Below are 115,724 nucleotides of genomic sequence, written 5' to 3'. Positions count from 1 at the left end.
ATCTTAATCAAGAAGGTAGCCTACTGTATATTTATGTCAATATATACAAAAAACAAAATGCCTAACTTTTACTTTGAAATAAAGTTTTATTAGCCATATTGTTAATCTCAGTTTAAACTCACAAAGAAAGATTAAATATTGAAATTTCCGTGAGTATAAATATGAGATATAATCGTATATTTCCATCTGCAATAGGCCTACAATCCAAAGAAAGAAGTCAAAATATGAAGACATAGGCCTATAAAAACAGCTAATGCAAAAAGAGTTCTCATTAATTAAGTATTTCCTAATCCAAATAATTTAATCTGTTACAAATCCATACCATTTATTGCACACACACACACACACACACACACACACACACACACACACACACACACACACACACACACACACACACACACACACACATATGCTGGTGCAGCTATCATTATGTGGACTCTCCATAGACATAATTATTTTTATACTGTACAAACTATAGATTCTATCCCCTAACCCTACCCCTAAACCTAACCCTCACAAAAAACTTTCTGCATTTTTACATTTTCCAAAAAACATCGTTTAGTATGTTTTTTTAAGAGATTTAAATTATGGGGACACTAGAAATGTCCTCAAACCACATTTGTAGCACAATACACTTGTTACCAGTTTGTAACATAAAAAATGTCCTTGTAAACCACTTAAACTTGCAAACACACACACACACACACACACACACACACACACACACACACTCACAAACACACCCTCACACACACACACACACACACACACACACACACACACACACACACACACACACACACACTCACAAACACACCCTCACACACACACACACACACACACACTCACAAACACACCCTCACACACACACACACACACACACACACACACACTCACAAACACACCCTCACACACACACACACACACACACACACACACACACACACAAAGTCTATCTGGACTTTTCATTCACAGACTATGAAGTTTGAAATAGCTACCTCTGGTATTTCATCCCTATTAAAACACAACAGAGGAGAAAACCTTGTTTTACAATATCATAAATAAATAAATAAATAAATATTGTCAAATGTACAACTGGAGATCCAATTAAAGACGGACAAAACAGGGGATGTGACTGGAGAACAATATCAACACAACAGTGCAGAAAAATGATTTAATAATAATATATAATAAATTAATATTAAACAATAATAAAGAATAATCACTGACCTGACAGATGAAAGGGAGGTACTCGTGACAGCAAGCATCCACCCATCCAAAAGTATTATCTTTATCCTCTATCAGTTTTCCACAAAACTTGTTCATTGGGTCCACTGGGAAGGTGCTGTGCCACAGTGCATGGTCCACATACGGCCCACCGGTCCACAGCCAGGGAGAGCAAGTGAAGAGCATATTTCGTTCAAGCCCTATCCACACTCCATTGGTGATTTCTTCACCCTGCAGCATTTGAGTGATGTAATCTTGTACCGTGTCATTTAAAATATACACCAAAGTCTGGTGATGAGTTTTGCAATACAGCAATGCATCAATCCAGCTTTTTGAATCATTGATAAAGGTTAAGTGACCTGATAAGGTAGACACAAAACAACAAAACACAACAGTAATTTACAGCTACTGTAGCTTATTTAATTTAAAAAATATAGTTGTTGCTTCTTTGCAAATTGATTGAGAATAATAGCAGTGCTTCATATTAATGACCCAGTTCTACCACACCCTGTCTCCAATATAACTGAAAACAACAAAAAACAAAAACAAGCATTTATTTCTAATAATTTCTAAAAACAAAATGCGGGTTTTCCTGCAGGAGCGTCAGAAGTTGTTTTTATTGTGGTTTTATTGTTTACAAGTGGATAGCCATCTTAATAAGACAATAAATAAGACACTGAAATTAAATATGTATGTTATGAATGTATGAAAATGTTGTTTCTAAGAAGAAAATGTACAGTATCAAAACAACACTTCATTTCTCTTTGTTCTTGACTCAAACTGGCAAATGTCTCCCGCATCTTCTTGATGCCCACAGTTGTACTTTCGGTGTTCATTTGATCTACAGTTTTTCAGTGTAGATCCACTCCCAGTGCAGTGTACATAATTTATCCATATTGGTCCTGATCCCTGTCCAAAATATGCAGGATGTTTTACCTCTGTAACATTCCCACAGCCCAATTCTTTACACACCACTGCAGCATCTGATAGATCCCAGCCATTATCACACACTGCTCCCCACTGACCATCATAAAGAACTTCCACTCTTCCAGAACAAGAACAGAAATATACTGTAGCCTATATTCGATTATAGTGAACCTCCATGCAGTCTCCCAGATCAAAAGCTGTCACCTTTCACCTAACCCTATCACACACAAAAGTTTTTTTTTCCATATTTGTGTACTTTTTTTTTAAACATTTTTTATAGAACACGTATCATTAATATATAATTTGTTCATGTGATTCATGTAGGTCTCAAACACTTCAACATTCTTAAGGTTAAAATGTACAATATCAAAACTGTACTTCATTGCTGTGAATGTTTTATGACTCACATCGACAGATGACTCCAGCATCCTCATGATGTCTACAGTCATGTATTCCCCATCCATGAAATGCACAGCACTTTAGAGAAGACTCAGTCCATAAACAGTTTACATTATCCATCCATATTTGTCCTGAACCTTGTCCAAAATATGCATAACTCTTTGCCTTTTTAACATCTGCACAGCCCATCAATTTATTTTACTGAGGTAAGAATGTGAGCCAGACCTGAACGCATAAGTGCAAAGACCCATTGTGTCTAATGCACAAACTGCCAGACCATAAACTGCATTTTCTACACTAGGCACCACACTATGAAAGTTTCTGAATCTCTTAAAGAAAAGATCATCCAAAAAGGAAAATTCTGTCATCATTTACTCCCCCTCCATGCTGTTCCAAACCCATATGACTTTTTTCTTCTGTGGAACCCAAAAGGAGATGATAGGCAGAATGACAACCTCAGACACTATTCACTTTCATTGCATCTTTAAAAGTGAATAGGGACTCAAGCTAACATTCTGCTGAACATTTCCTTTTGTATTCCATGAAAAAGGAAAGTCATACAGGTTTGGAGCATCATGGAGAGAATTGTCCTTTAAACAAGTTTTCTTTCACTGAAAGCTCATTTGTTTAAACAGCATTGTAAGGAAATACAGTAATACCCAGTAAAGAGGCCAGTATGTGCAATGATGACCAGGAGTCAAAGTTGAAGTTTCAATCAACAGAGAGAGAGAGAGAATTTACTAAAGACAAAGTTTTCCACATTTCTACAGGCAAAAGACAGAAAGAGAAAATGAGTCGAGAATCTAACCTCGAACTACCTTAGATTACAGAAACGACAGTAATTTAGGCATATGCAAATGAATTGACACCATCTCTTATGAGTACGGAGATCTGATAGGTGAAATCTTACAAACATGATGTTCTGTTTAACTACGTGAATGCAATCATTCATAAGATTATATTTTTCAAACACTCAAACACAAATGGGTCAAAGGTGAGTCTTCTCTCGAGATAAACTGCCGTCCAGTTCCTCTGACTTAGTCACATGATTCTCAAATCTACAAACAATCCCTGCAATGACATCATTAGACAGAACACAACATAGGCAACATAGAAACATCTTTCTCCCAAGGATGATTCAGACCTCAACGGGACACAGGCCTTATCTAGCTTTTGATTATAACAATTCTAGCAAATTCAACTCATCAACAGGCTGAAGAGACAGGGGTAAATCCACCCCTTCAGCATTTACATATATTTTTCATCAGAGCACTAGACACGAAACCATGTCCTTTATTTAAATACATTATAATGACTTATTAACAACTCTCACGCACTATGACTAATACACTGCAATGTCTTTACAACCATATCCCCAGGCTGTGAAATACAGACAATCAGCAGCAATTAAATACTTCATATAAATCAGTTGTTAATGTTGTGCATCTGTTAATGCATTTATCTGTTTGGAATCTTTTTTTTAAGAGAAATCTGCCAAACTAATGAAAACAAAAAACAAAACTGGTAGTAACTTCCAAAAAGGCCCTGCGAGTCTTTTTTTCCCTAATGCCTATAAGTTAGGAATAAATAATAGTTTGTTGCCATTCAGCATTTTAGACCAAAGTGACTTGCAATACAGTAAATTCAGTATAAAATGTTAACAAAGTACAGTATAGGTATAGCAATGTATGCCAAAGTAAGGTGCAGAATTCCTTTCAATGCTTTTATGTGGCAGCACACACATTCAAACCTCTCTAATATTTGTAGAATGCTTTTCTGGCATAGTTTAAAATACTCCTAATCCACTTCATCAAGCCCATTTTCCTTTCTTTGTGTTGTTTATTGTATTTCTACCCATTTTTACCAGCTATATTATTAGTGATGCATGTTAAGGCAATATTTGTACTTTAAGAAATGCTTTTAGTTACTTTTAGAAACAGTACAGACAGAAACTATACAATTATGCAAATATTTTGTGGTGTGTAGTTTTACATCCAGGCAGAAATGCTCTTGTTGTTTTTTATGGAAATACAAACATGGTAAACAAATTACCCTTATCTCTAAACAGAGTGTAGATGTAGACAAAGAGTGCTGATTACTTAAGAGTTTCATTTTACCACCCTATTTTTACATTTTTAGGTATTGCACATTTTCACTAGCTACAGTTGTACATTTCCATTAGTGCATATTCAGATAAGTGGCCAATCAATATGTTTTTTTTTGTTTTTTTAATAACTGACTATGACAGTTTTATCTTTGGTCCCCCCAATAATGAATACTGTATTTGGTTACACCTTTGGATTAGTATATTTAGTATATTAATAGTGATAATAATATTATCACTATTATTATAATTAGCTTGTGTTCTTATATTTTTAATTTTAAAGGCCCCAGACCCCTATGTCCCCCACCGGTGCTTCCAAATCAGGTGCAGTTGCCACCGCTCTCATATGTTTGTCTGGAGCACTGCATATACAAAAAACAAACAGCCCAACTCTTACTTTGAAACAAAGGTTTATTAGCCATATTGTTTATCTTAATTGACAGTAAACTCACAAAGAAAAAATATTACAGATTAATATTTCCATTGGGATTCTAACAGTATAGGTGGCTTTCAACCTGCAATACAATCCAAAAAAAAAAAAAAGAAAAAAAAAAGCATAATACCACTGACAAAAAGCCATTGCAAAAAGAGACCTTAATAATTATTAAGTATTTTATAATGAAAATAATGTCATCGCTATCAGTTACAAATGCATACCACTAACTGCTGCATATTAGGCTACTGTTATATTACTTTTTTGTTTGTTTGTTTGTTTTCCACACAAAGCAGAGACCTTCAGGGCATCTGGACTTTCTTATTTTCTGTAATATGCCACAGACTCCAAAGTAGGAAGTAGCTACCTCTAGTGTTTCATCCCTATTAAAACACAACAGAGGAGAAAACCTTGTTTTACCGGTGCAATAAATAATTTTATAAAAATTATTATAAATAAATAAATATTTTCAAATGTACAACTGGAGATCTAATTAAAGACGGACAAAACAGGGGATGTGACTGGAGAACAATATCAACACAACAGTGCAGAAAAATGATTTAATAATAAATATAATAAATTAATATTAAACAATAATAAAGAATAATCACTGACCTGACAGATGAAAGGGAGGTACTCGTGACAGCAAGCATCCACCCATCCAAAAGTATTATCTTTATCCTCTATCAGTTTTCCACAAAACTTGTTCATTGGGTCCACTGGGAAGGTGCTGTGCCACAGTGCATGGTCCACATACGGCCCACCGGTCCACAGCCAGGGAGAGCAAGTGAAGAGCATATTTCGTTCAAGCCCTATCCACACTCCATTGGTGATTTCTTCACCCTGCAGCATTTGAGTGATGTAATCTTGTACCGTGTCATTTAAAATATACACCAAAGTCTGGTGATGAGTTTTGCAATACAGCAATGCATCAATCCAGCTTTTTGAATCATTGATAAAGGTTAAGTGACCTGATAAGGTAGACACAAAACAACAAAACACAAAAGTAAGCTAAAGCAAACACCGTAGCTTATTTGAATTAAGCAATAAGGTGCAAGAGGCCATGCTACTGTATATTGTGACTATATTTACAATATGGCACTGCCTTGAGTGCCTTCTTGCGTTTATAAAACGGTTACCTCTTAATGAAAATATTAAGGACAATCTAAAATCATCATTAAATGTCATTCTTCCATCAGAAGATATAATCTCTGACAGTAAACAGTAAAGGGAATGTTGCAATGCAACAACAATAACTGCTATGGGTGCTGCACAATGATACAGCACACAAAAAAAAAGCTCAGCAAAGAGCCGGTCATAGCGATGATTTATTGTAAATAAAGCATGGTTTTCAACCAATTTGTTTTATAATAATAAATATAATTATGACATCTTAATGTTTTGCTACTTCTTTGCAAAATGATAGAGAATAATAGTAGTGCTTTATGTTACTGGCCCAGTTTAACACCATGTTTCTAATGGAAAAATCAAATGTATGTTTTTGGTAAAACTTTACAATAAGGTTCCATTTGTTCAAATAGTTACAACATTAGTTAACATGACCTAACAATGAACAGTACTTTCACAGCATTTATTAATATTGGCTAATGTTAATTTTATCATATACTAATACATTTTTTAAATCAAAAGTTGTATTTGTTAACATTAGTTAATTCACTATGAACTAACAATGAACAATTTAGTATTATTATAATTAATTTAGCTAAAATTAACAAAGATTAATAAATGATGTAAAAACATAACGTTCAGTGTTTGTTCATGTTGACCTAATGCATTAACTAATGTTAACGAATGGAACGTTATTGTAAAGTGGTACCTTTCAAGTTCAAACTTAAAAAAAAAATCATAAAAATCTGGACTGTGACAGAACATTAAACTTACCTATAAGACTTTCATATTCAGCCAATGCTTCCATTAATACTCCATCACCCATATCTGAACTGCCAGTTTCTATAAAGTTCAAAATTCACTTGGTTTATTTATTTTTACATGAATCTATAATCATTTCTCTTTATATTACTATATTAAGAATACTGCTGTTAAATTATGGTGGGGTGGCACCTTTAAGGAAAATGCTGAGAAAGTATACTATTAGTTTTAAAAACATACTTTTAATTAAAGGGCAGCAAATTGTATTTTTACTTCCTCTGAACTGTTCTTAGGGTAGAGAGGAAAATGATAGCATTAGTAAAAAAAAATTAAAAAACACCCTTTAAAGACCAGTCTTTTGCCTCTAAAACACTCTTACGTCAGGCTTCGTTTATATACGGGCCCCCAGTCTGATTCATACATGACTACTTTAGAGAACTAGGAAATGTGAAAAAAATCCATATTCAGGACTGAAAATACCTCCACAAATAACACCTGCATCTTTCTCATGCTCACAAATGTGAGTTCCCCATTCAGTCAAATTGCAGTTCTTTAGTGTTGACTCATTCCTGCTACAGTTTACATCATTCATCCAAATTGGTCCTGATCCTTGTCCAAAATAAGCACCAGTCTTTATTTCTATAACGTCTCCACAGCCTATCTCTCTACACACCACTGCAGCATCTGATTGATCCCATCCATTATCACACACTGTTCCCCACTGACCATCATGAAGAACCTCCACTCTTCCTGAACAAGAGTTACTGCCATTCACCAATTGAACTTTACCTAATATCAAACATCCAAACAAGTAGCTCAGGGTTCAGACAAACTAAGAAGTTTCATCACTGGCATCAGGCAATGTCAAAAACAGACTGAACATTTTCATATTTTCCATTAAAAGGGTCATGACATGAGGAATCAAATTTTCCTTGATCTTTTGACATATAAGTCATTGTACTATAAAAACATACTGAAAATGTCCTCCTTAATAGAAAAAGAGCATTTATGTAAACAAAGCTTCAAAAACGGCTCGTTTGGATTTTGTGGAACTTGTGATGTCACAAGGACCAAATATATCTGCATATGACTGCCTCTTCAGCAAGACATCATTGCCTATTTTTCGTCATTGCACCCTTGGCCCCGCCCACTGGTGGTCAGGCAGTCACACAGGTAAAGAGGAGAGAGGGCCTCTCATGGGAGAGTCAAATACAGTTTTAAGGGGACTTACACAGGACACCTTCATGTGCCTGGATTTAACAGTTTTTCTATATAAACATGCACTAGATTAAATGCTTTGACCATTATCATGCATATAATTTGTTAATCTTTTTTAAACATGCACTAGATGGCAGTCTTTGATCGTTTTAATGTGTTTCCGGCAATGTGCACCGCGTTTTAAGAGTGGTACAAGCATAACTTTTAAAAATGCGTCTCATTCTGCTGCTGCCACTGACTGGGAGAAACACATGCCATTCTGTGTGTAAACAAACACAGAAGATGTGAGATGTGAAGAACAGAATCTCTGCATTGGCCTGTTGAAGCCGGCTGAAGCACCCAACATCACCATGGATTGTTTTACGTTGGCATATTTAGAACATTTCAGTGTGGATTGTATGTGTTTTCGACACATACACTATATTGCCAAAAGTATTCGCTCATCTGCCTTTAGACGCATATGAACTTAAGTGACATCCCATTCTTAATCCATAGGGTTTAATATGACATCGGCCCACCCTTTGCAGCTTTAACAGCTTCAACTCTTCTGGGAAGGCTTTCCACAAGGTTTAGGAGTGTGTTTATGGGAAATTTTGACCATTCTTCCAGAAGCGCATTTGTGAGGTCAGACACTGATGTTGGACGAGAAGGCCTGGCTCGCAGTCTTCACTCTAATTCATCCCAAAGGTGCTCTATCGGGTTGAGGGCAGGACTCTGTGCAGGCCAGTCAAGTTCTTCCACACCAAACTCGCTCATCCATGTCTTTATGGACCTTGCTTTGTGCACTGGTGCGCAGTCATGTTGGAACAGGAAGGGGCCATCCCCAAACTGTTCCCACAAAGTTGGGAGCATGGAATTGTCCAAAATCTCTTGGTATGCTGAAGCATTCAGAGTTCCTTTCACTGGAACTAAGGGGCCAAGCCCAGCTCCTGAAAAACAACCCCACACCATAATCCCCCCTCCACCAAACTTCACAGTTGGCACAATGCAGTCAGACAAGTACCGTTCTCCTGGCAACTGCCAAACCCAGACTCGTCCATCAGATTGCCAGATGGAGAAGCGTGATTCGTCACTCCAGAGAACGCATCTCCACTGCTCTAGAGTCCAGTGGCGGCGTGCTTTACACCACTGCATCCGACGCTTTGCATTGCACTTGGTGATTTATGGCTTGGATGCAGCTGCTCGGCCATGGAAACCCATTCCATGAAGCTCTCTACGCACTGTTCTTGAGCTAATCTGAAGGCCACATAAACTTTGGAGGTCTGTAGCGATTGACTCTACAGAAAGTTGGCGACCTCTGCGCACTATGCGCCTCGGCATCCGCTGACCCCGCTCTGTCATTTTACGTGGCCTACCACTTCGTGGCTGAGTTGCTGTCATTCCCAATCGCTTCCACTTTGTTATAATACCACTGACAGTTGACTGTGGAATATTTAGTAGTGAGGAAATTTCACGTCTGGACTTGTTGCACAGGTGGCATCCTATCACAGTACCACGCTGGAATTCACTGAGCTCCTGAGAGCGGCCCATTCTTTCACAGATGTTTGTAGAAGCAGTCTGCATGCCTAGGTGCTTCATTTTATACACCTGTGGCCATGGAAGTGATTGGAACACCTGAATTCAATTATTTGGATGGGTGAGCGAATACTTTTGGCAATATAGTGTATCAGCGTGGACTGCTTGTGAACCAGTCACAATATGATTCAAGCTTTGCAAAGGAACTGTTATTGAAGAATGGGGCAGTTAAAACACTATTGGACCAGGCCACAAAAACTATAAGTTAAAGCTAGGGTGTGCAGTCTTTTCCAGAAACATTTTTTGTTATACTGGTTGAAAGTCTCTTCACATCCTGATAGCAATCAATAATTTAAGTGGTCTAAATGTAAAAAAAAAAAAAATAAAAAAAAAATAAAAATATATATATAAATGATTTATTTATTTATATATATATATATATCTTCTGTGGAAGGGACAGGACTAAACAATTATCGACCATTCATTGCATTCGGTCTGAATGTAATGATAGGATGTCCTTCCTGCCTGTCAATCTATATTTACATACCGCCACACAACTTGTTCGCACAGACAATCACACATCATCAGCTGGGTTCCTTGATGCTGTGCAGAGCGAGCGCGAGAATGGAAGGCGAACCGCAGCTACATTATGTTCCTCCTGAACCAACAGTAAAAGGAAAACGTTGCGATCAATTCCACCAACACGTCTCTCCTCCTGGCGCTTAGACTCTGCTCTGTGTGTGTTCATGTGTGATAGAGGAGGCGTGGCTTTGGAGACACCTCTGAAGCGAGGGCGGACTCTATGCTTTCAAAGCTAGCTTGCTAACTGCTAGCCTCTCTGGATTACACACCCTAGCTTTAACAGTTTCATTCAAGAATTTTCAAATGCCATCACTGTTTGATAGTTTATGGTGCCACTGTGCTTGAGTGAACAGTTTAATATATTAGGATATAATGTATTGGGTGCACATTATGTGTAAACCCTGAAATTTAGTTTTATAATGTTGTGGAGCTTGTTGTTCATTTTCTTCCAACTGAATTTCAAATATGACTGAATTGGAGGTAGCTGCACGATGTCAGCCAATCATAACAGCTGGCGTTAATTGAAGTCTTAAAGGGCCAGATAGCTAAAAACCTTGCATTTCAGACAGGGAGCCAGAGACAGGGTGGAAAATTATTATATATTCCTAAATTATGACTGTTTTGATGCAATACTGATATTATTAGTGGACCTCAGGGAAGATAATAAAATAATAAAAAAAGAGTATGTCATGACCCCTTTAATATCAACAATCACATGTTAAGAAAAGCACAAATATTATTGAATTATTCTCCCAAGTGAAATATATCCACTATTGTACAGTGACACAAGGTTGTGAAGCACTATTATGCAGAATCACACTTACCTTCACAGATAACACCAGCATCTTTTTCATGTCCACATTTTTGCAGTACCATTCCACTTGATTCACAGTTCTTCAGTCTAGATTCTGTTCCATTACAGTTCAAATTATTCATCCATACTGGACCTGATCCCTGTCCAAAATAAGCTCCACTTTTTGCCTCTAGAACATCTCCACAGCCCAGTTCTCTACACACCACTGCAGCATCTGATAGATCCCAGCCATTATCACACACTGTTCCCCATGTTCTGTTATAGAGAACCTCCACTCTCCCAGAACAAGAGTTGGTGCCATTCAGCATTCGAACTTTGCCTGTTGCATAAATTAAATGAGTTAAACAGGGAGCTTGGCTAAAAAAAAAAAACATTATTATTGAAACCAGACCATGTATAAGAAAGAAATGGACCACTATGAAATGTAACAGCATTATTGAATTATTCCAGTTTGACAGATCAAATTCTGTATTGTGGTACTGCTACATACAGCCTTACCTACGCAGATGACTCCAGCATCATGTTGATGCCCACAGTTATGTACTCCCCATCCATTTGATGAACAGGTTTTTAGTGTAGATTCAATCCCTGTACATTGTACATCATCCATCCATATTTGCCCTGAACCTTGTCCAAAATAAGCACCAGTCTTTGTCTCTATAACATCTCCACAGCCCATCTCTCTACACACTACTGCAGCATCTGATAGATCCCATCCATTATCACACACTGTTCCCCATGTGCCATTATGACGAACCTCCACTCTTCCAGAGCAAAAGTTGTCACCATTCACCAACTTGACAGCTATTAACCAACACCCCCCCCCCCCAAAACAAAACAAAACAAAAAAACAATACAATAACATATAAAGACAAAAGGTTTAAATAAATGTGTTTTTTTAACTATGCAGTTTATATTATTTTATTATTTTAATTAATTATTTTTCACTTGTTTTAATAATTCAATGAAATAATTGCCATTGTTAGTTTGAAAGAACAGTGTGTGATTTTGTCATGTTCCATATAGAACCTCAAGCAATTTAGCATTTCAAATGACAAAATGCACAATATTGAGACTTCAAATCTGTGAATATTTTTGACTCACATTGGCAGATGACTCCAGCATCCTTTGAATGCTTACAGTTGTTTTTTCCGCATCCATTTGATGCACAGTCTTTCAATGTAGATTCACTCCCGGAACAACATACATAATCCAACCATACTGATCCAGAACCTTGTCCAAAATAAGCACCAGTCTTTGTCTCTACAACGTCTCCACAGCCCATCTCTCTACACACCACTGCAGCATCTGATTGATCCCAGCCATTATCACACACTGTTCCCCACTGACCATTATAGAAAACCTCCACTCTCCCAGAACAAGAGTCACTGCCATTTAGCAGTCGAATGTTGCCTGACATGCATAAAAAAAGTAGATCAGACAGGGAGTTCTGACGGACTACAAAATCATCATCATTGACACCAAATATGTCTAAGACTCAGTTTTTGCTTTTGATAATTTTACTTGTTTAATTAATAACATGTTTACATATTACAAAATGCAACAGAATCAAACTATTGTACCAGAACCATAGCTTCTTTTATTTAAACAACAGTTGCCAATAAAAGTTATTTGACTTTTATACAACAATACTATAAAGAAGTTAATATCATTTAATTGAGGCCACATCTGCACTAATCCATTTTCGTTTTCAAAGTATGCGGTAATGGTGAGCATTTTTGAAAGCTCGATTTCCGGCGATGGAAAACAGTATTCTAGCGTGGATGAGAGGCGTAAACGTAGTGGAATCAATGCATTTTCAAATGAAAACATAATAGTGTGGACATAGTCTGACATTTTAGATGCAATTAATGCTAATTTTTGCTCTGCTAACAAAAATAGTTCCAAAAGAAATGTATGTGGTGAACACAGACAAGTGGAGTCAGGAAATACAGACATTATTTTGAATTTGTATAGAGTGGAAAAAAGCAAAAACGTTTTGTGTAGTGTGTTCATATAGGGGTTTTAGAAAGTAATGTGATTACTTTTTCCATGAAGTAATGAGTAGCTTTATCTCTCTGATTTCTGTAGTGTTTTTTTTTTTTTTTGAGTAACTTGCCAGAAATGGTTATACTAATTGTCAGCATTCAGCACCACTTCAAATGGATGGACCAATCAAATTACTGAACATATAAATTGTATAAAGGCAGTGAAGCTTCTTATGCAGTAATAAACTTACCTCCACAGATGACACCAGCATCTTTTTCATGCCCACAAGTGTGGTTCCCCAATCCATTTGGTCTACAGTTTATTAGAGTAGATTTAGTCCTATAACATTTTACACTGTTCATCCATATTTGTCCTGTACCTTTTCCAAAATATGCACCACTCTTTGTTTCTATAACATTGCCACAACCCAGTTCTGCACACACCACTGCAGCATCTGATAGATCCCAATAATCATCACACACTGTTCCCCATGTGCCATTAAAGAGAACCTCCACTCTCCCAGAACAAGAGTTGAATCCATTCACCAACTTGACAGCTGTGAAGCACCCAAATAATAAAAAGACAGATGTTTTAATGTCTTTTTAGTAATTTGAAAATTAAATTATTATTGTTGTTGTAAGGATTATAAAAAAAAAATTAAAAAAAATGAAATGAACCCAAGTTTTCCATGTTAATGCTCCATATAGGACCTCAAACTCTTTAGCATTCCTAATAAGGAAAAGTACAGAATCAAACGTATATTTAATTCCTATGAATATTTTTGACTTACATTGGCAGATGACACCAGCATCCTTATTATGGTTGCACTTGTGTGTCCATCCACTCAGTCTACATTTCCTTAGGTTAGATTCAGTCCCCAAACATTGTACATTATTCAGCCATACCTTCCCTAAACCTTGTCCAAAAAAAGCACCACGCTTGGCCTCTATAACGTTCCCACAGCCCAGTTCTCTACACACCACAGCGGCATCTCTAGAATCCCAGCCATTATCACACACTGTTACCCATTTTCTTTTATAGAGAAACTCTACTCTTCCTGAACAAGCGTTGTTGCCATTAATCAGTCTGACTTGAGCTCCTCTACTGATGGTTATAAAACCTGTACATGTTGAAGAATCACAGTTGCATTAATTAGATTAACAATGAAGTCAACATATAGGCTAAATAGAGGCACATAATTAGAGTTTACTTTAGAATTAAATGTACTTGTCAAAAGTCTTTGTATTTAAATATGGAAATATAATGGTATTAATCAAGTGTTTATTTTAAGGAAAATACACCAGTGAATGGAATTTGTTTCAATGTGTAACATGAGTGTCCTTACCTAGAAGCAGAAAGAGTTGCATGAACCAGAGCATATTGGCTGTAAATAAATGTATTATGATATTAGATTTGAATGTTTATTCCCTGGTTTCCTGTACTTAGACTCCTCCAAATGCTTTTTGCTATGTCCTTGTTTCTCAATTAATGAGAGAAGCACATTAATCATTAGTCTATAGCACAGTATTACAGTTTTTCGAGTGCCGACATGTTACTGAATAAAAATAACTGCTATAATGTATAACCTCCTCTGTGGTCTACTCAGTCGGCCACACTGTACAGTATAAATATGCAATTTGGAGTCCACATGTCCACCGTAGCCAAGAGGAATGAAAATACTGAATATCAGACAAATTCAAAACATTGAATTCAGTAATAAGCTAAATCTGTGGCTTAGACACTGAAAAATGCAATCTACAATTTTGCAGAGTAACGGTAGCTATTTTTTATGTTTTTCAGTGTCAGAGCATAATATTTAAGTTTATTTATTATTAGGACAACTTTCAATGACAATGACAAGGTATCATGCAAATAGAGATTATTATAGAAATATAATAGTAGAATTTAGTACATCTAATTGTATTTAATCTACTTATATTGTAATTAAATATGTATTACAGCCCACTTTAGTGTAGAATATCCAAAATAAACAGTTTTAACAATAATAAAATCCATGATTTATGTATCGATTGAGCAATAATCATTATTAAACAAATAAATAAACAACTATTTTTTAAAACACTGATGATATATGATATATAAGTTATAGGATATTACCCATTTAGAGTTCTCAGTCTACTCCTTCCTCTTGAGTCAGTCTGTTTGAAAAGTGCTGTTTGGGACAGTTATACTGGCTGCGGTCCTCTTCTTCACCCCAGACCACACCCATACCACTAGTTTACCGGCAGTGAATTTCTGAGTAATTTTTTAACTAGGTAAATTTAAGTTTGATAACATATGCTCTCAAGATGGCATGGACTCCACAAATCTGATAATCATGTTATCCAGCATGATTGAGAATGTTCCAAAAAGCATCTTGTGTGCTTCAATGGAAGCAAGGAAACCTGACCTTTTGTACCAAGGAGTTAACTATGTCAATGTTATGGCCATTGTGTGTGCGTGTGTACACGGTACATGAGATGAACAGTAAGGAAACCAACATCTAGTTTCTTGGAAGTTTGGGTTACTTTGGCAAATCATCTTCAGATCTGACAGCATTTATTCATTGAGGTGAGATTGTGAGTCAGACAGTAGAGATCATAATGAAAAGGTCTTATGTTGAACACATATTTGTTTAAACAGCATTTACATGTTTTTTCCTCATCTGAGCACAATGGAAAAATTTCCTTTATTTAAATAGATTATAATGGCTATTCACAACTCTCATGAACTATGACTAATACACTGCAATGTTTGTACAACCATATCCCCACACTCAAAAATTTATTCATTACCTTTACTTAATTTAATTTAAGAATTTAATTAAGTAACTTATAATTAATTCAGTTTCAGTAAACCAACATAGTTTATTTGGATTGGGTCAAATCAATGTACTATAGTTAGTTTAACTCAACTTTATTAGGTTAATCAAACATAATTTTTTATGTTGGTCTAATGTAATTTTATTAATTTACTAAGGTTTTTTTTTAATTAATAGTCTTATGTTAGTTCAAATTAATATTTTTTTACTCTCATTAGTTTAAGCCAAGTGAGCAAGTGTAAGGACAGTGAAACTGTTGCACTGTCAGTTTGATAGCAACTACTTATAGAGCTCAACAGCATTCAAATCAAACATCACTTGAAAGTTCAGGTGCTTCCTCAACCAAAGCACATACACTAGTCTTCAACACAATGGTAACCCCCCCAAACTCCAGCCACACAAATACTACTTTTAAAAAATGATAAAACAAAACAGTAAACATGAACAAAACTCATCCTTTTCTTATCTTGCTCAGAAATGCATAAAATAACACTTAGTTTCAACATTTCTTCACATCATCCAGTCCCCTGCAAAGCATGCTGGGAAATCGAACTCCCCTGGCCAGTTTCATCAATGCTACAAAAAATATTCATTTAGGCCCGGTGGCGAATTCCCAGGGCCAGCAAAGCCTTCTCTGCTGGCCTAACATGCCAAATAAATACATATTTTTCATCTTTTCATTCTCAATCACCTTTTTGCCTATGTATTTTTACTCACTTTCCACTCTTAATTAATCTACAAACAAACAGAGAAAAACAAAAAGGTTATCAAGTCAGAATTTATTACTTGATGCTTACAAGAGAAGTGTGACAACTGTTTTACAAATCGCATCCCTGAAGCAGCGCATGAGTTTGAGCTCCACCCCGTCAGGCCTTCAGAATTTCTACAGAATCCCTCAACAGTGCAAATGAATGAGCAACTAAAGTCAGATTCATCAGCCAATCAGATTGATTTATTTGATTGATTGATTTATTTGTTCTTGGTGGGTGTGATCTTTAGGATATGTCCCGGTCGAGGCCTTCTAGCTGGTCTTGAGTGATGCAGTCACGCTTTAAGTGATGTACAGGTACGTAATTTGAAAGCGAATAGTGCGATATCGCAATTACTGCCACTATTGCCATTGAGAAAGAGATCCTTATGGATTTAAAAACATGAGATGTTCTGCTTAATTTATTAAACAGGAAAGGAGAGCTGATTTTCATTTCAAGTAAAATGGTAAGAGCTTTTTGCATTGTTATAACAACATCAGGAGCTTTCTAAGTGTGAATCAGGCTGCTTAAGAATTCAGTGTCAGATCAAGTTTTGAAAAGTAGTGCTGCGTTTCATTCAACACGGATTTTACAACTTCCTACTAGAAAAAGTTATACAGTTAAATCATCAAGCTATTATGGACCAGTTTAAGCTGACAACACTGCGTGGACCACAATAGACTACAGAAGCCTACATGTGTAGTGATGTGGGTGACTTGACTCAGTTTAAGTTTTTAACCACGATGAAACCGCGATGCGAGCAATGTCTTGGCTGCACAAACGCAGCGCGTGATTTTACCAGTTGTCAGGTCCCGTGCTGTGCGAAACTGCCTTGTTTAGTTTCTAGGACATTACCTGTCTTTACAGTATCTTTTCATCGTGCCAGCCACCTCGGTAATCAATATTATACAGTAGTCTCCGTAGTAACATTCAAGTGAATTGGTTGACCGATGAGTGTGCCTGTGCGTGTGCGTATGTGTGTGTGTATTTGCTTACATGGTGAAACAACTCCAAGTATGACATCAGGTTGTGGTACACCTGCATGCACACAGAAATGTGTTCAATTATCGCTATCATTATTGTACGTAATGTACAAAGAGACTGAACGTGATTCACTGACATCATGCTGACAGATGAGGTAGCATAATTCAAATTACACAGTTATGATTGGTTTATTACAAACTTTGAGACTGTATATTATATTTGACTCTCCAGTGCTGGAACAGGGCTAAAACAAAGTGTGGATATAGGTCTGACTATGCGAGACTGTAGTTTGAAGTAATCACTTTTCTTTGCATGATACATTGACTGCATTTATACGATAGCCTATGCCGGCATTAGCTAGCTAGCCAGCTTTATCAATAGCTTTTAGCTAAATCTGTGGATGATGACAGTAGCTGTTTATAAAATAGACTGTACATTATAAATATGTTGACACAATTCAGTATTGATTCCATCACAACTGTCATTTTGATATATCGATGCGCTGTTTTATAATAATAGAATGTACAGTTGCAATCGAAATTATTCAACCCCCCCCCCCCCTCCACCCTACATCTATATCAGTTGAGTGACACATTCAAAGTCATAGTGTGAATATATAACCTAATATTTCTAAATAACAGGATTTTTAGAAAATACAGCCATGTCATAATTATTCAACCCCTACTGCATGTAGCTGTTTCTTAAATATGTAAGGCTACACAAGTAATTGTTTTAAAACAAAATTAAGTCATCAATCTGCAATAGTGCTTATTTAAGTTTTAACATTTAAGTTTAGCGTTGTAAGCTAAAATGTATTTCTATGCAAAAAATGCAATTAAAAATAAGCTGTCTCAAAAGCTAATAGAGGAGATTATTTCATTACACAAGAAAGGTCATGGCTAAAAGTACATTTCCAAGGCACTTCAATTTCCAGTAGACAAAGTTGGCAGCACCATTCATACATTTTTTAAATATGGTACAACATCAACCTTCTTGGGGTGTGGAAGAAAGCAAAACTTCACCAAGGGAAATGTTGACTTGAATATTCAAGAAGTAATTAGGAAAGAACTGTGGAGTCCTGGAAGAAGGTTTTATAGACGTATGACACTAAACTGAAAATGAGTTTTAGACCCATGGGTCAGCAGTACGTCTGGAGTAAGATCCCCACAGTCAAGCATGGAGGTGGGTCAGTCCTGTTATGGGGGTGTTTTGAGGCTGCAGGAAACGGCTATCCTGACTATGTGACTGACACCATGGATTCTTTCAGGTATCAGGCCGTTTTGGCATGAAAAATGTGATGCCTTCAGTGTGTAAATTGAAGCTCGGTGATCACTGGACTTTCCAGCAAGACAATAACACCAAGGATACATCCAAGTTGCCCAAAATCTGGTTCAGGGATAGGTCGTGGAATGTCCTTAAATGGTCCTTTCAGTCCATCATTAAAATCCCATTGCAAATCTTTGTTGGGATTTCAAGGAAGCAGTGGCAGCACATTAATTTTGTGTGTTATTGTAGTTTACCTTGCTGAATAATTACAGATTAACATTGATATTAACCTGAATTTTAGTATAAAGAGAAGATCGTTGAAATTATTTGAAAGTTACGAAGCAAGGTAGCTTGCAATTCGTCAGCGTTAGCAGGCAAAAAGTACACAGATCAATCCTTATGGCACTATATTTCACATGCTTTGCAGTTATGTAAGCTTACCTGTCCAATAAGAAGAATTCAGGGTCGGTTTTGATCCCCAAAACCAAACGAAGGTCCCTCCAGGAATCAAATGCCCTGCTGATGTTCACTCTAGTTTTCACTCGACCACGATCACGTTTCCGCTTAGCTAGACGGGATTCAGTAGAAAATGTTTTTTTTTTTTTTTTTTTTTTTGCTTACTGTGAGTTTGTGTAGGAGTCGGTGTTGTGCTCAGAGCCGGACATTTGCTGGATTCCATCTCTGAGATAATGTTACCTAGTGTTGTAGTTTGTTGTCGCTGTTGAATAGCGGAAGAGAAGCTATTACTGTCTGAGGCAAGGCTCTCGGGAGCACGCATAAACATCACATCCTTTGGATTTTTCCGGCAAAAGCGACCCGCTCCCTTCGCATGCAAATCAGTCTAAAGGCTTTAATAGACAACCTAGGAAGTCCGGGAGGGGCTCATTTAAGTTGCGTTACAAGCCGTTCACACATTGGCAAAAAAAAGGGTGAAAATTACATGAAAAATGTTACATATTGCACCTTTAATAAATGTTTTAAATGTATTGTTCATTGTTTGTTCATGTTAACTAGTGTAGTTAACTAATGTTAATTAATACAACCTTATTGTAAAGTGTTACAATTAATTTTACCTTTGGTCCCCCCAATAACCAGTTGAGATTTTATTTATTTTTTTTCTGTTACTTTGTTGCTTTAAAAAAGCAGCAGGTTGCATAAACTACAGGCTTAACATGGCAGAGCAGATGTTGTTTAAACTCCTCACAATGAGGCAGCAGGTGACATTTTTGAGGGAACTTGGAAAGTTTTATGGTCAGTTTGTAATATCATTTGAATGTAAATATTCTACTTTTTCCAGATTGAATTGGAGCTTTACACTGGAACATAGAAGATGTAAGTTGGAGTGAGTACTTGTGAGTACTTTGTGCTTTTTGGCTTAGCGTTTACAGAAAAAATAATAATTACTGTATATTGTGGGTTTTGAACATGCATTATGAAATGAAGATATGTTCTGGAAAGGAACTTTAACATAAAATTTTATAAGCACTGCATGAAATATCCACTCGATAAAATGGTTATTACATTCATGATAACAGATACCAAATCTTTGTCAATCCATAATGAAACATACTGTAAATAAAGAAATAAAAATCAAACATAGTCATGCAATAACATGCAGCCAATAATAAAATATATGCAATTTATTTATATACAAGCAAAGATATCCTTTACATGTACATTTGTATTTTATAACACTTAATTATGTAACACATCTGAGTTTAAATAGCATTGGCCTATTTGTTCGCATTGACCAGTCTTTAATTATTTAGATGTGCTGAAAGTTTAAATCTACGAATTACTCAGGAAGGGAAACTGTTTGAATTAATTTACTTTCACTAATGACTCTTTTAATGCATCTTTTTCATGACCACAATTGTGTATTCCCCAACCACAATCAGTTTGCTCATCAGTTTGAATTCAGTACCATGACAGTTTACATCATTCATCCATATTGGTCCTGATCCCTGTCCAAAAATAGCAGCGCTTTTTATCTCAATTGCATTTCCACAATCCATCAATCTACACACCACTTCAGCATCTAATAGATCCTAGCCGTCACTACACACTGTTCCCCACTGTCCAATATGGAGAACCTCCACTCTCTCAGAACATCGTCTGTTACTATTCACCAGTCTGATCTCTAGGAAACAAAGGAATGAAAGAGAACATTTTTGCCAATATGTTTGACATTCCATCACTTAAGCTTAAAAATGAACATCTTTGTTTTTGGTGATGTCCACTCAAGTTGCAACCTACCACGACTGTCAACGGCAGCATCTTTTTCATGCCCACATTTGCTTACTCTCATCCATTTGATGAACAGCTTCTCAGTGTAGACTCTGTCCCATGACAGTTTACATAACCAAGCCATATCGTTTCTGTTCCCTGCCCAAAATAAGCACCAGTCTTTGCTTCTATAACACTCCCACAGCCCATCTCTTTACACTCCACTGCATCATCTGATAGATGTCACACACTGTTCCCCACTGACCATTATGGAGAACCTCCACTCTTCCAGAACACAAGCTGTTACTGTTGGCCAGCCGCACTATACCTAAAATGTGTTGAAATGAATGAAACATAACAGAATTCATTTTGTAGACAAATCAAAATTTTACATATTAATACATCTTTTTACAAAACTAAAAATTGTTGAGGTGAAAAAAAAAACCAATCAAAAAGTGCTCAGCATACCATCAATGGGAACTTATTTAATACCATTTATAAAGGATCCCAGGTAAATATCACTTGAAGAGAAAATGCCCATATTGTGCAGAGCTGTGATCTAGGCAAAATGTGGCTACTTTGATATCTAAAATAGATACATTTTTAGTTACTTAATTTATACATAATTACCATACATTCATTTGTGCTATTTCATAGTTGATGACTTTACTATTGTTCTAAAATGTGGAAAATATTAATAATAAGGAATTAGTAGGTGTGTCCAAACTTGCAGACAGGAGTAGCAGCTACAGTAATTTGCTACCCCCAACTGGATTCATGCAGATCTTTTTTTAATTCTGAGAACATGGAAATAAGCTTAAACACACCTACACAAATAATACCAGCATCTTTTTTGTGCCCACACGTGAATGTTCCCTTTTGGGATAGAAGTACCTACCCCGGGGTAGGAGCTATAAAGTCTGTCTAACGTCCCTCTAAGTCTAAACTTTAGTTCCTCATGTGTGAAAACAACGAAAAGTACGAGTTCAGGGTAAAGTACCTAAAACGGGCTTTAGTTCCTGCAGTGTATATTTAACAAAAATTCACAAGTTAAAACATCAAATTATGTGTTGTACTGCTTTCAATATAGCACAAGTTGAATAGAATTTACAAATACCTCTATTTGTTTCAATAAGAATTTTCCATAATGTCCCAACTTTTTTTGGGAATTGGGGTTGTATTTAAGATTAAAGTTTAAAAATCTTCCATTGACTGACATTAAACCATTACATTACATTACAATATAACTGAAAACAATGAATCAAAACTGTACTGATATTCTATGAATGTGTTTGACTCACAATGGCAAATGACTCCAGCATCTTGTTGATGCCCACAGTTGTGTACTCCCCATCCATTTGATGAACAGTTTTTTAGTGTAGATTCAATCCCTGTACACTTTACATCATCCATCCAAAATTGTCCTGAACCTTGTCCAAAATAAGCACCAGTCTTTGCCTCTATAACATCTCCACAGCCCATCTCTCTACACACTACTGCAGCATCTGATAGATCCCAGCCATTATCCCCATATTCCATTATAGAGAACCTCCATTCTTCCAGAACAAGACTTGTCACCATTTACCAGCTTGACAGCTAATGTTTTATCAAGTTTGTTGTACTTTTTTTTTTTTTTTTTTTTTGTATGATTACTTAAATAACATTTAAATATTCATAGTTTGAAAGATCAAGACTTTAATTTATTTATGTAGGTCTCAAACACTTTAACATTCTTAAGGATAAAATGTACAGTATCAAAACTGTACTTCATTGCTGTGAATGTTTTATGACTCACATCGACAGATGACTCCAGCATCCTCATGATGCCCACAGTTAGAGTTGACTAATTCCCAAAACAGTTGACATCATCCATCCATATTTGTCCTGAACCTTGTCCAAAATATGCATAACTCTTTGCCTCTATAACATCTCCACAGCCCATTTCTCTACATCTCCTTGAAAAGCTTGAAGATCTTGAGAATAGAAGCCGCAGGAATAACATTTGAATTGTTGGAATTCCTGAGCATGAAGAGGGCAGAGATATGGTGAAATTCCTAGACTAACTTTTCCCGAATTTGCTCGACATAACAGGCCACAAGGTGAAAATCGAGCGAGCTCACAGAGTCCCGGCTCGCAGATCTGCTAAGGGAGACAGGCCCCGATCGATTCTGGCCAAATTTCTGAAATCATCTGATAAAGATCTTGTGTTGTGCCAGGCGAGGAGCAAAGGAAAGCTTTCTTGGAAGAATTACAATATTTTCTTGTTCCCGGACTTTGTGAACTCGACAAGAGAGAAACGCGATCAATTTAAGGAATGCAAGAAACTCTTACATAAGCGGAAGATCACTTTTGCTCTGATGTTTCCGGCCAGACTGAGAATAAACACCAAGGACGGCAGCAAAGTATTTACATGTCCCAATCAGGCAATGTCTTTTTTTGAAACAATGGGTGAGTAACCATTGGGTGTTTTTGTTGTGAGTGGATTGGCTCACTGTACATGCTCTGGCTTTCGGAGGAAGCTGGGCGCCAATTTTGTTTCTTTTTGCAATGGCTCCACCGAGTGGTTGGAGTTTGTTTTGTTTTGTGGATTAACACTTGTCCTTGAAGAAACTTTTGCATTGACGGAAGATCACTTTTACAATGAAGTTCCCGGGCAGATTGAGAATAGAAACTACGGATGACCGCAAAATATGTACAAGTTGGTGGACTGTGTAAATCATGGGATATACTTTTTTGCGGCCTCTGAATGAATTGACTCTTGACCATCCGAGGAACCGGGATGCGTGTTTCGTTTCATTTTGTGCTGGTCCCAACTAGCGGTTGGAGCTTGTTTTGTTAAATAACACTACTTCGGGACAGTTATGGATGAATCTGTCAGTTCCTTGTGCTTATGCCTCCTGTTGGCTGGAGTATGATTTGTGGAGTATTTTCGTGGGACATTAGAATGATCTGCTGCACTCATCAGCTGGCTTACTGAAGATTCGTTTGTCTGTCCGAGGAAACTGAACGACTTTATATTGGCTGGAATTTGTTTTGTGAAGGAACACACCTTCGAGACAGTTCTGTGAATGAGTCTACACATTCTTTGTGTTTATTCTGCCTATTGGCTGGTTTTTTTTTTTACAAAATATTTGATGTTTGTGTGGCTCTCGTTTAGAGGGATTGACAACAGCGGTTGGCGCTGTTGTGCGCGGGGTTAATGCGCACGTTTTTCTTTTTTCTGTTTGTTTTGTTTGGGGGTAAGTTCGGGGTTTTATTGTTGCATTAATGTTGAAATGTGGTCTTCATAATTTTGTCTTTGGCACACAATTTATTTTTTTATCTTCCGAATATCGGGGAATGGAATGCATTTATGGTCGGAGATACAGTATCAAGTAGGAATATCCCACATCCAACTTTAATGGAATGCAGCATAACCGTGTACCCTGACGAAACGAAATTCATTGAAAGCAACATTTAAATCGCAAATATTATTAGATTGATTTTTCAAGGTATTATAGACCTCCTTGGTAGAGTCATATGACTAATTAAGATTTTTGAATGTCTGTTCAGGAGACGTTCATTTCACAAAACAGTCATGCTGCAGTTAAAATTAGGCTTGCTTGAGCATTAAGTGTCGTTTCAAGTTCTGGCTCTCATGCGTGGACGTGTTTTTAAAATGTCAGTTTGGTATTACTAGTTAGCTGCAACATAATGTATGATGCCCAAAGGCATGGGGTGTCTTATTCATTGTGAAACTATGTTTTCTTAACGGCATGAATCACACTGAAGTCCTAGACTTTAAATGCACGGCCCGTCACTGCTCTCTCGCAACTGGTTTCAGAACTACGCTTGTGTGGATTGAGTCCGTAACAGGAGAATAACAAAATATTCTAATTTTGAACTTGGCATTTAAAACCAACATACAAAACCTCTGAAAAAAAAAAAACACACATTTGCACAATTGGACTTTTGACTCCAAATCTAACTTGTATAAAGCCCTTGTGTCAACTTCCCTGTGTGACAACTAGACCCGGTCTCCACTATACACTGCATGACAATTCGGTTAAGTCTAGAATGTGCAAAATGATCAAAAAACATGTTAACAATAGGCCATGTAATCCAGTATGATTTGCACATCAATTTATATTCCATTAATTTATCAAATAAATACATCATTACATGAATAGACAAAACATTGATGATATATGATATATATATGCTAATGTATTAAAGAAATACCTGGTTAGATGGTTATCTGTGACCTCGTTTATTTTGAATGAAGTTAGTCTGTTTGAAAAGTGCTGGATGAAATGGTTATACTGTTTACTCTCCTTGACCTTAGACCACACCCATAACCACCATAAAACCTGAACACCTGCTGTAATCCAGAGGTTTACTGATTAATATTAATGTGAATTTGTACAAATTTATTTTAACCAGCTGATAAACAACACATCAAGTCATTAAATGCTTGGGCTGGATTAGGTGCTCTTAATTTGAGAGCCTGTGTGGTATACTTTTAGATCAGAACAGAATTGGGTAAACAAAAATGTATCCAGGAATTCAAATATGTTTTGCCACATGTACAGTATCTGTGCCTCAACAATCAAGTGACTATTTCAACCCAACAGAAAAATGCAAACTGTCCATTTATAGGAAATATGAATGACTCATTTGTTTACTGAGAAGAGTTGAGTTGACCTTTATCTTTTGAATATTTGGTTACTTTTATATTTTCTTGTGCATACAATTATTTATTTATTCAGTAGGGACCACATTAAAAAGGTCTGAGTCTTAAAACAGCAGAGCACTCTCATATCCTGTGGTCGAACTTCTCAGCGCTATCATTTTTATTTTGTGTATTTATTATTATTATTATTAATTATTTTATTTGTATTTATGTATTTATTTATTTCAAAAAATAAATCAGCTCTGCTGTGAAACCCAAAACTCACACAGTAGGAAGTTGCTTAACTTGAGCTATGCAAATTCACAAGTTTCAAGAATGAAAGAGAGAGAAACTCTTTGGGTGAGAGACTATGTGTCAAATGTCAGATATAAATGGATTTGAATAAACACTCTTCAGTGTTTACAAAAAAGAGAGATGGGGAATTGGGGCTGGCAGCTGAATAATTTTTTGTACCATATATTAAAGACTAATAAGATTCCATTTGTTAACATTAGTTAGCAATGTTAGTTAACATGAACTAACATTGAACAATACTTTTACAGCATTCATTAATCTTGGATAATGTTAATTTCAACATATAATAATACATTTTTAAAATAAAATGTACTATTAACTAACATGAACTAACAATGAACAATTGTATTTATTAACTAACATTAACAAAGATTTATAAATGCTGTAAAAAATATATTGTTTTTTGTTTGTTCATAATACCTAATGCATTAACTAATGTTAACGAATGGAACCTTTTTGTAAAGTGTTACAATAAAAGTAAACAAATTCATAATCAAAACCAGCATTAAAATAAAATACTGAAATTATTATCATTAAAAAAAAAAATCCCAAATTATATTATAATAAAAAGCATGTGAATCCCATTCTATTAAAAAGAAATAGCCCAACATTTACTTAAATGTCACATACAGTATTTTTCAATAGCAACTCAAGAAGATCATATGATATGAAAAAAATAAACAAACAAAAAAAAAAAACAACACAGACATATTCATGTTACAAAATGTACTAAATTTGTAGATAACTTTCCAAGTGCTATCCAAACCAAATGGCTCACCAAAACTGGACTGTTGAATACTGTAAAAACATAGCCTGGTCTGTTGAATCTAGATTTCTGCTGAGGTACACAGATGGATGGCCCATTCCAGCCTCGGCTTTCTGTTCTTGGCTGACAGAACTGAAACCCGACGTGGTCTTCTGCTGTTATAGCTCATCCGCCTCAAGGTTCGACGTGTTGTGCATTTTGAGATGCTATTCTGCTCACTACAATTGTACAGAGGGGTTATCAGAGTTACCATAAACTTTCTGGCACCAACAATCATCCATGTGATTATCTAATCAGCCAATCGTGTGGCAGCAGTGCAGTGCATAAAATCATGCAGATATGGGTCAGGAGCTTCAGTTAATGTTCACATCAAACAAAAATGTGATCTCAGTGATTTGGACCGTGGCATGATTGTTGGTGCCAGATGGGCTGGTTTGAGTATTTCTGTAACTGCTGATCTCCTGGGATTTGCACACACAACAGTCTTTAGAATTTATTCAGAATGGTGCCAAAAACAAAAAAGGTCAACAGAGAATGACCAGACTGGTTGGAACTGACAAAGTCTACAGTAACTCAGATAACCACTCTGTACAATTATGGTGAGAAGAATAGCATCTCAGAATGCTGTTCTGAGATGCGGGTTGGTGCTGTTTTGGCGGCACGAGGGGGACCTACACAATATAAGCAGGTGGTTTTAATGTTGTGGCTGATCGGTTTATATATATAAAGATTGAGTTTTTCGTTTCTTTTTTTCCCCCTCAAATTAGACAGTTACACAGAACATTATGCTTTCCATATGTTCACCCTAGAACACACCAATAGGAACTTAATTACCTAAATGCCTGCTTTAATCAAAAGATTCACCAATCAATATAAATGCTATTTTATCATTTGTAATTTTTCACCTATGCATGTGATTTTGTTTTCCATTAACAAATAAATAGCACATTGAAGAAGTCATCAAAATATGAGGGTGAGGGAACTGTACATTTGATGATGTGAAGTACATGTTATTTGGATGTAGACATGGCCATATTTGGCAAACAATACATTGTTGAAGCATATTTTTCTGGATAGGACAGTGAGTGCCTCACAAAATCAGTTACTTATTCAACCAGAAAATTATGCAAACCTTCTACTCTAAGGGAAAGTCAGCAGGATGTTTGAATGATATTTACCCAATTTGTTTACAGGGACACGAGATGAGCTCCGTAAAGTACAAACAGTCACTGTAGATTCTTTACTTGGAGGCTTGAGTTACTTTGGAGAAACTTAGCTGATGAAAGATTTAAGGAGCTCACTCTTCAATCGTAAATTAACTGTAAAAATCACTGTTCCAGTCATAACGGAGGGTTGTCTGAATTACTTTTTTAAAAGAAAATCTAGATATTTTCAACCTTCAGCCCCCACAAATAAATATCAAAAGGACTTTTCTTTTAGAAATTGAATTGAAAATTGAAATTAAGCTGTACTGATATCATTTTTGTGTGAACTGCATTATAATTGTATTTTTGAATAACTTACTAGATCTAGACACAAAAGTGGGTGTCACGTCATTTGTGATCTTTGCTGTCATGATGGGTTCATGTAAACAATAAACAAATCTAGAGTTCTAGCGTTCGTGAGTTTGTCTTTTGTTTTTCCATGTGTTTTAAATGTTGTTGCAAATTTACTCACATGATAAGGAAGTTTGATGAAACTGGCCCTCAAAATATGATCCCGTTGAGTTTGAATACTGACAGTTTTTGACCGATCTTTATGAGTATGATGAGGAAAAAAACAACACAGCAAAGACTTTCTAGCTCTTAAACCTTGAAAGACTTTACATTCAGTTATTGCAGTGCCATCCTATTAACTTGTTTTTGTTTGAATCCCTGCATTGGATGTTTAATGCTGTCATACCCATCAACATTTCAGCAAAGTCTGTCGATATAATTGAGTATTAATTTGGATCCACATAAATTATAAATCAAATCTACATGAAAACATCAGTTGAGTGTTGTCCTAACATAATACAGAGAATGTTTCAACAATGTTTTGCAGATGAGCAAATTAATATCTATCAGATAAGAACATGCATCAAATAGACTTCTCTATCAGGGCCATGACGACCAAACTTTTGCTCATAGAGGATACAAATAATAGTATGTATTGTAACAAACAGAAATCAGAAGTATTTTTGGCTAGGGATTAATTCAAGCACCAACTGAGCATTTTAATTATGGTGGATTATAATTTTTTCTCAGTGATTCTAAAAGAGGTTAGACTGCTTGAACTCTCTTTGAGATTGATGTTGATATATGATTGTCTTTTATGGTAATCAGAAAGGAGGAGCTGAGAATTGCAAGTCCAGATAAAAACACCTGGAATGCTCCTTAAATAAAACCAACACCATCTTGAAGATGAAGATGCTGCAGAAAAGGAGTGACATTTTAACAGGTGAAAGAAATCGAAAAATGAGTCACTGTTTTATCTTATACTGACATAATGTGTAAGTATTTCTGGTGTTGTTAATTTTGTTTGCCTGAAATGTTTTTATGTGCAGTCTCTCTTTGTCTTTTTTTGTTCCTAAAACACAATGTGTTAATTGTTGATTTTGAATTATGTGCTGTAAATATACCGTCCAAATGGAGTGAAACTAAACAATATTTAAAGGAATATTCTGGGTTCAATACAAGTTAAGCTCAGTTAACTGCATTTGTGACAATGTTGATTACGACAAAAAATAATTTAGATTCATTTAAGAAGAAGCATAAATCGAGGTTACAGTGAGGCACTTACAATGGAAGTGAAGTACCTCACTGTAAGTGAATGTGGTCCATTTTTGGTTTAAAGGCAGAAATGTGAAGTGTATAATTGTATAAAAGCATTTACATTAATTCTTAAAAACAAATGTATTATTTGAGCTGTAAAGTTAGTTTAAATTGTCATTTTAACAGTCGTTTAAGGATTTGTTGACATTACATCATCATGGCAACGAAGATGTAAAATTGGCTATAACTTAACACAGAGAAGGTTAGCAAGTGATTTTATCACAGTACAATCATGTTAAAACACACATTGTTCATGTCGTGTGGCTATTCTTTCGAAAAAGTGAGTATTTTAATGTAAAAAAAAAAAAAAAATCATTTTCATTGTAAGTGCCTTAATGCAACCCAGATTTTTGCTTTTTTATTTTTAAGAAGAGGAGGGGCAAGTCAAAATAATGTTTTGTGATAATCAACATTATGCCGCAAATGCTGTTGATTGAGCTTACCTTTTATTGAACCCAGAATAAGTTTAAGTTGTAAAACTGTCTATATGGCTATATATTGGCTTTGGGTGAACTTTTCCTTTAATACTAAGATACTAAACCAAAGTATATTAAAATAGGTTTTATAGGAACAAATAAATAATAAATACGATGATGATTATGATGGTATACTCTAGTATTCTGCTAACATTTTTTACTTAATGTCAAATGAGGTGCTTCCAAAAAAAGTACAGATACGTTCTGACCCTGGCGTTTAATGGATGCTGGTTTCTAAGGCAATCATTGTAACAATGTTTCATTTCTTTTCAGGCACAATGCTACATACCTTGTGGCTGATTCTCCTGCTGGGTATGAAGAAACATATGCACATACGCACACAGTTGTACTTTATAATGAATTTACACTTAGTAGAACTGCTATGTTGTCCCAGGTTACTGCTTATGTCGAATACTAGATGACTGTGTATGACATGTTCTGTTACATACAGATTTAGGAAATGGACCTCCCATCGAAGCTCTTTCTGTGAGGTTGGTGGATGGTTTTGACCATTGTTCTGGACGAGTGGAGGTTCTCCATAATAGTATATGGGGAACAGTGTGTGATGATAACTGGAATACTGTAAGTGCTGGAGTAGTGTGTATAGAGATGGGCTGTGGAGATGTTATAGAAGCAATGTCAGTTGCTTATTTTGGACAAGGTTCAGGAGAAATATGGATGGATGAAGTAAATTGCGATGGGACTGAGTCCTCACTGATTCAATGTCCAACAGATGGATGGGGAATACACGACTGTACTCATTACGAGGATGCTGGAGTCATCTGTCAACCTGGATGTAAGCTACATATCGTATACCAAATAGAATCAAACAGAAATTGAACATATGATAAACTCAAAATGCTATACATTTCTAATCCCTAATCCTGTTCTGTTTGTTTTTGAACATTAGCACTTGTTAGGTTGGTAAATGGCATAGACTCTTGTTCTGGGAGAGTGGAGGTTCTCCATGATGGTCAGTGGGGAACAGTGTGTGATGATGGCTGGGATCTATCAGATGCTGCAGTGGTGTGTAGAGAGATGGGCTGTGGAAGTGTTCTTAATGTGAAGACTGGTTCCTATTTTGGAAAAGGTTTAGGACCAGTGTGGATGGATGCTGCACAGTGTATTGGGAATGAGAGTACATTGATAAACTGTACATCAGCACAATGGGAAATAACGGCCTGTGACCATTCAAAAGATGCTGGGGTCATCTGTAACCGTGAGCTACAGAAATATTGGAAGCATATTACATTTAGCTTTAAATGATCACGCTACCTATTTACTAACTATTTATAATAACATGTCAATTTCATTTTTAGCTCTTATCAGGGTGGTGGATGGCAGTAACTCTTGTTCTGGAAGAGTGGAGGTTCTCTATAATGGAACATGGGGAACAGTGTGTGATAATGGCTGGGATCAATCAGATGCTGCAGTGGTGTGTAGAGAACTGGGCTGTGGAGATCTCATAGCAGTAAAGACTAATGGATATTTTGGACAAGGTTCAGGACAAATATGGATGGATAATGTAGATTGTAAATCTACTGACACTCAGCTGACAAAATGTGAATTTAATGGATGGGGAATAAATAACTGTGCACATACAGAAGACGCTGGAGTCATCTGTAGCCGTGAGCTAAGACCTTAAATACATACTTAAACTGCCTTGAGACAATAATCTGATGAGAATTTGAAATAATTATAAATATTAAGTATTTATAATAACATCTAATTTCATTCCATGTTTAACATCAGCACTTGTTAGGTTGGCGAACATGGTTGGCCGTTTCGCTGGGAGAGTGGAAGTTTTCCATGAAGGACAGTGGGGAACCGTGTGTGACTACGGATGGGATCTATTAGATGCTAATGTTGTGTGCAGAGAGCTGGGCTTTGGGAGTGCTACAGGAATAAGAAATAGCGCTTATTTTGGCCAGGGCTCAGGACCAGTGTGGGTATATAATGCACAATGCACTGGAAGTGAGGCGAGTTTAAAGAGATGTCCATCAGTGGTTTTGCAGGCACAGAACTGTACTCATGATAGAGATGTGGGAGTCTTCTGTCAAAGTAGGTCAAAAACCAAAGGATTATACCCACAGTAGTCCTATAAATTTAATATTACATTGTGCTTATAGGTTTACACACCCCTGGCAGAATCTGTAAGAAATCTAGCATTTTTGAAATATAACAAATCAAACTAATTGTCTTTTATTTTTTAACTAGTACTGCCCTGAATAAGTTGCACAACAGATTTAAAAGTATAAAACCATACTCAAATGATCCTTTAGAAAAGTTAACATACCCTTGTTTATTAATATTAAGTGTTGCCTCCTTGAGGATCAGTGACTAAACATGTTGCGGATTCTGGGCAAGGGCATGTAAATTTATCAACAGAACTGTAATTTGATCAGGTTTGCAGTTAGTAAACTGTCTCTTTCTCATTCTCCCTCTCTCTTCTCTTCGGGAATTAGGCAATGTCCGTATAGATGTTGGCGGTTGTTCTGGGAGAGTGGAGGTTCTTCATAATGATCAGTGGGGAACAGTGTGTACCGATTACTGGGATTCTAAGGATGCTGAAGTGGTATGCAGAGAGTTGGGGTGTCCACTTGGTGCTGAAGCAAAGAAATATACCTATTTTGGACAGGGTTCGGGACCAATATGGATGGATAACGTTCATTGTACAGGGAAAGAAACGTCACTGAAGGACTGCAGTTTAAATGGATGGGGCACACATAACTGTGCCCATGTACATGATGCTGGAGTCATCTGTCGAGGTAAGATGGATACGGTGTACTTCTTATTTTCCATCTGTCTCACAGAGCCTGAATGTGGAAATGTGGATCTTGGTAAGCTTAGAGAAAAGGTACTCATCTTTCCTCTACCTCTCAAATGACTGTTTAGGTTTCATTTTTATGATTGCATGCAGAATTAATCCTTTTAAAAGCATTGGGGACTCCAATCTATGTACTCTATAGTCTCACAGATCCAGATGTTTGACTATCAATACAGTCTGATTCACTTTACTGTCTATTCTGGCCAAGAACTACCTGCCTAGACAAGAAGAGAATGTCTGACCATCATGTAAAATGACCAACATTTGCTACATACCTCATTTTTGGGCACTGTGTGCATATTTTAGATCCAAAACTAACTGTACATATTTGATTGTAAAAGTTGCATTCCAAGAGTGCTGATATTTCATATAACAGCCCTGGCATGCTTCCAGATATTCTCTAATATATAAGGAGATAACAATCTCCAAGGCTCTAACATTGGAGAAAGTGTAACAGTTACGTTTTGAGTTTTGCAACAGTAGATCACCGTTTGTGGGAACCATACAGTACAAATGAATGGGTAGAGCAATAAAATAAATCCTACCGGATGCAAATTTTCTGTGACTTCTCTTATAAAACAGCTATTTTTTCATAGTAAACTCAACACATTGTTGAAGATTACCAGACAGGCTCTCAATTCAAAGTGATTTGCTGTTTCCTCACAAAATCAGTTTATTCAGCCTACTGAAGCATCTTGTCCAAGTGTTCTAAATCACACACTTCTGCACTATTCTACATCATTTTGTAGTGTAAGTAGTGTGAGTAGTGTGTTCACTCTGAAAATGCAACGAGAAGAAGAGTACTATGGGTACCCGGATGATGTACCTCTTCAACTGAAATAACGAAGCTTGAAATTTTGGACACTTCATTCCCCTAACACTCGTGGCTTGCTGTACGTAGCAGAAGGGCCGGGGTTACCTGTCCACGATGCTGGCCTGACAAAACAATTGTAATTAATGATGAATGTGACAGCACCATACAAATGTGAGTCGAATGCATTACCATAACACGATGTGTGACTTTTTACATTTTTTGAGATATAAGTGCTGGACTGAGGTTGGCTAACGTGCTAAAGCTAGTGGCAACACATCACAGGCTTTTGAAATGTGACTTCTGTCAGCTGAAAAATGGCAAATGGATTCCATGCAGTAAAAAAACGGTTTGCATTTCATTTGAGACAATAATACAATTGAAAATTCATACACTAGATGGCATAGCACATAGTGTAAGTGCATTGCGTATAATGCATCATTTGGGACATAGCTTTTGTATCACTAAGCTGGTATGTGTTTGCAGCATTCCAGACAGGCTGTCAGTCTGTGCATTGCTCGGCAGTATGCAACAATTGATCCTGTTGTTGATATCTGATATTGCATACTCATGCTAAACTGAAATGGGTGATTCTTAGAAAATAAATTGCAAGTATACATTGACATGTACATCTACTGAGGGGTTTTGTCCTTCTCCTTTAGATGTTAGACTGGTTAATGGGGACAATATGTGTTCCGGAAGAGTGGAATCCTACTACTGGGGACGATGGGGAACAATCTGTGATGTTGGCTGGGGTGCTACAGATGCTGCAGTGGTGTGTAAAAACATGGGTTGTGGGACCCTTGTAGAAGCAAAGACTGGGGCTTTTTTTGGACAAGGCTCAGGACAAATATGGTTTGAAGATTTGAGTTGTTTTGGGAATGAATCAGGATTGATTCAGTGTCCATCAAGGGGACTAGGAGTCAGCAGCTGCAACCATAGACAAGATGCTGGGGTCATCTGTCGAGGTAGGTTGCAATCTTCTAAGAGAAAGATAATATACAGTCAGGCGGTTAATATTGCAAATTAAACCCCAACAGTGTGAGAGCCCCGACACAGAACGAAGGGGTCTTGTATCACCTTGAAGGGGCTGACTGTATTTTATCGCTCTCATTATATGGCTTCAAAAATGTGTTTAAAAAATCTAATAAAATACATGGACATAAAGTATTTGGGTTGAAATATTTTATTAGCTTTCTTGTAGAGACATACCTGTATATTTACCATATGCACTTTAAAGTTATACAATGTTGCCAAGGATGACACTATTCTCATGTATAGGATGACACAATTTATCAATCAGAATCAAGTAATAATTCAATACAGTCAGTGTTGGGCAAGCTACTCAAAAAATGTAGCTAGCTAAACTGCCAATTACACAATAAAAAATGTGTTAAGCTAAGCTAAAAGCTACACCTCAGAGAAAGTAGCAAGTTACACTACAAGCTTCATACCAAAAGTAGCTTGCTACTTTTTTTCAACCAGATGGACAGAGCATACTGACTTTGACAAAGCATCTAAAATACTACTCATATGATGTTTATCGAAGCCATACAGTATAGTGCAATACAGTATGATGCAATATGAAATGTATGTGCATGTAAATATGTGCATATTTACACATGATACCTACCTGTACAAACCCATGTGGTCAAAATGAAAAATCACAATTTCTACATTTTATTTTTTCATATTTATACTCGGATGAGCGATTCATTTGTGAGTATGACATCTTTAGTTCTGATTCAAAACTGGCGAGAGTAAACACCGGTGTGATATGATGTAGCGGTGTAGCTTTTGTCAAAGCTACACTGCTACCTAATCAAAAATATAGCTTTGCTACTGAAAAGCTATTTGTTTTAAAAATTAGCAAAGCTACCACCTCACTACTCAGAAATGTAGTTAAGCTAATAGCTTCGCTATTTGTAGCGAAGCTACTGTCCATCACTGAATATAATGCATGCAGAGGCTAATAAATATAAAACCACTTTTTCACTGATTCCAGATGTGATGCTGGTGGGCGGTGTCAACACATGTGATGGCAGAGTTCAGATTCTTTATGATGGTCACTGGGGAGCAGTGTGTCACAATGGTTGGGATATAATCGATGCTACAGTTTTGTGTAGAGAGCTGGACTGTGGTGACATTGCAGAGGTGAAGGAATATAGTGGTCCTGTGGGGCCAGTGTGGATGAATAAACTCAGCTGTACAGGAAAAGAGTGGACAGTGCGAGACTGTGCTTTCGCTGGATGGGGTGCGAGCAGTTGTCCGAGTGGGATTCATGCAGGTGTTCATTGCCAAAGTAAGTAATTTGTTAATGCCATTCACATCTCTTGCACCCTGGTCTTCTTCTGATAATAAAATGAACTATATTTCATTTCACAGAATTCGTGAGAAGAGGCGTGGTGAGGATTTTGGTGAAGGCTAATACTGGAGTCAATGTCACTGGCCCAAATATCATGAAAAACCTTCTGGACAGGGTAAGCAAATAACGAATCAATGCTAATGTGTAAATAAAAGATACTGTAAGTTCATTGATCACTTTTTTGTACTTTTAGGTAGGGGAGACCAGGGACAATTTTTTTGTTTTGTTTACATTTGCCTTCTTAACTCAAAAGCTAAAAAAAATAATGCAGGTTTATTGCATAATCCATCCAAAAATGATCAAAATAGTTTTCCAAGTTATGAGCATGGCTTTCTTTTCCTAATGTCCCTCTATCCAGATACCACGCCTTTCAATAGGTCATGACCCCTCGCTTCTTGGCAATTCTGGGTGTCAATTTAAAAGTCTACTTGAACGATAATTTCTAACCAAAATATCAAAACATCGAATGCAATGTAAATAAACCAAGTTGATAAACACAAATACTGTATATGCAATATCACAAAATATAAAAGATGTCTTCAACACATATAATCTGGATTACGTAATCAGAATACTGGTACAAAAAAATCTACTTGTAATTAGATGAAATAACATTTTATACTCATACTCCAGATTACAAATTTTTTTTTTATGTTTTTTAATGAATTACATGATTAATTATTAATCAAGCAACTGCAGTAATTGTTGATAATTTATTGATCTCTCTAACTAAAAAATGTTCTTTCTAAATCATCTTACAGCTGATAAACGTTTGGTAAATCTTCAAGTGTGAGAGGTTGTTTTTTGTCAGTTGGCTACTATTACACTGAAGATGGATCAGTAATCCACACATAAATGCTATATTTGCATTAGTGTGGTAAATTAACTTTTAGTTTCAGGATTTCACGACTTGGCTACAAAAAATGTACATGAATGCGCTTTTGCTTTTGTCTTTTGTGTTGTTGATTCACGTTGATATAACGGATCTGATCTGTTATCACACATGATTGGTCTTTGTAATGCCAAAATTGTAATTTAGAAACAGGCAAATAGCGAGAAACTCAAAACACACACACACACACACACACACACACACACACACACACACAAAATCATATGAATTCTCATATTTGATCCATTAAGTTTGAAAAATCTTATCCTACTCAAATTCATGTGACATCAAATAAACAAGAATTAGGTCAGAAGTAATTCAAAGCAGTTCTAAATTAATCTAAAAATAATCTAAAAGCAATTAGTTTAGATTACCTTAAAAATGTAATTCAAGAGATTATGTGATACTGACTACAATTTCAGTCATGTAATTTGTAATCAGTACCCGATTACAATTTGGAAGTAATCTAACCAGCAGTAGTCAAGAGCGGTCTTCAACTAGATACTTGAAATATGTTCATTAAAACGAAATCTTTCATTAGATAATGAAATAAAGTGCATTGCATATTTTAAAGATTCAAACTTTCAATTCATTTTTATTTCATCAAGAGTTACAGTTAGCTCCGTTCTCAGTGTTAACAACTGTCATTCATGTCAAATTGTAACCACTGACAAAGTAATACAATAGATTTTAAATTAAATAGAACTCAGACAGAGTACATTACTGAGCATGTGCAGAATAGGTGCGATCACTCTAGCTTGTTTGTGATTGAAGAAATTTTGTGTTACAGTTATATATTTGTAGGGGCAGTGGTAGCTCAGCAGTTAAGGCTCTGGGTTACTGATCTGAAGTTCGGGGGTTCAAGCCCCAGCACTGCCAAGATGCCACTGTTGGGCCCTTGAGCAAGGCCCTTGACCCTATCTGCTCCAGGGGTGCTGTATCATGGCTGACCCTGCACTCTGACCCCAGCTTAGCTGGGATATGTGAAAAAGAAGAATTTCACTATATATGTGCAAATGTGTGATAAATAAAGAAAATTATTACTATCCCCTATATTCCTTTCATTTTGCAATTTGTTGAACTGAGGCTTCAAACTAATTTCACAGATGATCAAAGTGGTTCAAGATTCAAACAAGAAGAAGTTTAGTGTGACATGGATAACACAGTCTGATGGGCTTGTATTTCACAAAGAGCACACAATGGCAGGTACGTAAACTTAGAGGTGTTGCTGTATACACAGACAGACAGATAGAAAGATAGATATGTATATTCTGTATGTATTATCTATGTAATATCATTATAAACATGTTGTTTTCACAGGTCAGGGGTCACAGGGCCTTAATCCGTGCATGCCAGTTAACTAATTACTAATCTTAATAACATAAAGGTAATGTTTTTAATGTTCACCTTTGCTTCACTGTCTGTACTCAACTTTATTAATAATTATAAGCAAAAAGGCAGCTAAAGGTTTATTTTGCTCATAAACAGCATTGTAGGTTGTAAGCTTATAATGTGTTTTATTTTAACAACAATGTGAATACTACAAATTTAAATATTAATTAAGTTTCAATCTGCCATAATTTTTTAACTCATAATCATTACAATGTGGTCAATAAAACATTATTATTATTATTAATATTATTATTATTATTTTATTTATTGTTTTACATAAGTTTGTCAGTGAACTATTTCTTGCATTCAGTGAACTAAGCATCATTTTGAAGAGGAAAAAATTACTAGGCTCTGTGAAGTCTGAATAATGATTAAAGAGCATACAGCAATTAAGATTTAAATGTCAAAGGCTGTGATTGTTTTTTAAAAATGAAATGTTAAATCTAGATTCAAAAAAGATTCCACATCTTTTTTTTCCCATACTAGAACCCTGTTTCATATTTATACAGAAACACAACTCCAAGCATGCAAATCTCTTCAAAAAGCTCCTGAAACCAAACCTGGCTGCTTTTCAAACTGAAAGAATAACATCACATCCTTTGATAATCATGATGTAATTTGATTAGTAAAACACTTTAATGTATGCAGTTGTGAGAATATTGCATACATATGTTAATATGTTATAATGTTTGGTAAACATGAGATTTTAAGATGGAATTGCTTTGTGCTGTTGTTTGTGTTTAAGGTAACAATGCATTGTTCAGTTCTGAGAAATATTTACCTGCATGTAAATCTGGGGCAGGTTCAGGTGTCTTAAGTTGTAAGAAAAGGGCAAGCTCAGTGTTGTTCTCGGTAATGCTTAGACACTGTTCCTAATGTTATATTGTCTCTGTTGAGCAGTTAAGCTTGCTTGATGCAGGTATTGTTAGCATCCTGTAGCATCAAAGGCTTGTAGAAGTCTTTATGTATTCATAAAGTACCTTAGTTGTGAAAAGGTATACATGCAATATCTGCCACCAAGCAGATGTAATTCTTTTGTCTCCAGACTGTATGAATGTGCATAAGGGTCAGCTGTAATGTAATGCAAGTTGTTTTAGATGACAGGTTAATGATGTGGTTAGCCTTGGAGTATCTATTTACCCTTCTAAAAGTCATTTAGAATTGTTCATAGAGACCATCCTTAACTGAGGGAGAAAGTGTAAGGAGAATTATTCTTAAACTTCTGTTTTCTGCAGTCAGGTTTGTATTTCTTTCACAAATAAAATATATAACTGGACCCGAGCCCTGACAAATTACAACGATTTACTCTAGCAAATGTGAGTTTTAGCACATAATGTTACTGGAAACTAAATTTAAATGTTTTAGGTTGTTTCTTTATGGTGTAAAATAGGCCAGTGCTGGGACAGGGCACAGACAAGATTAAGCAAACAATGGGTACATTTCTTCCTGGTCTTGTTGGAAAATTAGTATCTGATTGCAGAATATGGGCAACTTGATTTTTACTCAGCCCACCCAGAATTATTCTGTTCTTTTAAAACTTACTTTACATGTAATTTTGTAATCCACTTTTATCACATTATGAAACAAAAGTATGGAATAAAGTCAAAACAAAGTAAAGAAAAGGCTATTTTTTCTTTATTTCTGAGATTAGAGATAAATATATTTTCTGTGATGTTTTGGTTACTCTTAGTAACTTTACTAGAGATAAATTTGCTTATGTAATAGTTAAGGTACAGTTGAAGTCAGAAGTTTACATACATTTAGGTTAAAGTCATTAAAACTCATTTTTTTAAACCACTCCACAGATTTTATATTAGCAAACTATAATTTTGGCAAGTCGTTTAGGACATCTACTTTGTGCATGACACAAGTCATTTTTCCAGCAATTGTTTACAGACAGATTGTTTCACTTTTAATTGACTATATCACAATTCCAGTGGGTCAGAAGTTTACATATACTAAGTTAACTGTGCCTTTAAGCAGCTTGAAAAATTCCAGAAAATGATGTCAAGCATTTAGACAATTAGCCAATTAGCTACTGTTCGGAGGTGTACTGAATTGGAGGTGTACCTGTGGATGTACTATAAGGCCTAACTCAGTGCCTCTTTGCTTGACATCATGGGAAAATCAAAAGAAATCAGCCAAGACCTCAGAAAAAGAATTGTGGACCTCCACGAGTCTGGTTCATCCTTAGGAGCAATTTCCAAATGACTGAAGGTACCACGCTCATCTGTACAAACAATAGTATGCAAGTATAAATGCCACGGGACCACACAGCCATCATACCGCTCAGGAAGGAGACACATTCTGTCTCCTAGAGATGAATGTAGTTTGGTGCGAAAAGTGCAAATCAATCCCAGAACAACAGCAAAGGACCTTGTGAAGATGCTGGTGGAAACAGGTAGACAAGTATCTATATCCACAGTAAAACAAGTCCTATATTGGCATAACCTGAAAGGCTGCTCAGCAAGGAAGAAGCCACTGCTCCAAAACTGCTATAAAAAAGCCAGACTACAGTTTGCAAGTGCACATGGGGACAAAGAACTTACATTTTGGAGAAATTTCCTCTGGTCTAATGAAACAAAAATTGAAATTTTTGGCCAAAGTGACCATCGTTATGTTTGGAGGAAAAAGGGTGAGGCTTGCAAGCTGAAGAACACCATCCCAACCGTGAAGCATGGGGGTGGCAGCATCATGTTGTGGGGGTGCTTTGCTGCAGGAGGGACTGATGCACTTCACATAATAGATGGCATCATGAGAAAGGACAGTTATGTGGATATATTTTAGCAACATCAGTACAACAAAGGCAAGATATTGGAGTGGCCATCACAAAGCCCTGACCTCAATCCGATAGAAAGGTTTTGGGCAGAATTGAAAAAGCGTGTGCGAGCAAGGAGGCCTACAAACCTGACTCAGTTACACCAGTTCTGTCTGGAAGAATGGGTAAAAATTCCAGCAACTTGTTGTGAGAAGCTTGTGGAAGGCTACACAAAACATTTGACCCAAGTTAAACAATTTAAAGGCAATACTACCAAATACTAACAAAGTGTATGTAAACTTCTGACCCACTGGGAATGTGATGAAAGAAATAAAAGCTGAAATAAATAATTCTCTCTACTATTATTCTGACATTTCACATTCTTAAAATAAAGTAGTGATCCTAACTGACCTAAGACAGGGGAATGTTTTTTACGATTATATGTCAGGAATTGTGAAAAACTGAGATTAAATGTATTTGGCTAAGGTGTACGTAAACTTCTGACTTTAACTGTAACACTACATAAATTAGGCTCATTCAAAGTTATGTATATTATACCTCAGAATGAACAGATTTTAAAACCAGATGACATGCTGAACAAATCTTCCAAATCTTACATCAGAAAGCAAATAAGGAATTATAATATGCAAAATAAATCAGAGTTCTACATTTGCATTTAATTTTACATCACTTGTGTTCTTCATCTCATCATCGTCTTCATCATTGCCATCATTGTCAGCAGCCAACATCGTTACAAGGAGTCGAGAATTTCAAGTCCAGATAAAAACACTTGAAGGCTCCTTAACTTAATCCGACACCGTCTTGAAGACAAAGACTATGCAGAGAAAGAGTGACATTTTACCAGATGAAAGAAATCTAAAAATGAGTCATTGGCCATAGTTTATTGATATGTTTGATCCTATACTGACATAATGTGCCATAAGTATTTCTGGTTGAGTTGATTTTGTTTGCCTCAAATGCTTTTAAAACTCTTTCTTGCACTTTCTTGCTCTGTCTTTTTTCCCTAAAGTAGTAAATACTTTAAAAGGATACTTCACTCAAAAATGTAAAATCGGAAAACCTGTATGGTCACAAACTAATAATAAATACGGTGGTGATGATGGTGGTGGTATACTAGTATTCTGCATACTTTTTTTGCTAAGTGTCAACTGGGATGCTGCCTAAAAACGTGCAGCAATGCTTTCAACCATAAAAACAGACACCGCAAGACTCTGATGTTAATTACATGCTAATTTAACAAAGTAATATTTTTTTAATTTAATTTCTTTTCAGGCACAATGTTAAATACCCTGTGACTCATTCTCCTGTTGGGTATGAAGAAACATATGTATAGACATACACAACTTTCTGTAATTCAATATAAAGCCACTCTTAATAATAGTTAATGCTCAATGTGGGCGTTAGATGCTATGAAATGTTGTTGAGTCCCAGGTCACTGCTGATGTTGAATACTCAAAGTATATCAGATATATAAAAATACATCAAACAGATCAGATTCTGAAGTGGTTTGTTAAGAGGTATACATGACTGTGTATGACATGTTCTGTTCTACAAACAGATTTTGGGAATGGACCATCAGTAGAAGCTCTTTCTTCAAGGTTGGTAAATGGTCTTGACTCTTGTTCTGGGAGAGTGGAGGTTCTTTATAATGGAATATGGGGAACAATGTGTGATGATTTTTGGGATCTGTTAGATGCTGCAGTGGTGTGTGGAGATGTTATTGAGGCAAAGAGTTATGCAAATTTTGGACAAGGCTCAGGACAAATATGGATTGATGATGTAAACTGTATAGGGACTGAGTCTTCACTGATGGAGTGTCTAACAAATGGATGGGGAATACACAACTGTGGGCATTCAGAGGATGTGGGAGTCATTTGTCAAACTGGATGTAAGCTAAATACATACAGAATGGAACCGAAGATATATTGAATAAAAGCTAAATATCATTGTTACTGTGTAAAGTTCTAACCACTTATCCTGTTTGTGTTTGTTGTTTTTTTTTTTGTTTTGTTTTTTTTTAACATTAGTCCTTGTCAGGTTGGTAAATGGGAACAGCTCTTGTTCTGGGAGATTGAAGGTTCTCTATAGTAGTCAGTGGGGAACAGTGTGTGATAATGCTGGGATCTATCAGATGCTGCAGTGGTGTGTAGAGAGATGGGCTGTGGAGATGTTATAGATGCAAAGACTGGTGCTTATTTTGGACAAGGATCAGGACCAGTATGGATGGATGCTGCTAAATGTAATGGAAGTGTGGGTACATTAATAAACTGTACAACAGAAAAATGGGGAATACCAAGCTGTGACCATTCAAAAGACGCCGGAGTCGTCTGTAACCGTGAGCTATGCATATTGGATGCATACTACATTTTGCTTTAAATTATCAACATGAAATGCCAAGCATTTGAACTAACATGTCCTTTTTCATTTTTAAAACATTAGCCCCTGTTAGATTGGTAAATGGCATGGACTCTTGTTCTGGGAGAGTGGAGGTTCTCCATGATGGTCAGTGGGGAAAAGTGTGTGATGATGGCTGGGATCTATCAGATGCTGCATTGGTGTGTAGAGAGATGGGCTGTGGAAGTGTTGTTAAATTGAAGACTGGTTCCTATTTTGGAAAAGGTTCAGGACCAATATGGATGGGTGCTGCACAATGTACTGGGACTGAGAGTACATTAATAAACTGTACATCAACAAAATGGGAAATAATGACATGTGACCATTAAAAAGACGCCTGAGACGTCTGTAACGTAAGCTACCAAAGTTTTGGATACAAATTACATTTAGCTTTAAATTAGTATTTAAACTAACATGTCCTTTTCATTTTTCAGCTAATCAACATTAGCTCTTGTTAGGGTGATGAATGGAAAGAACTCTTGTTCTGGACGAGTGGAGGTTTTTTATAATGGAATATGGGGAACAGTGTGTGATTATGGCTGGGATCTATCAGATGCTGCAGTCGTGTGTAGAGAACTGGGTTGTGCAGATGTTATAGAGGCAAAGACTGGTGCTTATTTCGGGCAAGGTTCAGGATCAATATGGATGGCTAATATACAATGTCAATTGACTGATACTAAACTGACGAAATGTGCATTCAGCGGATGGGGAATAAATACCTGTGCACATACAGAAGATGCAGGAATCATCTGTCGACGTGAGCTAAAACCTTGAAGGAATGTTCCAGATTCAGTACAAGTTAATGCACTTTTCCATTGGTCAAAAAATAATAATTTCGACCCATTCTTTGTTTATTAAAAAAAAATTAAAAATAAATAAATAAATAAATAAATAAATCACGAGTTCCTGTAAGGCACTTACAGTAGAATGGAAGTAAAAGGGGCCGGTCCATTAACATTAAAGTACACATTGTTTCAAAAGTATAGCCACAAGACTTCAGCATTATGTGTTAACATGAGTTTAATGCAATAAAATAAGAATTAACTGGCATCATAGAATTTGCCAGATTACAGAGTTTACACATTATGTTGACATGACAGCAAAGTTGTAATACTGGATACTTAACTTTACACATAAGCTTTGTAAAACAATTGTATCACTCTTATATAATGTTAACATGTATAATGCTTACATCTTGTGGCTATTCTTTTGAAACGATGTGTATTTTAATGTTTATTGACTGGCCCCAATCACTTCCATTGTAAGTGCCTTACTGTAACCGCATTTTTTTTATTTTATTTTATTTTATTTTTTTTGCCAAAATAATTTTTGTGATAATCAGCATTATTCCACTAATTCTATCGATTGAGCTTAACTTGTATTGAACCTGTAACATTCCTTTAAATACATTCTGCATACTGCCTTGTGACTATAACCTGATGGGAATCTGAATAAATGATTTTGATCAAGTATTTTTAATCCCATCTTGTTTCTTTCCATGTTTAACATCAGCACTTGTTAGGTTGGCGAACATGGTTGGCCGTTTCGCTGGGAGAGTGGAAGTTTTCCATGAAGGACAGTGGGGAACCGTGTGTGACTACGGCTGGGATCTATTGGATGGTAAAGTTGTGTGCAGAGAGCTGGGCTTTGGGAGTGCTACCGAAATAAGAAATAGCTCTTATTTTGGCCAGGGCTCAAGACCAGTGTGGGTATATAATACACAATGCACTGGAAGTGAGGCGAGTTTAGAAAGATGTCCATCAATGGTGTGGCAGGCTCAGAACTGTACTAGTGATAGATATGTGAGAGTCTTCTGTCAAGGTAGGTCAAAAAACCAAAGCATAATACTCACAATATAACCATAAGTTTACATACCCCTGGCTAGTGTTGTCACGGTACCAAAATTTCAGTAGTCGGTACCAGGCACGGATTAATGCACGGGCCTACTGGGCACTTGCCCAGGGCACTAGGCCAGCAGGGGCCCCTGGCAAATTTACTGTGTGTATTTTTTTTTCATATAATTATATATATATATATATATATATATATATATATATATATATATATATATATATATATATATATATATATTATTTTTTTTTTTTATTATTTTTTTTCAGTAAAATGGTGTTGAATACTGTGGAATAATGTGATTATTTTTTGCAGTTGCAAAGTATTAACTGGTAAATAAATAAAATAAATAATTTTAATGTATTGCTGCGCTGTTGAGAGGGACATCTAGAGGCTAGTGAAAATCATTGCGTAATATAAGCAGTCACGCGTAGAAGACGGTTACTAAAAATAACAAAAATGAGTTTAAAACCACAACCAAGTGGATCAATGAAAAGAAAGCTAAAAAAAGACAAAGAAGCAAGAGAAGTTCAATTGCTACAAAAGCTACCAACAATCTCCAGCTTTTTTTTAAATGCAAACACGACTGATGCTAACAACAACAACATTCCTTCTGCTGCTTCAAATGAAGATGGCGCTAGCACAAGTAACCGTGATACTGAGCCGGCCTGTGATTACCACAACCCGCCGGCGACCGCCACCACCACAAAGTCATCTTACTCAGGACGATCACAGTAAGAGTAAGACAGATGATGACCACCTGTTTTGGGAGACAAACAGCGACCCAGCATTGTGGGGAGATATAAAAAGGGATTCGGTGAGAAGTATTTTTATTAACGGAGGGGCTGCCGCTTTCCATAACTGAAGCTCAAAATATACTTCTTCCCTAAGGGATAGTGGTCTGGGTGGTAAGACTCGCTCCCTTACCAATGATTTATTACACACTCACTTACCAAATGGCCAGATTGTTTCATGAGAGTGGCTTTTATACTCTCCATCAATGGGACAGGTGTTCTGTTATTCATGCAAACTATTCTCGTCCAAAAGACACGCCTTTACAGATGGATTCAGTAACTGGAAGCACCCAGAACGGATTTCTGAACATGAGAGGAGCCCTGGTCATATGTCTTGTATGCTAGCCTTATTGCAAATGACCTTGGCTTGGATATATTAAACTGTAGAGGCCAGTCGTACGATAATGTGAGTAATATGTCGGGCAGATACAATGGACTGCAGGCTCACTTAAAACGGAGAAATCCATTGATCCATTACACACCTTGTGCTGCTCACTCACTGAATTTAGTAGGTGTAAACAGTATACACAGCAGTCCAAAGGTCGAACAGTAATATAAGAGAGGCCTTGGACAGTATAGCTGCAGATGGGGCCGAAAAAGGGAAACACGCAAAGAAGCATCGTGACTGTGTGCAAAGATGGACAAACTAGAAACTGCATTTATGGCGCAATTCTGGAATACTATTCTCAAACGATTCCACACGACCAGTTTATGTCTACAAAAAAGTGATATGGACCTTCGGACAGTGGTGCGACTGCTTGAATCATTGCGTAAGTTTGTATCAGCTCAGCGAGAACTATTTGAACATTTTGAGAGGAGTGCTTTAAGTATGCCAGGTGTATGTCAGTCCTGTAAGCATGAAGTACAACGAATCAAGAAAAGACAAACTTTTGCTGACGAGACCACAGATGGTGATGCAGGCCTTAGTGGAAGCTGTAAATTTCAAGTGGACACATTTAATGTTACCATTGACAATCTTGTCAACTGCCTTGATCACAGACTGGATGCCTATAAACACATGAATAGACTCTTTGGTGTTCTATTCCTGCCAGAATCAGAATCCGACAGCAACATTATGGGTTATGGGACAGGAGCCCATAACCTTTCTGCTGCTTACCCTGATGACTTGAACAGCTGTCTTGCTGATGAGCTGATACAGTTCAGATCTTTCATTTCAATGGAGCCGGATAGATCACCATCAAAGATGCTGAAAACAATTATAGATTATGGACTGCCATCAATTTTCCCCAATATGTATGTTGCCCTAAAGCTTTTCCTCATCCTGCCAGTCAGCATCTGTGAAGGAGAACGTTCATTTTCTCTCATGGCAAGAGTAAAAAATTAACTAAGAAGCAAAATGTGTCAAGGACGTCTCAATTCGCTGTCTTTAATGGCCATTAGATGCGATCTTGTGAGGGAACTGGATTTTGATGACGTTGTGGAAGCGTTTTCTCTGAGAAAATCAAGAAAGATATCCCTCAGCTAAGGTAAAACCAACTTTTTTTTTTTTTTTTTTTAGTAAGCTAAATGCCTTTGGTGATTGATATTGCTCCTTGTTTTTATAATGCATCGACTGCTAAACGCACGTCTGCTAAATGCAGAAATGCAGAAATGTAAATTAAATTATTCGTGGAATATTCTCCTGTGATATGATTTGAAGAGGTCAGAAGCTTTTTTAGATGTTCATCGATACTGGCGAGATATAAATAAACCAATTTGTGGTGTGAAAGTACAGAATATTGTGTGCATTTCCCCCCACGTATTAGTGTCATTGTAAATCCAGTATGATGGGGCATACAGGTGCAACACGGTTGTCGAAAAATGTGGTGTCGGGGGCCTTTGAGACATCCGTGCCCAGGGCACATCAAAGTCAAAATCCGTCTCTGCTACCGGTACAGCAGAAACACTGGTATCGTTACATCTTTTTTATTTTAGTATCGACTTGATACTGAAGTACTGGTACTTTTGACAACACTACCCCTGTCAAAATCTGTAATGCGTAATTTTATCATTTTTGAAAAATGACAAATTAAACAAACTTTTTATTTACATTAGTACTGCGCCGAAGAAGTTGCATAACAGATATTTACATATAAAATAATACCCAAAATTATCCTTTTGAAAAGTTTACACACCATTGGTTTTTAATATTTGGTGTTGCCTCCTTGAGGATCAGTGACTGCTTGCAGCATTTGTATTTTTATGATACCTCTGATTTAAAAAAAAAAAAAAAAAAAAAAAGTTAAACATGTTGTGGATTATGGGCATGTAAATTAATCAACAGAACTGTAAAAAACTGTCTCTTTCTCATTTTCCCTCTCTCTTCTCTTCTGGAACTAGGCAATGTCCGTATAGATGTTGGCGGTTATTCTGGGAGAGTGGAGGTTCTTCATAATGATCAGCGGGGAACAGTGTGTACTGATTACTGGGATTCTAAGGATGCTGAAGTGGCGTGTAGAGACATGGGGTGAGCAAAGAAATATACCTATTTTGGACAGGGTTCGGGACCAATATGGATGGATAACGTTCTTTGTACAGGGAATGAAACATCACTGAAAGACTGCAGTTTAAATGGATGGGGATGGTACTGTGCCCATGTACATGATGCTGGAGTCATCTGTCGAGGTAAGATGGATACGGTGTACTTCTTATTTTCCCTCTGTCTCACAGAGCCTGAATGTAGAGCAGTTTGTGGATTTTGGGGAAGTTGTGAGAGTAGGTACCAGTAGGTTCTGTCTTTCCTCTACCTCTCAAATGACTGTTAAGGTTTATTTTTATGATTTCAAATTAATCGTAGTAGAAGCATTTAGAGCTAAATGTAAACTCTGTAAAGATGTAAAACTTCACTGTCTATTTTCGCCAAGACCCACCCACCTAGACAGTCACATCTGGTCTGACTGTTATGTAAAGCGGCCAACCACTGTTTGTTTAATCTCGGATTTTGCTTTATTTATTTATTTATTTATTTTTTAAAGGAGGGTATGATACACAATACATTTGTATGGTAATCAACATTATGCCACAAATGCTGTCGATTGACTTGTATTGAACACGGAATATTAATTTAAGGGCAGGTAAATCTGAAATTTATGATACCCCAATAATGAACAGGCGAGCAATAAAATGGTGGTTAATTCAGATAATGGCACAGTGGCAAACGGTTGTACAGAGAACCCTGAAGAAAGAGAGACTGACAGATTGTTTGAAAACAAATTGAAAGAATACATTGAAATGCACACCTACGCTATACTTATGGGTTTTGTCCAAACTCCTATTAGACGTTAGACTAGTTAATGGGGGCGATACATGTTCCGGAAGAGTGGAATACTTCTATTGGGGACAATCGGGAACAATCTGTGATGTTGGCTAGGATGCTACAGATGCTGCGGTGGTGTGCAATGGCATGGGTTGTGGGACCCCTGTAGAAACAAAGACTGGGGCATGTTTTGGAGAAGGCTCAGGAGAAATATGGCTGGAAGATTTAAGTTGTTTTGGGAATGAATCAGGATTGATTCAGTGTCCATCAAGGGGACTAGGAATCAGCAGCTGCAACCATAGACAAGATGCTGGGGTCATCTGTCGAGGTAGGTTGAAATCTTACAAGCTATAATTTTGCAAGCAAACAATTTTGTCAAATGAACTTTGATACTGGTTTGACAAGGCCTTGTCAGATAGATAGATAGATAGATAGATAGATTGTAGCTTGATTGATGTTTAGTAGATGTAGCTTGAAAGCTCTGTAGACCTTGTTCACAGTAGTGCCATCTTTAATTTTTTTAACGGGAATGAAAATGAGACTGTGAGGACTAACCATCTCTTCAATGGCATGCACAGTAAAAAGCTGTATAAACTTGTGGATCACATCTGATTTTCCACAACTCAAGTTGTCTGGGGTTTTTGGTTACTGAATGTTCATGGAAACTCCTCAGTGAAACTAAAAATACTTTAAACAACTGCACAGTCCATTAAACAGATTGTACCCACTGAATATACCTCACAGCCTTGTTGTTATTCCCAGCGCTGCTGTGAATAAGGTTAATAGGATGACTTGCAGTCAGAAATTTTGGTCTTAGTTTAGGGATTTTGAAAAAAACCCAAAACAAGTCTTGAGAATAACAGTATGTTGGCTTTGTCAAGCCACCATAATAAACCCAGACAAGGTGCTCAAGACCTCGGCATGGAACGGAGGAGTCTTGTATCACCTTGAAGGGTCTGACTATATATTATCCCACTTATTACACAACTGAAATAATAATAATAGTAAAACAATATATGGACATAAAATATTGATTTACAGGTGCATCTCAATAAATTAGAATGTTGTAGAAAAGTTCATTTATTTCAGTAATTCAACTCAAATTGTGAAACTCGTGTATTAAATAAATTCAATGCACACAGACTGAAGTAGTTTAAGTCTTTGGTTCTTTTAATTGTGATGATTTTGGCTCACATTTAACAAAAACCCACCAATTCACTATCTCAAAAAATTAGAATACATCATAAGACCAATAAAAAAAACATTTTTAGTGAATTGTTGGCCTTCTGGAAAGTATGTTCATTTACTGTATATGTACTCAATACTTGGTAGGGGCTCCTTTTGCTTTAATTACTGCCTCAATTCGGCGTGGCATGGAGGTGATCAGTTTGTGGCACTGCTGAGGTGGTATGGAAGCCCAGGTTTCTTTGACAGTGGCCTTCAGCTCATCTGCATTTTTTGGTCTCTTGTTTCTCATTTTCCTCTTGACAATACCCCATAGATTCTCTATGGGGTTCAGGTCTGGTGAGTTTGCTGGCCAGTCAAGCACACCAACACCATGGTCATTTAACCAACTTTTGGTGCTTTTGACAGTGTGGGCAGGTGCCAAATCCTGCTGGAAAATGAAATCAGCATCTTTAAAAAGCTGGTCAGCAGAAGGAAGCATGAAGTGCTCCAAAATTTCTTGGTAAACGGGTGCAGTGACTTTGGTTTTCAAAAAACACAATGGGCCAACACCAGCAGATGACATTGCACCCCAAATCATCACAGACTGTGGAAACTTAACACTGGACTTCAAGCAACTTGGGCTATGAGCTTCTCCACCCTTCCTCCAGACTCTAGGACCTTGGTTTCCAAATGAAATACAAAACTTGCTCTCATCTGAAAAGAGGACTTTGGAACACTGGGCAACAGTCCAGTTCTTCTTCTCCTTAGCCCAGGTAAGACGCCTCTGACGTTGTCTGTGGTTCAGGAGTGGCTTAACAAGAGGAATACGACAATTGTAGCCAAATTCCTTGACATGTCTGTGTGTGGTGGCTCTTGATGCCTTGACCCCAGCCTCAGTCCATTCCTTGTGAAGTTCACCCAAATTCTTGAATCGATTTTGCTTGACAATCCTCAAGGCTGCGGTTCTCTCGGTTGGTTGTGCATCTTTTTCTTCAACACTTTTTCCTTCCACTCAACTTTCTGTTAACATGCTTGGATACAGCACTCTGTGAACAGCCAGCTTCTTTGGCAATGAATGTTTGTGGCTTACCCTCCTTGTGAAGGGTGTCAATGATTGTCTTCTGGACAACTGTCAGATCAGCAGTCTTCCCCATGATTGTGTAGCCTAGTGAACCAAACTGAGAGACCATTTTGAAGGCTCAGGAAACCTTTGCAGGTGTTTTGAGTTGATTAGCTGATTGGCATGTCACCATATTCTAATTTTTTGAGATAGTGAATTGGTGGGTTTTTGTTAAATGTGAGCCAAAATCATCACAATTAAAAGAACCAAAGACTTAAACTACTTCAGTCTGTGTGCATTGAATTTATTTAATACACGAGTTTCACAATTTGAGTTGAATTACTGAAATAAATGAACTTTTCCACGACATTCTAATTTATTGAGATGCACCTGTAGATACTGTATGTATTATTGATTTAATATCATTATAAACATGTTGTTTTCACAGGTCAGGGGTCACAGGGCCTTAATCCGTGCATGCCAGTTCACTAATTACTAATCTTAATAACATAAAGGTAATGTTTTTAATGTCCGTCTTTGCTTCACTCTGTACACAGCTTCATTTATAATTATTATTAAACTTTATCATGAAATATGTAGTAGGTGGTACATGGCTTAAGTAAATGCAAACTAAGCTCTGTACAATCAAATCTGACATTAAATTGGCAGTTCTCTATATCATCATAAGCTGGTTGCCAGAGCACAATTTTGCCAGGGATTGATATCCAAATGAGCAGAACCCAGCAGAGGAATAGATGCCCTATGAAAGAGTTACAGTGCAGATGTCCATATGCAGCACTTTTAAATACTGAAATACTGAATATTGTAAAGACATTAAATGTATATAACATACAGATGCATAGTCAGCAAGCAATATTATTTTTCTCATAAACAGCATTTATTATATTTCTTTGTTGTAAGCTTATAATGTGTTCAATTTATACACCAATGTTAATAATATGTTAAAGATTAATTAAGCTTTCATCTCCCTTCATTTTATATCATCATTGCAATGTGTTTCATAAATAAAACTTTTTCATTTTTTATTTGTCAGTGAAGTAATTCTTGAATTCAGTGAACTAAGAGCAATGTTTCAATTTTTTTTAAAGAGATTATGACATTCCTTTTTTATTTTTATATGTTCCTTGAGGTTCACTTATAATATTAGTTAAGTGTTTTGCACAACAATAATAATATATTTGTTAAACTTGATCATTTTCCACCCTCGTTCTGACCCTCCGTCGGACACACTCTGTTTTTGTGCTGCTTCTCCTTTAAGACTAAAAATAAATAAAATAAAACATGCATTATATTTTCAGTCAGGTTTATACTGAATTTCCTTCACAAAACACACATAACTGACAGTAGACCCGACCACTGACAAATTATGATTTATTTTAGCATACATGATTTTATCATTTGTCAGACTGACCTTAACAAAATAGATTTTTACATAGCTTATTTCAGCTCATTACTGGAAACTAAATTTACCTGTTTTAGGTAAGTTGTTTCTAAAATGGGCCAGAGCTGGAACAGCGCACATATAAGATTGAGTAAACAATGGGAACATTTTTTCCTGGTCTTATTAGAAAATTAGAATTTGATTTAGAAATAAGGGGAACTTGACTTATCTGTTCTTTGAAATATACTTGAAGCGTAATATTGTTATCTTCTTTTATTACGTTAAAAACATAAGCATGGAATAAAGTAAAACAAAGCGAAATAAAGTTGGAGCAAAGTGTCTTTATTTCTGAGAATTGAGATAAATATACTTTTTGACATTTTGATTAAGTATTTTTACTAGAGATATATTTGCTTATGCAATAAGATATACAGTAAAACCACAAATTAATTCACAGTTATGCAAATCACAGAATGGACGGATTGTAAAAATGAAATATGCTGTTTCAATCTACATTACATTAGAAAGCAAATAAGCAATTATATCATGCAAAGGAAATCAAAAACATTTGTAATAAAAGAAATGCATAGCATCACTGCACTCAAAATTATTACAAAACTGTCACGGACTTTGACCTTACAAATAGTCACCATATAGTAACATGTACTGTGGTTATTTACAATGTTCTACTCAAATGTTTAAATCATCACTATATGCCTTCATTTATTCAGGGATAAAACAAAATTTTTTATTGCATTCCTCTAACAATCACTATGACTTCCAAAACCTTTTCTGGCACTTGCGGCAAACTAAGCATAGCTTATGTATGCTGTATTGGATATGTTGTGAAATGTATTACATCTTTTCAGTACACCAACATTAAATTCCTCATCAGGATGATTCAGCGAGAGCGACTGTTCTCTTGAGTCTTCTCTTGAAAGGTAATTGCTTGTATGGTGAGTTACAGTTTATGTCTGTGGAAATTAGCACATGTAAAAACATTTTTGAAGGAAGATCTGATATTCTATATTTTTATATGTTTCGAAGTTACCCCTTTAACATAGGTTTATTTAAATTGAGTTTACATACCTGTCAGGGATCAAATAATTTCTTTTCCTTAAACACTTGCTTATTAAGGTGAGTTCTCCAGAGGACATTGAAATTTCCTATCTTTTGCAGCTCTTTCTTCAGCTATGAAGTTCAGAATGAGATCATAAACAATGGCAACAAGAGAAACAAGTAAAATAAAATCAAATAACAAACAGTGATTGTATATACATTACCAGGTCCATCATTTTTGCCAAGATTTCAGGGTTATTAGGATCTACACCAGCTGTCACTTCAATCCTGAGCACATCTTTAATCTCTGTGAAAAATACATATTGTTAAAAGCAACACTTGATATAATGATAGATTATATGTGTGTGATCATCCCCAAAATAACTACACATTTGGATGTAAAATCAACAGTAACTTACTGGCAACAAAGAGCCAGCAAGCTGCTGTATTTCATACCACAGTAAAATTACTGTAAAACTATCTACAGTAGTTTACAGCATACTGTGTAATGATTTACGGTATGTGCTGTACTGTAAAATTAACTACGGTAGTTGTTCGTATGATGTATATTAAAATACAGTATATTAGCTGTACATTAAAATTAATTATGGTAATTGTATGTTGTATATTAAATTGCAGTGTCCACACTGTAGAACTAACCACAGTAAGCACAGTTTTCACAGAGTTATAGTAACTAACTTCTATCTATTACAAGTAAAAAAAGAAAAAGAAAAAAAAGAATGAAACAATTGAGGCCTTTTTGCAAACTGAACATTTATTGCACAATGACAACTCAAATATCACATAAATGTTACTCATAAAGGTAACTTATGACTACACACATAAAAATTCATTCAAAAACTTCAGTATTAAGTTCACCAGATGCCCAAATGACTGAAAGAACACTCTCCAATTCTTTGCCTGTCCAGACCTAGAGAACAAAATACAAAAATCAATTCATATCATGTAAACTTCTGTCCTGATTTTATATCAACATGGCATTTAAGCTACAAGGGAGAGAATACACTCTCAACAACCACTGTGCATCGTTCAGAAAGGACTGACATGGAAGTTACTTACAGCACATTCATATTGAATAAAATTGAGAGCAAAACATTTTCACATGTTGTATATGTACATAACATAACTTTATTCTAGATGGGCGGGTCAAATAAAGTGGCCGGTATAATTCTGCAGCACATCAAAATAAAAAAAAATACAAAACTGGGTGTCCAATGAGTTGTGCACGTTCGACCGATGTAAAAGCAACATTTGTTCACAGAGAAGGTAATTTGGTTACTTAGTACTTCAAAACTTGTAAGTGCTTACTTCAATACTAAACAGAATGGCTGTCATAACTAAAGCTTTTATCTGTTTGAGAACATAAACTTAATCGTTACAAAGCTGCTTGTCAAAAATTACTTGCAGATCTTCATTGTCAAATGTCAAAATGATTATAAACTGCTAAAAGATGGCTTGTGTGATTTTGGTGCTCACCTGGTTCAGTCGAAAAGAGATTGCTTTGGTTCTGCTCCTCTCAAGGCTGAAGTGACGAGGAGTCGAGTGCAGGCTCAATGTTCAGGTTGCCAGGTGCATTCTCATACAGTTCTACGTTTTATGGTAGTGTATGAGTAAATTCAATGCAGAGAAGATATCTCCAGGTTTTCATCTTTTTGACAATAGATCACTGAATAATACCACAAATTTCCCCTCTAAATTGTGTACAGTTGTGCTCAAAAGTTTGCATACCCTGGCAGAAATTGTGAAATTTTGGCATTGATTTTGTCTTTATTTTAAGGATATTATATATAATATTAAGGTAACAGAAATCACCCAAATGGCCCTGATCAAAAGTTTACACACCCTTGAATGTCTGGCCTTGTTACAGACACACAAGGTAACACACACAGGTTTAAATGCAATTAAAGGTTAATTTAAGATTTCAGCCACAACTGCCAGAAGAATTGTTCGGGATACAAAGAAAAACCCACAGGTAACCTCAGGAGAAATACAGGCTGCTCTGGAAAAAGACAGTGTGGTTGTTTCAACAACCACACTATCCTGAACAATTCTTCTGGCAGTTGTGGCTGAAATCTTTCTTGGTCTACCTGACCTTGGCTTGGTATCAAGAGATCCCAGAATTTTCCACTTCTTAATAAGTGATTGAACATTACTGACTGGCATTTTCAAGGCTTTGGATATCTTTTTATATCCTTTTCCATCTTTATAAAGTTCCATTACCTTGTTACGCAGGTCTTTTGACAGTTCTTTTCTGCTCCCCATGGCTCAATATCTAGCCTGCTCTGTGCATCCACGTGAGAGCTAACAAACTCATTGACTATTATACACAGACATTAATTGCAATTTCAAAAGCCACAGGTGTGGAAAATTAACCTTTAATTTCTATTTAAACCTGTGTGTGTCACCTTGTGTGTCTGTAACAAGGCCAAACATTCAAGGGTATGTAAACTTTTGATCAGGGCCATTTGGGTGATTTCTGTTACCATTATGATTTAAAAAGGAGCCAAACAACTATGTGATAATAAATGGCTTCATATGATCACTATCCTTAAATAAAAGACAGTTTTTTTGCATGATCAGTCATATTTTCAAAATCAATGCCAAAATTTCAATTTCTGCCAGGGTATGCAAACATTTGAGCACAACTGTATGTATAGGTTTGAGATTGGGCCAGTTCTCATGCAACTTAACAGTAAATTATTGTAATCATTTCCTCGCTCATTTCCCCCTAAAGAAACAGCTCAGTTTGACAACAGTAATCTACAGTAAGGCATGGAGGAAAATACAGCAATACTGTAAAAACAACAAAAATAATTTACATTGTAGACTGTGTAATATATTTGTTGTGCCATATTATGACAGTTGAGTGATGATTTAAGCATAATGTTTCTTTGCACAAATGTTTTATACAGAAAGAAGAACTGCATTACAAATTAAAAGGATCACTCAACAATCTGACTCTTTCGCTCATTGAATACATTTATCCTGGCTGTTGGCGAGTAGTATATTTCTACAATGGCATCGGTAACTGAAAACTTGTTTTTTTTTAATTAATATTATTTATTAAAAAACGAAAACAACTACTGTGTGCACCTTTTATTTTACCTGGTTAATATTTGCAAATGCCCAAACAAAGTGATGAATGTGTTCTGTAAGGGTTCGGACCCACCTCTGCAGATGATCCCAGCATCATACGCATGAATACAGCTGTGTTTTCCCCACTCAGCAAATGAACAGTCCCTGAGGTTTGTCTCGTCACTTTTGCATCTGAGGGAATCCATCCATATTTGCCCCTCAACTGGCCCAAAATAGGCATTCATCAAGGGCTGCACATTACCACCACAGCCCAGCTCTTTACAGAGGACTACACCGTCGGCAACATCCCAGTCATTGTGGCACACTGATCCCCACCGTCCATCGTGATACACCTGTACTGTGCCTTTACAGGTGTTGTCCTGATTCAACAGTCTCACCTCTATAAGAAGTCAGAAGAGGACCTATAAACCTATACTTTACATTGCATTAATATTAGGGGTGTAAAAATGCATTGATGCATTACCAAATGTAATAATCGACTATAATTACTATAATTAAACCCAATGCATTGCACATGTAATTCTTTTTATGAGCGTTTTCCTTTTAATTTATAGGACAGTTTAGACGAGACAGGAAAGTAGATGGGGAATGGGATCGGGACATGATTCGATGAGGTCAAATAAGAACCTGCATCACCATGAGAGCTGCATTCCCAAACAGCTTTTTGTATGCGATCACTTTACTTTCTTATTCAAAATACAATTCTCGAGTCTGTCAGTGTATAACTTGCCAAAATAATTTATTTGAACGGAATCAAACCAAATTGTGATTTTGTACTGTAAAGTACTTATAAAGAATTGTAACTTGTAATTTAATCAAATAGTTACCAATGTAAATATTTACACCCCTAATTTAAAGTGGCTTAAAAGGACAATTAAGCTATTTTAAAATATGGAAATATGGACAATTATTATTATTTATTTTTTTGTAAAAGAAACTGCTGTCTTGAAGTTTGTAAAGCATCCAGTTTACCTCGACAGATGACACCTGCATCTTTTTTGTGGTCACAGTTGTGTGTTCCCCATCCATTTGAATTGCAGGACATCACAGATAACTCAGTCCCTCTACATTTCACATCATCCATCCATATTTTTCCTACACCGCTTCCAAAATAAGCATCAGTCTTTACCTCTACTGGACTTCCGCACCCCAGTTCTCTACAAAGGACTTGAGCATCAGTCATATCCCAGCTGTCAGAACAAACGGTTCCCCACTGATTGTTATAAAGAACCTCCACTCTTCCTGAACAGCTGGTGTTTCCATCTACCAGCCGTACTTCTATGAGACAGAGTAAGTGATATCTCAGACAACACATGTTATGGATCATGACTTCTATAGAATTTTTTAAATATCATTAAATGTCTATTATTAAGATGGTATGCAGACTTGTTTAACATGGTCCTAATAATTTGTTGTACCAAAACTAGGTGTCAAATTTGTGCATAACAACATATCTGTGTATAAATGGGTACTTGACATATAACATGTCAGTGGAGTATTTTTATCAACATAAAAATTTTAGGTTAATCTTTGCATGAATGTCAATGGAAAAGTGTATTCACTAGTCCTGCAGTGTGATAAATGATTTATTAAAAGTACTAATATCCTCTGTAGCCTTTAATTTTAGCGCATCTACTCCTATACACTTTTGTATATTTCAAACACTCTTCCTGTTTTGACAATGATTTGACTTGCCTCCACAGACAACTCCTGTATCCCTCACATGTGTACAGGTACTGCTTATTCCAGGAAAACTGCACTCCTTCACTGAAGACTCACTCCCAGTACACTTTAATCCATCCATCATTATTGTACCTGAACCATTCCCAAAATAAGATCCAACGTATGCCCCTTTAAGAGGACCACAGCCAAGCTCTCGACACATAACAATACCATCCAGATCGTCCCAGTAGGTGTCACAAATTGTTCCCCAGTCTTCACTATCACGAATTTGTACTGTACCAAAACACATGTTCGAGTGTGGAGGATTCACCAGTTTTGTCTCTGAAGGGGGAAAATGTAGAATGAATTCTAGGCGACAAATTAATAAGGGGAAATGTGTCCGTTAATGTTCTGTTTGAATCGGTGAAAAAGAGGATGAGGTCGTGTCTGTAGTTGAAACTTACTTCTGCAGATAACTCCTGCGTCATCATCGTGGGAGCAGAGATTTTTGTTTCTCGCTGATATACAGCTTTTCAGACCGTCTTCAGTCCCAGTACAATCAGAATCAAACAGCCATATATCACCTGAGCCCTTCTTAAAATAAGCTCCACCCTTGACACTTAATGCAGTCCCACAATTAACCTGTTTGCAGATCAAGTCTCCGCCCAGCCGATTCCAGTCTTTATCACAAAGTGTACCCCACCCCATATTGGTGTAGAGGATCTCCACCCTCCCAGAGCAATAGTCATCTCCATCTACCAGCCTAACCTCTAAAGAAATAAGACGAGGACATACATGAGCAGAATGCAATGTGAATTCCTCAAAAAAAAAAAAAAAAAAAATATATATATATATAGATAGATAGATATAGATAGATAGATGATAGATAGATATATTATTATTATTATTATTATTTATTTTTTGCTTTTTGTGTTTTGACATCTCTCAAAATTTGTCAAAAACATATCCGGATAATTTTTCAACAAAAAATCAAAGCATAGTCTATATACTGTATACACTGTGTATGTCATAATGCAAGCAATCTTAATGCTAAAATATGACCCGGAAATGTTCTTGATAGTTTTTGTTGTTGTTGTTGTTGTTGTTGTTGCCAAACAGCTTTTGAGTCCAATTCAAGTGGTTGTTCCTACCTGAACACGTGACTCCAGCCTCACTCGCATTTGTACAAGTGGTAACTCCCCAACCATTAAATGTACAATCTTTAACTGAAGCCTCCTTGCCCTTGCATTTAAGACCATCCATCCATATTTTCCCTGTGCTCTGCCCAAATTTAGATCCAACATGTACTGCAGCTGGACTTCCACAGCCACGTTCTCGGCACACCACGGCTGCATCAAACATATCCCAGTCGGTGTCGCAGACTGTTCCCCACTCTCTATTGTAAAAAATCTCCACTCTCCCCGAACACATGGTACCGGTCCCCTGTAACCTGATGGTGGCTATTGAAGAGAAAAAGAAAGCAGAAATTAAATGTAATAAACAGTAAGGACAGAATCTGAATTATTTAAGATTTAGAGAATCATTAGAAATTCTAGCTTATTTCAAGTAGATCCCCCAAAAAGAATATTCTGTCATCATTTACTCACCCTAACCGATATGACTTTCTTTTCCCGTTGAATACAAGAAGAGATTTTAGGCAGAATTTTTGGGACTGGCAGTCTCGGTCCCAGTTCACTTTTATTGTACTCTAAAAAGAGCAGTGTCAACATTCTTTGAAATTTCTCCTCAAGTGTTTCCCAGACGAACAAAAGTCCAACATGATAACACGAGAAATCAAAGTATTGGTTCTTAATGTTCTTGTACCCTAAAATCGACCCCATTCAGCCAAGTTACTGACAAACGTCATCCCCCATTAGACCTTTTTGTATCAACAGACCCTTTTCACATTTCCAGCTTTGGAACGCGAATGTAAACTATTGCAGGGTAAGCTTCAATAGTGGTAAATGGGAGACCAAAAGCAAATTATATTATTCCACTATTACGTTTCCATCAATAAATAGTTCGTTAAACCAAGTAAATGTACATATTTATTTGGAAATAATTGAATAATTCAATACTCATTCTTATATTAAGTACTCATTTCTTTTATAATAACCAATTAAAAACATAATTTATAACATCCACTTACAAAAAGCTACTACTATGTTTAAATCTTTCTCTCTCTTTTTTTTTCTTTTCATAATTAAAGCATAATATTTCCAAAAGTTGTTTTTAATAATGATAGGCTAAATTTCCAGATGACACCTGATGGACAAATGACCAAAAACACATCCAGCGTAAGCCACTAGGGGCAGTTGTTAGAATTTCAGTGAGCACAGACCGATTTCTGCTGAAGAACTTTCGGTCTACTGTCGCCAAATTCACAGTGCGATCAGTCTGGAGAGTCAAGCGGGTTTTGAAACAACACAAGGGTGAGTAAATATCACAGAATCTTAATTTTTGGGTGAATTATCCCTTTAATAGAACTTACGGCTACAGATCACTCCAGCGTCTTTCGTGTGATCACACGTGTCGGTGTGGTTACTCCAATCACAATCAAGTACTGAACTCTCATTGCCGAAACAGTTCAGATCATCTGTGAATGATGATCCTGAACCCTCACCAAAAAATGCTCCAGTCTTCACTTCTGAAATAGGACCACAGCCTACCTCTATACAGATCATGTTGGCTTCTACTTCATCAAACCCTTCATCACAAACGGTTCCCCATTCTTCTGTGTAGATCTCTACTGTTCCAGAACAAGCATTTGGACCATTCACCACTCTAACGAGAGTGGTAGGTGTAGTAATGGCGGGACCACCTCCATCAGGACCACCTTCACCACTTTTACCACTTTCCACATTGCCTGTTTGAAAAATAAAAAGTCAAGGAGAGTCACATGTACCATGTGTATATTACATCTTAAATTGCAGGATGTGTGTGTGTGTGTGTGTGTGTGTGTGTGTGTGTGTGTGTGTGTGTGTGTGTGTGTGTGTGTGTGTGTGTAAAAACAAAAAAGTGTGTCCGTCTGTGTGTGTCGTCATCTCACCCATAAGCAAAAAAAGGCTAAACAAATACAGCATGGTGACTGAAAAGACACACACACAAAAAAAATATTGCATTAGTAAACAGCGAAAGACAAAAATAAACATAAACTGAAAATAACTTGTACAGCAATACCTTGAGGATTCAGCTGTTACTAGTAAAGCTACTGGTCAGTAAGTTAGTACAATTATTCTATTCCAATTCATCTATCTTCTTAAGAATTTCCCAAAATTTCTGTCTTAAGTACCCTCCCAACCTCATGAATAAAGCTCAAGAACCTTCTCATAACCACCAAACCACAGATTTGTTCCCTTTATCTCATTCTATATTTGATATTATTTAGTATTATCATAAATGTTACTTTAAATAGTCACAATACCATGTATGGGTTAAAAAAGACTCATCAAGTAGCTCATATAATTTGCTGACTGTCACCACACTCTCATGCAGACATTACACACATTATTTGTATTTTTTCCTTGAAAGGAGTTTCAACAGAATAATTTTAATCGTACAATGTTTTTAATCTATTGACAGCCCTAATATTTTTAAGACAATTTCTTTAAAAAAAAAAAAAGAAAAAGAAAAAGCTAAATCAATGGCTGCACCTGCTTAATACACACATGCATTTACCAATGCAAGGTAACAATATTCAATTAGAATTACAGTACATGCTGGTGAAATTTCTGTTTTTAAGTGCTTTAAGTGCTCCAATGTTTCCTAAAAACTAGTTTATAGTTTCACTTTCATTTAATATATGTCTCACAATGCTCCTTCATGTTAAAAAGACATGAAAATCAAAATCATGAAGACATATACATTTTTTAAATGACACCCACTACATCCAAGAACACACTGATAGTAAGAAAATAATTTGAGATTGATAAATTCATGGCAATACGTTACTTGATCAAATGTTATTAAACTAGACTAAGAAATAGGAGATTAAAACCTTGTGATGCCATTCCTCTGATGCTCTGCCGCTCAGTCCTTGGAGGAGTGGGTGAAGAGTGTTTGTAGAGGTGTAAGATGCCTTTGTACAGAACCAACCCCCCACCCCCCAATCCACCCCCCACCCCACCCACCCAACAATATGCTCTAAACAAGCCTTCACACTGGCAGGGAGGAAAGGATCTCTGGTTACTACTATGAATAAACAAGTTTTTTGGTAGCTTATGAAACAAGTAGTGCAAGAAGTACTGTTTAAATGCAAATTTGATAAGCCGTTTTGGACATGTGCAAGTCGTGCCGTTAGATTTAAGCATTGTATCATTTAAGAATTAAGTAATGCAAAATAAAATGCATAGCTTTCTCTAATTGGTTCTGAGAATTTGTTGAGATGTTTTTTTTTTTTTTTTTTTTTTTTTTTTCCCAAGTCAGACAGACAGATTTGGCAATCAAATCTTTATTTAACTATTCAAATAGGTTAAGAGAAATCAAAGCCTTGCAAATTTGCTCCGGCTGCTCAAGGAATATGCAAATGAGCTGAAATGTCTGAAGGAGCCTGAACAGAAACATTTGTGAAACTTTTCCAACAGTGACTGAAATATGAAACGTTTTACTATGCACACTGAAAGAAAACGATAAATCGCTTTCAACCAAAAGCTTGGTAAAAAGAATACATGCATTTGCTAGTATCAACAAAATTCATTTACATATCTAAGGTTCATGTAAAATATTAAAATATTAAATATTTAATGTTTCTGATTTGTTTTTAACCAAAAAGGGTGCTGTGCTTCAAATGCACAATAAGGACATGTCAGGACAACCATGGCCACCAATTTAAAAAGCACCTGTTTTCCATGAATAATATTTTGGTTGTAAAGGCAAACCCATGCAAATCATTGCTTGTCACCTACATAACTCAGCATTTACTTGCCCTGCAGTGTATTTACAGCTCTGAACAAATGGGAAACAGTGGGAAAAGTGAAACTGCTTGTAACAACTGATTTCATAAACTTTAAAATTCAAGTTTGCATATGGCAGACTAAACATTTCACACTGCTGAGTACAAACTCAAAGTGGAGCACTAACTCCGGAATTTGGTAATGTTTAAAAGCATTACATTAGTAGGAATATCCCACATCCGACTTTAAATCCAGCACAGCATTACACACTAACTATGCCTTTTCTGTGCTCAGCAGACCAAAGTAATGAAGAGGAAATCATTCCTAGACACCAGATGAAGAAGATATATAGCAATGTTTAGAATGAAATACAGGTAAATTGCTTACTACACAGTTGTCATTTAAGACAAATGTCATTGGTTCTGGTATATCTTGTGATTGATCATCATTAACCTCAAACCTGAAGCGACGGCTCTTGATATGCTATGTTTGAATGTATGAAAGCACAAATGACATCTTAGAGCTACAGTCAAGGGGAAGTTTCTTAGCAAATAATTCTTTACATTTTTGCCTGCTCATCACACAATGCATCATATGGCTTCAGAAAACTTAGAATATAGCACATAATATTGAGTTGTATGGATCACTTTTATGGTTGTTTTTGTCACTTTTGGAGCTCAACTGTCCCCGTTCACTTTTATTGTATGGAAAAAAAGGCCACATATATTAAAGAAAAAAAACTGCTTTAGTGTTTCACAGACAAATGGACAAACTATTTTGTTTGTAATGACACAAAGATAAGCAAATGTCAATTTATATTTTTTTATTTTGTGCAAGATGACAGAAGTGGTAGGAGATATGAATATATTGCAGTAGTGTAATAAAAAGAAATCACCAATGGAATCACCAATGTTCAGTAAAGTTCATGTGAGATTTGGGTGTTTTAGTAATCACTGAATTGTAAATTAAATTACATTTCAAAAGGTTTTTCAGTTATATTCCTCAATACATGCTTGCTTTCTTGTTTCATAAGAGAGAGCAAAACCATGCATTAAGGAATATTACAATTTATAAATAGAATAGAATTAAATTAAATTAAAATTCTGGTTTCAGTACAAGTTAAGCTCAATCGACAGCATTTGTTGCATAATGCTGATTACCACAAAAATTAATTTTGACTCATCCCTCCTTTTCTTTAAAAAAGCAAAAATGGAGGTTACAGTGAGGCACTTACAATAGAAGTGAATGGAGGGTTTAAAGGCTTATAATTTTATAAAAGCACTAACATTAATTCTTCTGTTAAAACTCATGTATTATTTGAGCTGTAAAGTTGTTTTATAATAATTTTTACAGTCCTTTTAGGATTTTATTTTTTGTTGACATTACATCGTCATGGCAATGAAGATGTAAAATTGGCTATAACTTTACCCAGAAAAGGTTAGTAAGAGGTTTTATCACACTAAAATCATGTTTACACGAATCAGTGGTGTAACTAGAGGGATGGCAGGGTGGGCAGCCGCCCTAGGGCCCGGGGTGAGAGGGGGCCCACAATGGTCGACCAAAGGAAACCATAAAAATGACAGCGTATAACGTGATAGATCAATAACGTGAAATGGCTGTGTAAAAGCAGTATACACACCTATAGAATTCGCTTAATCCTGTGCGAATTGACGATAAAAGAATCCACTGTAAAATGTCATGAAAACTAATCTAAACTAATAATTTTAGCCATAGTTAAATATTATTTTATTATGCATCTTTAATTAACTGATTTCTTTATTTAATTTTGTCTTTGTTTAATTTTGTAATTTTCGCCTTCAGTTAATTTCCATTGAAATGCTGTTATATACCAGATAATTGATTTTATATAGACAAATTTGCTCGAGGAAATGATAAAATATATACAACATATAAAAACAATACATAAATTAATGTAATTAAAAAATAAAATAAGGGACTTTTATCATATATATTATTATTCTCAGTTTGTCATATTTCAGTCAAAGCGAATAACTTTTCACCACAGGAGGCCGGTGTTCAGTTAAATATCACTGACTTAAATTTTGAATGCAGGCCTATATATATATATATATATATATATATATATATATATATATATATATATATATATATATATACACATATATATGAATGTGATTAAAAATAAAAGAAGGGACTTTTATTATATATGACGCGATTATTTTTTCACCACAAGAGGGCGCTGTTCAGTAAATTATTACTGGTTTGAATTTTTTAATATACTGCATAATTAATACATTTTTACATTTACAAGACAGATCACAACCACTAAAATTAATACCAAATCACTTTTATCATACATGTTATTGTCCCCAGTTTACAGGTCTACAGGCTTTCCAACAACCCTCAACCAAGACTCACTAGAAAATCCACCAAGATTATCCATCAAGAATATTTTAGGATTTGTCAATATTTTATTAATATAAAATATTCTTTTAATAAAAGCAAAATGTATTTCAGTTTACTGAGTAATAAAAATAATTGAATATAAATGTAAAATAATGTATTACAAGGTTTACCCTCTGACTCCAGTTAAGTCAAAGAAATACTGTATGTGGCAGCAATGTAATTCTCATAAATCACCACAGGATGACGCCTCCAGTGAATTTCCATTGAAATACAGTTAAATTCCAGTTCTTTTGTTTTTAAGTATTTATTAATTATCATAGGTCAGAAGACAGAACACTGTCATGCACAGTCATGCTCCGTTTGCCTTTTTTAAATCAAGCAATTTTTTTTTTCACCACAGAAGAGTGCCGTTCAATAAAATATTGCTGCCTCGAATTTTATAATATAGCATTTATAAATATATATTTTTAATTTACAAGACATAGCAAGCACTTAAAATAATGCCAAATTACTTTTATTACTTTTCTATTATTTTCCTCAGTTTGCAGGTCTACATAGGCTGTCAAACAGCACAACACCAAGACTCAATAGAAAGGAATCTTTTTTTTAATTTATTTCTTTATACAAATAATTTTAAATATATGTAAAATTGTATTTAATTAATACAATTCCTCAGACTCGAGTTACAGTCTTATGAAAGGTTGCTGCAGTGAAATTTGACACAAATCACCACAGGAGTCAACTGTTATCAGCCCTTGTACATTTACTAAATGGTGGTTTATGAGAACCTGCTTGGAAACACTCGTCCTAAATAAATTTTGTTAAATCATTCGTGCACGTGCCATTATTTTGCATAAGTTTTACATTTATGTATCTTTATTTATACGCCCTGAAACATCCTCTCATATGTCCCAGCAGGTGTCCTCTGTCAAATCATTAGATGCATGTTATGTTGGATTAAATGCATTTGCTGCAGTATGATGATGATGCTCACGTGCTTTCATGAACCTCGTCCACAGCTCACACCTGCACTGAACACCTGACGCTCTTCTGGACACTTCTTCACATTCAGAGGCAATGAAAGCTTCTATAAAGTTACAAAAATCATGTTGTTTATCAACTCTGTATGTATAAATGTAGTCATGTCTTCTTAAAGGTATAGAACAAGTTTGTTTACATGCTGGCTCTCTTGCTGAACTCTCTTGTCAGACCTTAAAGGTGCTGCTGAGTGTAATTGTTATTATATTAAAATACTTTCTCCTATCCTAGCTTAATATGCAGAGTTAACTGTAAGTAAGACATTCATTGGGATTTTACTGAAAAAGTGTAAACACTGTGGCTCTGTGTTGCTTTGAGCGTCCCATCCAGCCCAACATAGCAACATTGGCTCATCTAGTTGTGTGAGTTTGTGGTGGGACAGTTGGGTTTGTGTTCATGAAAACTGTCTGAATGCAGTCCTTATTTGTGCAGTTTTGTTGGGTGATCCTAGCGGCACAAAAGTTACACCTTACCTTTAAGAATCAGAATCAGAATCAGAATGAGCTTTATTGCCAAGTGTTCTCATGTACACAAGGAATATTTATTTATTTATTTATTTATTTATTTTGGTGATAGGAGAAACAAGTGCACACAGAACATTACAGTGAGACACAGAATATAAAACAAGGTAAGGGTATAAACAGACATACAAATAATAGGACATATAACATAGAATGGCATGTGTGCATGTGCAAGTGGTAATGTATGTGCAAGGTAGGGGTATGTACAGTTATTGAATTAAATCTGAGTGAATTTATATTATTGCACTATGGGGTAGTTCTGCGGCAGTTTAATTTTTCATGTGGAAAATGGCCTGAGGGTAGTATCTGTTCTTGTGCCTGGGTGTCCTGGCGCTCTGTAGCGCTGGCCAGAAGGCAACAGTTCAAAGAGGGAGTGGGCAGGGTGTGTGGAATCCAGAGTGATTCTTCCTGCATGTTTCCTCACTCTGGAGACGTACAGGTCTTGGAGGGTGGGCAGGGGGGCACCAATAATCCTCTCACCAGTCCTGACTGTCCATTATAGTTTCCCCCTTAATTATACACCCCTTGTGTATAATTAACGGCTGAACCAAATCAGACAGTTATAGATGTACACAGGATAGACTGTTGCCTTCTGGCCGACGCTTCAGAGCTCTGAGCACCAGAACCGTAAGGCACAGGAACCGTTTTTTCCCCCAGGCTATCCATCTAATGAAAAGTGAAAACTGCCCCACAGCAGGGATCCAGTGATGTCCTTCAGGTTCATGACCACAGACGTGAGAGCGACAGGTCTGTAGTCATTTAGTCCTGTGATTTGGGTTTTTCTGGGGGACTGGAATGATGGTAAAGCATTTGAAGCAGCAGGGAACTTCACACTGCTCCAGTGATCCATTGTAGATCTGTGTGAAGATGGGGGCCAGTTGGTCAGAGCAGACTTTCAGACAGGCAGGCGAAACACCGTCCGGGCCTGAAAGACCCAGCAAACATCCTTCTCACAGATCATAAGTGCAGATTGAGTAGCAGGAGGGGGGAGGAGGGGGGTTCCAGAAGTTGTTGGTGTGTGTGTGAAGTGAAGATCAGAGCGGAGGAGGGGTGTGAGACTGAGCTTTTCAAACCTGCAGTAAAACATATTCAGTTAATCAGCCATTTGTTGATTCTCTACAGAGCGAGGGGGGTGTATTATACTTGGTAATGCTTTTCAGGCCTTTCCACACAGATGCAGGATCATTGGCTGAAAACATTTTCAGCTTTTCAGAGTAGCTTCTTTTAGCCACTCTGATTTCCTTAGTCAATGTGTTCCTGGCCTGGTTGTACAATATTTTATCCCCACTTCTGTAAGCATCCTCTTTGGCATGACGAAGCTGTAAACCATAGTTTATCGTTATTGAATTATAAAAATGTCCTAGTAGGGATGCACATATCCTCACAGAAACTGATATATGATTGTGGCAGCGGGGGCATAGTCGAGCATTCATCTGGAGAGAGAGAAAGCGGTAAAGGTGCATACACCTGTGCCAGATTATGATTAACACCTGTTTCCAATTCTAGTGAGCTTGGGGAGAGCAGCATAAAAGCTACCACGGCAGCGCCAAGGAGGGAGAGAGAGTCAGAGATCTAGAGTAGAGTAGACGTTGTGTTGTTGTGAAGCTAATGTGTAATTGTGAAGCTGATAATTCATTGGGAAGCTGTAAGCCCAGAAAGTTGCTGATTAAAAGCCTTACCTGTGACTGGAGAAACCCAGTTCCCTGTGTCCTTCTTCCCTCATGCTGTGAAGCTTGTAACAATGATGTCACAGTATCCGTGAGCTCGTCAAGGTCTGTGGCTGCAGCCTCAAAAACTCCAATCACTGCAGTCTGCTTCATTGGTCCATCTCTTTACAGTCCTTCCTACAGGCTTAGCTTATTTTAGTTTCTGCTTGTAGGTCAGAAGAAGATGAACCAGACAGTGATCAGAGAGTCCTAAAGATGCACGTGGGACAAAGCGATATGCATCCTTTACAGTGGTGTAGCATTGGTCCAATATACTGTATTTCTGTCTCTGGTGGGGCATGTGATGTGTTGTTTGTATTTTGGCAGTTCACGGGTGAGGTTAGCTTTATTAAAATCTCCCAGAATAATAAACTACCTTTAATCAGCAGTTGTTGCATTGCAGAAACTGCAGCATACCTTTGTAAGCATCATTAGAATAGCACACATTTATTCATAGGTAGAAATAGTAGTAGAAATTGTAGTTTTGATGTTGTAGTCTCACTGTAAGTAACATACTACTGTATGGATGTTTGATAATAGAATCAGTTGGTGTTGTGGAAAGCCCTGATTTTCTCCTGCTGCTTCATGCTTTTCCTACTTCCAGTTATGACTGGTACACGAGAGACTTGAAATGCAATTTTCAGATATAAAACTGTTATAATTGCAGTCAGGCAGCAATAAACTAAATATGTTGCAATCTAAGAATAATTTACATACAATGACTGAACACTTCAGTATTCAGTAACGCTAGCTTCAGTATTTTCATTTTGTAGCAGTTGCTCAGTTGATGTGTTTGTTCAAGCTTGTTCTGTCATTGTGCAGATCTGGGATTCTCTGACTAGTCATTGCACTAGGCTTTGGTTTCCAGCAGTGTTGGGCAAGCTACTCAAAAAATGCAGGAAGCTAAGCTACTAACTACTCAACAAAAAAACAAAAAATTGTTAAGCTAAGCTAAAAGCTACACTTAAGAGAACGCAGCAAGTTACACTACAAGCTACACGCCAAAAATAGCTTGCTACATTTAAGCTACTTTTTTTTTTCAACCAGATGCACAGAGCATACTGTCACAGGCAAAGCATCTAAAAGTTTTTACATGATGCTTATCTAAGCCATTGTACAATATAGTACAGTATAGTGCAAAGCAGTATACAAGTATAGAGTGTGGTGCAGTATGAAATGTATGTGCATGTAAAAAAACGTGAAAATTCATATTTATACATGCTACCTATACAAACCCATGTGTTCAAAATGAAAAATCAAAATTTTTACATTTTATTTTCCATATTTATACTACTACCTCTACAAACCCATACCCATTTGAACATAATTATTATGTTCATAAAAATTATCTTTCATTTTTTCCTGTATAAAAACTCAAGTACACAAACTATTCATCTTATCCTGTAATTCTGTGTCTAGCTCTTGTATTTCTGTAATAGAAGCTTATGATCGGAGGCCACATTTCTTGTGTGTGTGTGAGCACATCTGGGCAATAACAATGTGATATCTGATGGTATCAGATGGTAATACCATGGTACTTTGAGATACAATTACCATATTTATGTACCATTCTGTATTTACATGGTGCTTCAAAGTACTTCAAAGAATACCATGGTACTACCATTATAATTTGATATATGATTACCATATTCATATGCAATTGAATTTACATGGTGCTTCAAGGTAATTCAAAGAATACCATGGTTCTACTATGGTACATCACTATATGATTAACTTATTCATATACCATTGCCTTAACATGGTGCCCCCAGGTAATGCTACATGTCCAAAAAACATGGTAATGCCATGGTACTTTTTTCATGTAGGATGTTTTGATACACTTTTGGTGGTAAAATGTCTTTACCTGCAGTAGTCGCTCACAAACTGCACACGTGTTGAACTTAATAAAGACCTTCATCACTGGCAAACGATAGGACACATTTGCAGGTTTGGTTTCCTTTGATTGTAGATCCACTTCAACCAGCGTTATCTTTATTTTCCGTATTTTAAAATATTCCGTGAGCGTGTTGCCAAGTGAGAGCACACACCAAATGATTCAGCAGCACGCGCGAGCTTTCTGAGTCATTCAGATTGAATCGTAAAACGATTCAGACTGCTTTGCTATCACGTTTGACCAATTCATTGTAAAGAACCGACTCAGATGAGCGATTCGTTTGAGTCTTTCATCTTTATTTCTGATTCAAAACTGGTGGTAGTAAACACCAGGTGAACATATGATGTATTGGTGTAGCTTTTGTCAAAGCTACACTGCTAATATAGCTAAATAAAAATATAGCTTTGCTACTGAAAAGATACTTGATTTAAGAACGAGCAAAGCTACCGCTTCACTACTCAGAAATGTAGTTAAGCTAATAGCTTCACTATTTGTAATGAAGCTACTGCACATCACTGGTTTCCGGTAAGATGAAAGCTAAGCAGAGGTGGAAAGTAACGAATTACAACTACTCTTGTTGCAGTAAAAGTTTTCACATTTTTCTACCTTTTTAAGTATAAAAAAATAATAGTACTTTTACTTTTACTTGAGCTGATTAAAAATTAAGTATTCAACATCGCTACAGTTATATTTCACCACAATTACAAAGTCCAAAAAATACATAATATTTCTGAATATTTGACGTTTTTTGAGAAGAAGAAATAGGCAAGTTATAAGTGCTAAATCTGTTTATAAACTCAAATACGCTGTGCATGGCACAACGGATGTCTGCAGGGCACAGCATCATGAGTATAGCAGCTTGCATAAACTGCTGCTGGTGTCCTCTCTTCTCTAGCTTCTACAAGACTTTCTGCCCATCACTATACAAGAACTGTAATACTGTGATTTTCTGCATATTTCATTTTATTCTGGAAAGGAGCTGTTCATTCAGATACGAATCCACCGAAATTGACAACAATATCCCCGAAATTCAAAATATGGGGATAAAAATGTCCACGCAAAGAGTTCCCATGTTTTATTAATAATATCTGATATAGTTACAATTACATACATTGCGATCTTCTTTTGACTTTTCACTGAACATCATAATTTTTTTCCCACCGTCCGGTTCCTCGCATCATCACACGCACAGACGGGTCCGCTTCTATCAATCCGCATCAGTTCGGTATTGTACTCCCACGTTCAATTCCGTAACCGTTCGCCTCTATTGTTCAAAATAAATTGTCCTAGCATGTAACACTCTTGCTCACGGTTCTGTACTGTACTTCCCTGCCCTGTGCTGCTGTTGATCTGTCTGAAAAGCCTCACCCGCTAGTGGCCAAAAGTGCACTAGGGATGGATTTTTTGTAACCAAATGTTACAATTTACTTAATAATAATGCCTCAATATGTTGAATAACCATAATGTTAATTAAGCCTTTATTATTACAACTATAATACAATAATACATATACAGAACAACCACTTTTAGTGTTTGAATCAATCATATCTCTCACTAAACACTGTGTGAAATGTTTATTTTTGCCTTATTTTATTCAGTTGGCATGTATGAGTTGATAACAGTTTGCTTAATAATCTCATTCCATATCTGGACATACGTGAATGAGAATAAACCTGAAATAGGAATGTGTTTTAGTCACAATGCACATTATGTAGTTTAGAGACGATTTAGAGACGATTTAGAGACATTTAGAATGTTACAAATGGCTATTTCTATTTAAATAAATGTTATATTCTTAAAATGTTCTGTTCGTCCAAGAATCCTATTGCAGCAATGCAGGTCTTTGGTATTTAGAAGCTGCTAGTTTAGGACCTGCGAGGAATCTGTTTCTCAAACTAGAGACTGTGATTTACTTGTCTTTTTGTTGTGCATCTGGCCGTCCACATCCCTCTCTATCCTGGTTAGAGATTATTTTTTCAAAACAGTCATGCAGAATAGCCTTCAACTCTCTAAAACAATAGACTTTAGGAGAAAATAGAATTTCAGGAGAAATGTGTTTCTTTTTGCCTATTTTTAAAACCAAAATTTGACTTACAAGTGTGAAGCAACTTGTAAGAACTCAATACCTCAGCAAATGGGGAAAAACCCACTGTACTGTGATTTCCTCATGGTAACGCAACCATTTTCAATTGTTCTAATAATAAGAACATTTTCTTGAGTACCAAATTAGCACTTTAAAATGCTTTTGTAAGGAATAGGTGACACAGTATATGTTTGCCATCACAGGTAAAGAAAAAATTGAATAAATACCACTTAAAACAATTTGAAACCGTAATAATAATGTGCAATGAATGGCAGTATTTTTGATCAATGTAATGCATCCTTGGTGAAAGGAAGCATCAGTTTCTTTCAAGAACAAAAATGTTTTTGTGTTCTAAAAGTGGAAGTGTATATACTATATATAAAATATAATTTTCATAAAGTAACTTGTAACATAATTAAGTAGTTTCTCTGCAAACTACTTATTTACTCTTACTTGAGTTATATTTCTCAGTACTTCTACTTGTACTCAAGTGAATAATTTCTTCAGTAGCAGTACTTTTACTTAAGTAAAAAAAAAAAAAAAAAATCAGTACTCTTTCCACCACTTAAGCCAAGTAATCGTTATGAATAAATTGTATTAAGTTCCCCTAGTACTACTGTTTTGAAATCTTGGCCATTGAGATATATTGTCTTTTGTCATCCATAATATAATTTTTATGTCTAAATAATTATTTATACATATTTTACAAACCCTCTCCCTCATGGTGACACTGTTGCTCCATCTTTGAGCAGGTCTGTGTGGTGAGGCCCTGATTGCTCTTTTAGGACTGTCAGAGCAGAGGATCAATATCCAGTCACATGTCAAGTAAAGTCATGTCATTTTTATTTGTATAGCACTTTTCACAACACACATCATTTCAAAGCAGCTTTACAGAAAATCATACATTAACAGAAAATGAAACCGTAATATCTATAAAGTCTTTGAGTCATCATTGTGTAGTTTGATTAAATACAATTATGAAGTGTGTATAAAAATAAGTAATTAAATAATAATTGTATTTAGAACCCCAGTGAGCAAGCCGAAGGCGACTGTAGCAAGGAACACAAAACTCCATAAGATATTGGTCAATGGAGAAAAATAACCTTGGGAGAAACCGTGCTCACTGTGGAGGCCAGTTCCCCTCTGGCTAACATCATGAATATAATGCAAATATTACTTATTTATGTGCAGTGCAAGTCATGGTTTAAAATGATTAATCTAAGTAAGTGTTAAGGGCCAGTGTTTAAACAAAGATTTTGTAAGAACTGTAAGATTAATGACTAATGTCTTTGAAATTCATCCTGGATTAACTTCTGTCATATAGATTAATTTTCCTTTGTTAGTTGGCTGATGAAGGGTTTTGTTGGCAATTTATTGATAGTCTATGTATTCCATTTTAAGAGTGTAGTCCATCATTAGACCATCATTAGTGAGGTGCTTCACAGTTCAACCGGCCGGTAATTTCAATGAGGTCTATCCTAAATCCAAGGTTCAGGCAAAAGCATATGAAGTATCCCATGTCTTATGGTTTGAGTTGGAATCAGTTCATCCCCTGAAGTCCATCGTAATAGAGTGAAGTGTTGTCTGGCTGGCACCGGCTGCATTTTGTCGTCATCACTCAGAGACACGTAGCAGTGGAGTCCGATACCAAGCAGGAATGGAGCTATATCCGGCCGGTTCTGGTGACTTCGGGATAGAAGTCCCGAGTTTGAGACATGGAAACAAATAGAATAATATTAGCGTAGATGCCATTACATTTTTTGCAGAGTTATAGATCAAGATCAATGTTTCAGGTTCCGGCAGACCTAACTAAAGCATCCTAATTGTGCGGTGAAGAATAAATTAGGTGGATGCCTGGCTAAACAGATGAGTCTTTAGTCTAGACTTAAACTCAGTAAGTGTGTCTGCATCCCGAACAGTGTTAGGGAGACTATTCCATAGTTTAGGAACCAAATAGGAAGTGGATTTTGATATTCTAGGAACTATTAACAGGCCAGAGTTTTGCGATCGTAATGAACGTGATGCAATATAGCGTGGTAGAAGGTCACTTTAGTACTGTGGAGCTAGACCATTCAAAGCTTTGTAGTTAACAGAATTTAAAAATTAATAGGGGCCAATATGACCATATTTCTTGGTTCTAGTCAGAACTCTGGCTGCTGCATTTTGAACCAATTGAAGTTTATTTATTGAACTTGCTGGACAAGAGTGCTAGAGAAGACTGTATTTATATTTTCTGTTATTTCAAGTTCTTCTAGACTTTGGGGCTTACTGAGTGTATGAGATAGATCTGGAAGATTATTAGTGAAGCTATCTTTAGTGGTCGAAAGAATTGTTCTACTTGAACGATAGCGTGGTGTAGATTGAGTGACATTAGCTGATTGCAGCATACAAGAGACGAGGTAATGATCTGAGATGTCATCACTCTGCGGTAGAATTTCTATAGTATCAACATCAACATCAATATGACAGAATTAAATCTAGCGTATTATTTTGGCAATGAGTTGGTCCTGTCACATGTCTGACTCCAAGTGAGTTGAGAATATCGAGAAATGCTAATCCCAATGTGTCATTTTCATTATCTATGTGAATATCTGGCTTTAATTTTTTATTTAATTTTTATTTAATTATTTATTTATTTATTTTTAAAGATCTGTGCCAGTCTTTATTCTTAACATGCACAAAAAACAAACAAAAAAAAAACAAAAAAAACCCTGTAAATGTGAAGTGGTGGTGGCTCAGTGGTTAGAGCATGTGGCATGTTAATGCATCTCCTTGTGAGAGATCTGTGTTCAATTCCACCTTTGGCTGTGGTTTGATGTGTGATAAAGTGGTGAGATTGCTGGTCTGAAAGATGGCAAGAGCAGAAGGTGAAGGGGTCAAAAGGTAGGTTTCACATATTTAAAAATGTGGCTAGATTTTAAAAAAAGAACAACAACATTTTCTCTATCCACTTTTCATCTATCCTTTGTTCTTCTTGAGGTTTTCTCACAGGCCCATATCTCTCTGTGTGTCACCACCCTTGTCATGGTTGCTATTCTTAGTTCCACAGTGCTTTGCTTATTTCTTGCCACCCCAGCTTTGGTAATCAGTTCTAATTCATCATGGCAGTGCCTCAATTCCTAGCTGTGGCACTTGGTTTTCACAGAACTGTTATCTTTGTTGTCACCTCATTTGTTTTATTGCCCCAGTACTGCTTGTAATACCATAGTTGCAACTTGTTTCACCCATCATATGCTGAGGTGGGATTTGAACCTATGCCTCTTTCAGGGACAAAAGGCAGATGTTTATTCCCCAAACTATTGAGTGTAATGTAGTGTGTTTTTGGGAATGATGGTTTGACACTTTTGAAGAAAGAATCTTAAAAAGTGTAGGATTCGAACCTAAACTTGCAGAGACAAAAGATAAATGCTTATCTCATGAGCCTCAGATTTTGGAGTGTTTTGCTATGTGTTTTTGGGGGTCATGGTTTGTTACATTAGCTAAAAGAAACTTAAAAGTTGTCGGATTCAAATCCAGACTTTCGGGTACAAAAAGTGAATGATAATCCCCCTGAGCCACTGATTTTGGAGTGGTTTATAATGTGTTTTTTGTGGTGATGGTTTGTTACATTAGCTGAAAGAAACTTAGGGTGTGTTCACACTGGCATTTTTAACACCGAACCTAAAGATACAAAACAAAAGGCATCAGGAAAAAGTCACAACCTGATTGGACAGAATTTATGACGGATATTTTGCGACGGAAATTGCAGAATATCCAAAACAATACTGGCTGCTGGGTGAAATGCGCTCGTAAGTTTGTGGACACCCCCTTCTAATTAACGAATTTGGTTACTCCATTAAATCCAGTAAAAAAAAATCTTAATGTTTCTTTATGTAATAGTTTGGGCTTTGTGTGCTTCCAAATTTGTGGCAACTGTTTGTGGATAGCCCTTTTCTGTTCCAGCATGACAATGCCCCTGTGAACAAAGCGAGGTCCATAAAGAAATGGTTTACTGTGTCTGGCGTGGAAGAAATTGACTAACCTGAACAAAGCCCAGACCTGAACCCCAATGATCACTCTTGGGGTGAACTGGAACAGCAACTGTAAGTCTGGCCCCATCGACCAACATCAGTTCCTGACCTCACTGATAGCCTTGTGTCTGAATGAGAGCAAATACCTGCAGCCATGTTACTACATACAGTATAGTGGAAAGCCTTCCCAAAAGAGTGGAAGCTGTTATTACAGCAAAGGGGGAAATTGATGCCTAAGGTTTTGAAATCAAATGTTCATCAAGCACATGTGGTGTCCACAAACTTTTGACAATATAGTGTATATATGGTGGTATTTTTACCAGCTGAGAACAAACAAAGAGCTAATAAAATGTGTAAAGGTGTCAGAACAGCACCAGGAATTCCTCCGTTGCACACACAAATGAAGATATGCTGCAAGGACGGTTGACGGTGGTTCCGACGCCTGCAATGGGCAACATAGCTCCTATGATGAGAAGAACCAGGTATGCTTGAGGTCAGCAAATTACTTCCTGTTATTGGTCCGTTTAGACATCTTTGGTCCATGCTGCGTTCATATATCAGTTGAACCGCACCAGAGTTCGTTTGGAAGTGGACCGAGACCCACTATTCAGGGAGTCTCGGTCTGCTTGTTTGGTGCGCAACAAGGTTCGGATGGCAGCGTTCACACTTGTTCAAATGAACCGCACTAACAGAGCAATCGCACCAGAGTTTGTTTTAATCAAACCAAACCTGCCAAGTGTGAACACACCCTTAAAAGTTGTCAGATTTGAACCCAGACTTTCAGGGACAAAAGGCAAACATTTATCCCCTGAGCCTGGAGTATTTTACTGTGTGTTTTTGGGAGTGATATTTTGTTACATTAGATGAAAGAAACATAAATGTTCTCAGATTTGAACCCAGACTTTCAGGGGGAAAAGTGAATGTGATGACACCAATAGGAAAAAGGAAATAAAAATACACAAATTATTAATTAATAAGATGCAGTAATGTGTGGAGAATTCTAAAGACCTCTGGTGGAGATTGTGTGACATGACTCTTGTGGAAGTGACATTATTGAACTCTAAAAATTCTGACTTGAATTCCATGCCTTCTTGTTCTCCTCAGCTCAGGACAGCTACCATTTAGCCACTTTCCTGGCAACCTGATATTCTGTGACCGGGGCTTCTGCCAATATTGTCCAGTTGTGTTTCTAATGTTTTGTTAGTTTTGCAGAAGCAGCTTTCATTCTGCATTTCTTTAGTAATAAGATCAAATCATAACAAGAGGCCTGATGGTACAAGAAGGATCTGTGTGGCATGCAAATTGTTAAATCAAGTTTAAAAAATAATAGAGTATGGACTGTTATTTTTCACTACTATTTACATTCTCTTAAGATATCAAGCCACATAGTTTGACAGCTTTACCATGAACTGATCTCTGTGAAGATAACAGCAAAACAACAGCCTGTCTGTCTTCTTCTGAACACTGCCAATGAGTTCTTCAGCTCTTGAGTAATTTTTATTCTTCTTTACCTCCTTTTGATTGCAAAATACATAAAATAAATTATATATTGACATCACATTATATCCGTAATGTGTAGGAATTAATTCCCAGAAACAATACTGTTTTTTGTTTTTGTAAAGGATGACACAGATGAATTTCAAGGCAAGGGTGAATACTTTTTTGTAATTGCTCACAATTATCATCCACCCATATTAGTCCAGACCCCTGAAAGGCATCACACAAAGACACAAGAACTGAAAAAAGAGAGGAATAAACAGTAAGCATTGTTTAATATTGTTAAATCAGACTAAGTAGTCTTCATAGTCATATAGAACTGTACTGACTTACAGTACATAGACAGGTGACCCAAGTATCTTCTAAATGGTCACATTTGTGGATTCCCAATCCATTGATTGGTTGGACTCTCCACATTTATAAATGATCCAAAGACACTCTACAGATTAGTTAAAATCAGAGACACCATACCATCATGGTAAAGTTCCACTCTCCAAAACAGGTTGAAGCCATTAACCAGTAAGACAATGGCAGCGATAGCTTGTGGGGTCTTTCTAACAACTCATTTCATGAGAAATGAGAGTTGAAATGAGAATGAAAAGAACTTTTTTTTTAAATTACCATTTCTACCCACTCCAAAAATCTTACATCTAAGATAAACCACAAAAATAAATTGTTCAAATGTTAAAGAGGTTTTAAAACTGTGGAAAAGTCACCTGGATCCTCTTCTCTCTAGCATTGAGACACATCATACAGTAATTTGTTGAAACTCAATGGTGCATTTATATAGAAACACATCCTCTAGCCAAAGTAGCTCCTCCTTTTCAGATATTTTACTTGGCTTTGTGGTACTATGGCCCCAATCAACAAAACTCATTGAAACCATAAATGCCTGCCAATGGAACATTCTCTTTGTTCTCAGCAAAACTGGTTGTCATGGTCCATTAAAAGGTTGTAAATTATGAAGCATTTGAATTTTACACTTGTCTTTGCTAGCAAGATGAACCATTGCTTATCTGCAAGCATGGTAACACAAGCATACAAAGCATGGTGGATAGTCCACATCTACACATTCACCTCTAGACTGATGCTAACCCAGATTCTTTCTCCATACAGATACCATGAACAACACAGGTTGCATTGGCACTGAAAAGAAATTTAGCCACTAGTGGGCGATGAATGGCCTTATTTAAGCATAAACCTTCAGATCAAAAGGTTAAATAATAAGACCTTATTAACCATAAAACTCCTTCTAATAAAACTTTACAAACCGAGTATGCTGTATTACATCATAGAAAGTTTTGGGTGCATTTTTATCTGATACAAATCTGATGTAATTAGATGATTCATAATGGTATGAATTCTGAAAAGTAAAAAAGTGGCACTTTCTAGTCTGACTTTTAAAGGCAAGCGCCAAACCGATGCAAATTTATAATGGCAAACTAATAACTATTCTGCATATTTTCTTGAAATGTTTTAAGAGCATTACAACTTGGTTCAAGTTATGGACCCTGATATTTAGTAAGCCTATACTGAATTGAGAATTGACATGAATGTTTATTACTTGTATATAATATTGGCTAATGTAGCTGAAGCAGTGTTTCCTAAATAATGCGAATTAGTCAAATGCATAATGTGCATGATGTTTAAAACCTCTGGCATCAGCCTCAGAGAGTCTGGAACTTATGTAATGTCTTAAATTAACCCTTCATCATGTTTGGTCCAGAAGTCCTGAATCAAGTTAATGCACCAGTCCTGATTAAGATGAGGAAGATACAGTACCCCTTCTCCTGTGGTCTCTCTGTGGCATGATACTCCACCTAGAGTATAGATGGTGTTGGTAAAGTCTACACAAAATAACGTTGGAAGACGTTGGTAAGGACTTTAATTTAAGACATATATTTTACCATAGGCTACTAATCATAGATTCTAGAATGGCTTCATTGTGATTTCAGATTGGTTTGTTCTTGCTGAACTTGTATACGGCCTGTCCTATTTGAATTGCTAAGTGATTTTCAAGGTCACATGCACTGTACATGACTGTCTTCTTTAGTTTAAAATGGGGCTGGGTTGCTTTCCATACACAAGTCACTAAAGAAAATGTGTGTGATTTACTGCGGGTGACACACGACTCAAGTGGCTTTTATGAAATAGCATCAACAGCGATATGAAAAAAGACACAAATGTTCAAAACTTAATTACATTTATTAATAGTAATCATCACAATGAATAATTTCTCCACCAAGTATATAGTTTATTAGCCTGCTGGCTGTTTATGGTTGTTAAGCAAGATAGCAACTTGGTACATTAAAGGAAAGTTCAGGGTTCAAAACAAGTTAGTTGCACAGACAATAACTTTGACTCATCCATCAATTTGTTTAAGCAAAAATAAATCATGTTTACAGGAATAAATGTCCAAACGTTTCTCTCCTTGTGAGTAACAGAGAATATGGATAATGTTACAATAATCTGAAATATGATTATGTTGAGAGGATATTTGGGTGTATAAGTAAACTGAAAGTTAACATAGAAAATGTAACATAATTACTGTAGTTTTCAAGTTATGTACTATGAAGTTACTAAATGCAAAATGCTATGTTTGCTATTAGCAACCTAATCTTTCAGGGATTATACAGGTTGCCTTGGATAGATGATAATTCAGTGAACAAGCAGAAAGGCTATCAGCGTTTTGTCAAGACATAAATGTCAAGCTATAAATTAGAATAGTTAAAAAGTATAACACAATCCATTTCATCTTTAAACAATTACTTTAGGAATGTGTGAATCTGTAGCTTTCAATGCAATGGTCTTTAAGAGGCATTGTTTGTTTGTTTGTTTTCTCTGCATTCCACATTGGCAATGACATATGGAACCAACATCGTTATAAATACATTACAATTGTACAGAGTTCAACTGGTATTGTGAAAGGGCTAAAATATTGAAAATGATATCATCACAATAACAAATCGTATTTTATCAAACCTGTTAGGGTATTATTCCCTTTTTCTGGAAGATGTTTCCATTCGGCTGAGATCTCCAGCTCAGGGAGAAAGTTCCATTTGCTTGCAAGCCCATCCCCATCTATGAAATTCAAATAATTGAAAATACAGAGAGCAAACAGTAACATGAACAACCAGCAGATGGTAGCAAAAAGTAGCTCACTGTTAGCCTTCCCCAGGGTATGGAGGGTTACTTTTGAAATGTATTCCACTACAGATTACAGAATACATGCTGTAAAATGTAATTTGTAACGTATTCCGTTAGATTACTCAAGGTCAGTAATGTATTCTAAATACTTTGGATTACTTCTTCAGCACTGACAGATTTTTTTCACTTGTTTTGACTATAAAAAGTCTGCCAGTACAGTAAGACAAAATACACATGTTAAAAATACATTCTCTGAAAAACCGAAATATCTTATGCAGTGTTGTTTCTAAAACAAGATAAATCAAACTGATCTTGTTTGAAGGATTTTTAGATATTTTTACAGGAAAACAATATAAAAATTATTATCAAGAATAAGATTTTTGCCCTAATATCAAAGGTCTTACTAGAAAAAAAGAAATTATGATCCAACATGAATTTTCTTTTTTTTTTTTTAATCATTATTTAATTATTTATTTTATCCCCCTTTCTCTTAATTTGGAATGCCCAATTCCCACTACTTAGCAGGTCCTCATGGTGGCGCGGTTACTCACCTCAATCCGGGTGGCAGAGGAAAGTCTCAGTTGCCTCCGCTTCTGAGACCATCAATCTGCGCATCTTATCACATGGCTTGTTGTGCATGACACCGCGGAGACTCCACATGTTACCAACTTACCACGTGCCCCATTGAGAGCGAGAACCACTAATCGCGACCACAAGGAGGTTACCCCATGTGACTCTACCCTCCCTAGCAACCGGGCCAATTTAGTTGCTTAGGAGACCTGGCTGGAGTCACTCAGCACACTCTGGATTCGAGCTCATGACTCCAGGGGTGGTAGTCAGCGTCAATACTCGCTGAGCAACCCAGGACCCCAACATGAATTTTCTTGATAAAAAAATTTGATCGTGCCTGGTAACATGTGCATGTAAAATGGCTAGAAATAGCATTTTAGCTTAGCGTAAAGCTGACAATTTACACAAGGTTTATTTTTATTTCTTCTGCTCCAAACTTACTTCAAACTTACTTCTCTGTCTGCTCGTATGAATGTAACACATCATCAGAAAGTGTTTCACTGCTGTTCAAATGCACTTTGGATCGCATCATTTATATGTATAAATGTTTTCCATCTGAAAGGACTAAATATTAAATGAAACAAATGATAATAAAATGCAAAGTAATCTCTTCAGTAATCAAAATACTTTTTGAATGTAACTGTATTCTAATAACCAATGATTTAAATTGTAACTGTAGTGGAATACTGTTTCTTATATTTTGTATTTTAAATACATAATCCCATTACATGTATTCCATTAGTCCCCAACCCTGGCCTTCCCACTTCTCTCACCTTCTGCAAAAGTTTACCCTGGATTCCAGGATCATTTGGATCAACTCCAGGGGCAGCCGTCACCTTAATCCTTAAAACTAGTTTATTGTCTGTGAGAGAAAACATGAGTCATGTAATTTCTTGTGACAAATGCCAGTTAAATCAAATGAAGAAGGTTAGCATTCACCTGTGCATCTAACTACAACATCCTGGTCATGCCAAAAGTAGCGTGACCCCCAGCCATCTGACATACAGCTCATCAGTGCAGACTCACTGCCAGTACAATTAATGCCATTCATCCATACTGGTCCTACAACCTGTCCGAAATAGGCACCACTATATAGCTCTTTAGGATTATGCCCACAGCCCAGTTCTCTACACAACACTGCAGCCTCTGATATATCCCAGCCATCATCAAACACTGTTCCCCACTGACCATCATGGTGAACCTCAACTTTCCCAGAACAAGCATATCTGCCATACACCAGCCTGATGGGATCTAATGCTCACACAAATGAGAAGAGATGGTCAGAATTCAAGGATAGTTTGATCACTATGTAAATAAGTCCTCATTTCCAATTGATTTGCATGTCAATGTGTTATTTTACATGGGGTACATCTTACAAATAATGCTGTACTCACATTGGCAAATTACTCCAGCATCCTTTTCATGTCCACAGCTGTTTTTTCCCCATCCACTTGATTTGCAGTTTCTCACAGAGGACTCAGTGCCACATTGCAAATCACTCATCCAAACTCGTTCTGAGCCCTGGCCAAAATAAGCACCACTCTTTGTCTCTATAACATCTCCACAGCCCAGTTCTCTACACACAATTGCAGCATCGTTCCAATCCCAGCCATCATCACACACTGTTCCCCACTGTCCAAGATAGAAAACCTCTACTCGTCCAGAACAAAAGTCACTGCCATTGACCAACCTGACAAGGGCTAAAAAGGGCAAAAAGTTTCAAATCTCTTTGTAACATGTGAAAAGCAGAGAGTTTACAAAAGATTAATGTTAGTTAAATGTTAGCAACTTACATTGACAGATGACTCCAGCATCCTTTGAATGGTCACAGTCATACAATCCCCATTTATGAGATTCACAGGCACTCAGTGTAGACTCATTTCCAAAACAGGTTACACGATCCATCCATATTTCTCCTGAACCTTGTCCAAAATAAGGTCCACTCTTTGCCTCTATAACATTTCCACAGCCCATCTCTCTACACACCACTGCAGCATCTGTAGCATCCCAGTCATTATCACACACTGTTCCCCACTCACCATTTTTGTAAACCTCCACTCTCCCAGAACAAGCATTGATGCCATTAACCAGCCTAAGTTTGCCTGAAGTGCACATAAATGAGAGATGTCACAATGCAGTTATCAGCAAATGACATTTGATTATCATCCTCTGTTTATATGACTACAATCGGTTTTGTACTCACGCTGACAGGCCACTCCAGCGTCCTTCTCATGTCCACAGCTGTCAACTTTCCATCCCTTTGAGTTACAATTTCTCAGTGAAGTTGCATAATTGTCACATTGTACACCACTTATCCAAACTGGTCCTGTGCCCTTTGAATAATACGCTCCATACTTTTCTTCTATTATACTCCCACAGCCCAGTTCTTTACACACCAAGGAAGCATCCCACCAGTCCCAGCTGTCATCACATACTGTTCCCCATTGCCCTTTATAGAGCACCTCCACTCTTCCAGAGCAAGAGTTACTGCCATCCACCAACCTGACAGAGGCTAATGTCCACAGAGATAAAAAGAGACTTCAAGAGAGATATAGTTCATTGAACATATGTTGACCTTTTGTGACAGCATGCCCTAATACAGTAGCTATGGCAAAAATATGATGAGACTGGAATTTTAGTTTAGAATGTAGAATTCACAAGAAATATTCTAAGGCCACATCCACACTAATACATTTTTGTTAGAAATGTCGCTATGTTTACATCTCTCATCCACACTAGAACTGCATTTAAAAAAAAAAAAGAAAAAAAAGAAAACTGAGACTTTCGAAAAACACTCTCCATAACCGCATAGGCCTACTATGGAAAAGGAAAACTGAGTTTTTAAACAGATTAGTTTATACATGGCCCAATTTAAGAGGGTTTTAAACTAGGAGTTTGAAACTGATATCAAACCACTGCTAGAGAAAACACATATTTGTGTAATTGGACTTTTGACTCAAACCTAATTACTGAGCTATAGCCATTGTGAAAACTTCACTGTCTGACAAATAGCATCGGTCTGCCCTATACAGTATAAATTCATAATCCTTGAAAAGCCTGCTACTAGCTATACAAACTGTTAGCCTGAGAGGAAGTTTGTAACTCACACTGACAGATGACCCCAGCATCCTTTGAATGGTCACAGGTATACACTCCCCAATTATTAAGAGTTGGACATTTGTTCAAGGTGATCTCATTTCCAACACATTGCACATAATCCAGCCATATTTGTCCTGAACCTTGTCCAAAGTAAGGTCCACTCTGTGTCTGTATAGCTTCCCCACAGCCCATCTCTCTACATGCCACTGCAGCATCTGCAGAATCCCATCCATTATCACACACTGTTCCCCACCACCACTTGTGATAAACCTCCACTCTCCCAGAACAAGAGTCAGCACCGTCGGCCAGCCTAATATTGCCTAATGTCCACAAACAGTAAATGATGGGTGAGTGGTCTACAAAACTAAACAGTTGATTGTAAATATGTTGACATTATTATGAAAGTAAAATATTCTACAAATTCCCTAAAAAGGACTCACGCCAACAAATGACACCAGCATCCTTCCCACTTCCACATGAAGTTGGTGGCCACCAGTGAATCAAAGTTTGTTGCCATTTCCAAGCAAAACAGGATGTCAGTGTGTGTTCAGTTCCATAACACTGAACCTTATTCATCAATACTGGATTCTGTCCCTCCCCAAAATATCCATTTCTCTTGGCCTCTTTAACAGTCCCACAGCCCAGTTCTTTACACACCACAGCGGCATCGTTCCAATCCCAGCCTTCATCACACACTCTTCCCCACTCACCATTTAAGTAAACCTCCACTCTTCCAGAACAAGAGTTTATTCCATCAACTAGTCTGACTGACGCAGTACTTGATGGAATGTCATATATGACTGCATGTTAAAGAAATAAGGGTGTCACAAGCGAGTGTCACAAATGTAAAACATAAATGCCATTTGTGTATTATTGTTACATGTCTTACTTAGACACAGAGTGAGCCATATGGAATGCAGCATTGTTGCTGAACAGCGAATGAAAATATGATCTGGAATCAAAAACAGTTAGGTCATAGGTAATACATTTTATGAAAGTTTGGGAATTGCATGAAAACTGCTTTCACGAAAAACAAAATATTAATTTTTATTATTTCAATTGCTTATTTGTTTTTACCTTTTTTAATTTGAAAAAATAATGTATACTACAAAAATATTTGCCCCATTTTTCAGTAAAAAAAGAAGATATTTTAAGCGTAAAAACATGGTGAAGGAACTTAATAAACTGTCAAACAGCACCAATAATTTAGAAAATAGACTGAAAGAAAAATCTAACCAAATAGCCTATCCATCATGCTCATCTTTAAGGTTAAAATCTTAAACAACAAGATAATTGTAAATCATTACATTAACAAGACTATTTTCAAATGAATGTAATTTTAACACTCACCTGTACTCAATCGCACCTGTATGTGTTACTGGCAATAAAAATGGCCTTAAAAGCAGGATGAGACAATTGATTTGAGACAGTCAAGTCAGTAGTTTACAACTACTTAAAAGTCACTCCCCAAATGAGGATCCAAGGTGCCTTTGTAAAACTAACCATCTGTCAATTTATGGCCACTCCTCCTGACTGATCCCATCACACTTCCATACTTTCATAAATCAGAGCAGAACTCAGCTTTGTTTGAGCAAAACATCACAAAAAATAAACATTATATTACAATATTATTTTGTGTATTTTTCTTTATTCTCTAATCCCCATTACCCTGACAAACAATTCGTTTGCATTTGTTTGCATGTCAATTGGAAATTGAACCTGTTGTTGGTAATGATGCAAATTGGATGCATGCTTATTTTATTTTCTGTAAACCTTACATTTCTGATACTGGCAAGTTCAGCACATAATAAGCAGACTACAATATGCACAAGAATGGTTTTACGAACATTTTACCCCACAATTTGTTCTCCCCACGTGTTTCATTAATGAGACCCATTGATTTTTGTAACGAAGTTCATGACAAACTCTGTTTGTACAATTTAATCTCATGGTAAAATCGTAAAATATGATATAAAAACAGATGACTTTTAAAGTGATAGTTTGCCCAAAAATGAAAATTCTCTCATCTCATGCCATCCCAGATGTGTATGACATTCTTTCTTCACCAGAAAACAAAGGAAGATTTTTAGAAGAATATCTCAGCTCTGTAGGTTCATACAAAAGTGAATGGGGGCCAGACATTTGAAGCTCTAAAAAGGACATAAAGTCATCATAAAAGTTATCCATAAGACTCCAGTGGTTAAATCTATGTCTTCTGAAGCAATATGATAGTTGTGGGTGAGAAACAGATCAATATTTAAGTATTTTCTACTGTATGGAAATAAAGACATGCCGTGGTCGCTCACTGACAGATTCAAAATGGAAAAGTTTAGGATTGGGGTTTGGAGTTAGACTCGTAGCAAAAATCATAGCAAAGCGATCTAGTGCTGAATTATATTGATTTGACATTTTGTTTGTGGTTGCTGATTTTTTTCTATGGGAATAAGTTTTACATTTTTTCTACGAGCCAACTCTTGTATGCTTTCTTATGGTTTTGCCAACTTTTTACGTTCAACGTGAGAACATATTTAATTTTTGTTTTGTTTAAAACAATCTTCTGATACTTCCTCTGCTTTTAATTGATTACTCAGTTGGACCCTCAGTTGGTCAGGCCTGTTCTGTTTCTATGACCAATAAGAAAAAGAACATCTGCTGGCATATCCCTGCCACATCTCCTTAATTATTGCTGATCCCCTGATATTATAATGTATTCTACATTAACTTCTTATGAGCTGATTGTACCTAATATCACCAGCCTGTTCAAAGCCTATTCAGATTCAGACAATCTGATCAGTTATTTTCAGTAAGCTTTTTCAGGTCAATGAATTTCAAGTATGACTTAAACACAGGAAACAACTGAATATTACCCAAGCTGAACTGCTTTGGTTGTGTCTGCCACTCACTCCACTGTGCTGCTTTGAATATTATTCAAATTACATATTAAGTTTTTTCCGACGAGCCCGATCCAAATCCGATACTGTGTATTAGTCATGTTTGTTACTGTCAAGCTCCAAAAATGACATAAAAGACACAATTAAAGTAGTTCATATGACTTGTGCATTTATTCAAAGCCACTTGAAGACATGCGATAGCTCTGTGAATCACTAAAGGCTGTGTTTAATAAGTAAATATATAGTATCTGCAGCACCAGCGCATTAGTGAATGGTGCTGCTCTGTTGACAAACTCATGCACAGGCTGGTGAAAATAAAACACTGGTTTCTTTTCTACTGAAGTCCTAAAGACTGGAATTACTGTTAATTTTGCTGCTACATTATCCAGTATACTAGATAATAATAAAGTGCTTCTTAATAAGCTATACATTTATACTGAAATAATGTTTAGTTAGAGGGTTGTGTTTCTTTACATATTAAAGAGTACTCCCAATTAGTTCCACATAATAATGTAAAGATATTCTAAACTGATTATGCAAAAAAAAAAAAAAACAACACTGTTATCGGCTTGGGATCGGTATCGGCCAACACTGAGATTTCCGATATCGGAATCAGATCGGAAGAGAAAAAGTGGTATCGGTGCATCCCTAGTTTCTGGGTGAAATATCCACAGAGCAGTGCCAAAAGCTTGTTGTTTTTAGTTGTAAATAATGTAATACACTCTCAGAAGGAATACATATTTTATTAACAATACACCCAAACCCAAACCCTAAACCTAACAATCAGTGGAGTTAAAATGTAATCTTGAAAATGCAGCCTCTGTATTACACTCACTGATTAGGTGAACACAGTTACTTAATGATGCAATGTGCTATCAGAAGTGTAACAGAAAAAGATACAAAAATTTGATTGAAATATGAAGTAAGCGTGTTGGTATGTTTAAATGAAAGCAAAAACCAATGAAAAGTGTCCTGTTGTTAACAAATCAAGCTGCACTTTTGGTTGTATTGCGTCATTTCTCACGTTAACATGACAACCCGCTTACGTTGAACCCAGAATATTCCTTTAAGCTACAGATGAAGTATTTTGCTTAGAAACAGCGAAAGCCACCGCACTAGTCTTTTTTTGCTATAAATTCTCCTAGGTGGTGATATGCACGAAGAATGCAAATCACCAAAAACACAACAAGAAGAAATGTTGTAGTAAAAAGTACTGAAATATTGACCTGTTTCTCACCCACACTAATCATATCACTTCTGAAGATAGGGTTTAACCACTGGAGTCATATGTATCACTTTTATGCACCTTTATATGCTTTTGGAGCTTCAGTGTTTTGGTGCCCATTCACTTGCATTGTGAGGACAAGCAGGGCTGAGATATTCTTCTAAAAATCTTTGTTTGTGTTCAGCAGAACACACCTGGGACATGAGTAAATGATGAGAGAATTTTCAGTTTTGGGTGAACTATTCCTTTATTGCACTACCAAGAAGGAGGCAGCATCACCACCTCAGTGTTTGCATTAATTATTCCACACTTAAAGGTTTGTAACTTACATCTGCACATGACTTCAGCATGCTTTGAAGGGCCGCAGTTATTGATTTCCCATTCATCAAATCCACAGGTGGTCAGTGCCTCTTCTCCAGTACAGCTTATATTTGAAGTCTCTCACAGCCCATCTCTTTACACAACAATGCAGAATCTGATAGATCCTATCCCTTATCACACTCTGTTCCCCATTTTCCATTATAGAAAACCTCCGCTTGCCCAGAACAAGAGTTGTTGCCATCCACTAGTCTGAATGAATGAATTAATAAATGTTACATTTATATAGCGCTTTTGTCTGACACTACACTCAAAGCACTTTACACAGTGAACAGGGGACTCTCCTCAACCACCACCAGTGTGCAGCATCCACCTGGATGATGCAACGGCAGCCATGGTGCGTCAGTACACTCACCACACACCAGCTATTGGTGGAGAGGAGAGAGTAGATTATAGAGCCAATTAATGTATGGGGATTATTAGGGAGGCCATGATTGAGAAGGGCCAGTGGGGGGAATTTGGCCAGGACACCAGGGTTACACCCCTACTCTTTACGAGAAGTGCCCTGGGATTTTTAATGATCACAGAGTGTCAAGACCTCAGTTTAATGTCTCATCCGCAGGACGGTGTTTTTTTTTTTTACATTATAGTGTCCCCATCACTATACTGGGGCATTAGGACCCACACAGACTGCAGAGTGAGTACCCCCTGCTGGCCTCCATAATACCTCTTCCAGCAGCAACCTTAGTTTTCCCCAGGAGGTCTCCCTTAAAGGTACTGGCCAGGCTCACTGTCTGGCTGAGGCAGCCCTTGCTGAAGTGGTATTTCCCAGCACTGCATGACATAATAATGATATAATAACACTGAGAATCATGAATACCTTATATAGGGTGAATACAGGAAAAGCGGGACACTTGCTGTAATCATAATGTGTAGATTCTGTCATTACTAAAATTAGAATTAAGTTATTGATATTGATATTGATATTGATACTGTATAGCCAATTGGATCATATTTTAAAAACAACATCAATGTCCAACTTTACCTGGAATTTTGTGTGATGTATTTATTTTTATTTATTTTTTACTGTAAAGCAAAATGAGCCATGTGGACCACTGCCATTGAAAAGAAACTTTTAACACAAATGGATTTGTCTGAGTAATGGATAATTATCAAATACAATGAAAAAAATCAATTGATAATTAACATGTCCTTTAGCATTCCTCTGATTATTATAATGCTAAAATGTTATTTGGTCTGTTTATCCATTTGTGTTATTAATGTTAGACTTCCAAAGTAATGCAAAAAATAAAGCATTCAATAAGTCGCTGTCCTTTTCTGCATAACGCGGCAGCCCATTTCAGCTTATCGGTGGCCCATTTCGCGGCTGGCCCACCGGTAAAAGTCCCGGTTCTCCCCATGGCCAGTCTGCCCCTGGAGATGACTGTCAAAAGTGGCCCAATTTACCTGAAATCACCCTAAATGTTTTTTAGAAACACAAAGAACATTTTCTGCCAACAAATAGGTAACAAGAATATTGAACAGAATGAATAGTTATACTATCCTCTAATTCTATTTTGCACATGAAAATAACAACATTTATTACTGTTAGATTTATGTACTATTTGTAACTCGAGAAACAATCATACTTAGAGGGAAAACACACTCAGAAAGTTCAGAATATGACAAAGAATATTAAACCTGCATACACCTGAATATAAGTGTCTCATATCTGCTCGTTCTTCTCTCTGGCAACGACGAACAGATTTGTATGTTCATGATTTTATGGTGCATTTATCTTGAGGCACAACCTCCAGCCCACCTCCTCCCCACAGATGACCCTAACAAATGACATTTTTCAGACCAAACATACAGTAGGCTTATATTAATTTACATATATTTGTAAATCATAGCACATACTCAACAGTTGTAGTAGAAAGCACATTAAACTCAAAGAAACGTTGCACCAGGTCTGACGTCATTGATTCCAAAGATCATTGGTTTTCATATGGCATTAGAAGACTTTGAATATAGCATACATGACAGCTTTTCTGGTCCTTATCACTCATTTCAAATCTTGCAGTACCCTGTATTACCTGATAAATTACCTGATAAACATCTTCACTTAAAGGGATAGTTCACCCAAAAATGAAAATTCTCTCATTATTTACTCACCCTCATGATATCCCAGGTGTGTATGACTTTCTTTATTCATCATAACACATTTGAGGAAAATAATAAAAAATATCTCAGATCAGTAGGTCCTTAAAATGCAAGTGGATAGTGATCCAATTTTTGATACTCCAAAAATCACAGACAGTCAGCATAAACATCATCCGTACGACTCCAGCGATTAAATTAATGTCTTCTAAAGTGACACGATCACTTTTGGTGTGAAAAATATCAATAGTTAAGTACTTTTTAACTCTAAAGCTTCACAAGAGGGTGGAGTCCAAGCAGTCTCTCGTGTGACATATTCTGTTGCCATGATACAGATGTAATCTCACGTTCACCACTTGGTTGAGACATCCAGGATAAGCACACAAACACACCATTGTGAGTAAAGAAACAGATAATAACAGATCTAAACCAAAACCAACCAAGCTTACTGCACAGTGTTCCTCTTTCTCACTTGTAAACAGCGCTGCTCTTCCAGCTGTGACACACGTGCATCAGTTCTCATGTGTTTAAAATGCCAATGCGATTACGTCACACGTGCTTACCACTGCAGAATGGAAGCATGATTTAGACTTTTTTTAAAAAAGTGCTTAAATAGGTATCTTTTTCGCACCAAAAGTGATCGTGTCACTTTAGAAGACATTAATTTAATCACTGGAGTCGTATGGTTGACGTTTATGTTGACTGTCTGTGATTTTTGGAGCTTCAAAAATACGATCACAATCCACTTGCATCTTAAGGACCTACTGAGCTAAGATATTTTTCTAAAGGGTTCTGGTGAAGAAATTAAGCTATACACACCTGGGATATTATGAGGGTGAGTAAATAATGAGATAATTTTCATTTTTTTGGTGAACTATCCCTTTTAATTTGTAATCTGTGTTCACTGAAGGTTGTTTACATCCCAACCCCAACTGTGAAGCTGACAAAACACACACACACACACACACACACACACAGACAAGAAAACCTTGCTTCATCTTAATCTGGTTTCTGTAATTATGCAGGTCCTCACCCTCTTTTGCATGAGGAGAGGTTACTTTCCTTACTAAACTCATGCACCTATCTGTCTCAGTTCATTAACCTGTTGCAAATGATTTATCAGACTATTCTGAGAATCCTTTCTCATGTTTTTTTTTTTTCTATTTCATGTGTAACCTTTCTATCGCACCATTTTGTGTTTAAAACCAGCCACCAGCTCATCAGCCTCTTTGTGCTTATCATCATAGTGCTACTACTGTATAGACTGTGTGGAAAGATAACTTGTTCTTTTGGATGTTTTGACAATCAAAGAAACTGTAATAATTGGTTACATATGGTGGACTAACAAGTTAACAGCAGTACAACATGGAAGCTCACCAGGATAATGTCTCTTCTCTGCATTCTGATAAAGTAAAGAGGAGCTAGCTTGATGTGCATACTTCAGTTAAGAACCAATGCACAGTGTGCACAAGCCAAATCTACAGAAGACAGAGGCTGAGTTCGGAATGGCATACTACCCATACTACTCTTACTACTTCTGCCATATGTGTCTATGGCAGAAATGGTATGAGTATATGGTAGTATGCAACTCCAAACTCAGCCACTGCCATTGGCTTCAGAATAGTGCAAAAGTATTTCAGCCTTTAATAGTACTGTATAATGTATGTTTACAACTTCCAGAAGTACTTCTTCTTAGATACATTTTATATTGTTTAATTTATTTATATTGTTAATTACAAACTTCATAAATACTCATTACCTTTAAGGCCACAATGTAACTATCCAAGATCTGCTTGCGTCAGATTTTTTTATTGCATTGTTTGTAAGACAAAAATGGTAAATAAAGTGATTCTGAATCTGATTCTTATAATAAATTCAATATGAATGGAATTAAATTGAGTTGAATTATTATTATTATTAACAATACACTTTACATTGTAACATTTACATTCTACATCTGTAGACAGGTTTATATTGAAAAGGTTTATATAGTATATATCAAGATAACTATAACTATAATATATATATATATATATATATATATATATATATATATATATATATATATATATATATATATATACAGTGTTGGGAGGGATACTTTTGAAATGTATTCCACTACAGATTACAGAATACATGCTGTAAAATGTAATTTGTAATGTATTCTGTTAGATTACTCAAGGTCAGTAACGTATTCTAAATACTTTGGATTACTTCTTCAGCACTGACAGATTTTTTCACTTGTTTTGACTATAAAAACTCTGCCAGTACAGTAAGACAAAATACACATGTTAAAAATACATTCTCTGAAAAACCGAAATATCTTAAGCAGTGTTGTTTCTAAAACAAGATAAATCAAATTGATCTTGTTTTAAGGATTTTTAGATATTTTTACAGGAAAACAATTCAAAAATTATTATCAAGAATAAGATTTTTGCCCTAATATCAAAGGTCTTACTAGAAAAAAAGAAATGATGATCCAACGTGAATTTTCTTGATAAAAAACATGATCGTGCCTGGTAACATGTGCATGTAAAATGGCAAGAAATAGCATTTTAGCTTATCGTAATGCTGACAGTTTACACAAGGTTTATTTCTATTTCTTCTGCTCCAAACTTCAAACGTACTTCTCTGTCTGCTCGTATGAATGTAACACATCATAAGAAAGTGTTTCACTGCTGTTCAAATGCACTTTTGATCCCATCATTTATATGTATAAATGTTTTCCATCTGAAAGGACTAAATATTAAATTAAACAAATGATGTAAATACAATGCAAAGTAATCTCTTCAGTAATCAAAATACTTTTTGAATGTAACTGTATTCTAAATACCAATGATTTAAATTGTAACTGTAGTGGAATACAGTTACTTATATTTTGTATTTTAAATACGTAATCCTGTTACATGTATCCTTTACTCCCCAACCCTGTATATGTATATATATATATATATATATATATATATATATATATATATATATATATATAGATAGATAGATAGATAGATAGATAGATAGATAGATAGATATACTATAACTATATATTATTACATGTATATCTTGATTAGCAAATTAGGACACAAAGAAACTTTCAGTATTTAAACAATGTCAGTATCTAAACCCAAAAAAAAAACAAAAAAAAAACCTACAACAGCAAAAGCATGTAACATAATTATCCATTTCATTTTTAAATGGTCAGATTATAAATATAGAAGAATGTATCATCCAATGTCCTAAAAGAGAGTGTGTGCTTGTTTTCTTTTGTATTCCAGCAATGACCTGTGGAACCAACAGCATTGTACTTTGTTACTGGGGGAAAATATTAAATTCATAATGTAAAATTGAATAACAAATTTAAATTTTAACAACCTGTCAGGGTTCAGTTACATTTCCCTTCTGGAAGACTTTTCCATTGGACTGCACTTTCCAGCTGAGCGAGGAAATACCATCTGTTTGTAACTTCCTCCCCATCTATGTAATAAAAAAACACAGAGAGCTAACTTAAACAGCCAGTAGATGGGAGTAAAAAGCAGTGAAAGGCACAGCTCACTGTTACTCTTCCCACTGCTCTCACCTCTACCAACAGTTTATTCATGATTGCAGGATCATTTGGGTCGACTCCAGGGGCGGCCTTAACCTCAATTCTCAAACGTACTTGAACATCTGAGTGAAAGAAAGAAAATGTAAATGATATAACTTCTTACACAGTTATGCAGTCATAAAATACCACTTCAAGTGACTCGCCAATTAAATGTTGTGTGGGATGTCTTCATTTCGACTAAAATATAGGATTTTCCTAGCTAATTCAGGACAGTTGGCTGGACTTGTGCCTGCATTGCCTGGATTAGCATCACACACAAATTTAGAATTGCTAACATTTAGCAATTCAAATGTTCAAATTTCGAATTGCTTAATATGTCTTTCATTGAATACTGTCAAAAATCGAATGAGCTGTCTAATTCAGCCAGACTAATTGTTGTTTAAATGATTAAGCCATTAGCCTGATCACTTTTAAAAAAAAAAAAAAAAAAAAACATAGTTGTTGTTCTTTTACCATGTGTGGACATGTATGATACCATGGTAACCATACAGAGCCATGGCATTACTATATTTGTACCATCATTGTACCATGATTCTGCCACACTTTTACTGTAAGGTCCTAAATATTAATTACAGAATACATAAAAATAACATTATATTAATATGAAAAGAAATGAAATGAAGAGAAAGTACTATAAGAAGTGTTAGTTCTATAAAGAGCATGATGAGGACAGAGAGGAAGCAGTCAGATGACAGGATGAAGTGAGGGAGCAGAGATGAGAGAAAGTGAAGAAAAGAGTGATGAGACAAGAAAAAGACCAGAACTGTGAAGCACTGTGGTGTTACCAGGGTAATACCATGTGTGGTAGTGGGGGCGTGGTCAAGTGCCGGCTTGTGAATGGAGAGAGAGAGAGCCCTTCTCACACACCCGCTGAAGCTGCGTGATTGTTAAGCTGAAAAGCTATTTTATTTTTCATTTGAGTGTGAAAATAAACTGTGTGAGTTGAAGTTTCCTTCCTCCGCTTCCTCCTTGTCAACAAGTATAGAACCCTGTTACACTGGTAGCGAAACCCATGACTTTGGAGGAAGAGCTGCTGCCATGGAATCCTCACCACTGGGTGAAGGCAACATCAGGACCTCCTGGCCCAGGAGCAATGCTTCCAGGGGCTCCTCCAAGCTCAAATGGAGGATCGGCGGGCATTACGGAGCTTGATATCCGAGAAGCCCTCCACCGGCCACCCCAAGAGCGCCTTTGCGCCCGCTTCCTTTGATCGCGGCACCCTTCAAAAGAATTGGTATGGACCTCGTTGGGCCATTAGAGTGGACGGCACATGCACATCGCTTTGTGTTGGTTCTGGTCAACAATGCAACGCGATATCCGGAAGCAGTGCCTCTACGCAACATTTCAGCACATAGTGTTGTGGAGGCACTCTTCAGAATTATCTCCCGAGTGGGGATTCCGAAAGAAAACCTTACTGATCAAGGCACTACTTTCATGTCACGTACTCTACGTGAGCTGTACGAATTATTGGGAATTAAATCAATTCAGACAAGCGTGTACCACCCACAAAAGGACAGCTTGGTCGAACGGTTTAAAAAAAACGGAAAAACATGATTCGTAAGTTCGTGCACGAAGATGATTGGAATTGGAATAAGTGGCTTGAACCCCTGTTATTCGCAGTATGAGAGGTCTACCAAGCCTCCACGGGGTTCTTCCTGTTTGAATTATTGTATAGGCATAAGCCTCGCGGAGTCTTATATGTTGTGAGGGAGAATTGGGAAGAGGTACCTTCAAACAGCAAAAATGAAATTCAAAACGTTCTTGACCTGAGAGCAAAACTCCACACGTTGGGGCAGCAATCACAGGAGAATTTGCTACAGGCTCAAGAACGCCTTTGATTTCTCACAAAGTGGCAAGGGCCCTTTGAGGTCATACGGCGAGTCGGGGAAGTCAATTATGAGGTTAAACAAATGGATAGGGGCGAAGCATGGCAAATTTACCACCTCAACCTCTCAAAACCATGGAGGGAGGTGGTTCCTATGTATATGGTGACAGTGGTTCTGGAGAGGGAGGAGCTCGGGCTGGAGGTGAATGTAAAAGCCAATTGAGATGCCCCGGTCACTTGCAGAGACCACCCCTCACCGTTGCAAGTCATGGATGTGGCACGGTTGCAAAGAGAATTCTCTGACATGTTCTCGCCCCTTCCCGGTCATACAAACCTCATAGAACACAATATCGAAACAACCCCAGGGGTAGTGGTATGCAGTTGTCCCTAGCAATTACCCGAGCACAAAAAAAAAGTTGTTTGGGAAGAATTACAGGCCATGCTCGATATGGGGGTAATAGAAGAATTGTGACTGGACCAGCCCGGTGCTGGTTCTGAAGAGTGACGGCTCGGTCTGGTTCTGTGTGGATTATAGAAAGGTCAATGTGGTGTCTAAATCTGATGCATATCCAGTGCCTTGTATTGATGAACTGCTCGATCGGTTGGGCGCGGCTCATTTTTATTCTACGTTTTCAATGCTTTATGGACCGAGTCCTCAGACCGCACTCCACATACGCTGCTGCCTATCTGGATGACATAATTATATACAGATGTGATTGCACATGCAGCATCTGAGGGCAGTTCTGAGGTTGCTGCGGTGGTCGGGACTCATGGCAAACCCCAAGAAGTGCGCAATTGGATGGGTGAAGGTACGGTATCTGGGGTTCCACTTGGGTCAAGGGAAGGTGCATCCCAAAATGGATAAGACCACAGCGATTGTGGCCTGCCCAAGACCCAAGAGCAAAAAGGAAGTGAGACAGTTCATGGGGCTGGCTGGCTACTATAGAAGGTGTGTGCCTAATTATTTGGACATCACCAGCCCACTGACTGTTCTCACTAGAAAGGGAGCCCCAGACGGTCCAGTGGACAGAGCCATGCAACAGGCTTTTATGCAGGTGAAAGCTGCACTTTGTGATGGGCCTTTGTTACATGCTCCTGGTTTCTCTCTCCCTTTTATTTTACAGACTGGCACATCAGAAAAGGGGTTGGGAGCTGTGATGTCCCAGCGAGTCCAGGGGGAGGAGTGCCCGGTTCTGTATATCAGTCAGAAGCTCTCAGTGAGAGAGGCGACGTACAGCACCACTGAGAAGGAGTGTCTAGCCATCAAGTGTGTGGTCCTCACCCTTCGGTATTACCACCTAGGACGTGTTAATTTGTTTCATTGTCCACATAAAACTACATCAGTTATATGTAAGTACCATTTTCAATTTGTCAAGGGTAATTGAGAAGCAATAAAGAATATCCAGAGCTAAAAACCATCCATATACTATCTTGATGCAAAATGCATGTTAAAGGGATAGTTCACCCCAAAATGAAAATTCTCTCATGATTTACTCACCCTCATGCCATCCCAGATGTGTATGACTTTCTTTCTTCTGCTGAACACAAATTAAGATATTTAGAAGAATATTTCAGCTCTGTAGGTCCTCACAATGCAAGTGAATGGGTGCCAACATTTTTAAACTCCACATAAAGGCAGCATAAAAGTAATGTATATGACTCCAGTTGTTAAATCCATGTGTTCAGACAAGATATGATAGGTGTGGGTGAGAAACAGATCAATTTTTAAGTCAATTTTTAATGTAAATTATCCTCCCTGCCCCTTAGTGGGTAATATGCAAGAAGGATGTGAATCACCAAAAAAAGAAGAAGAATGAGAAAGTGAACTTGGAAATTGACTGAGCAGGGTGGAGAATTTATAGTAAAAAAAAAAAGTACTTAAATATTAATCTTTTTCTCACCCACACCTATCATATCGCTTCAGAATATATGGATTTAGCCACCAGAGTCGTCTGGAGTACTTTTATTTAGCCCATATGTGGATTTTGGAGCTTAAAAAATTTGGCACCCATTCACTTACATTGTATGGACCTCAAGAGTTAAATGACAAAGATGGCACCGCGGATGGCCACCTCGGCATGGAGCTCTCCATTTCTTTTGTTTATTTGTCCTGTGTTTAATAATCTTTTTCCAATCAGTTTTACCAGGGACGAACTGCTGAACATTCGGCAGCACATACCAGACAATCTTTTCACGGTTTTTGACTATTCTGATGTTTTGCTGGACATTTTAGTCAGAGGCGCAGCTGTGCTGTTCAAGAGATGCAGGCGAGGGAGACGAGCTCCGTCGGCACAGCTTTCGAACAGCCCTACCAAGTATTCATCTAGCGAATCTCTACTCTCTTCCTAACAAAACGGACAAACTACATCTCCTCACCTGTACAAACAAGGACTTTTCAACCTCTGCTGCCTTGTGCTTCACAGAAACCTGGCTGAGTGAATCCATTCTGGACAGTGCGTTACATTTGCCGGGCTTTTAGCTGTTCAGATCGGATCGCATCGCAGAGTTAATGGGGAAAACGAGAGGCAGTGGAACATGCTTTTACATCAATAAAAGTTGGTGTAACAACAGATGTAACAACGTTAAAGAAGATGTGCTGTCCTAATTTGGAAGCACTCTTTATTAACTGTAAACCTTTCTACTCACCACAAGAGTTTTCCTCATTTATTCTGGTGAGTGTTTATATCCCGCCACACACGTGCGTGAGCACCACGCTGCAACAGCTGGCTGATCAAATCACAGTTTTCAGCTAATGACCCTGCATCAGTGTGGAGTGGCCTAAAACAACTTACAAACTACAGGACTCCTGCCTCCAACACTGTAGGGAACCAACAACTGGCTGACGACTTGAATGTGTTCTACTGCAAATTTGAAAAGCCCAATCTCACACCCCACACCTGCTCTGACCTCCACTTCACACAAACACCAACCACTCCTGCTACTCAACCTGCACTTAAGATCTGTGAAGAAGAGGTGTGCCGTGTCTTCCGAAAACAAAAGACAAGGAAAGCACAGGGCCCCGTTGGCATTTCTCCCGCTTGTCTTAATTCCTGTGCTAACCAGCTGGCTCCCATCTTCCCTGATCTTCAATAGATCACTTGAGCAGTGTGAAGTCCCATGCTGTTTCAAACGCTCAATCATCATTCCTGTCCCAAAGAAACCCAAAATCACAGGACTTAATGACTACAGACCTGTCGCCCTTACGTCTGTGGTCATGAAATCATTTGAGAGACTGGTGTTGGCCCACCTGAAGGACATCACTGGACCCTTTCTAGATCCCCTTCAATTTGCTTATCGAGCAAACAGGTCTGTGGAAGATGCAGTCAACATGGGATTGCATCATATCCTGCAACATCTGGACAGACCAGGGACATATGCAAGGATCCTTTCTGTGGACTTCAGTTCGGCTTTCAACACTATCATCCCAGCTATTATCCAGACTAAATTGCACCAACTCTCTGTTCCCACCTCTATCTGTCAGAGGATCACCAGCTTTCTGACGGACAGGCAGCAGCTAGTGAGACAGGGGAAATTCACTTCCAGCACCTGTACAATCAGCACAGGTGCCCACAAGGGATGTGTGCTCTCCCCACTACTCTTCTCTCTGTACACAAATGACTGCACCACCAAGGACCCCTCTGTCAAGCTCCTGAAGTTTGCAGATGACACTACTGTCATCGGCCTCATCCAAGATGACGATGAGTCTATATACAGAAGGGAGGTTGAACGGATGGCTCACTGGTGTATACAAAACAACATGGAGCTAAACATGCTCAAAACACTGACCCCCTCACCATTCTAAACAGCACTGTGGCAGCAGTGGAGTCATTAAGGTTCCTGGGCATTACCATCTCAGAGGACCTGAAATGGGAGACCCACATTGACTTCATAGTGAAAAAGGCCCAGCAGAGGTTGTACTTCCTTCGCCAGTTGAGGAAGTTCAACCTGCCACAGGCGCTGTTGTTACAGTTCTAATCAGCAGTCATTGAGTCTGTCCTCTGCACTTCAATAACTGTCTGGTTTGGTGCAGCTATGAAATCGGATATCAGAAGACTACAAAGGACAGTTCGGACTGCTGAGAGGATTATTGGTTGCCCCCTGCCCTCCCTTCACACTTCCAGAGTGAGGAAAAGGGCTGGAAAAATCACTCTGGACCCCACTCACCCTGCCCACTACTTTTTTGAACTGTTGCCTTCTGGCCGACATTACAGAGCTCTGAGCACCAGAACCGTCAGGCACAGGAACAGTTTTTTTTTTCCCTCAGGCTACCTATCTCATGAACAGTTAAAACTGCCCCATTGAGCATTAATTTTGTGCAATTCACAGCTTAGTCTTTTATATTATCCAACACATCCTACCTCTTCTGCCATTACATTCCCTTGCACTGTATATAACAGATTTGTATTTGCACTGCATGTGTATATATATATATATATATATATATATATACTACCGGTCAAAAGTTTTGAAACACTTACTCATTCTTTATTATAAATTTTCACATTTTAGAATAATAGTAAAGTCATCAAAACTATGGAATAACATAAATGGAATTATGGGAATTATTTTGTGACTAAACAAAATCCAAAATAAATCAAAACTGTGTTATATTTTAGCATCTTCAAAGTAGTCACCCTTTGCCCTAGAATTTGCAGACATGTACTCTTGATATTTTCTCAACCAACTTCTTGAGGTATCACCCTGGGATGCTTTTTAAACAGTATTGAAGGAGTTCCCATCTATGTTGGGCACTTATTGGCTGCTTTTCTTTATTATTTGGTCCAAGTCATCAATTTCAAAAACTTTTTTTAAAATAAAATTTTAGTTTTATAATGAAATAAATTAATATGGTGGCACAATTATATTTGTATTATTATAATTTCTACAAAACTAATTTCAAACATTTAAACATATGCCTTTTTTAAGATCATGAGAAACATTTCAGTCAAGTGTTTCAAAAGTTTTGACCAGTTGTATATACAGATGTATATATTTTGTCTTATTGTGTATTCTATATGTACTTTATTTTCCATTCAATTTTTATTTTTTATTCAATTTTTATCTTCTATTATTATTTTGTATTATTATCTATGTCTTGTTGCTCTATTGTATTGTTGTACACTGGAAGCTCCTGTCACCAAGACAAATTCCTTGTATGTGTAAGCATACCTGGCAATAAAGCTGATTTTGATTCTGACTCTGAAGAGCTGAGAAATATTTATAAAAATCTTAGATTGTGTTCAGCAGAAGAAAGTCATTCACATCTAGGATGGCATAAGGGTGAGTAAATGATGAGATTTTTGGGTGAACTAACCCTTTAATGCAAGGTGTTTAGGGGGCAAGAAAGCCTGAATTGTATCAAGTATTTTCACTTTGTTTATTTGTCTATTTTTTTTTGTTTTTAATTCACATTGATCATGAGCTCTATGACTCGTGCATGGACGTAAGCCAAAATGTATATTGCAATACTTTTACATTTCTTTAGTCGATAGTGACAAATTTGTATGGAAAAGTGATTCAAAAACCTCATAAAATTTATGAAAGGCTTATTTTGATTGGAAACAATGTCCAAAGTAAAGACATTTTAGAACAGACGCAGGTAGGAAAGTTTGACAACATTAGCAATAGTAACTAAGGGGCACAGGGCTTAGCAGAGGGTCAGTTCCACACCAACAAGGACACAGCTTTTTATTAACAACATCTTCCTCATTTTCTTTGTAAGTGTGAAGTAGGCATGGAACACATATGCCCTACCACATAATCACAATGGAGACAATGCTCAAAAATATATTGAAAACCGGTATATCGCCCAGCCCAACGGTAGCTCGTGTTCACAAGGGCTATATTCCCATCCAAAAAGATTAAAATATTGGCACTTACATCCACAAATGACTCCAGCATCTTTCTCATGGCCACAGCTGAGTGAACTTGAGTCATATGGACAGCTCAACAATAAAGATTCAGTCCCAACACACTTTACATTATTCATCCATACTGATCCTGATCCTTGTCCAAAATAAGCGCCAGTCTTTGTTTCCGAAACTCTCCCACAGCCCAGTTCTCTACACACCACTGCAGCATCTGATAGATCCCAGCCATCATCACACACTGTTCCCCATATTCCATTACGGAGAACCTCCACTCTCCCAGAACAAGAGTCACTGCCGTTGACCAGCCTGACAGGATCTAATGTTCACATACATGAGGGATCATTAGCATATATAATGATAGTTTGATCATTATGCAAATAAACAACAATTTCAAAACATTTTATTTAACCATGCTTAGATTAGGGATGAAAAATATGCTGCTAATTTGTTAATATTCTGAAAAGGTTTGGGCCTACATTTACAGATGACTCCTGCATCTTTCTCATGTCCACAGATTCCTGTTCCCCATCCACTTGATGTACATTCTCTCACTGTAGACTCAGTGTTAGAACACTGTAAATCACTCATCCATACTGGCCCTGAGCCCTGGCCAAAATAAGCACCAGTCTTTGCATCTATTACCTCCCCACAGCCGATCTCTCTACACACCACGACGGCATCTGATAGATCCCAGCCATCATCACACACTGTTCCCCATATTCCATTATAGAGAACCTCCACTCTTCCAGAACAAGATTCACTACCATTGACCAGTCTAACAGGATCTAATGCTTACACAAATGGGGAGAGATGGTTAGCACATATAATGATATCGTAGTTTGATCATAATGCAAATATACAACAATTTCAAAATGGTTTATTTTAGTCCTATGTTTAGGACTACATCTTATGCTATGTAACCATGCATATATTAGGGATGTTAAACAAGCTGTTATTTTTATATATATACTAGCAAAAGGTTTGACTCACATTTACAGAAAACTCCTGCATCTTTCTCATGTCCACAGCTGTTTTGTCCCCATCCACTTGATTGGCATTCTCTCAGTGTAGATTTGGTGTTATCACACTGTAGATCACTGATCCATACTGGCCCTGAGCCCTGGCCATAATATGCACCAGTCTTTGCATCTATAACATCTCCACAGCCCATCTCTCTACACACCACTGCAGCATCTGATAGATCCCAGCCATCATCACACACTGTTCCCCATATTCCATTATAGAGAACCTCCACTCTTCCAGAACAAGAGTTACTGCTACTGACCAGTCTAACAGGATCTAATGTTTACACAAATGGGGAGAGATGGTTAGTACATATAATGATATCGTAGTTTGATCATAATGCAAATATACAAAAATTTAAAAATGGTTTATTTTAGTCCTGTGTTTAGGACTACATCTTATGCTATGTAACCATGCATATATTAGGGATGTTAAGCAAGCTGTGATTTTATATATATATATATATATATATATATATATATATATATATATATATATATATATACTAGCAAAAGGTTTGGACTCACATTTACAGACAACTCCAGCATCTTTCTCATGTCCACAGCTGTTTTGTCCCCATCCAATTGACTGGCAATCTCTCAGTGTAGATTTGGTGTTATCACACTGTAAATCACTCATCCATACTGGCCCTGAGCCCTGGCCATAATAAGCACCAGTCTTTGCCTCTATAACATCTCCACAAGCCATCTCACTACACACCACTGCAGCATCTGATAGATCCCATCCATTATCACACACTGTTCCCCATGTTCCATTATAGAGAACCTCCACTCTCCCAGAACAAGGGTTACTGCTATTCACCAACCTGACAAGAGCTAATTCAGACAAAAAAATGACAAATTAAAAGACCCCATGAAATGAAAATTGAAGTTTTGCGGCTTGTGTTGTTGGCTGTGATGTAAACTAAAATTATTGGCTATTTAAAAAAGGGACGAGCCCTTCAATAACTTTCTGTTTTCAAAGGAAATATATCAGCTCAGGAAAACTATGCTCATCAAGCTATAGTTTGTGGGGATTATATATAGGATTAGAGAATATATTTATCTTGTTTTTGTCCCTTTACAATGACTATTAATTGACCATAATTCCTTTTCAATTTAGTCCCACAGACAGCTTCTGTAATCTTTATTTTGTACATCTACAGCAATGACAGAAGGCCCATCGCTAAGGGCGGACATTAGGGTGCAGCGTACACCCCAAATGATACATCATGCCACCCTTAAGGAAGAAACAATACATTTAAAAAAAAATACTCTTTATAAATAATTTCCTCTCTTCGCTTAAACATGCTAGTGTTTGTAACCTATACAAATATTTCACAGCAACAAGATCAATCCTAACTCAATGTAACACTGATCTCCCCAAAGATAACTTTAAAGAACACATTATCATTAAACATAAAACTTGATATTTAACACTAAACGGAATGGCTGGTCCCTAAGCATAATCAACAACAGCAGTCGTAACCTTATGTAACACTTGATTCCTGTGCGCGCAGCAGTCTCAAAATCAAATTTTGGCGGTGCTGTGATTCTGGATATAAGAAAGTGGTTTAAAGAGTCATCAACAGTGTGAAAGAAATTATAATAGTTAGGTATATTAGAACATTATTATTTATGTATAAAATACTTTAAGCTATAAAATGCAGTGTTGGAGCAGCCCTGTGTTGTGCTTATAGACTGAAATGTATGACCAGTCTGTTTTTCAGGCAGAAGACAATATCTTCTTGTTCATACTGCTAAGGGTCCGATCGTGTGACAACTTTTTTGCTCAAGGAAATACAATACATTCCTAACAAACATTTTGCTGAGTTTATATTACATGAGAAACCTGCTGAGGTCAAATAACATGTAACTTGTTAACAACCGATATAAACCGATATAAGCCTGCATGTGTGTGTTTCGCCATGTATGTGTTTCGAAAAATGCCACAGGAGCTTCTCCCCCCAGCCGGGTGGTATGAACAAAGCGCTGAGGAAAAGACTGCACTGTGTCCTGTAATGTGTTTGGAATACTCTCACTCCAAGTGGAGAATATCCATGACTATCAACTTCGACCAACATCAACAGAGTGTGAATCATAGTGAGGCAGAAGGAAGAGGGAAAATGGGCCTAATGAGACACAGGCATCGTCACTGACCTAGCATCAGGTGGGCATGTTATCGCAAATACTAACAATACTGGTATTGTAATTGGTGTTGTTTTTATTGGTGTTTCATGGTTTTGGTTATTTTAGTATTGTATTGTTGGAATCGAAGAGCTTTTGATGTGGCGACAATGCATGTTTACTAAGTGTATAGGCTTATATGCTTCATAAATACAGAAAGGCTGTGGTGTAATTTATTAATTTATTGCAATTGTTGTAGGCTGGACTATTTGTTTGTTTGGTGTTTTGGTGTTATGAGATTTTTTATTATAAATCTTGTTCTATTGTGATTATAACTACTGACTGGATTGTCTTCTGTTGTGGTGTGGATATTGTTTTGGTCTATCTCTGTGTCTCATAAAAAGAATTGAAGCCATCCAACATCTTAGCATTGGCTGATATATATATATATATATATAAATGAGAATGCCACAATGAGTAGTTATTAATGGATGACATCTGATCTTTGAGCTTTCTCTGTTAACATGTTCTGACTAAAATTGTGAATTAAAAAACTATTCTCTAAAAGATTTTATACTCACACTGACAGATGACTCCAGCATCCTTCTCATGTCCACAGCTATTTTTTCCCCATCCGCTTGATTTACAGTTTCTTAAAGTAGATTCATTGCTGTAACATTGTAAATCACTTAACCATACTGGCCCAGAGCCCTGGCCAAAATATGCACCAGTCTCTGTCTCTATAACATCCCCACAGCCCATCTCTCTACACACCACTGCAGCATCTGATGGATCCCAGCCATTATCACACACTGTTCCCCATGTTCCATCATAGAGAACCTCCACTCTCCCAGAACAAGAGTTGATGCCATTTACCAACCTAAGAAGGGCTAATGGAAATAGAGATGAAAATAAAAGAGACATGTCAAGCAACTTACACTTTAATGTGACTGCTAAATAGCAATATTTATTTTAAATTTTATTTTTCAGTCAAACAGAAACCTGCTCCAATCTCTCTTTTAACATACACAGCATTGTTAACAAAAAGCAGTTCATTTGAGTTGTATATTAGTAACATACACTGACAGATGACTCCAGCATCCTTTGAATGATTACAGGTAGACAATCCCCAATTAAGGGCACCACAGGTTTTCAGTGTTGTTTCATCTCCAATACAGTCTATATTATCGATCCAGACTTGTCCTGAACCTTGTCCGAAATAAGCTCCACTCTTTGCCTCTATAACATCTCCACAACCCAGTTCTCTACACACCACTGCAGCATCTGATAGATCCCATCCATCATCACACACTGTTCCCCACCACCACTGATGGTAAACCTCCACTCTCCCAGAACAAGAGTTGAAGCCATCCACCAGTTTAGCTTTGGCTGATATGCACATACATGAGAATGCCACAATGAGAGCAGTTATCAATGGATGGCATCTGATCTCAGAGCTTTCTCTGTTTACATGCTCAGACTAAGGTTTTGATTGTAAAAAAAAAATACTTTTTTTGTGTAGAAGGTTTTGTACTCACACTGACAGGTGACTCCAGCATCCTTCTCATGTCCACAGCTGTTGTGTCCCCATCCACTTGATTGACAGTTGCTCAGTGTAGATACACTGCTATAACACTGTAAATCACTTAACCACACTGGCCCAGAGCCCTGGCCATAATATGCACCAGTCTTTGTCTCTATAACATCTCCGCAGCCCATCTCTCTACACGCCACTGTTGCATCACTCCAATCCCAGCCATCATCACACACTGTTCCCCATTGACCATCATGGAGAACCTCCACTCTCCCAGAACAAGAGTTACTGCCATTTACCAGCCTAAGAAGGGCTAATGGAAGAGACATGTCAAGCAGTTTATCTAGGGATTTGGGATTTTTTATTTAGTTTTTATTTATATTTTATTTTCAGTTGGTCATTTCAATTTAATGTCGTTTTCATTAGTTTGCACTCATTAATTTATTTACCCAGATATTTCTAGTTTCAGGTTAGTTAGTTTTTAATTTTAGTTTTAGGATTCTATGGCTGTGCTTTACACTTAAAAATGACTACTTAAAAACAATATTTTATTTTCAATTGTCTTCATTTTGTATAGTCAAACAGAAGCCTGGTCAAATCGCTCTTTCAACAGGATCAGCATTGAAAGACACGGTGAATAAAGAGTAGTTTATTTCAGTTCAATATTAACTTACACTGACAGATGACTCCAGCATCCTTTGAATGGTCACAGTCTGTCACTCCCCATTTACGGGACTCACAGCTGCTCAGTGTAGACTCATCTCCAACACAGTTTACGTCATTCATCCATACTGATCCTGAACCTTGTCCAAAATGAGCGCCAGTCTTTGCTTCTATAACGTCTCCACAACCCATCTCTCTACATACCACTGCAGCATCTGATAGATCCCAGCCATTATCACACACTGTTCCCCACCACATCCACTGACGGTAAACCTCCACTCTCCCAGAACAAAAGTTGAAGCCATTCACCAGCATAGCTTTGGCTGATATGCACATACATGAGAATTCCACAATGAGAGCAGTTATCAATGGATGGCATCTGATCTCAGAGCTTTCTCTGTTTACATGCTCAAACTAAGGTTTTGAATGTAAAAAATATAAATAAATAAATTAAAAATTAAAAATTAAAAATTTGTGTAGAAGGTTTTGTACTCACGTTGACAGATGACTCCAGCTTCCTTCTCATGTCCACAGGTGTTTTGTCCCCATCCACTTGATTGACAATTGCTCAGTGTAGATTCACTGCTGTAACACTGTAAATCACTTAACCATACTGGCCCAGAGCCCTGGCCAAAATATGCACCAGTCGTTGTCTCTATAACATATCCACAGCCCATCTCTCTACACGCCACTGTTGCATCACTCCAATCCCAGCCGTCATCACACACTGTTCCCCACTGACCATCATGGAGAACCTCCACTCTGCCAGAACAAGAGTTGATGCCATTTACCAGCCTAAGAAGGGCTTGTGGAAATGCAGATGAAAAGAGAAGAGACATGTCAAGCAGTTTAACTAGGGATTTGGGATTTTATATTTAGTTTTATTTTATATTTTATTTTCAATTGGTCATTTAAATTTAATGTCGTTTTCATTAGTTTGCACTCATTAATTTATTTACCCAGATTTTTCTAGTTTCAGTTTAGTTAGTTTTTAATTTCAGTTTTAGCATTCTATGGCTGTGCTTTACACTTAAAAATGACTACTTAAAAACAATATTTTATTTTCAATTGTCTTTATTTTGTATAGTCAAACAGAAGCCTGGTCCAATCACTCTTTCAACAGGCTCAACATTGAAAGTCACGGTGAAATAAGAGTAGCTCATTAAAGTTCAGTATTAACTTACACTGACAGATGACTCCAGCATCCTTTGAATGGTCACAGTCTGTCACTCCCCATTTACGGGACTCACAGCTGCTCAGTGTAGACTCATCTCCAACACAGTTTACATCTGCCATCCATACAGATCCCAAACCTTGTCCAAAATAAGCACCAGTCTTTGCCTCTATAACATCTCCACATCCCAGTTCTCTACACACAACTGCAGCATCTGATAGATCCCAGCCATTACCACACACTGTTCCCCACCACCACTGATAGTAAACCTCCACTCTCCCAGAACAAGAGTTGTTGCCATCAACTAGTCTGACTGAGGCAGCCCTTGTTGAAGTGGTATTTCCCAGAACTGTATGACAATATAATTATTAAATCACAGAGAATCACAAATACCCTATGTAGGGTCAACAAAGGTAGAAAAAACAAAAACATTTGAGCTGTTTTTACTTACTTTGAAGCAAAATGAGCCATGTGTAACACAGCACTGCCACTGAAAAGAAACTTGATGACAAATGGATTTGTAAAACAATCATTGATTTCAATGGATAACCAGTACCTTTTAACAGTAACAGATTAATACAAAGCTGAAAAATGAAAACTATGTGTTCTTTATTTTAGACTTCCAAAAGTATGGCTAAATAAGTGTTAGTGTGTAGGTTGAATTCAGGTAAATTCGGCCACTTTTTGAAACTGAGATAACTGTCAAAAGTGATCCAATTTACTTGAATTCACCCTATAGATTAGGGTTGCTTCAGTACGATACCAGCCCTGGTACCTCGGTATCGATCTTAACTCGATACTTAGGCAACAAATAAATAAAAAAACTCAGATTTTTGATGAAATTACACAGAACATTATTGACAAAAATAACTTCATAAAGTCTTATAGACACAAATGAAGCCTTTTCTGTTTAAATATTTCTGGATTCCATGTTAAATGTTTTAATTAAATGGTATGATCAAATTGTGTTTAATCAAATGCATACTGCATTTGTATATATTATATTTATATATATATATATATATAAAGAGAGAAGATGCACAACAGAGCTTTACAGTATTAATGAAAACATTAAATGAAAACAATCTGATTACCTGAGTCAAAAGGCTGCCATGGCTGAATCATAACATGCTGATATTCAGTACACTTGCTCATGTAACATTGCTTACAGAAAATAATACTAATAATATAACTATTTAATATTATATTATTGTTACTATTAGTATTATTGTGACTGCTTTGAATATTACACTTTTATACAGTCGTAATGTCTTAAATTTCACGCAGTTGAATAGAGCTCTCATTTCAGCAGGACTTTTATTTTATTTTACTTTTTATTCAGCAGTTCTTCCTGTATGTGAAGTGTTTGTTATATCAAGCTTCCCACAAATCATGAGCTGAAATCTCTTAGCTGCAACGGAGAAAGATTTCATTTGAGAGTTCACAGCGGTTTATACACTAAACACACTGATCTGTGGCTCTGCAGATGGATACTATTGGACACACTGCATGAAAATCAAGCTTTAGTAGTGTGTGTTGCATTTGTGTGTGTGTTCGTGTGCGTGCCTGTGTGTGTCAGGGGCGAGGCGAGAAATCTCCAAATGAGTGGACCTTGGTGAAACAGAGTGGACCTCTGTTCTGTGCCTAATTTCATCGTGAATATAATGAAGCGCGCCCCTTTCCTTAGCCTTTATGAGTCAATATTTGCTCATTTACCTAATACTTAGTTACATAATTACATGTACAATAACAATAATTATTATTATTATTTAACAATTATTAAGTTAATTATTAGAAATAGGTCATACTGATGCTATTGTAATGGGGTTGTCTCTGCGTTGTTAAATAAAGCACTCGATTGATGCAATCTCACACCATTGTTGGATTTTATTCTGTTTAAACACATTGAAAAGCGGTGGTCAGTCCCAATAATCATGCTCACGCATGTTCCACCACAACCACAACTCGGCTGGTGCGAATCTTAATGACCCAACCGGAACCAGTTCGCTAAACAGCACCAGCCAATGGGTGGAGAGTGCAGCTTAAATATAATTAAAGGATCATACGCAAAATTAAGTAAAGCAAGTGGAAGCACCGTTCTGACGCTGTTACACAATGATATATGAAATGGCCATAGAAATAAATACAATAAATTAAAATAAGAGATAATGCAATAAACCTTGTTATTCGACACTTTTCAGTCCTCCTGCTTTTCACAGGTTTTGGCTGGGTTTCCCAAAGCACAAAGAACAATGTTAGTAGCACTTAAGTAGTACTAAATATCTACAGTGTGTAAGGCAAGGCAAGGCAAGTTTATTTATATAGCACATTTCATACACAATGGCAATTCAAAGTGCTTTACATATAACGTTTTAAAGAAAATACAAGTAAAAGTAAAAGTAAAATGATTCAGTGAAATCAATAAGGGCAGCACAATGCTCCGTCAGAAAATGCACAGCTAAACAAATGTGTTTTCAGTCTAAATTTAAATGTGGCTACTGTTGGGGCACATCTAACCTCTTCTGAAATCTGGTTCCAACTGCGGGTGGCATAATAGCTAAATGCTCACCTTGTTTTGAGTTAACCCTCTGTATGTCTAACTGACTTGATCCTAATGATCTGAGAGGTCTGTTAGGTTTATATTCAACAAGCATATCTGAAATGTATTTAGGTCCAAGGCTATTGAGCGATTTATAAACGAGTAATAGTACTTTAAAATCAATTCAAAATGTTACTGGAAGCCAGTGTAAAGACCTGAGGGCTGGAGTAATATGCTCAGATTTTTTGGTTCGGGTCAGAATCCTGGCAGCGGCATTCTGAATGAGCTGCAGGTGTCTAATGGTCTTTTTGGGAAGGCCGGTTAGGAGTCCATTGCATTAGTCTACCCTACTGGTGATGAATGCATGAACAAGTTTCTCTTGACTGGATACAAAACATCTAATTCTGGCTATATTTTTTAGATGATAGAAGGCTGATTTAGTTATTGCTTTGATGTGACTACTGAAACTAAGGTTTGACTCAAAAATGACACCAAGATTACTTACTTGATTTTTTGTCTTTAGGTCCTTGGAGACAAGGTATGTATTCACCTTTGGAATTTCACCTTTGTTGCCAAATACAATGACCTCTGTCTTGTCATTGTTAAAATGAAGGAAGTTTTGGCACATCCAACTGTTAATTTCATCAGTGCACTGGCACAGAGAATCTATGGGGCTGTAGTCATTTGGCGATAGGGCTAGATAGATCTGGGTATTGTCTGCATAGCTATGGTATGCAATTTGGTTCTTTTTCATAATTTGGCCTAGTGGGAGCATATAAAGTTTGAACAGAAGCGGTGCAAGAATTGAGCCTTGTGGACACACGTCATGGATGTCCACTCAGATTCATAGTTGCCTATGTTCATATAGTAACCTCTACCTTCTAGATATTACCTAAACCAGCTGAGGACTGTCCCAGAGAGCCCTGCCCAGTTTTCCAATCTGTCTAGGAGAATGTTGTGGTCAACAGTGTCAAAAGCAGCACTGAGATATAATAATACCAGCACTGATATTTTGCCTGAATCAGTATTTAGCTGAATATCATTAAGGATCATTAAACCAGACTGTAAATTGTCCGTGTAGCCATTTGATATTAAGAATTTGTTCATCTGATTGAAAACAACCTTTTCAATGATTCTGCCTATGAAAGGAAGATTTGAAATTGGTCTGTAATTGTTCAATATTGAGTTATCTACATCGCTCTTTTTAAGAAGGGGCTTGACAACTGCAGTTTTCAGGGACTTCGGAAATGTGCCTGAAACAGGTGACACATTTACTATTTCTAACAAATCTTTTTCCAGACAGTTAAACACATTTTTGAAAAATGTTGTGGGGAGCGTGTCAAGACAGCAGGTTGAAGTTTTAAGATGCTGTACTATTTCTTCCAGGGTTTTGCCATCAATTTCCTCAAAATCAGACATAGTGACTAATTCCTGAAGTTGTTGTGGTGGGTGCTGTCTGACCTCAGTGCAACAAGAGGATGAGCTGATTGCCATTCTAATATCATTTATCTTCTTCATGAAAAAAAGATGCAAACTCGTTGCATTTTCTGTCAGAGAGTATTTCACAGGCAACCTGAGTTGGGGGGTTTGTTAGTCTTTCTACAGTAGCAAAAAGAGTGCGGGTGTTGTTTATATTGCTGTTAAAGAGGCCCTATTATGCTTTTTGGGATTGTACCTTTCCTTTAGTGCGTAACATAGCTCTTTGTGAATGTAAAAGGTCTGCAAAGTTACAACGCATAAAGTCCATGCAAAAGGGAGTTATTCTCTCCCACAGACAACACTGCTCAAGAACTACGAGAAACGGGCTGATTGTAGTCCAGCCATTTCTTCCATAAAGTATCTACGTCACTATGTTACCCATTTGCATAATGCCCGCCTAAGGGCTACTTTGGCCCGCCCTCAAACAAACATAGTTATAGTCGAGGGCAGGATAAGTTGGGCTAGTGTTGTCGCCATGGTAAGAAGATGCTGTTTTCTTCATTGCAAAAGCAAAACATCTTAGTTTGATCTTCCAAAGGCAAACGAATTGAAGTATCAGTGGTTAAAATGTATTTTTACCTCTATTCCTCAGCAGTAAAACCACAACCAATGCCGGATTTTCAAGTCAGTAACTCCTATAAGATGGTGCAGTTCCCACTTTGTTGGGACAATCTGGCATTGAAATAGTTTTGCTAATCAGCTAACTTTTACCCACAATTGTGTCGAATTATGCAGATCATTTGTCGTTCTTATTGTCATGAATAGTAATCCACTGTGGAGATGGATTTATTTTTACAAAAGGTAATTTTACGTCTGCAATCCACGGTAGTGCTCGGCTAACTTGCTATGTAATGTTATTGTGTTAGGGTTTATTATTCAGCTGTGGGCCGGCTTTTACCTTAAACTGTGTAACAAAAAGGTCGATCTCAAGAGTCTTATATAATTATAGATTTACAAGCTGTAATGTTATGGCCGCTATCGGTAGTCCATGGCTAAATTGCTCACTAACTTTCTAATACACCTGGTAATTTCAAACCGGGAGTAAGCCTCTGTTCTCCGTTCATAGCTCTGGTGAAAAAATAACTGGAGTGGAAGATGCCAATGCTGCAATATGCAATGATTGTTACTGTCTGATATATCGAGTACCTTTGGGTCTAGCTCCCTGTTTATGCCATTGGTTTTTGCTCTCACTTTCATCAGTCACTTCTGCCATCTGTTTTGCTGGGTTTTCTAAGCTCATTATAGCCTGTCGAGTAACGTTTGATTCACAGGACTCACTGGCTGTAGGCTGAGGGAGTCCACGGTGACACTCTCCTGTGTATTCCGTCAAAGTTGGCAATACTGCAAGTAGTTTTGTTTCAAGAACTGTGATTTGTTTTGTAGAAGTCTATGGCAGTTTGTGCAGCAAGTTGTGTTTGATCTGAAAGGAGGCATTTTCTTACTCGTCTGTCTGTG

The 115,724-nt window shown here is 36.9% G+C and overlaps 2 protein-coding genes, 1 long non-coding RNA gene and 3 pseudogenes across 3 annotated transcripts; 2 read left to right on the top strand and 4 right to left on the bottom strand.

The window, feature by feature from the left end:
* Nucleotides 1–5,169: 5,169 nt before the first annotated feature.
* On the bottom strand, nucleotides 5,170–13,492 carry LOC127436557 (deleted in malignant brain tumors 1 protein). Its single transcript, XM_051690826.1, is given in 8 exon segments — nucleotides 5,170–5,476; nucleotides 5,709–6,064; nucleotides 6,996–7,064; nucleotides 7,464–7,772; nucleotides 11,123–11,464; nucleotides 11,542–11,916; nucleotides 12,217–12,525; nucleotides 13,352–13,492. Coding segments are annotated over 8 exon segments (1,878 nt in total). The 5' UTR covers nucleotides 13,464–13,492; the 3' UTR covers nucleotides 5,170–5,470.
* A 16,954-nt stretch (nucleotides 13,493–30,446) lies between these two features.
* On the top strand, nucleotides 30,447–38,656 carry LOC127436579 (deleted in malignant brain tumors 1 protein-like; annotated as a pseudogene).
* A 1,229-nt stretch (nucleotides 38,657–39,885) lies between these two features.
* On the top strand, nucleotides 39,886–48,950 carry LOC127436578 (deleted in malignant brain tumors 1 protein-like; annotated as a pseudogene).
* A 4,601-nt stretch (nucleotides 48,951–53,551) lies between these two features.
* si:dkey-14d8.21 (deleted in malignant brain tumors 1 protein) lies at nucleotides 53,552–63,005 on the bottom strand. Its single transcript, XM_051690825.1, has 11 exons — nucleotides 62,994–63,005; nucleotides 62,046–62,084; nucleotides 61,488–61,862; nucleotides 60,148–60,456; nucleotides 59,461–59,766; nucleotides 59,030–59,338; nucleotides 58,307–58,612; nucleotides 57,408–57,713; nucleotides 54,442–54,524; nucleotides 54,248–54,349; nucleotides 53,552–54,132 (listed from the first exon to the last, which is right to left on the bottom strand). Exons 2-10 carry the CDS (start codon nucleotides 62,077–62,079, stop codon nucleotides 54,251–54,253), a joined length of 2,127 nt encoding a protein of 708 aa, XP_051546785.1. The 5' UTR covers nucleotides 62,080–62,084; nucleotides 62,994–63,005; the 3' UTR covers nucleotides 53,552–54,132; nucleotides 54,248–54,250.
* An 18,262-nt stretch (nucleotides 63,006–81,267) lies between these two features.
* Nucleotides 81,268–115,509, bottom strand: LOC127436577 (deleted in malignant brain tumors 1 protein-like; annotated as a pseudogene).
* LOC127436562 (uncharacterized) lies at nucleotides 95,619–96,113 on the bottom strand. Its single transcript, XR_007896428.1, has 3 exons — nucleotides 96,010–96,113; nucleotides 95,805–95,906; nucleotides 95,619–95,714 (listed from the first exon to the last, which is right to left on the bottom strand). It is a non-coding gene; the product is annotated as an uncharacterized LOC127436562 (long non-coding RNA).
* Nucleotides 115,510–115,724: the final 215 nt, after the last annotated feature.

The sequence above is a fragment of the Myxocyprinus asiaticus genome, chromosome 47 (genome assembly GCF_019703515.2).
Source record: "Myxocyprinus asiaticus isolate MX2 ecotype Aquarium Trade chromosome 47, UBuf_Myxa_2, whole genome shotgun sequence".
Lineage (NCBI taxonomy): Eukaryota > Metazoa > Chordata > Actinopteri > Cypriniformes > Catostomidae > Myxocyprinus > Myxocyprinus asiaticus.
This window is presented reverse-complemented; position numbering and strand designations above follow the sequence as displayed.

Bases quoted from the DNA above. Each gene is read 5' to 3' on its own strand.
- si:dkey-14d8.21 (XM_051690825.1), bottom strand. From the start codon at position 62,079: ATGCTGTATTTGTTTAGCCTTTTTTTGCTTATGG. The intron at 60,457-61,487 runs GTAAGTTCTATT...TCTCTTCAATAG, and splicing joins CGCTGGAGTGATCTGTAGCC to CCACCATCAGGTTACAGGGG. The intron at 54,350-54,441 runs GTAATGTATATA...TGAACTTCATAG, and splicing joins TGGCAAAAATGATGGACCTG to CTGAAGAAAGAGCTGCAAAA.